General features: G+C 41.4%; 1 protein-coding gene across 1 annotated transcript; it reads left to right on the forward strand.

Moving 5' to 3' along the window:
- Positions 1-7606: 7606 nt before the first annotated feature.
- LOC115203864 (C-Jun-amino-terminal kinase-interacting protein 1-like) lies at positions 7607-99588 on the forward strand. The gene is made up of 12 exons (XM_029768921.1): positions 7607-7905; positions 33826-33907; positions 35219-36326; positions 51153-51388; positions 52700-53803; positions 69768-69843; positions 76352-76524; positions 81835-81938; positions 86857-86973; positions 87855-87925; positions 88191-88289; positions 97204-99588. The coding sequence occupies exons 1-12, from the start codon at positions 7726-7728 to the stop codon at positions 97274-97276; spliced, it is 3423 nt and encodes a 1140-aa protein (XP_029624781.1). The 5' UTR covers positions 7607-7725; the 3' UTR covers positions 97277-99588.
- Positions 99589-113567: the final 13979 nt, after the last annotated feature.

Genomic DNA, 113567 nt, shown 5'->3' on the forward strand with positions numbered 1-113567 from the left:
CACCCTAAAGTTTCTAAAACTGTTTGAATGGTGTCTGTGAGTATAACAGAACTCATATGGCAGGCAAAAACCTGAGAAAATTCCTTACAGGAAGTGGCCTGTCTGACCATTTCTTGGGCTTCTACACTCTCTTTATTGAAAACTGAGGATCTCTGCTGTAACGTGACACTTCCTAAACATAACAATTAATTTAAGAATTATAGATACAGAACTCCTTTATGCAATCGCGGTGTCAGATTTTAAAATAGCTTTTCGGCGAAAGCACATTTTGCAATATTCTGAGTAGATAGCTCGGCCATCACAGGCTAGCTAATTTGACACCCACCAAGTTTGGTGCTCACTAAACTCAGAATTACTATAAGAAAAATTGGATTACCTTTCCCGTTCTTCGTCAGAATGCACCCCCAGGACTTCTACTTCAACAACAAATGTTGTTTTGGTTCGAAATAATCAATAGTTATATTGAAATAGCTCCGTTTTGTTCGTGTGGTGAGGTCACTATACGAAGGGTGATGCGCAGGCGCATTTCGTGACAAAAAAATTCAAAATATTCCATTACCGTACTTCGAAGCATGTCAAACGCTGTTTAAAATAAAAAAAATTGCAATTTTTCTCGTAAAATAGCGATAATTTTCCAACCGGGCGACGTTATATTCATTCATAGACTGAAAGAAAAACATGGAGTCGTCTCGTGCATGCGCACTCCATTGTCATTGTTCCCTGCCTGATCACTCACAAAAACTCCTCCTGTTTTTCGCCCAGAGACTGCAGAGAAGTCATTCCACTTTCTGGCGCCTTCTGAGAGCCAATGGAAGCCTTAGAAAATGTCACGTTACAGCAGAGATGCTGTATTTTTGATAGAGATGCCCTAGAAGGAGAACAAATTGTCAGACAGGGCACTTCCTGTTTTGAATCTTCTCAGGTTTTGGCCTGCCATATGAGTTCTGTTATACTCACAGACACCATTCAAACAGTTTTAGAAACTTTAGAGTGTTTTCTATCCAAATCTACTCTATCCAATCTATTCTAGTTTCTGGGCAGGAGTAGTAACCAGATTAAATCGGGTACGTTTTTTATCCGGCCGTGAAAATACTGCCCCCTATCCCGAACAGGTTAACAACACTATCAACAAGGCAGGTCCTACAGGCCCTAGTTTTGTCGCACCTTGACTACTGTTCAATTGTGCGGTCAGGCTGGCCCTTGGATGTACAGTACACAGAGAGCTAATATTAATAATATGCATGTCAATCTCTCCTGGCTGAAAGTGAAGGAGAGATTGACTTCATCACTACTTTTATTCATGAAAGGTATTGACATGTTGAATGCACCATACTGTCTGTCTAAACTACTGGCACACATCTCGGACACCCATGCATACCCCGCAAGACATGCCACAAGAGGTCTCTTCACATTCCCCAAGTTCAGAACAGACTATGGGAGGCACACAGTACTACAGAGAGCCATGACTACATGGAACTCTATTCCACATCAAGTAACTGATGCAAGCAGTAAAATTAGATTTAAAAAACAGATAAAAAACACCTTATGGAACAGCGGTGACTGTGAAGCAACACAAACATTGGCATATATACACACAATAACATACACACTGGATTTAGTACTGTAGATATGGTAGTGGTGGAGTAGTGGCCTGTGGGCACACAGTGTGTTCTGAAATATGTGAATGTATTGTAATGTTTTAAAAATTGTATTAACTGCCTTAATTTTGCTGGACCCCAGGAACAGTAGCTGCTGCTTTGGCAGCAGCTAATGGGGATCCATAACAAACACAACCTTCTCCGTCCTCGAGCTTCCATCATAAGTGCCCTCACCAAAGATTTAGACTATCGAGTCTCAAACCAAATTCTGACAAGTGAAAAGTACTCAGACTGGGATCAATAAAGCACTCCAAATTTGTATTACCATGGACAGACATGCCGGTAAATGTTATTGGAATAAATATATTGAAAATATGAACGACCTTGTTAAAATACATTTTGAAGCAAAATGTATAAAGTTTGACAAAATATTGCAATCATGGAAAGGCAATCATCTTTTCATCCATGGTAAAGTCACATTTAATAAAGTCTTTAGCTCTCTCTGAATTCAATTATCTTCTTATGTCTCTTCCTTACCAGATAATACTTTTCAAACAATATAAACATTTGAACATTTACATATATCGGTATAACTAATTTCAAGAAGGTGGGATAAGATTGACTAATTTAAAGGCCCTGAATAAAAATATTGAAAGCATTCTGGATACAGAAACGATATTCCAATCCAAACTGGATTTCAGCTAAATTAACTAAATGTGCCTTTCTGATCTCTACACAAAACCTACTCCCTTTTCTTGAACATAAAAATGTCTCTACTAAAATGACAGTCTTTTCAGTAATACATCTCCATTCCTTCAAGAGGCAATAAAATCATGGTTACACTTCCAATTCTATGCACCTGAAAACCCTGATTTTTGAAAATTTTTTAGTAATATTAGAAAAAAATAAGAAAACCCGCACACTGCTCTTGTTGCTCTTTTTCTTTTTTCTCATGTTATTTGATTGTCACCATGCACCCGCAACAAAGATAGCTCAGATGTGCGAGTGCCTTTTGAAGTTTGTACAACACAAATATTGAAATTGATGGACATGTTTTTTTGGCAACATTTCATTGAAAAACAAATGTATTTTCTAAATGACATTATGGACAAGGACAGAAAGTTACTTGATTTTGGAACATTGTTTAGAACCTATGTGCATTCAGAAGGTATTCAGTCCCCTTGACTTTTTCCTCATTTTGTTTCATTACAGTCTTATTCTAAAATGGATTAAAACATGTCTTTATCAATCTACACACAATACCCTGCAATGACAAAGCAAAAACAGGTTGTTAGAAATGTTTGCAAATGTATAAAATAAAAATAAAATTCATATCATAAGTATTCAGACCCTTTACTCACTACTTTGTTAATTAAAGCACCTTTGGCAGCAATTACAGCCTTTAGTCTTCTTGGATATGACGCTACAAGCTTGGCACACCTGTATTTGGGGAGTTTCTCCCATTCTTCTCTGCAGATTCTCTCAAGCTCTGTCAGGTTGGATGGGAAGCACCGCTGTACAGTTACAGTATTTTCAGGTCTCTCCAGAGATGTTCGATCGGGTTCAAGTCCGGGCTCTTGCTGGGCCACTCAAGGACTTGTCCCAAAGCCACTCCTGTGTTTTCTTGGCTGTGTGTTTAGGCTCATTCTCCTGTTGGAAGGTGAACCTTCGCCCAAGCCTGAGGTCCTGAGCAGGTTTTCATCAACGATCTCTCTGTACTTTGCTCCATTCATCTTTCCCTCAATCCTGACTAGTCTCCCAGTCCCTGCCACTGAAAAACATCCCCAAAGCATGATGCTGCCACTACCATGCTTCACCATAGGGAAGGTAGGCATGGTGCCAGGTTTCCTCCAGACATGACGCTTGGCATTCAGGCCAAAGAGTTCAATCTTGGTTTCATCAGACCAGAGAATCTTGGTTCACATGGTCTGAGGGTCATTTAGGTGCCCTTTGGCAAACTCCAAGCGGGCTCTCATGTGCCTTTTACTGAAGAGTGGCTTCTGTCTGGCCACTCTACCATAAAGGCCTGATTGTGGAGTGCTGCAGAGATGGTTGTCCTTCTGGAAGGTATTCCCATCTCCACAGAGGAACTCTAGAGCTCTGTCAGAGTGACCATCGGGTTCTTGACCAAGGCCCTTCTCCCCCAAATGCTCAGTTTGGCCGGGCGGCCAGCTCTAGGAAGTCTAGGTGGTTCCAAACTTCTTCAATTTAAGAATGATGGAGGCAACTGTGTTCCTGGAGTCCTTCAATGCTGCCGAAATTGTTTGGTGCCCTTCCCCAGATCTGTGCCATGACACGATCCTGTCTTGGAGCTTTACGGACAATTCCTTTGACCCGGTGGTATGGTTTTTGCTCTGACATGCACTGTCAATCGTGGGACCTTATATAGACAGGTGTGTGCCTTACTAAATCATGTTCAACTCCAATCAAGTTGCATAAACATCTCAAGGATGATCAATGGAAACAGGATGCAGCTGAGCTCAATTTCGAGTCTCAGAGCAAAGGGTCTGAACAATTATGTAAATAAGGTATGTTTTCTTTATTTTTAAGACATTTGCAAACATTTCTTAAAACCTGTTTTCACTTCATTATTGTGGGTTATTGTGTGTAGATTACTGAGGATGATCATTTTTTTTAATACATTTTAGAATAAGGCTGGCTGTAACGTAACAAAATGTGGGAAAAGTCACGATACCAGGTTTAGTATCACGTTTCTCAATACCATCACGATACTCAATTCCAAAATGATACCACTGCAAAAAAAAGAAGGCATATTAACCAAAGTCACAGAGTGGCACTTGATCCAGACAGATAAACTCAGGTACTGCTTTGATCAATCGTTTGGCATTTTATGTTAAATTTAATATCATTGCATTTTACATTCTTTACTTCAACATATTTTAGTGACTGCCATGAACGCATTAATGAATCAATTATACAATCATACAATCAATTTGATTTGTTTTGTTTTTACCAATCCAACTACATAGCAACATAATGGTAATCATTTATTTGAATGGTAAATCTCTATTGATAAACTGGGCGAATCAAGATTTACCCAGCTTATTCCCATGAAATCAATAAGAGTGTCCATGCATCTAGTTAGTGAGCTTGTTTTGGCTGATTTAATGGTGATACAGATGACAAAACTATCGTTTTCCCTTCCATTTGGGACATATTTTATTGTACTGATTAACAACATTTGCATAGAACCCTTGATAAATAGTTCATAAACTATTGTAAAGGATTAATTGTATGAAGAAATATTCATGAAAATATGTGACCCACCACCTGGATTCGGTCCAATGTAGCAAAATGTTTAATATTTTTTTTTTTACATTTGATAAAAGTACAGACTCAGAGCTACAAAATGGTATATCATACAAACGTGTTACCCCACTTTTGAGAAAATGGACCTTGAATGTTTTGGTACATCTACTGGAGAGCTCTTCTTTGTCTTCATCCATTCAGCATCATTCACACCCATCTCTATAAGGACCCACATGTAAGCCCATGTGCTAAACAGAGTGAGTAGTGAAGTAAACAACCAAAGAGTTAAAGACTAAAAGTAGTAGCTTACGATAAGGAAAAACTCCAGGTAAAAATACACTTTATCTAGTCCTTGGCCTATATCCTAATCTGACTTTGGTGCAGGTCATGTTGTTCTTCACATTACAGTCTCTGGTAAACACACACTATATCAAATAAAATCTAAGTTTATTTGTCACATATACAGGATTCAGAAGGTGTAAATGGTACATAGAAATGGTTACTTGCATATTTGCATAGTAGCAATATCAAAAACAGAAAGGGTCCAGATAAAAATATTTTATAATGATTAGATGGCGCTTACCCAGACACACCTGTCTAAATTGATGGGTCATGTGAAAGAAATTCTTTAACCATCCAGGTTGTCAGATACGTCAATAGCGCCTGCTAAATTCAAGGGATCAATGCTTTTGAGAAAAGTAGGAAAACTTTTGTAGTTCTCGATGGCTAACATTATAACTTTAAAAAAGCCACGGTAGAAAGGATTATCAACACTTACTAAGCAGCTCACGTTATAGACAGAAGCATGCTAAATGGCAGACCATTCCAAACTCATCTCCCGGCATGTCGAGCCCACCCATTTTCTCAGCCAATCATGACTAGCATGAAGGTTCCATGTCTTTTTCCATGTCTAAACCAACTAGGCTCTTAATTTAACAGTTTTATTCATATTTACAGATGGAATACAAGTTTGTTATTAAGGCACATGAAATGTCACGTTCCTGAAGGCATTTCTGGCCAAAAAAGGAATTTTGATTAAAAAAAAGTTTTAATTTCTCTCCTGTGAAGTCCTGGCGTGCGACATACGCCTAGCTTCCTGAAACGGGTCACATATGTGACCAACCGCCTTGATTCAGTCTTATGTAGCAAAATTTGAAATTGTGTTTTTTGCATTGGATAAAAGAAAAGACAAAGAGCTACAAAATTGTATACCATACACTGCATCTGAGGAACAATGGAAAAGTAATTCTGGAATACCCATTTTATCTTTTTCCTTAAAAATATGGCTCTAAATACCTTTCTGCTTGTAAGCACGTCAGTGGCTGTTCTAGTGTTAATTAGTAATTACATAATTCATGAGGCAAGAGTGGGGGTGCCTTGAGTCACTTTACTGAGGCAATAGACGTGAGATAGAAACTGAAAGAATAAAGTTTTAGCGGCAATCAGCTTTGAAATCAGCATATTTTGCTTTATGGTTTGCATATTATCAGAAACATAGTACCTAGGTAGTGAATTGATGATAGCTTCAGCTGTAAGCTAAACAGAAAAGTTAACCTACAAAGCTGGAAGCTACCAGTATCTTCTTGCATTGTAAAGTGTTCTAGCCTGTATGGACATTGTTTTTTGCAAACAGTCATTAACAGTTTAAACATTTCTACATGCCTTATTATTCAAGTGTGTTAACTTCTGTGCAGCATGAGTGGAAGCTAACATGTTGCAGCCCAGACTCCAGTGCTTTCGCACTATAAGGGGGACATTTGCTGCGCAGATAGACAGAGTTGATTTTTGAGACACATTTGACAGAAATGTTCTAGTATAAAAAAAGTACAGAAGGTTCGGTATACCTTGCAAAACAAAAACACACAATGAATTAGTAGTGAAATACTTGTGTTGATAATGTCTTTGAGATGGCCTAATAATTTGGTGCATTAAAGCGTAGGCTGCTGATGACGATGGTGCTGTGAGTGTCGTCAGACATATTTTTAAGTCAATCCACATGATTGGGAAGTTATTTTGGACTAATTGGATAATTAATTTAGATGATTATGGTATGCACACGTGACAATTAGTTGCTCAGTGACTTGCTGCCACTCCAATCAGTCCCCTATACATTTTAAATTGATGAGGCACTCCTATCAGTTAAATTGATACTGCACTCTGACTAACAGATGCAACAAATATAGCCTTTTTCAAGGCATGTCTCAAAATATGTAAATGAGCCAGAAACAATAATATCATGCAAAAGTATTGTATTCTGTGGGGTGGAATTACAATATCATTAAAAATACAATTATTTCCTTGTCCACAACATTTTCCCACAATGCACAATACTTTACAGTATGGTTTGTGTGTGTGCGTACTTTCAGTTATTTCCAGCACCTCAGAGAAAGAGTAATGTTGAGCTCTACAAGTAGTGGCATTCATGTCCATCAATCCATTTATGTAGATACAGTCAGTAAACAAACTGCTGCTATGAATAGTCTCTCTGCCTTGATCTCTCCATTTGGCTATTCCCGCTCTATTTTTCTCTCCCTGATATAAGTGGCTCAGCGTCGGCAGTGACAGTGTGCAAGCTGATGTCAGATCAGCCTCTAATTGGCCAACTCAATCCCCCATCCCCCCTATTTTCTCCTTCCTCCATCCCTCTCTCTACCTTCTCATCTTGTTCCATTTCCTCTGTCTCTCTCTCTCATTCTTTATCTCCCTTTGTGTGTCTCTGCTTGTATCTTCAGTTGCCTTTCTCTCTCTCTGGACTGACTGACGTATCGTCCAATCCCTGCAGGGCTGTGTGAGGCGGGGCCACAATAGTGTGGTGGGGAAGGCGGAGCTGGGTGCTGTCGGCCAGCTCCAGGCCGAGATGCTCCATTTGGATCTGATTGACGGGGCCGATGGTTACCACGACGACAAGGAGTCATCTAAGCCATCTTCCACAGCACCCTTGCCAGTAACCGAGGACCCCACTCTAGAAACCATGGATATATACCGCCCTAAGAGACCCACAACCCTTAACCTTTTCCCCATGGTGCCACACACTCAGGTGAGTCCAAATGAACCCTCCGCTATCCCTTCAGTATTCTTCCCATCCTTTCGCTGGCTGACTGCACTCACTGTCCCCTTTTATTTATTAGTTTTTAACCTCTGTTAATCACAGCTGAGTGAATACTGATAGCTGGAAGGATGGAGGGGTGGAAGAATGAAATTATAGATTTATATGGATGAGAATGTGAGGATAAAGCTGAAATTCTTTACTGTATCTAGTCTATATGTGTGTATAAAATCAGCGGGGAAAACCTGTGATGATATCACCCCCCTAGACACCATGTCTGTTTTTCTCTGTGAGTGCGTTGTGCTGGTCGAAACAATGGCTGGGATTGTCAGGAGAGAGTGTGTTGTTTTGGTACCCATCTCCTTTTGTGTGACAACTGTGTATGTGTGTGACTGAGGCTTCTGACTGTGCATCAGTGGTAGTCGGTGCCATTTAATGTCATTCATATTCCATTCCCCCAGCTCAATGTAACATCGATAGGTTTGGCTACTACATTATACAACATTTTTCCCTATAATCTAGCACAGTGGTTCCCAACCTTTTTTGGGTACTGATGTGATTACTAGATTAGGTGTAAATTAATATTATTTGTCTATGTTATTTAACTGCAAAACAATTATAATGTATTACTATAATAACACTCATGTACACTTAACATGCAAGCAGTAAAATTAGATAAAAAAACAGATACAAATACACCTAATGGAACAGCGGGTACTGTGAAGCAACAAACATAGGCAAAGACACAATAACATATGCACTATACACACACGTGAACACAGATTTTGTGTTGTGGATATGTGGTAGTAGAGTAGGGGCCTGAGGGCACACACTTAATACAGTGCCTTGCAAAAGTGTTCATCCCCTTGGCGTTTTTCATATTTTGTTGCATTACAACCTGTAATTTAAATGTATTTTTATTTGGATTTAATGTAATGGACATACACAAAATATTCCAAATTGGTGAAGTGAAAAACTTGTTTAAAAAATGTCTAAACAATTTAAAACAGAAAAGTGGTGCGTGCATATGTATTCACCCCTTTGCTATGACGCCCCTAAATAAGATCTGGTGCAACCAATTACCTTCAGAAGTCACATAATTAGTTAAATAAAGTCCACCTGTGTGCAATCTAAGTGTCACATGATTTCAGTATATAAACACACCTGTTCTGAAAGACCCCAGAATCTGCAACATCACTAAGCAAGGGGCACCACTAAGCAAGCGGCACCATGAAGACCAAGGAGCTCTCCAAACAAGTCAGGGACAAAGTTGTGGAGAAGTACAGATCAGGGTTGGGTTATAAAAAAGATCAGAAACTTTGAACATCCCACAGAGCACCATTACATCCATTATTAAAAAATTGAAAGAATATGGCACCACAACAAACCTGCCAAGAGAAACCACCAAAACCCACAGACCAGGCAAGGAGGGCTTTAATCAGAGAGGCAACAAAGAGACCAAAGATAACCCTGAAGGAGCTGCAAAGCTCCACAGCGGAGATTGGCGTATCTGTCCATAGGACCACTTTAAGCCATACACTCCAGAGCTGGGCTTTACAGAAGAGTGGCCAGAAAAAAGCAATTGCCTAAAAAAAAAAATAAGCAAACACGTTTGGTGTTTGCCAAAAGGTAGGTGGAAGACTCCCCAAACATATGGAAGAAGGTACTCTGTTCAGATGAGACTACAATTGAGCTTTTTGGCCATCAAAGGAAAATGCTATGTCTGGCGCAAACCCAACACCTCTCATGACCAGAGGACACCATCCTCACAGTGAAGCATGGTGGCAGCATCACGCTGTGGGGGATGTTTTCATCGGCAGGGACTGGGAAACTGGTCAGAATGGAAGGAATTATGGATGCCGCTAAATACAGGGAACTTCTTGAGGGAAATCTGTTTCAGTCTTCCAGAGATTTGAGACTGGGACGGAGATTCACCTTCCAGCAGGACAATGACCCTAAGCATACTGTTAAAGCAACACTTGAGTGGCTTAAGGGGAAACATTTAAATGTCTTGGAATGGCCTAGTCAAAGCCCAGACCTCAATCCAATTGAGAATCTGTGGTATGACATAACGATTGCTGTACACCAGCGGAACCCATCCAACTTGAAGGAGCTGGAGCAGTTTTGCCTTGAAGAATGGGCAAAACTCCCAGTGGCTAGATGTGCCAAGCTTATAGAGACACACCCCAAGATACTTGCAGCTGTAATTGCTGCAAAAGGTGGCTCTACAAAGTATTGACTTTGGTGGGGTGTCATAAGCGTCGTTGTAGGTGGACCAAAACGCAGCGGGTATATTTATCTTCTTTATTATTGAAGGTAAACACACTTAAACAAAATAACGACGATAACAGTCCAGTAAGGTGCACAGACTAAACCGGAAACAACCAAACACAAGTTAAAATGAACACACTAAATATGGCCTCCAATTAGAGACAACAACCACTAGCTGCCCTGACCAAACTACAATAACAAATAACCCCTTTTACTGGTCAGGACGTGACATGGGGTGAATAGTTATGCACGATCAAGTTCAGTTTTTTTTGTCTTATTTCGTTTGTTTCACAATAAAAAATATTTTGCATCTTCAAAGTGGTAGGCATGTGGTGTAAATCAAATGATACAACCCCCCCAAAATTATTTTAATTCCAGGGTTGTAAGGCAACAAAATAGGAAAAATGCCAAGGGGGGTGAGTACTTTCACAAGCCACTGTATGTTGTGAAATCTGTAATATTGTAATGTTAAAAAAAATGTATAACTGCCTTAATTTTGCTGGACCCCAGGAAGAGTAGTTGCTGCCTTGGCAGCAGCTAATGGGGATCCATAATAAATACAAATACAAACATCAGTTTAATCTTTCTTATAGGATTTGTTCACATCTTCAGTGTCCAGCCAAATTATACAAAAACAAAGATCAAATGTTGTCAACATTCTCCGACTACACCCATATTTCTAGGCTTGTGTACGACACATAAGGACTCACCAATCAATCAGAATCTTGACCATGTCTCTCACTCATAAGATTTGTCAGTCTTTGGGGGCAGGGTGGCAACAGCAGTGACATAACGACAGAAGGCGAGACCCAGATGCAGACACGGGAGGCAGATGGTTTGAGCTCTGATATTTATTATAGTCCAAGGGGTAGGCAAAAGGCAGATCGTGGACAGGCAAGAGTTCATAACCAGGTCAGGGTCCAAAACTGTACAGGGAGGCAGGCATGTTCGAGGTCAGCGGCAGGCAGAATGGTCAGGCAGGCGGGCTCAGAGTCAGGACAGGCAAGGGTGAGAACCAGGAGGACGAGAAAAACTCGGGAAAAACAGGAGCTAGGAGATAACTGCTGGTTGACTTGGCAAACAAGACAAACTGGCACAGACAGACAGAAAACACAGGTATAAATACACAGGGGATAATGGGGAAGATGGGCGACACCTGGAGGGGGGTGGAGACAATTACAAGGACAGGTGAATCAGATCAGGGTGTGACAAGTGATGACAAGGTGACAAGTTCCTGTGCTTGGTCTTGATTAGGGTCATGAATGAAAATGTCACTTCACATAAGTATGTGCAGTGCATTTGGAAAGTATTCAGACCCCTTGACATTTTCCAGATTCTGTTACGTTACAGACTTATTCTAATATGGATTAAATTGCTTTTTTCCCTCATCAATCTACACACAACATCCCTTAATGACACAGCAAAAACAGATTTTTAGAAATATTTGCAAATGTATAAAAAAAGAAATATTACATTTACATAAGTACTCAGACCCTTTACTCAGTACTTTGTTGAAGCACCTTTGGCAGCGATTACAGACTTCTTGGGTATGACGCTACAAGCTTGCACACTTGTATTTGGGGAGTCCTCTTAAGCTCTGTCAGGTTGGATGGGGAGCGTCAATGCACAGCTATTTTCAGGTCTCTCCAGAGATGTTCAATCGGGTTCAAGTCCGTGCTCTGGCTGTGCCACTCAAGGACATTCAGAGACTTGTCCAGAAGCCACTCCTGCATTGTTTTGGCTGTGCTTAGGGTCTTTGTCCTGTTGGAAGGTGAACATTTGCCCCAGTCTGAGGACCTGATCGCTAGTTAAATAGAGGTTTAATTAAAATAGAAAAATCCCTCTGGAGCAGGTTTTCATCAATGATTTCTCTGTTCTTTGCTCTGTTCATCTTTCTCTCAATCTTGGCTAGTCACCCAGTCCCCACCGCTGAAAAACATCCCCACAGCATGATTCTGCCACCACCATGCTTCACCTTAGGCATGGTGCCAGGTCTTCTCCAGAAGTGACACTTGGCATTTAGACCAAGAGAGTAAGAGTTCAATCTTGGTTTCTTCAGACCAGAGAATCTTGTTCCTCATGGTCTGCGAGTCCTTTAGGTGCATTTTGTCATACTCCAAGAGGGTAGCGTTTCACACCAGTGACCTCAATAAATGTTTCCTTACCTATTAAGATTGAAATAACTTTAATATTAATTTATATTAATATTAACATTTTTCCCAATATTTTTTTCTCCACATTTTTGAAAATCCACCCATGTACCCCTGGGGACTTCCCACGTACCCCTAGGGGGTACGTCTACCCTCAGTTGGGAAACACTGACCTAGCCTATGAATGAAAGTTTACAATGTAGACAGTGCATAGATCGAGAGAACATTTTTAGTAATCTAGGTGACAAACAGAGACACATTCAACACCGCCTTGCCTGCATTTAGATGATCTAGGGTGTAATCATTAGTCCAACAGTTGCAAACGAGAGTTTCTATTGGACAAATCCAGATATGTTTATCCCCATTTCGTTCCGTTTGCTTCCGTTTAAGAAACGTTTTTCAACAGAATCGGTGGAATGAATTCAACCCCAAATCAAACACAAACACAGTTCACTTTCATAGCAGCCACATAGAAACAGCATGATCACTTTGCTCATTGTATAATTCCTTCTTGCATCTAGGGACTCTTCTCCACCTTTTCCCTTCGCTTGTGGACTTCAGTGTATAACACATCAACTGTCTGTGACCAGGCGAAAATACCTTTCCAAGCCAAACCTTCATATTATAACTTCTAACCTCTAAATACAGCCTACATCATTGTCACCATATTAGCTAGCATCATAGTCAACATTAGTTATTAAAACTAATGCGTTAGTAAACCCGCTACAATCATGTACAGTATACAGTCAGCAAGTTACACCGGCATGTTCCAGTTCCCGCCAATATCCAGCAACATCGCACAGCTATTGAAGAGGAGTGCGACAATATTCCACAGGTCGCAATCAACAGCCTGATCAACTCTATGTGAAATACATGTGTAGCGCTGCATGATGCAAATTGTGGTCACACCAGATACTGACTGGTTTTCTGATCCACGTCCCTAACTTTTATTCAGGTATCTGTGACCAAAATATGCATATCTGTATTCCCATTCATGTGAAATCCATAAATTACGACCTAATGAATTTATTTAAATTTACTGATTTACTGATATGAACTCAATAAAATCTTTGAAATTGTGCATTTATATTTTTGTTCAGTGTAGATTCGTTCTCTGATCCTTTGATTGGACAACATGTCAGTTCATGCTGCAAAAGCTCTGAAGTTGTCATAATTACTGTGTAAGTCTATGAAAGGGGGTGAGAACCATGAGTTTCCTTCCTATGTTTTGTATTGAAGCCAATGCACCCAGAGGAGGACGGAAACTAGCTGTCCTCCGGCTACACCATGATGCTACCCTACAGAGTGCTGTTGAGGTTATTGTAGACCTTCATTGCAAAACAGTGTGTTTTAACCATTTGTTTATTGACGTGAATATATTTTTATACTTTAATAATAACTTCATCCTTATAACCTTCGTAGGAGCATCTTTAAATCTCTGAGCTGTTTCCCAAAACCATTATTATTAAAGTTGCACTTGAAAATGCTCGTAATCTAACAGCTGCCTAAAACCACTCATAGAACAGCTAAGTGCGTCGTTAGATGTTTTTTTGCCCTCCCACGTCACATTATACACAGAAGATCTCCGCTAAACAAAGATTCACATGGGTTATCCTTCTCTCTGTGATCTCAATAACTTCAGAATAAAGTTGACTACAAAGACTAAGTTGCCAATGTTTTTGCAATTGATACAAACAAGCAACACATAGAAATATGCTTAAAACGAAAGCCGAGATGACTGCATTAAAATATAAACAGTAAGCTTTAGGCCTATTTCAATCATATTGAAATACAATGCCTTCGGAAAGTATTCAGACCCCTTGACTTTTCCCAAATTTTGTTACTTAACAGCCTTATTCTAAAATGGATTAAATAAAACAATTTCCTCAGCAATCTACACACAATAACCCAGAATGACAAATCGAAAACAGAAAAAGCTTATTTACATAAGTAGTCAGACCCTTTGAGACTCGAAGTTGAGCTCAGGTCTATCCTGTTTCCATTGATCATCCTTAAGATGTTTGTACAACTTGATTGGAGTCCACCTGTGGTAAATTAAATTGATTGGACATGATTTGGAAAGGCACACACCTGTCTATATCTATAAGGTTCCACAGTTGACAGTGCATGTCAGAGCAAAAACCAAGCCATAAGGTTGAAGAAATTGTCCGTAGAGCTCCGAGACAGGATTGTGTCGAGGCACAGATCTGGGGAAGGGCATCAAAACATTTCTGCAGCATTGAAGGTCACAAGAACACAGTGGCCTCCATCATTCTTAAATGGAAGAAGTTTGGAACCACCGGGACCCTTCCTAAAGCTGGCTGCCTGGCCAAACTGAGCAATTGGGGGAGAAGGACCTTGGTCAGAAGGACCTTGGTCAGGGAGGGGTATTAGGTTTTGTCGTGACTTCTTCATGTGCTTGGAACATGTTAGTTTGTTGGTGATGTGGACGCCAAGGAACTTGAAGCTCTCAACCTGCCACTACTACAGTCCCATCATTGAGAATGGGGGCGTGCTCGATCCGCCTTTTCCTGTAGTCCACAATCATGTCTTTTGTCTTGATCACATTGAGGGAGATGTTGTTGTCCTTGATCCACACGGTTAGGTCTCTGACCTCCTCCCTATAGGCTGTCTCATTATTGTCGATGATCAGCCCTACCACTGTTGTGTCGTCGACAAACTTAATGATGGTGTTGGAGTCGTGCCTGGCCGTACAATCATGAGTGAGAACAGGGAGTACATGAGGGGACTGAGCACGCACCCCTGAGGGACACCCGTGTTGCAGATCAGTGTGGTGGATGTGTTGTTTTCTATCCTTACCACCTGGGGGTGGCCCGTCAGGAAGTCCAAGATCCAGTTGCAGAGGGAGGTGTTTAGACCCAGGGTCCTTAGCTTAGTAATGAGCTTTGAGGGCGCTATGGTGTTGAACGCTGAGCTGTAGTCTATGAATAGCATTCTAACACAGGTGTTCCTTTGATCCAGGTGTGAAAGGGCAGTGTGGAGTGCAATAGAGATTGCATCGTCTGTGGATCTGTTGGGGCAGTATGCAAATTGGAGTGGGTCTATGGTTTCTGGGATAATGGTGTTGATGTGAGCCATGGCCAGCATTTCAAAGCACTTCATGGCTACAGATGTGAGTGCTACGGGTCGGTAGTCATTTAGGCAGGTTACCTTAGTGTTCTTGGGCACAGGGACTATGGTGGTCTGCTTGAAACATGTTGGTATTACAGACTCAGATAGGGAGAGGTTGAAAATGTCAGTGAAGATACTTGCCAGTTGGTCAGTGAGTGCTCGGAGTAATCCATCTGGCCCTGCGGCCTTGTGAATGTTGACCTGTTTAAATGTCTTACTCACATCGGCTGCGGAGAGCATGATCCCACAGTTGTCCAGAACAGCTGATGCTCTCGTGTATGATTCAGTATTGTTTGCCACAAAGTGAGCATAGAAGTAATTTAGCTCGCCTGGTAGGCTCGTGTCACTGGGCAGCTCTCGGCTGTGCTTCTGCTTGTAGTCTGTAATAGTTTGCAAGCCCTGCCACATCCGATGAGCGTCAGAGCCGGTGTCGTATGATTTGATCTTAGTCCTGTATTGATGCTTTGCCTGTTTGATGGTTTGTGGGAAGGCATAGCAGGATTTCTTATAAGCTTCCGGGTTAGAGTCCCGCTCCTTGAAAGCAGCAGCTCTACCCTTTAGCTCAGTGTGGATGTTGCCTGTAATCCTCGGCTTCTGGTTGGGGTATGTACGTACTGTCGCTGTGGGGACAATGTCATCGATGCACTTATTGATGAAGCCAGTGACTGATGTAGTGTACTCCCCAATGCCATCGGAAGAATCCCGGAACATATTCCAATCTGTGCTAGCAAAACAGTCCTGTAGCTTAGCATCTGCTTCATCTTATCACTTTTTGATTGACCGAGTCACTGGTGCTTCCGGCTTAAATTTTAGCCTGTAAGCAGGAATCAGGAGAATATGGTCAGATTTGTCAAATGGAGGGTGAGGGAGAGCTTTGTACGCGTCTCTTTGTGTGGCGTAAAGGTGGTCTAGAGTTTTTTTTCCCTCTGGTTTTAACATCCTAGGTAAAACGGATTTAAGTTTCCCTGCATTAAAGTCCGCGGCCACTAGGAGCGCCGCCTCGGGATGAGCATTTTCCTGTTTGCTTATGGCGGTATACAGCTCATTAAGTGCGGTCTTAGTGCCAGCATCGGACTGTGGTGGTATGTAGACAGCTACAAAAAATACAAATAAACTCTCTAGGTAGATAGTGTGGTTTACAGCTTACCATGAAATACTCCACCTCAGGCAAGCTAAACCTTGAGACTTCTTTAGATATCGTGCACCAGGTGTTGTTTACAAATATACATAGACTGCCACCCCTTGTCTTACCAAAGGCTGCTGTTCTATCCTGCCGATGCAGTGTAAGCAAGCTGTATGTTATTAATTTTGTCATTCAGCCACGACTCAGTGAAACATAAGATATTACCGTTTTTAATGTCCCGTTGGTAGGATATATGTGCTTTTAGTTAGTCTAATTTATTTTCCAGCGATTGTATTTTGGCCAATAGCATGGATGGCAGAGGCCTGAGCCTCACAAGGCACCCCGATCTCCTTCTGCAAAATCTCAGTCTGCATCTCCTGTGAATGACAGGGATGAGGGCCTGTTCGGGTGTCTGGAGTAAATCTCTCTTGTCCGACTCATTAAAGAAAAATTATTCTTCCAATTTGAGGTGAGTAATCGCTGTTCTGATTTCGGTCATAAGAGATGGTAGCAGCAACATTATGTATTAAATAAGGTACAAACAATGTGAAAAAACTGTCAAATTAGCATGGTTGGTTAAGAGCCAATAAAACAGCAGCCATCCTCTCCTGCGCCATTACAATATTTGTCAGCCACAAGGACTGGGAGATTAGCCAGGATCATGGGAAAGATGAACGGAGCACAGTTTAGAGAGATCCTTGATGAAAAGCTTCTCCACAGCGCTCAGAACCGCAGACTGGGGAGAAGGTTTACCTTCCAATAGGACAACGACCCTAAGCACACAGCCAAGACAGCGCAGGAGTGGCTTCGGGGCAAGTCTCTGAATGTCCTTGAGGGGCCCAGCCAGAGCCCGGACTTGAACCCGATCTCTGGAGAGACCTGAAAATAGCTGTGCAGCGACTCCCTCCATCCAACCTGACAGAGCTTCAGAGACGATCTGCAGAGAGAATCGGAGAAACTCCCCAAATACATGTGTGCCAAACTTGTAGCGTCATACCCAAGAAGACTCAAGGCGGTAATCGCTGCTTAAGGTGCTTCAACATGGTCTGAATACTTATGTAAATGTGATATTTCATTTTTATATTTCTTTACACATTTACACAACCTGTTTTTGCTTTGTCATTATTGGGTATTGCTTATAGATTATTGAAGAAAACCATTATTTAGCAAAAGATCTGATTACTTATGTAAATAAGGTATTTCTGGGGGTTTTTCAATACACTTGCAGGAATTTATAAAAAGCTGTTTTCGCTTTGTCATTATGGGGTATTGTGTTTAGATGGATGAGACATTGTTTTATGTAATCAATTTTAGAATAAGGCTGTAACGTACAAAATGTGAAAGTCAAGGGGTCTGAATACTTTCTGAATGCACTGTACCTTGCTAGCTAACTTAGCTCATGAAACAGTATTTTATTTTTTATTTCTGCACGATGCCACTTTTAAAGCTATGAATCTTATATGGACCTCACTGTCACCACTGGTTATCTAGCTAGGCATGTAGCCAGCAGGGTTGCATCGATTTCCATTGGTCTTGTCACGTTCGTCGTATGGAGTAGACCAAAACGCAGCGGGAATGTGTATGCTCATCTTCTTATTTATTAAAGAAACAAAACAAAACACTTGAACAAAACAACGACAAAAAACAGTCCCGTAAGGACAAATGACTATACGGAAAAACAACTACCCACAAATCCCAATGAAAAACACCCCTATTAAATAGGACCTTCAATTAGAGGCAACGAGGAACAGCTGCCTCCAATTGAAGGTCAACCCAATAAACTAAGCATAGAAATAGAATACATAGACACAGACATAGAAATAGACTAACATAGAACATTGCCCCAAAAACCCGAAACACACTAAACAAACACCCCCTGCCACGCCCTGACCAAACTACAATAACGAACAACCCCTTTTACTGGTCAGGACATGACAGGTCTAGACTAGAGCTTGCTAGCTAGGTAGATAATCCTGGCATCGCTAGCATGCTAATCTTAGCTAGCTAGCTAATGACGATACATCAGTCGTGGGCCCGTAAAAACAAGCAAAAGGTACTGAATTGAATCATGTTTTGACAGTGTAGTTGCTTTTGCTGTTTTGTTTGTTTGTTTTTTGCTTAGTGACATTGCGAAAATCATCTTTTGGGCATTTATAAGAATGGCGCCAAAGGGGAAAGCTGCCATTTTACATGCTCCAAACCAACTGTGCTATTTTGTTCTTTTTTTCGTGTTGTTTGACTTATTTTTTTACTTATTTAGTACATAATGTTGCTGCTACCATCTCTTATGACCGGAAATAACTTCTGGACATCAGAACAGCAGTTACTCACCTCGAAATGGCCGAATATTTTTTCTTTAACGAGTTCGAGGTGAAAGATATACTGCTTTCTCGGGAACGGGCCCAAATCCCCGTCATTTGCGTGAAGAAAATACAGAGAAAAAGGGGGCCGAGGTCGAGCTGCCTTCTGAGAATTCGTAGGCGAGTGAGTAAACTTCCAATACCATCCGTTCTATGCAATCGTTGAAAAACAAAATGGATGATATATACGATCAAGACTATCCTACCAACGGGACATTAAAAACTGTAATACACTATTTAGTTTCCCCGAGTTGTGGCTGAACGACGATACGGATAATATAGAGCTGGTGGAATTTTCTATGCATCGGCAGGACAGAGAAGCTACGTTTGGTAAGACAAGGGGTGTGTCAATTTGTCAATAACAGCTGGTGAGCAATGTCTAATATTAACCTATCCAGGGGAGGTGGGACGAAATCGTCCCAAACCATTCAACAGCCAGTGACAAATCAGAGCGCCAAATTTAAAACCACAAAATGTCATAATTCAAAGTTCTCAAAAATAGGACTATTTTACACCATTTTATAGATACACTTCTCCTGAATCGAACCACGTTGTCCGATTTCCAAAAGGATTTACAGCGAAAGCAAAACATTAGATTATGTTAGGAGAGTACATAGACACAAAAAACCACACAGCCATTTCCAAGCAACTAGCATGCATCAGAAATACCCAAAACACAGCTAAATGCAGCACTAACCTTTGATGATCTTCATCAGATAACACTCCTAGGACATTATGTTATACAATACATGCATGTTTTGTTCAATCAAGTTCATATTTATATCAAAAGCCAGCTTTTTACATTAGCATGTGATGTTCAGAACTAGCATACCCACCGAAAACTTCCGGTGAATTTACTAAATTACTCACGATAAACGTTGACAAAATACATAACAATTATTTTAAGAATTATAGATACAGACCTCCTTTATGCAATCACTATGTCCGATTTTAAAATAGCTTTTCGGTGAAAGCACATTTTGCAATATTCTGAGTAGATAGCCCAGCCATCACGGGCTAGCTATTTAGACACCACACCAAGTTTAGCCCTCACCAAAGTCAGATTTACTATAAGAAAAATGTGATTACCTTTGCTGTTCTTTGTCAGAATGCACTCCCAGGACTTCTACTTCAATAACAAATGTTGGTTTGGTTCAAAATAATCCATAGTTATGTTCAAATATCCTCTGTTTTGTTCGTGCGTTCAAGACACTATCCGAAGGGTAAAGAAGGGTGACGCGCCCGACGCGTTTCGTGACAAAAATATTCTAAATATTCCATTACCGTACTTCGAAGCATGTCAATCGCTGTTTAATATCTATTTTTATGCAATTTTTCTCGTAAAAAAAGCGATAATATTCCGACCGGGAAACCCTGTTTTAGTTCAAAGACAGAGAAAATAAAAACATGGTGTCGCCTCGTGCACGCGCCTCAGTCTCATTGTACTCTGATCGACCACTTACCAAAGGCGCTAATGTTTTTCAGCCAGGGGCTCCAAAGACATCATTCAGCTTTTTCCCGCCTTCTGAGAGCCTATGGGAGCCGTAGGAAGTGTCACGTTACAGCAGAGATCCTCAGTTTTCAATAAAGAGAGTGAAAAAGCCCAAGAAATTGTCAGACAGGCCACTTCCTGTAAGGAATCTTCTCAGGTTTTTGCCTGCCATATGAGTTCTGTTATACTCACAGACACCATTCAAACAGTTTTAGAAACTTTAGGGTGTTTTCTATCCAAAGACAATAATTATATGCATATTCTAGTTTCTGGGCAGTAGTAATAACCAGATTAAATTGGTTACGTTTTTTATCCGGCCGTGCAAGTACTGCCCCCTACCCCCAACAGGATAAACAGCGTTATGGTAATGTGGCCGTATTGTCTCTCATGAGTTTCACAAAATTGTACCAAATGGACCAGTTCGTAGCTGGATTCTTCACCGATCTTTTATACCTTCTCCAGAACATAAATGTCATTCGGTTCTCCAGTTCTGTGAGGTGGAAGAAATTCCTTTGTCTTCTCTTTGAAACTCACTCTCTCTCTATACTGTGGCCATGAGGAGATAGTCTCCTCCGGGAATTTACGACCTCTCTGACCACAGCAGCCTGGGTGAAAGGGGTATAGAGAGGGAGTGGGGGATGGTGCTTGCTGTACCCAAAGAGGGCAACGTCATGACAGTAGGTTGAAAGCACTGTTACGTTTGTTATCTTGCCATAGGTCTTACATTTTCACCTTGACCACCAATGGCCTTTGTTGTTTTTGCATCCTTTGTGTTACTACCTCTGCTGCTGCTGTTGCTGCTGGCGCTGCCTCAGTTGCCAAAGGAACTATTAACGCTACTTCTGTAAGGTCATATGGAAGCGTTGCTTCTGCTTTTAAACTTGGCGTGATAACTATTATCAAGTCACAATCTTAAAGTTACAGACTATCTGCAAAGAAAATTGTATTGGACTCGCGGTAGCGCCGTAACGCTGGCTAGCGTGTTAGCTCATTTTGGGCCTACCCCCACACCAAGGCTAGTTAGCGTTGCTAGCTAACAACTCAGAATAATGACCAAACTTACCCCTGGATGTGTCAATTGTCAACAACTGACCCAGAAAATTGCTGAATTGGAGGGTAGAGTGTCTACTCTTCATCAGATTAATGAAGATGAACAGCTGATTGACTCTTTGCTTGAGTCCGCCAAAAATGTGGTGAACGAAGTCACTTGCCCATGGCTTGTCACCGCAGCCTCGGAGGATCCTTCGGCTGTGAGAAGTGCTTTGGTCCCGCTGGAAGAGCCTTGGCCATTACCGGGAGCTGTGCTCGAGCACCCGGTCTGCTCCACTCCCTCTGGTCCACCTCAGCAGCCATGGATTACTGTACGGAAACCAAAAAACCTTGGCAGGAAAACGCCAAGGCAAAGTGATGCCTTGGAACTGGGAAACAGATACCGGGTATTAGAAGAGTTCTGCCGCTGGCCCCAAAGGAACAAACAATTTTGCCCGGAAGCAAGTGGACCCCTGCCATCTAAACAATTTACAACGAAACAGCTCTATAACTAGCCCCAAACAACCTTCTAGGAGGAAGATAACTCAAGAGAGATGCAGCAGTCCCACTGTCCTTATTGTGTGCTCATCTATGATCCAAAATGTTTCTATTAGGATAGCAGAGACCATCTGTTACCCAGGTGCCCGGATCCAGGACATTGACTGTATGATCCCGCTGCTCATTAGTAAACACCCGACTGCTTCAGCTATCACTGTCCATGTAGGGTCAAATGATATTAAACTACAGGAATCTGAGCAACTTAAAAACGACTTTAAATCACTGATTCATACTGTACTTAAATCAGGTAAACAATGCATTATTTCAGGTCCATTCCCGTCTCCACACTCTACGGATAATAATTTCAGTCGTATACGCCAGCTACACATCTGGCTTAAAGGTTATTGTTGTTCAATAAGCATACAATATATGGACAATTTTACAGCTTTTCTACATCGACCAAATGTATTTCTCCGGGATGGATTACATCTGAATAGGTATGGTACAAGCATTCTCTCCTCAAACCTGGCTCTGACTATAGCCTCATACAGGGCATATGAGAATTGACAATATATAGCCATGGGGGTTGATACTCGGAATTGGTCGATTCTCCATCAGGCTATACTTACTGCTCCCCCCATAGCTTTAAATAGCTCTACAGGTGCTGCTAATATGGATGAAACTTTTGATGGACTTTATGTTATTGTTACACTACTGTCAAGGTACTGTGTTGCCACTTCCTTGCCCAGGCAGAGGGATATTGTTAGAAGTAATCTTATCTCCATCCAACTCAGGCCTGTCAGTAGTTACACAAGGAAGCGTCGCTCATCTAATATTACCTTGAATGCTCCATCTGATATGAGCTCTCGAAATAGTGGCCTAGGAATTATTCATTTGAATGCTAGAAGCTTGATCCAAATGCTAGATTTGATTGAAATACTGGTCGCACAATCACATGCTGACATAATGATTGTATCTGAATCCTGGCTCTGTGTCTCTGTTCCAGACTCAGATGTTCTGTTAGCTGGGTATAATGTCTACAGAGCAGACAGAGAGGGTGGAGGTGGAGGTATTGCCATATATATTAAAACCTGTTGAGGATCTTATCCCGATCTTATCCCGGTATTGGGATTCATTGTCATGTGACCATGGCGGGGAATTCAAAACTGCAAGAGTAATCATTTCAAAAAATCAAATAATCAACTATTTTCCTCCATTTGAAAGATATATCTCCTAAATCTAACCACGCTGTCCGATTTTCAGAGGCATTACGGAGAATGCATAAAGTTAGGTTATGTGAGGAGAGTACATTGACAATAGCTGCGTGTAATGTTTAGCCAATTCAAAGAAGGGCATCAACAGACAGAAAACTAGCTAGAATTATGCACTTACCTTTGACAATCTGCATCAGATGACACTCATAGGACATTATGTTATACAATACATGCATTTTTAGTTCCATCAAGTTCATATTTATATCCAAAAACAGCATTTACAGTCGCGGTGAAATTCAGAATTTTTTTCGGCTCGAATGCACCCAGTGAATCCAGCATTACAAATCACGGAATTACTATTCGAAAACATTGGTAAATTATAATATTGTCATTCAAAGAATAATATATTATCATCTCGTAATTGCTACCGAATGGCCAGATCTCAAAATAACTTTACTGGGAAATCACATTTTGCATAAACTGGGTACTATGCTAACAACAATAAGCTATATGCTAAGCTAAGCTAAGCTATACCGTTAGCATTAGCATCATCTAATATCGATAATAACATTCTAAATATCCCCTTACCTTTGATTATCTCCATCAGAAGGCGCTGCCAGAGATCCCAGGTCCAGAACAAATGTGGTTTCTTTTGACAAAGTTCATAATTTATGTCCAAATAGTTAGCGTTCAGTAGGCTCCCACAAAATGAGGTGGGCAGTGTAAAGTCACGTCGAAAAGCTAAAGAAAACCTAGTAAATAATCTATTTACGTTTGTTTAAACATGTCAAACGTTGTTTAGCACTAATCTTTTGTTCCATTTTTAACGTGAAACATCAGTAAACATCAGTAATATTTTCACACAACCTATCAAGTGTCTAGAATAAACGATAATGACAAAGGCACTCTTCTCAGATTCATGCGCAGGCGCAAAAAATGAAGTGATGACGTGTCAACTTGTAAGCTTTCTAATTCGGTCTGTATTCATGACAGATGCTTCCAACAACTTTCTAAAGATCGTTGACATCTAGTGGAAGCAGTAGGAGTTGCGAACTGAATCCTTTCTCACTGTGGTATCTTTAAAACAATGACACTAAATAGTACAGTCACAAAATTCTCATTTTTTTTAATCTATTTTTCACAGGTTTTTGCCTGCAATATGAGTTTTGTTATACTTACAGACACCATTCAAACTGTTTTAGAAAATTCAGAGTGTTTTCTATCCGAATGTGTTAATAATATGCATATCCTAGCTTCTGAGTTGGTGTAGGAGGCAGTTAAAAATGGGCACATATTTCTTTCAAAATTCTCAATACTGCCCCCGTGGCCCGTAGAGGTTAAATGCAACATAGATGTCACTGTGTCCATTTCAACTTCTGTTCCGAAACAGTATGAATGCTTAGTTCTAAATGTGGTCCTTGGTCATAATGCACTATTAACGCTAGTGGGAGTTTATTGCCCACCCTCAGCTCCGGTATCTGCTCTAAGCAAATTGTTTGAGTTAATGTCTAATTATGTAAACTCTGAATTATTGATTATCGGAGATCTCAATCTGGACTGGCTGATGCCAGCATCGTTTAAATTAAAAGATATTTGTAACGAACTAAATCTTACTCAACTAACAACTATACCTAGCCATCCTAATCCAAAAGACCCCACAAATCTATATTAATAGACATTAACTTAACAAATACACCTCACAAATATATAGCTAGTTGGTTATTTGCTAATGACATCAGTGACCACTGCCCTATTGCATGTATCAGAGATACTAGGCTAAAAAACCCGGACCCCCGTATAATTCTAAAGAGAAACTATAAACACTTCTCAGAGCAAGCATTTATCCATGACCTTTATTATTCCACACTTTTATCCGTAAACTGCAAAATGGACCCAGTGTTAGCGTTCTCTTTCTTTTCATCAATTTTTACCTTCATGGCTGATAAACACGCCCCGTTAAAGCGACTTCGAACTAATCAAATTAATCCTTGGTTCTCCTGTGATTTGAAAATCATTTTTTCTGCAAAAGAATCAAGCATGGGCCTTGGCGAGGAAACTGGTGAAACAGCTGATTGGCTGCTTTTTAGGCAATTGAGAAATAAATGGACCGGAGGAATAAAAAAGGCAAAATCTAGTTATTTTCTTGATGCTATGACAGAGTCTGCTGGTGATCCCGCTAAATTCTGGAAAACTGTCAACTCACTTAAACGAGGAAACTCCTTGACTTCCCTGCCGAAGCAAATTACGGAATCTGGGATCATCAGTGACCGAACTGAAATTTGTGATGTTTTTAATAATAAGCATTTTATTTCTGCTGGTTTTCTTTTTGAAAGAAAAATGACCAACATGATCCTGACCGGTCTATTGTTTCAGTCCCTCGGCCTTCAGCTGATGTGGAAAACAGTAAGCCGGTTTTTAATTTTCAAAAAGTCACAGAAGATGAGGTCTTATCTGCACTATCTGCTATAGATTCTAAGAAATCATTAGGCGTTGACAATCTGGATCCAAATTTACTCAAGTGTGCGGCACCTATTATTGCTGGTGTAGTGACGCATATTTTTAATCAAACATTTGTCGTAGGGAAGATCCCTAAATCTTGGAAAACAGCTTTTGTTTTACCACTCCTCAGGGGAGGTGATGGTAGTGAATTGGATAATTATCGGCCCATCTCTAAGCTCTCCTGTTTGGCTAAAATTCTAGAGTCACCGGTGAATAGGCAACTACAATCTTTATTAACTGTTAACAATATTCTTTCTAGTAATCAATCTGGCTTTAGACCTAAACACAGTACTATTACGGCCACTGTACGTGTTGTAAATGATATTACTAATGCCCTAGATAATAAAAGTAATGTGCCGCCTTGTTCATAGATTTATCTAAAGCTTTTGACACTGTAGACTTTGCAATACTTTTGGGTAAGCTGTCGTCAATAGGACTAGGACTGGATGCCTGTCATTGGTTTCATGACTATCTAAAGGATAGAAGTCAGGCTGTTAGAGTCGACGGCATCCAGTCAGAGCCATTGGAGTTGGTTAAAGGGGTCCCACAAGGTTCTATACTTGGTCCATTACTGTTCACTCTCTACATAAACAATATCGGTGATGAGATAAGAAAGTGTCAAATTAATTTATATGCTGATGACACTGTGATGTACTCTATCGCTTCAACGGCTGACCAAGCCTTATCACTATTGGAGACCGATTTTAAGATATTACAAGGGTCTTTTATACAGCTGAAACTTGTTTTAAATGCAAAGAAAACACATTTTATGATTTTTAATAGGTTCAAAAGGTTGGTTGAAAATACACTTGCACTTACGAGCTTCGATGGTTCTCGAATTAATCAGGTCTCTGCATATACATACTTAGTGATATTGTTGTATTATAAATTGTCTTTTAAAATGCATATTGACGAACTTTGTACACGGCTAAAAATCAAGCTAGGCTTCCTCTATAGAAACAGGACATGCTTGTCCTCTACAAATAGAAGACAAATTGTGCAAGCTAGCAAGTTATAGATTATGGGGATATTATTTACATGCATGCTACGGCATCAACACTTAAATTGCTGGATGCTACTTATCATTGCGCACTTAGGTTTATTACGGGTGCTAGCTACAGAAGTCACCACTGTGTTTTATATCAAAATGTGGGTTGGACTTCGCTGTCCGTGAGACGAGAACAACATGCTCTCGTATTTGTCTATGAAGCACTTCTGAATAAGCTACCTTCTTATTTATCATCACTCATCAATATTATAATTATAATTCCTAAAACCAGGTCTCAAGCATGGATTACACTTGAGGCCCATGCGATTTCCACAGAGTTGGGTATGGCTGCCTTTTCCAGTTACGCTCCTTGCCTATGGAATAGCCTGCAGACAAAACTCCCCCTTGCTCATTTTAAATATGTATCAGAGCATTTTTATTTTTGTATTGCTTGTAACTGTTTCGGGTAATGCAAGTTCTTGTGCTGTTAATAGAATAACCTGTGTGTAAATTAAATCTGTTGCTACATTTTTTTGTTGTTGTTTTGATATCTGTGGTCGTTTTGTTTGTCTTATTTAGTTTTTTAATCATTGTACCTAAACTGTATGTGTAAACATGTATACGCAGGGCCCAGCTGTAAAAGAGACCTTGGTCTCAGTCTGTGTTCCTTGTTGAAATAAAGGTATAATAATAAATAATAATTGTTCTGCGCATATCAGCCTCTGGATATACTGAGTCCTCAATAAAGAAGTGAAAATAAATTTGATGAATTCTTTCTTTAAGCAAGCCAATCTAATTTCTAGTAGTAGTACAAGTACATTTATCTCAGTCAGGATTACTTATTGTAAGCACAATATGCAATTTTTTGGTAAATTCCTGGGAATATTGCCTTATTTCAAGACGAATGCAATTGCATTGGATTCTAAATTGAAGCACATTTTCCTACATATTGAGAAAATAATTCTTAAATCTTTTCTTTGTATCCAGACAAGTGTACTTGTTTTTAGTGTAGCTGTACTGGTTTTAAGATATATTTACTAAACATATAGCCTTATTTCAAGATGATGACAATAGCATTTGCTAAATTTAAGCACATTTTCCTACAAATTGAGAAATTTATTCTTAAATCTTTTCTTTGTATCCAGACAAATTACTTGTTTTTACTCTGAACGCACTAGGTTAAAGATATCTGTGCGTTCTTTGAGACTAGATATTTTTACTTGTTTAAAAAACCTTGGCAAGTAAAATTTTCCTGTTCTGTTGGCAGATAATTTTGCTTATTTTAAGTAATATTTCCCCCATTTTGTTGCTTTTTTTCTTGTTTTTGAGAGCTGGGAGCTTTTTGCAGTGTAGAGAGTTTAACACAAAATCCGGGGAGGGGCCAGCTGGGTATAAGACTGTATCATCTGCATATAAATGGATGAGAGAGCTCCCTACTGCTTGAGCTATGTTGTTGATGTAAATTGAGAGGAGTACGGGACCTTTTGGGACCTGTTCTAATCGAGTCTTAGGGTACTCCCTTGGTGACAGGCAGTGGCTGAGACAGCAGATGTTCTGACTTCATACTAAAGGGCAGTAGAACAGACAGATTGGTGCCATTGAACTGATCCACCAGAAACCTTCTGCCTGGTCTGGACATCTCTAGATGTTCTGTTGACAACAGCCTCCATATTACATAGCCTTGGACAGGTAAGCACCAATGCTCAACACCTGGCTTGTAAATGTATTTCAAGTCAATATTTAGTCAGAAGATATAATATTCTATATCATACTGTGTACAAAACATTAAGAACAACTGCTCTTTCCATGACATAGACTGGCCAGTGAATCCAGGTGAAAGCTATGATCCCTTATTGATGTCACCTATTCAATCCACTTCAAGACATAGGAATTGTCCGGTTGGAATATTATTGAAGATTTATGATAAAAACATCCTAAAGAATGATTCTATACATCATTTGACATGTTTCTACGAACTGTAATTGAACTTTTGACTTTTCGTCTGAACTTAGTGACCGTGCATTTTGCATTTGGACTGAACGTGCGAACAAAAGGGAGGTATTTGGACATAAATATTGACTTTATTGAACAAAACGAAGATTTATTTTGGGACTGGGATTCCTGGGAGTGCATTCCGATGAAGATCATCAAAGGTAAGTGAATATTTATAAGGCTATTTCTAACTTTTGTTGACTCCACAACATGGCGGGTATCTGTATGGCTTGTTTAGGTGCCTGAGCGCTGTACTCAGATTATCGCAAGTTGTGCTTTTGCTGTAAAGCTTTTCTGAAATCTGACACAGCGGTTGCATTAAGGAGAAGTGTATCTTTAATTCTATGTCAAACACTTGTATCTTATATCAACGTTTATGATGAGTATTTCTGTAAATTGATGTGGCTCTCTGATAAATCACCGGATTTTGGAGTCAAAACATTACCTAACATAACGCGCCAATGTAAACTGAGATTTTTGGATATAAATATGAACTTTATCGAACAAAACATTCATGTATTCTGTAACATGAAGTCCTATGACTGCCTTCTGATGAAGATCATCAAAGGTTAGTGATTAATTTTATCTCTATTTCTGCTTTTTGTGACTCCTCTCTTTGGCTGGAAAATGGCTATGTTTTTTTGTGACTAGGTCGTTGACCTAACATAATCACTAGGTATGCTTTCGCCGTAAAGCCTTTTTGAAATCGGACAGTGTGGTTGGATTAACAAGAAATGTATCTTTAAAATGGTGTATAATACTTGTATGTTTGAGGAATTTTAATTATGAGATTTCTGTTGTTTGGATATGGCGCCCTGCACTTTCACTGGATGTTGTCAAATCGATCGCGCTAAAGGGATTTGATCTCTAAGAAGTTTAAAGAACGATTTTGAAGTCTTGAGACAATTGAGACATGGCTTGTGTATATGTACCATTCAGAGGATGAATGGGCAAGCCAAAATATTTAACCTCTCTAGGGTATGTTCAACAGCCAGTGGAATCCCGTGGCGCGTTATTCAAATACCTTAGAAATGCTATTACTTCAATTTCTCAAACATATGACTATTTTACACCATTTTAAAGACAAGACTCTCGTTAATCTAACCACACTGTCCGATTTCAAAAAGGCTTTACAACGAAAGCAAAACATAAGATTATGTCAGCAGAGTACACAGCCAGAAATAATCAGACACCCATTTTTCAAGCTAGCATATAATGTCATATAAACCCAAACCACAGCTAAATGCAGCACTAACCTTTGATGATCTTCATCAGATGACAATCCTAGGACATTATGTTATACAATACATGCATGTTTTGTTCAATCAAGTTCATATTTATATAAAAAAACAGCTTTTTACATTAGCATGTGACGTTCAGAACTAGCATACCCACCGCAAACTTCCGGTGAATTTACTAAATTACTCACGATAAACGTTCACAAAAAAGATAACAATTATTTTAAGAATTATAGATACAGAACTCCTTTATGCAATCGCTATGTCTGATTTTAAAATAGCTTTTCGGCAAAAGCACATTTTGCAATATTCTGAGTAGATAGCCCAGCCATCACGGCTAGCTAATTTGACACCCACCAAGTTTGGCCCTCACCAAACTCCGATTTACTATTAGAAAAATTTTATTACCTTTGCTGTTCTTCGTCAGAATGCACTCCCAGGACTTCTACTTCAATAACAAATGTTGGTTTGGTTCAAAATAATCCATAGTTATGTTCAAATATCCTCTGTTTTGTTCGTGCGTTCAAGACACTATCCGAAGGGTGACGAAGGGTGACGCGCCCGACGCGTTTCGTGACAAAAAAATTCTAAGTATTCCATTACCGTACTTCGAAGCATGTCAACCGCTGTTTAAAATCAATTTTTATGAGATTTTTCTCGTAAAAAAGCGATAATATTCCGACCGGGAAACCCTGTTTACGTTCAAAGACAGAGAAAATAAAAACATGGTGTCGCCTCGTAGACGCGCCTCAGTCTCATTGTTCTCTGATCGACCATTATCCAAATGCGCTAGTGTTTTTCAGCCAGGGCCTGCAAAGACATCATTCAGCAGTTTGCCGCCTTCTGAGAGCCTATGGGAGCCGTAGGAAGTGTCACGTTACAGCAGAGATCCTCAGTTTTCAATAAAGAGAGTGTAGAAGCCCAAGAAATGGTCAGAGAGGGCGCTTCCTGTAAGGAATCTTCTCAGGTTTTTGCCTGCCATTTGAGTTCTGTTATACTCACAGACACCATTCAAACAGTTTTAGAAACTTTAGGGTGTTTTCTATCCAAAGCCAATAATGCATATTCTAGTTTCTGGGCAGTAGTAATAACCAGATTAAATCGGGTAAGTTTTTTATCCGGATGTGAAAATACTGCCCCCTACCCTAGAGAGGTTAAGTACCCAGAAGTCAATGCACGGACGCAGGGTCTTGTCCTTCTCCACAAAGAAAAACCCTGCGCCGGCGGGAGATGCAGACGGACGGACGGACCCAGTGGCCAGAGACTCCTCTATGTACTCCTCCATAGCTTTGGTCTCTGGTCCAGACAGACAATACAAATCGACCCGGAGGTGGTGTAGTGCCTGGGAGAAGATCAATGGCACAATCATAAGGACGGTGCGGGGGAAGACAAGTAGCACATGCATTACATAACACTTCCAGGAGGTCATGGTATTCTGTGGGGTTAGCAGAGACATCCACAGTCTTGCTAACATCCTGAGGCACATGATTTGAGGAAGGCTGTGCTGCTTGAAGGCAGTGGGAATGGCAAAATGGGCTCCAACCCAGGATGGAGCTTGTGTTCCAATCAATCATCGGATAGTGCTTTTGAAGCCAGGAAAATCCCAAAACCACAGGAACATGGGGAGAGGTAATGAGGAGGAACTGTATTGTCTCACTGTGGTTACCAGAAACCCGTAATTGAACAGGCACAGTACTACGGGTGACTTCCCCTATAGAGCAGCCGTCCAGTGCCCTAGCATCCATGGGCACAGAGAGAGGCTGAGTGGAAATACCAAGCTCCGAAGCTATCGTGGCATCCATAAGATTTTCATCAGCCCCTGTCAATGAGCACTTGGAGAGACTGAGATTGGTCTCCCCAAAGCACAAGAGCAAAAAGGGGTGTGCGGGTGATGGGAATTAGGGAACTCCCAGTCTGACTCACCATAGTACTGGTACCCACTAGAGACAACGGTTTCCTAATAGGGCTGGTAGCTATAAAAATGTCCTGCCCCTCCACAGTACAGACAACAGTTATTATTCATCCTCCATGAGCACTCCCAAACTGATAGCTTAGTTCTTCCCAACTGCATAGGCTCAGGAGTATTCAACTCACCCGTTGTAGATTCACGAGAGAGCTCGGGTGGCTTCGACTCCTTTCGGAAGAGCTGCCTTTGTAAACTTCCGGATTCCATATGAAGTAATCGCGCCATAAATCGGGTGCACGAGTGTGCCTGAGACCAGACCTCCTCTCACTCTTGCGGTCCCTTAGGCGTCCATCAATTTGAATGGTTAAGGTGATAAGGGAGTCGAGGCCCACCAGCAGATCCCGAGCAGCTAGCTCATCCTTAACCTCCTCAGATAATCCGTGCAGAAAAGTATCAAAAAGAGACTCCTGATTCCAGGCACTCTCGGCAGCCAACGTGCGAAAGTCCACCTCGTAGTCTGCCATACTACGGGAGTTTTGACGTAAGTCAAGCAGTTTGCTGGCCGCCTTTCTCCAGGATACCGGAGACTCAAACTTCTCACCTCTGCCATGAATTCCTCCAAATGCACGCAAATGGCAGATTGTTGTTCCCAAACTGCCGTAGCCCAGTAGAGCACCCTTCCCAACATTAGCGTAATTATATACGCTATCTTCGATCGGTCTGAAGAAAACAAAGATGGATGTAGCTCAAAAATAAGCGAGCACTGATGAAGAAAACCCCGGCAGGCACCAGGATTCTCTGAATATAGCAATGGAGGAGGTAAGTGGGGTTCACTGGGAGTCGGGATAGGCTGTACCAACTCACCACAGATACGGGAAAGAATTACTGGGGGATTGGGGTTTTTCAGAGGTGGCAGACAGTCTGAACCAACTCCCTGATTTTCTCCATAATAGCCTTTAACCCATGGTTGTGGCGTTCCGTCAAAGGAACTGCGCCCTTCCAAAAGGCCCTGTAGAAACTCCTGATGTCTCCCAATGGTGGCTCCCTGCAGGGAGACAGCGTGGCAGAGCTGGACCAAGTCTGCTGGGTCTGTCATGGCCAGTTCGTACTATCAAGGCACAAGGCGAGACCCAAATGCAGACACAGCAGGCAGATGGTTGGAGTCTTACAATGTTTATTAATCCAAAGGGGTAGGCAAGAGAATGGTCATGGATGGGCAAAAAGGCCAAAACCAGATCAGAGTCCAGCAGGTACAGAGTGGCAGACAGGTTCGTGGTCAAGGCAGGCAGAATGGTCAGGCAGGCGGGTACAAAGTCCAGAAACAGGCAAAGGTCAAAATCTGGAGGACTAGAAAAAGGAGACTGCAAAAAAGCAGGAGAACGGGAAACCCGCTGGTTGACTTGAAAACATACAGGACAAACTGGCACAGAGAGACAGGACACACAGGGATAAATACGCTGGGGAAAACAAGCAGGGTGGAGAGGGTGGAGACAATAATGAGGACAGGTGAAACTGATCAGGGTGTGACAAACATATGTTTATGTTTTTCCATGGCAATAAAACCCTTTGAATTGAATTGAGAAAGAGACAAAGACAGAGACATAGACAGACAGAACATTCTACCACAAACCAGAGAAGTGAGATGAGTAGGGGTTCTGCATGTATGACAGGGGAGCTGTTGGCTCCCATCCTACAGTATCAGCCCCCAGGCTTCTAAAAACAATCCCCCCTCTGTGAGTGTGGGTGTGTTTCACAAGCTTTGAAAAGGGACTACGGGTCCCTTTAAATGCACACCACGGAGCGCAGACAAGACAAAATAATCCCTGGTCATTCAACAGAATAAAAGCTTTGTGCGTATGAAAGAGAGTTAGTGAGAGAGAGAGAGAGAAAGAGATTGTGCACATTGACTTTGTGCATCCAAATCTCTCCCACTTTTTTTCTGTCATTCTCTCTTGTTTCATCTCTCCGTCTTTTTTTTACCATTCTCTCTTGAATTTGATCTCTCTTTTCCCCTCTCAGGATACATTAAACAACAACTCATTTGGTAAGAAGTACAGCTGGCAGGAGAAGGTCTCGCGCTCATCCTCCCCCCTCAAAACAGGTGAGCTGCTTTACAGGAGACTGCTGGCACATACCACCAGTTTAATCTTTTAGGGGGTTGATGATTTAGTAGATATAATTAGGCAACACAGCAGTGACTGCAGAATCAACTACTGCCACTAAAACTATATACATATTTCTATTATCCATTGTAACGTTGTCCAAAATCTTTTTGGATGAATTTCAGTGGCTCATTAGCGTCAGTGACAATGACAATGCCAGTGTAGTCTAGGCTAGCCATGTTGAACAGTCTGCTGTGGCTAGCAGCCCAGGGCTACTACAGGTCATAGAATGGCCTCTCTGGACTATATGTAAAACTAGCAGAGAGTGTGTTGAGTTACAGACTAGCACCGCCGATTCAGATGTTAAAAATATGACCGATGCTGCACAACCTTTAAGCTTCTATTAGCCTAGCTGTCACTAAATGTGTATGGAAAGAAAGGATAACAGAATGAAATAGAAAATTGTTAACTTTTTATTCTTGAAACACATAGGGCTAGTACACATAAACCATTATTTTGAAGTTACATCTGTCTCTCTAATATATAACCGTATCTGCTTTAGGCCCACTAGTCCCAATTTGTTTTAGTGCTTTATATTGCAGTTTTCTTGATCAGATATCTCTTGAAAATATATTTCTCCATTCCAATGGCACTTCCTGGTAAAATAATCTATATTGGCCAACTACATACACTCTGGGATGCATTTGTCTCCTTATAATGACAATATCTGTCTCTGTCCATTGCTTCCCACCCCCAATCATTAGTAATGGTTGTAATTATAAATTAATTTATGAAAAGCTTTTTATACATTGCTCTCAAAGTGTGTATTAGTGTCCTCTGATAGCAGTGACAGCATGGTGAATAGCTAGTATCCCTGCAAGGCTCTAATGGTTTTTGACAGTGGATTATGACATACTAGGTCAATCACATTATATTTGTTGCCCACTGAATATGATGAGTAATGGGGAATTAGCATGGATCCCAGTGTTACCTAACCAACTAGACATTTCAGATATTGTGTGTGTTTGTCTGTGCATGTTGCTGTTGATCTGTATGTTGTTGTTGTGTGTGTGTTGTCTATGTGTACTGTATGTGAACTGCTGCATATGTTTCCATCTGGGTTTTTATCTATGTGCTATGTGCCCTTGTGTGTGTTTGTGTATTTTCTATGTTAATGTGTACATGTGTGTCTGTGTATGTATGTCTGCATGTTTGCTTGTGTCTGTCTGTGCACCTGCATGTCTGTATGCCTGTGTCTTGTATGAATGTCTGTGTGTCTGCGTATGTTTGGTTCTGTGTCTCTCCCCCAGGTGGGCTGACCTCTCCCCATGAGCACAGCTGTCTGAGCGACGAGGACAAGCTGCAGCAGGGAGGTGGGACGCAGACCAAGGACCGGGGCACATCCACTGACGTTCCCTGCAGACACAAACACACCTCTGGACACACCCACAGTTCCACAGCGGGGACACGCTCCAAACTGCAGGAGAAGCCCCCAGCACCCCCGCCTCCCCAAAACTACACACCCGCACCTCTGGGCCCCCCAGGGAAGGGCGAGGGGGGGACACACAGAGAGAAGATTTGCTATCACACAGACGTATGCTTAGAACCCACCGAGGAGATCTATCTGACTCCCGTGCACCGTTCCGAGCAGGACCGGCCATTCCTGTCCCAGCAGCCAGAGCACGGACGCATGTCAATCAGCTCTGACACCGAGGGCCCGCCCCCTTACCAGCCTCTGCCCGACCGGACCAACCCCTCCATTTGTGAGGAGGTCGAGGTGCATGTGCCCCCTCCCTCCTACGCCTCCTGTGTGGAGGCTCTCTTCACCCCTTCCTCTACCGCCTCCCCCAAGGAACCCCCAGCCTTAGCCCTGAACCTCAGCCTGAGGGAAGGAGGAGCAGGGGCGGTGGTGAGGGCAGGGGCAGGGGTGGAGTATGTAGATGCCGAGGATGAGACATTTGGGAGAGAGGGTGAGGCTGAGGATAAGAGGGTAAGGGATGTGGGAGGCAGGTGGTATTTGGGACGTGGCGGCTGTGGTGCCCCCCCGAGGACTTTGATGAGCTCGGATGCAAGTGGTCTGTCTTACGACTCTGTGAAGTACACACTCGTTGTGGACGAGCACGCGCAGCTCGAACTGGTGAGTCTGCAGCAGTGTTACCAATGTTACAGTGACGACAGCGACTCTGTGACCGTCTACGACAACTGCGTCTCGTCTCCGTATGAGTCGGCCATAGGGGAGGAGTATGAGGAGGAAGAAGAGAAAGAGGACGAGGAGGAGGAGGAGAGAGCGAGAGTGGGAACGGTGAGGAGAGAAGCCACTGCCTGTCTGTCAGAGGACTCCACCCCAGAGGCAAACCTGCACTTCTCTAAGAGGTTCCTCAACATCTTCATGAATGGACAGTCACAATCCTCCAGTAGGTACCACCACTGAACCACTAGGACACCGTCTTGTGTTCAGACACTGCAGTTTCTTACGTTAGGCTTAAAGCACAACTCCATCATTTTTCAACCTCATTTTCATTATCTCCAGCACAATACCAGTGTCAACATTCGTGAAAACGGCACATTTCTACGTTTTGTAGAAACAAATATAAAGTTCAAAAGTTCTACCCGATGACGCCATCAAAGTTACAACATTTTAATCCTTAAGAGTTTATTGACTCACTCGTGTGTCAATCTAAGTAACATAATAAAACAAATCTCCATTAAAATCCTTCAGTTTAAGCTAGAGATATCTTTTTTCACAGCCTATAAAGTTGTCACATCATAGTCAACATAGCTACTAGACCTAACATGTTAGTAAACCCGCTACAATCATACAGTACAGTGTACAATCAGCAGCAAGCAGTTTAGCAGTTACACCAGCGGGCCCCGGTGGCAAAAAAATGTATAAAACCAAAAGCTTACCTTGACTTGTAAGCGTTCCAGTGTTGGATAGCCATAGCCAGCTAACTAATATAGCATCCTTATCTGTTTGACCCGGGTGTTTGAGTAGGCTTGACTAGCTAGCTGCGTTTAGACTCTAGCTAAGTAAGTGAAAGTGAAAAAAGTTATATTATGAAATATAGCTAGCTCTCTCTCTCTACTCCCTTCATTCTGGAATACATGAATTTGTTCAAAACTGTTCAACTATTGTCTTTCTCTCTCTTTGAGTCAACTACTCACCACATGTTATGCACTGCAGTGCTAGCTAGCTGTAGCTTATGCTTTCAGTACTAGATTCATTCTCTGATTCTTCGATTGGGTGAACAACATGTCAGTGCATGCTGCAAGAGCTCTGATAGGTTGGAGGATGTCCTCCGGAAGTTGTCATAATTACGGTGTAAATCTATGGAAGGGGGTGAGAACCATGAGCCTCCTAGGCTATGTATTGAAGTCAATGTATCCAGAGGAGGACAGAAGCTAGCTGTCCTCCAGCTACACCTGTGGTGCTACCCTACAGAGTGCTACTGTAGACCTTCATTGCTAAACAGTGTCTATTAATAAACTATTTGGTGATGTGAATATATTTAGTAAAGTTTTATCTGAAAATGATAACTTTTTTCATGTATAAAATTTTTTCTGAAATTCACTTATGAGGATGGTCCTCCACTTCCTCCTCAGAGGAGCCTCCACTGGTCTCAATCCACCGTATCTGCCTACGTCGGCCTTTTGCATCTGCGGTGGAAGGTGGCCGAACTTCTCAAGAAATCTTTTGTAGCGTCCGAACGGTCTGTAGTGTCCGTTTTGCTCTACGACATCCACAAGTGTCACGGAACTCGTCTGAATGTAACCCATATAAATGAATGGAAGTATGGTGGTAGTTTTGTGCCAACAAAAATAAGGGGTTAAATTTGTGTCCAAAAAACACAAATATTTCCTGAGCTTTCTTATATCTCCTAGATATAGGACAGACACTTCAAATCCTTATTCCTTATGATACATTTTTTTGATTGTCTATTTTTCCATTTATGAATGTGTTATTCAAGGTTTTTTCTATGGGCTATAGTAGTAAATGCCAAATTCAATATTTTATTAAATAATTTTGTACATATTTTTATACCTAAAGGGAGCCTAAAATTCAAAAGCTAAATGATTCATTGTATGACCACCTTAAAACAATTCCATGTTAGATCAGTAGACCCCTGGTGCTGGAGATGATTTTGACTCAGGAGACTGTCATTCCTTATCATATAATATGAATGTATTCAATGAAACTGCTCTCTTGAACGTGGATAAATATTTTAGCTTCTGCTCAAAAGATGCAGAGTATATCTTATTTGCTTGGTTGCCTCAATAATCACATTTGCATCCACTATTTCTACACGAGTAAATCCCCCCCCGCCCCGCCCCCAAAAAAGTGGCACAATTTCATAATGGTGGTATCTTTAAGTGTCTGTAAAATGTATTTCAACCTTTATTTAACTAGGCAAGTCTTATAAGAACAAATTCATATTTACAATGACAGCCTACCACTCTGGCAGGTAGCCTATTATGCGACAATAGCGGTGGAAACTCCTTGATGCACAAATATTGACATAATAAACCATCATATTGAAGTAAACTTGTAGTCACGCAATGATAGACTATGCTACGTACTACCACTACAACGTGGAAAAGCATTAAAAGGCAGATAAAATAAGATGATTAATATCATGATGGTTAAGTGATGACCTTCATGCACAATGCTGGTGACATGATGATCAATGCTTGGCTGCCAATTATCAACTACAAATTATATTGCTCTCATCATATAACCCACCCTGTCCACTTTATCAGTAAACTGTTATTTAGACCAAGCGCCAAGACCAGATTGGGCAAGTGAACTATTTATCGCAACAGTTTTTGTGACAAATCTACCAATGGCTTTGTGACAAAGCCATTGGTAGAGTTGAAAAATGCCATGTAAACACATAAAACTTCTGGCCAACCTGGCCAACATCCGGTGAAATTGCAGAGCGCGAAATTCAAACTACAGTATTATAAATATTTAACTTTCATAAAATCACAAGTGTAATACATCAAAATAAAGCTTAACTTCTTGCTAATTCAGCCGCTGTGTCAGATTTCAAAAAGGCTTTACGGCGAAAGCAAACAATGCGATTAACTGACAGTGCCCCGCATACAAACACATGAAAAACATATTTCAACCCGGCAGGTGCGACACGAAAGTCAGAAATAGTGATATAAAAATGCCTTAACTTTGATGATCTTCTTCTGTTGGCACTCCAAAAGGTCCCAGTTACATCACAAATGGTCCTTTTGTTCGATAATGTCCTTTTTTATATCCAAAAACTCAGTTTAGCTGGCACGCTTCAGTCAATAATCCATCCAGTTTCCATCCATCAAAATGCATACAAAATGAATCCCAAACTTACTAATAAACTTTTCCAAACAAGTCAAACAATGTTCCTAATCAAACCTTAGGAACCCTAATACATAAATAAACGAAACAATTTAAGACGAGAATCATTATTGTCTTTACCGGAGAAAAATACCAAAGAACGCGCTCTCTTCCACACGCTTGGAAACACTACAGCCAAAATGGGAGCCACCTAGAAAAACTACAATTTCTGGCATATTTTTCCAAAAACCAGCCTCAAACTCTTTCTAAAGACTGTTGACATCTAGTGGAAGCCCTAGGAACTGCAAACTGGGAGGACTTAGCCTTATAATAAAAGTGACAGCCATTGAAAATAGTGGTAGGCTGAAATTTTTTTTTTTGGGATGGTTTGTCCTCGGGGTTTTGCCTGCCATATCAGTTCTGTTATACTCACAGACATAATTCTAACAGGTTTAGAAACTTTAGAGTATTTTCTATCGAAATCTACCAATTACATGCATATCCTAGCTTCTGGGCCTGAGTAACAGGAAGTTTACTTTGGGCAAACTTTTCATCCGGACGTCAAAATACTGCCCCCTACCCAAGAGAGGATAAAGCCCCAAAACACTTTTTATGTGCGCTACGTCATCACACACATAATTTTATCCGCAACAATTCAGTCTGATAGAGATACACCTCAGGTGGGAAATCTGTCGCCAATTAGATGGAAGCTTAGCTCATGTCATATATTCAGGGAAGCATTACATTTCAAATAACAGCTGCATTCTGTGCATAAATTAGCCTGAAAATCAGGTATGAATGACAACAGTATTGCAAGTCACACCAATTTCCCCTTAAAGTCAGCTGACCTGCAGCCCTGGTTCTGCTAAATTAGTGAAATTGTGGACAATTATATGTTTTCTGGATCAGAACCACCTTGAGATCACCATGAATTGAATTTCAGTATATTCGAAAATAAGATGCACCCAAATCCTATTTACAGTATTTAAAAAAAAAAAATTTTTAGGCAGGGTGGAGTCCCATTGAGACCAAGGTCTCTTTTAGAAGGGAACGCTGAATGACAAACACATAGGCAATCTAGGCAGCATAGGAAATATACAAAGAAAATGCTGAATAAAATCATAAGAATCAACCACATTCCTCAGTGAAGAGGTCCTCAAACCAACAATCTGAATTGCCCGAAAGGCACCAATGCATCCAATTGCGGAGTATTCTGAAGATTGTTCCATAAATGAGGTGAAAGAAACTAAAAGCTGTTTTACTTAAATCTGGTTTTACAAGGAATTTCAGAAGGAATTTCAAGACTTGGCCACAGCTGTGACCAGGTATCGTATCTCACATTTCTATAGGTTAGTAATGAGTAAGGTAATGCTGGAGTTTTTGCAAAACAGAATGCAATGTTTCAACCTATGCGTCGTCAGAGGCCCAGCCTACTTTTTGATAGAGAAAACCTGTCACCCCTGATAAAAAGAAGTGTGCTCTGGTAAACCGCATCTAACAGCATAAATAAAGTGCCAACTGCATTCATGTAGATGATGTCACCATAGTATAGGACAGCTTCTCAGCTTCTTTGTTAACAAATGTATATGTTTTTAAAAGACAACTTATTGTCTTATCCAAATGCCCAAGCAGGGACACAATCAATGTGGGCACAATCCATGGTACAGATGTTTAAATATTAAGAATCATTGTTGTGCGCTCTAGAAAGCAACATGTACTTTGTTTTTCCCGCATTCAATAATTATTTAAGGTCAATAAGTGTTTTTTGTAAGACAATGAAAGCAGTCTGTAGGTCAGAGTGCCTGGTCCACAGTGGGGGCAAAAGAATACATAACAGTATCATCCGCATACAGGAGCAGATTACAATTTTTTCCACAGACAACCCTATATTGCTAATGTTTTCACACCCCTTGACCTTTACACATTTTGTTGTGTTACAGCCTGAATTTAAAATGGATTAAATTAAGATGTTGTGACACTGATCTACAGAGAATACCTCAAAATGTCAGTGTGGAATTTTTTTGTAGAATTTTCTTTTAAATTAAAACATTTTTTAAAGCTGACATGTCTTAAGTTAATAAGTATTCAACCCCTTTGTTATGGCAAGCCTAAATAAGTTCAGGAGTAAAAATGTGGCCCGATTCAGGAAACTAGGGGTATGTTGCAAGTCAGGACTTCGCAGGAGAGCCGTTTGAAAGTAAAAAATATGTTTTTATCTAATTGCGTTTTTTGGCAGAAATACCTTCTCGAACATGTGAACTTTCATGTGCCTTAACCTCTGGACGGGCTCCGTCCCGTATGCGAAAAATCCTATCGCCATTTGCATAACAAAATGTAATATATTTTTTTTTCAAATACAGGACTATTTTATATCGTTTTATAGATACACCTCTCCTGAATCGAACCACGTCGTCCGATTTCAAAAAGGCTTTACAGCAAAAGCAAAACATTAGATTATGTTAGAGGAGTATATCGTAAAAGTAGCCACATAGCCATTTTCCGACCAACCACATGCATCACAAATAACCAAAAAACAGCTAAATGCAGCACTAACCTTTGACAATCTTCATCAGATGACACTCCTAGGACATCATGTTACACAATACATGCATTCTTTTGTTCGATAAAGTTCATATTTATATATAAAAACAGCATTTTACATCGGCGCGTGACGTTGACTAACTATTTTCCCTCAAATGCGTCCGGTGAAACAGCGCTACAATTTACGTAATTACTATTCGAAAACATTTTTAAAATGTAATATTGTCATTCTAAGATTTATAGATTAGCATCTCTTGAAAGCACCTGCAATGCCAGATTTAAAAATAACTTTACTGGGTAATCACACTTTGCGATAAAAGGGGATGCGATACTCAGAAAAATAGGCTACCGTTACAGGTCAGCGCCATCTTGGAACAATCGCATATCAAATCTAGTCTTGTATACTATTGTCAATAATCCCTTAACTTTGATTATCTTCATCAGAAGGCACTTCCAGGAATCCCAGGTCCACAACAAATGTATTTTCGTTCAAAAAAGTTAATCCTTTATGTCCCAATAGCTTGTTGTTGTTAGTGCGTTCTGAAGGCTGCTCCAAAAGTACCTCAACAAAACGCATTTTTTTAAATTTAGGTTCGTTCAAACATGTCAAACGCTAACATAAATCTTTAGGGCCTTTTTTAACCAGAGCTCCAATAAGATTCAAGGGGGACGGTTGCATTGTCTTTCTAAACGTTTCGAAAGGGGAGGGTAGGCAGGGGCGCCGGCGTCATAATGGTGATGGCCCTCTCCATGTGACCACTTTCCACAGACTCTCATTCTGTCAGTTTTCACAGTAGAAGGCTCAAACCACTTTGTAAAGACTGGGGACATCTAGTGGAAGCAATAGGAAGTGCTCAATGAACCATAGCTCACGGTGTGATTTATAGGCAAAGTGATGAAGTTGAGTCCACAATTCAGAATTCCACATCCTGTTACGATCTGTCTCGGGGTTTAGACTGCCATATGAGTTCTGTTATACTCACAGACACCGTTCAAACAGTTTTAGAAACTTTAGGGTGTTTTCTATCCACAAGTATTAATTATATGCATATCCTAGCTTCTGAGTTTTAGTAGGAGGCCGTTTAAAATGGGCACGAATTATTTTCAAAAATCGCTGTAGCGCCCCCTATCCTAGGCGACCGTCAAGAGGTTTTAATAACAAACTGTTATGCCATCTGCAAATACGAATAAAGTTGTTAAATTACAAGCCTAGTTGGTTTAGCCAAAGAAAAAGTCAGGAACCTTCCCGATAGCCATGATTGGTGGGCTGTGGGCTGGACATGCTGAGAGATACGTTTCAGATTGGTCTGCGGTGTAGCATCTTGTGTCTATAAAATGAGCTGCTCGTTATACGTAGAAAGTCCTTTCTACTGCAGTTTTTCAAAAGATATAACGTTAAGCATGGAGAATTGCAAATATGTTGCTACTGCTCTCAATAACATTGCTGCCCTGAATTTATCAGGCGCTATCAACAAAGGTCAGTGGGAAAAAGTTGTGATGGACTACTTTCTGGAGGACGATCGTGCCATGTTGACTCTCTCTGACTCCGAAAATGAATCAGACGATGAGGAAATCCCTGATTTAGGTAAAAACATTTTCATTGAAGAAGACATTGTAGAGTCTTCCGATGACAGTGATGTGGAAGAAATGGCAGTCAACAGTGTTGTCACGGAAGAAGTTGACCGAGTTTTGAAATCATTGGAACACAATGGGCCAAACAAGCTGTGCAAACTAAATGGAAACGACACAGGTCGTTTTATTTAATAAAAGGGGTTATAGTCTGCCGTGAAGCTTTCATCCATGTATACGGGTAAGAATCTAGCTACAGTTTCAGATATTATAGGTTTCTAATTTTGTCAGAAAGTTGTTTTCATTGCAAGTTAAAGCTTGCTGTTAGCTAGCCAGCTGGAGTTTGATGGCTGGCTTGCTAGCTAACATTGAACCTATTTGGTTAACTTTAGCTAGCTAATGACAATCGGTTTGTATTGCTAGTAATGTTACTCTATGGATCGGGATTATAGTTAATTTTTTAGCTAGCTAACGTTAACGTGACATGTCTAAACAAAAGACCCCAAATTAAAGCTCGCTGTTAGCTGAGGTTAGATGGCTGGCTTGCTAGCTAACATGAAGTTACATGTATGAAGTGTGTGTAATGTTAGTGATATTTTCTCAGAATGCCATTTCGCATTGCTAGTTATAGCTTAATGTTAGCTAGCTAACATTGAATCTATTTGGTTAACTTTAGCTAGCTTTGACAATCGGTTTGTACGGCTAGTTAAAGCTTGCTGTTAGCTAACGTTAGCCAGCTGAAGTACGATGGTTGGCTTGCTAGCTAACATTGAACCTATTTGGTTAACTTTAGCTAGCTATGACAATCGGTTTGTATTGCTAGTAATGTTACTTTATGGGTTGGGGTTATAGTTAATTTTTTAGCTAGCTAGCTAACGTTAATGTGACATGTCTAAACAAAAGACCCCAAATTAAAGCTTGCTGTTAGCTAGGTAACGCTAGATGACTGGCTTGCTAGCTAACATTAACTTACGTGTATGAAGTGTGTGTAATTTAGTGATGTTTTCTCAGAATGCCTTTTCACATTGCTAGTTATAACGTAATGTTAGCTAACACTGAACCTATTTGGTTAACTTTAGCTAGCTATGATAATCGGTTTGTATTGCTAGTTAAAGCTTGCTGTTTGCTAGCCAGCTGACGTAAGATGGCTGGCTAGCTAGCTAACATTACGTGTATGAACTGTGTGTAGTGATGTTATTTCAGAATGCCATTTCGCATCAATTGTATAATAATATTAAATATTTTTATCTGGAATTTGTCTTTCAGCATCAGGAGAAAACGCCTGACTCTTCTCCACCAGTCATACAAGGAGAATGGCAGTACACAGATCAAGCAGTACCAGCACTTCATGTGGTTTACAGCTTTGATGCCTTGGAGCCTGATGATGTCGCCAAGGAGAGTGCAGACTGTCGGGACCAGGTTTCAGCTGCTGCGCAACGCTGACATCCTTCCTCCCATAGATGGTCTGCATGTACAAGCACCACCTGGACTGGACACAGCTGGGCAAACTTGTCTTTTTGAGAAGATCAGGGAGTTTTGCAACAAAGAGACTATGGACATCACATGCCCTACACCAAAGTCAAGGTCAGGATAGAAACAGGCTCTCTCCTTACACAAACGCAATACGTTGCTGCTACTATATTTTTCTATCCTGCTACTCAGCCACTTTACCCCTGATTGTATGCATATACAGTTGAAGTCAGAAGTTTACATATACCTTAGCCAAAAACATCTAAATTGAAGCACATTTTCCTACATATTGAGAAAATAATTCTTAAATCTTTTCTTTGTATCCAGACAAGTGTACTTGTTTTTAGTGTAGCTGTACTGGTTTTAAGATATATTTACTAAACATATAGCCTTATTTCAAGATGATGACAATAGCATTTGCTAAATTTAAGCACATTTTCCTACAAATTGAGAAATTTATTCTTAAATCTTTTCTTTGTATCCAGACAAATTACTTGTTTTTACTCTGAACGCACTAGGTTAAAGATATCTGTGCGTTCTTTGAGACTAGATATTTTTACTTGTTTAAAAAACCTTGGCAAGTAAAATTTTCCTGTTCTGTTGGCAGATAATTTTGCTTATTTTAAGTAATATTTCCCCCATTTTGTTGCTTTTTTTCTTGTTTTTGAGAGCTGGGAGCTTTTTGCAGTGTAGAGAGTTTAACACAAAATCCGGGGAGGGGCCAGCTGGGTATAAGACTGTATCATCTGCATATAAATGGATGAGAGAGCTCCCTACTGCTTGAGCTATGTTGTTGATGTAAATTGAGAGGAGTACGGGACCTTTTGGGACCTGTTCTAATCGAGTCTTAGGGTACTCCCTTGGTGACAGGCAGTGGCTGAGACAGCAGATGTTCTGACTTCATACTAAAGGGCAGTAGAACAGACAGATTGGTGCCATTGAACTGATCCACCAGAAACCTTCTGCCTGGTCTGGACATCTCTAGATGTTCTGTTGACAACAGCCTCCATATTACATAGCCTTGGACAGGTAAGCACCAATGCTCAACACCTGGCTTGTAAATGTATTTCAAGTCAATATTTAGTCAGAAGATATAATATTCTATATCATACTGTGTACAAAACATTAAGAACAACTGCTCTTTCCATGACATAGACTGGCCAGTGAATCCAGGTGAAAGCTATGATCCCTTATTGATGTCACCTATTCAATCCACTTCAAGACATAGGAATTGTCCGGTTGGAATATTATTGAAGATTTATGATAAAAACATCCTAAAGAATGATTCTATACATCATTTGACATGTTTCTACGAACTGTAATTGAACTTTTGACTTTTCGTCTGAACTTAGTGACCGTGCATTTTGCATTTGGACTGAACGTGCGAACAAAAGGGAGGTATTTGGACATAAATATTGACTTTATTGAACAAAACGAAGATTTATTTTGGGACTGGGATTCCTGGGAGTGCATTCCGATGAAGATCATCAAAGGTAAGTGAATATTTATAAGGCTATTTCTAACTTTTGTTGACTCCACAACATGGCGGGTATCTGTATGGCTTGTTTAGGTGCCTGAGCGCTGTACTCAGATTATCGCAAGTTGTGCTTTTGCTGTAAAGCTTTTCTGAAATCTGACACAGCGGTTGCATTAAGGAGAAGTGTATCTTTAATTCTATGTCAAACACTTGTATCTTATATCAACGTTTATGATGAGTATTTCTGTAAATTGATGTGGCTCTCTGATAAATCACCGGATTTTGGAGTCAAAACATTACCTAACATAACGCGCCAATGTAAACTGAGATTTTTGGATATAAATATGAACTTTATCGAACAAAACATTCATGTATTCTGTAACATGAAGTCCTATGACTGCCTTCTGATGAAGATCATCAAAGGTTAGTGATTAATTTTATCTCTATTTCTGCTTTTTGTGACTCCTCTCTTTGGCTGGAAAATGGCTATGTTTTTTTGTGACTAGGTCGTTGACCTAACATAATCACTAGGTATGCTTTCGCCGTAAAGCCTTTTTGAAATCGGACAGTGTGGTTGGATTAACAAGAAATGTATCTTTAAAATGGTGTATAATACTTGTATGTTTGAGGAATTTTAATTATGAGATTTCTGTTGTTTGGATATGGCGCCCTGCACTTTCACTGGATGTTGTCAAATCGATCGCGCTAAAGGGATTTGATCTCTAAGAAGTTTAAAGAACGATTTTGAAGTCTTGAGACAATTGAGACATGGCTTGTGTATATGTACCATTCAGAGGATGAATGGGCAAGCCAAAATATTTAACCTCTCTAGGGTATGTTCAACAGCCAGTGGAATCCCGTGGCGCGTTATTCAAATACCTTAGAAATGCTATTACTTCAATTTCTCAAACATATGACTATTTTACACCATTTTAAAGACAAGACTCTCGTTAATCTAACCACACTGTCCGATTTCAAAAAGGCTTTACAACGAAAGCAAAACATAAGATTATGTCAGCAGAGTACACAGCCAGAAATAATCAGACACCCATTTTTCAAGCTAGCATATAATGTCATATAAACCCAAACCACAGCTAAATGCAGCACTAACCTTTGATGATCTTCATCAGATGACAATCCTAGGACATTATGTTATACAATACATGCATGTTTTGTTCAATCAAGTTCATATTTATATAAAAAAACAGCTTTTTACATTAGCATGTGACGTTCAGAACTAGCATACCCACCGCAAACTTCCGGTGAATTTACTAAATTACTCACGATAAACGTTCACAAAAAAGATAACAATTATTTTAAGAATTATAGATACAGAACTCCTTTATGCAATCGCTATGTCTGATTTTAAAATAGCTTTTCGGCAAAAGCACATTTTGCAATATTCTGAGTAGATAGCCCAGCCATCACGGCTAGCTAATTTGACACCCACCAAGTTTGGCCCTCACCAAACTCCGATTTACTATTAGAAAAATTTTATTACCTTTGCTGTTCTTCGTCAGAATGCACTCCCAGGACTTCTACTTCAATAACAAATGTTGGTTTGGTTCAAAATAATCCATAGTTATGTTCAAATATCCTCTGTTTTGTTCGTGCGTTCAAGACACTATCCGAAGGGTGACGAAGGGTGACGCGCCCGACGCGTTTCGTGACAAAAAAATTCTAAGTATTCCATTACCGTACTTCGAAGCATGTCAACCGCTGTTTAAAATCAATTTTTATGAGATTTTTCTCGTAAAAAAGCGATAATATTCCGACCGGGAAACCCTGTTTACGTTCAAAGACAGAGAAAATAAAAACATGGTGTCGCCTCGTAGACGCGCCTCAGTCTCATTGTTCTCTGATCGACCATTATCCAAATGCGCTAGTGTTTTTCAGCCAGGGCCTGCAAAGACATCATTCAGCAGTTTGCCGCCTTCTGAGAGCCTATGGGAGCCGTAGGAAGTGTCACGTTACAGCAGAGATCCTCAGTTTTCAATAAAGAGAGTGTAGAAGCCCAAGAAATGGTCAGAGAGGGCGCTTCCTGTAAGGAATCTTCTCAGGTTTTTGCCTGCCATTTGAGTTCTGTTATACTCACAGACACCATTCAAACAGTTTTAGAAACTTTAGGGTGTTTTCTATCCAAAGCCAATAATGCATATTCTAGTTTCTGGGCAGTAGTAATAACCAGATTAAATCGGGTAAGTTTTTTATCCGGATGTGAAAATACTGCCCCCTACCCTAGAGAGGTTAAGTACCCAGAAGTCAATGCACGGACGCAGGGTCTTGTCCTTCTCCACAAAGAAAAACCCTGCGCCGGCGGGAGATGCAGACGGACGGACGGACCCAGTGGCCAGAGACTCCTCTATGTACTCCTCCATAGCTTTGGTCTCTGGTCCAGACAGACAATACAAATCGACCCGGAGGTGGTGTAGTGCCTGGGAGAAGATCAATGGCACAATCATAAGGACGGTGCGGGGGAAGACAAGTAGCACATGCATTACATAACACTTCCAGGAGGTCATGGTATTCTGTGGGGTTAGCAGAGACATCCACAGTCTTGCTAACATCCTGAGGCACATGATTTGAGGAAGGCTGTGCTGCTTGAAGGCAGTGGGAATGGCAAAATGGGCTCCAACCCAGGATGGAGCTTGTGTTCCAATCAATCATCGGATAGTGCTTTTGAAGCCAGGAAAATCCCAAAACCACAGGAACATGGGGAGAGGTAATGAGGAGGAACTGTATTGTCTCACTGTGGTTACCAGAAACCCGTAATTGAACAGGCACAGTACTACGGGTGACTTCCCCTATAGAGCAGCCGTCCAGTGCCCTAGCATCCATGGGCACAGAGAGAGGCTGAGTGGAAATACCAAGCTCCGAAGCTATCGTGGCATCCATAAGATTTTCATCAGCCCCTGTCAATGAGCACTTGGAGAGACTGAGATTGGTCTCCCCAAAGCACAAGAGCAAAAAGGGGTGTGCGGGTGATGGGAATTAGGGAACTCCCAGTCTGACTCACCATAGTACTGGTACCCACTAGAGACAACGGTTTCCTAATAGGGCTGGTAGCTATAAAAATGTCCTGCCCCTCCACAGTACAGACAACAGTTATTATTCATCCTCCATGAGCACTCCCAAACTGATAGCTTAGTTCTTCCCAACTGCATAGGCTCAGGAGTATTCAACTCACCCGTTGTAGATTCACGAGAGAGCTCGGGTGGCTTCGACTCCTTTCGGAAGAGCTGCCTTTGTAAACTTCCGGATTCCATATGAAGTAATCGCGCCATAAATCGGGTGCACGAGTGTGCCTGAGACCAGACCTCCTCTCACTCTTGCGGTCCCTTAGGCGTCCATCAATTTGAATGGTTAAGGTGATAAGGGAGTCGAGGCCCACCAGCAGATCCCGAGCAGCTAGCTCATCCTTAACCTCCTCAGATAATCCGTGCAGAAAAGTATCAAAAAGAGACTCCTGATTCCAGGCACTCTCGGCAGCCAACGTGCGAAAGTCCACCTCGTAGTCTGCCATACTACGGGAGTTTTGACGTAAGTCAAGCAGTTTGCTGGCCGCCTTTCTCCAGGATACCGGAGACTCAAACTTCTCACCTCTGCCATGAATTCCTCCAAATGCACGCAAATGGCAGATTGTTGTTCCCAAACTGCCGTAGCCCAGTAGAGCACCCTTCCCAACATTAGCGTAATTATATACGCTATCTTCGATCGGTCTGAAGAAAACAAAGATGGATGTAGCTCAAAAATAAGCGAGCACTGATGAAGAAAACCCCGGCAGGCACCAGGATTCTCTGAATATAGCAATGGAGGAGGTAAGTGGGGTTCACTGGGAGTCGGGATAGGCTGTACCAACTCACCACAGATACGGGAAAGAATTACTGGGGGATTGGGGTTTTTCAGAGGTGGCAGACAGTCTGAACCAACTCCCTGATTTTCTCCATAATAGCCTTTAACCCATGGTTGTGGCGTTCCGTCAAAGGAACTGCGCCCTTCCAAAAGGCCCTGTAGAAACTCCTGATGTCTCCCAATGGTGGCTCCCTGCAGGGAGACAGCGTGGCAGAGCTGGACCAAGTCTGCTGGGTCTGTCATGGCCAGTTCGTACTATCAAGGCACAAGGCGAGACCCAAATGCAGACACAGCAGGCAGATGGTTGGAGTCTTACAATGTTTATTAATCCAAAGGGGTAGGCAAGAGAATGGTCATGGATGGGCAAAAAGGCCAAAACCAGATCAGAGTCCAGCAGGTACAGAGTGGCAGACAGGTTCGTGGTCAAGGCAGGCAGAATGGTCAGGCAGGCGGGTACAAAGTCCAGAAACAGGCAAAGGTCAAAATCTGGAGGACTAGAAAAAGGAGACTGCAAAAAAGCAGGAGAACGGGAAACCCGCTGGTTGACTTGAAAACATACAGGACAAACTGGCACAGAGAGACAGGACACACAGGGATAAATACGCTGGGGAAAACAAGCAGGGTGGAGAGGGTGGAGACAATAATGAGGACAGGTGAAACTGATCAGGGTGTGACAAACATATGTTTATGTTTTTCCATGGCAATAAAACCCTTTGAATTGAATTGAGAAAGAGACAAAGACAGAGACATAGACAGACAGAACATTCTACCACAAACCAGAGAAGTGAGATGAGTAGGGGTTCTGCATGTATGACAGGGGAGCTGTTGGCTCCCATCCTACAGTATCAGCCCCCAGGCTTCTAAAAACAATCCCCCCTCTGTGAGTGTGGGTGTGTTTCACAAGCTTTGAAAAGGGACTACGGGTCCCTTTAAATGCACACCACGGAGCGCAGACAAGACAAAATAATCCCTGGTCATTCAACAGAATAAAAGCTTTGTGCGTATGAAAGAGAGTTAGTGAGAGAGAGAGAGAGAAAGAGATTGTGCACATTGACTTTGTGCATCCAAATCTCTCCCACTTTTTTTCTGTCATTCTCTCTTGTTTCATCTCTCCGTCTTTTTTTTACCATTCTCTCTTGAATTTGATCTCTCTTTTCCCCTCTCAGGATACATTAAACAACAACTCATTTGGTAAGAAGTACAGCTGGCAGGAGAAGGTCTCGCGCTCATCCTCCCCCCTCAAAACAGGTGAGCTGCTTTACAGGAGACTGCTGGCACATACCACCAGTTTAATCTTTTAGGGGGTTGATGATTTAGTAGATATAATTAGGCAACACAGCAGTGACTGCAGAATCAACTACTGCCACTAAAACTATATACATATTTCTATTATCCATTGTAACGTTGTCCAAAATCTTTTTGGATGAATTTCAGTGGCTCATTAGCGTCAGTGACAATGACAATGCCAGTGTAGTCTAGGCTAGCCATGTTGAACAGTCTGCTGTGGCTAGCAGCCCAGGGCTACTACAGGTCATAGAATGGCCTCTCTGGACTATATGTAAAACTAGCAGAGAGTGTGTTGAGTTACAGACTAGCACCGCCGATTCAGATGTTAAAAATATGACCGATGCTGCACAACCTTTAAGCTTCTATTAGCCTAGCTGTCACTAAATGTGTATGGAAAGAAAGGATAACAGAATGAAATAGAAAATTGTTAACTTTTTATTCTTGAAACACATAGGGCTAGTACACATAAACCATTATTTTGAAGTTACATCTGTCTCTCTAATATATAACCGTATCTGCTTTAGGCCCACTAGTCCCAATTTGTTTTAGTGCTTTATATTGCAGTTTTCTTGATCAGATATCTCTTGAAAATATATTTCTCCATTCCAATGGCACTTCCTGGTAAAATAATCTATATTGGCCAACTACATACACTCTGGGATGCATTTGTCTCCTTATAATGACAATATCTGTCTCTGTCCATTGCTTCCCACCCCCAATCATTAGTAATGGTTGTAATTATAAATTAATTTATGAAAAGCTTTTTATACATTGCTCTCAAAGTGTGTATTAGTGTCCTCTGATAGCAGTGACAGCATGGTGAATAGCTAGTATCCCTGCAAGGCTCTAATGGTTTTTGACAGTGGATTATGACATACTAGGTCAATCACATTATATTTGTTGCCCACTGAATATGATGAGTAATGGGGAATTAGCATGGATCCCAGTGTTACCTAACCAACTAGACATTTCAGATATTGTGTGTGTTTGTCTGTGCATGTTGCTGTTGATCTGTATGTTGTTGTTGTGTGTGTGTTGTCTATGTGTACTGTATGTGAACTGCTGCATATGTTTCCATCTGGGTTTTTATCTATGTGCTATGTGCCCTTGTGTGTGTTTGTGTATTTTCTATGTTAATGTGTACATGTGTGTCTGTGTATGTATGTCTGCATGTTTGCTTGTGTCTGTCTGTGCACCTGCATGTCTGTATGCCTGTGTCTTGTATGAATGTCTGTGTGTCTGCGTATGTTTGGTTCTGTGTCTCTCCCCCAGGTGGGCTGACCTCTCCCCATGAGCACAGCTGTCTGAGCGACGAGGACAAGCTGCAGCAGGGAGGTGGGACGCAGACCAAGGACCGGGGCACATCCACTGACGTTCCCTGCAGACACAAACACACCTCTGGACACACCCACAGTTCCACAGCGGGGACACGCTCCAAACTGCAGGAGAAGCCCCCAGCACCCCCGCCTCCCCAAAACTACACACCCGCACCTCTGGGCCCCCCAGGGAAGGGCGAGGGGGGGACACACAGAGAGAAGATTTGCTATCACACAGACGTATGCTTAGAACCCACCGAGGAGATCTATCTGACTCCCGTGCACCGTTCCGAGCAGGACCGGCCATTCCTGTCCCAGCAGCCAGAGCACGGACGCATGTCAATCAGCTCTGACACCGAGGGCCCGCCCCCTTACCAGCCTCTGCCCGACCGGACCAACCCCTCCATTTGTGAGGAGGTCGAGGTGCATGTGCCCCCTCCCTCCTACGCCTCCTGTGTGGAGGCTCTCTTCACCCCTTCCTCTACCGCCTCCCCCAAGGAACCCCCAGCCTTAGCCCTGAACCTCAGCCTGAGGGAAGGAGGAGCAGGGGCGGTGGTGAGGGCAGGGGCAGGGGTGGAGTATGTAGATGCCGAGGATGAGACATTTGGGAGAGAGGGTGAGGCTGAGGATAAGAGGGTAAGGGATGTGGGAGGCAGGTGGTATTTGGGACGTGGCGGCTGTGGTGCCCCCCCGAGGACTTTGATGAGCTCGGATGCAAGTGGTCTGTCTTACGACTCTGTGAAGTACACACTCGTTGTGGACGAGCACGCGCAGCTCGAACTGGTGAGTCTGCAGCAGTGTTACCAATGTTACAGTGACGACAGCGACTCTGTGACCGTCTACGACAACTGCGTCTCGTCTCCGTATGAGTCGGCCATAGGGGAGGAGTATGAGGAGGAAGAAGAGAAAGAGGACGAGGAGGAGGAGGAGAGAGCGAGAGTGGGAACGGTGAGGAGAGAAGCCACTGCCTGTCTGTCAGAGGACTCCACCCCAGAGGCAAACCTGCACTTCTCTAAGAGGTTCCTCAACATCTTCATGAATGGACAGTCACAATCCTCCAGTAGGTACCACCACTGAACCACTAGGACACCGTCTTGTGTTCAGACACTGCAGTTTCTTACGTTAGGCTTAAAGCACAACTCCATCATTTTTCAACCTCATTTTCATTATCTCCAGCACAATACCAGTGTCAACATTCGTGAAAACGGCACATTTCTACGTTTTGTAGAAACAAATATAAAGTTCAAAAGTTCTACCCGATGACGCCATCAAAAGTTACAACATTTTAATCCTTAAGAGTTTATTGACTCACTCGTGTGTCAATCTAAGTAACATAATAAAACAAATCTCCATTAAAATCCTTCAGTTTAAGCTAGAGATATCTTTTTTCACAGCCTATAAAGTTGTCACATCATAGTCAACATAGCTACTAGACCTAACATGTTAGTAAACCCGCTACAATCATACAGTACAGTGTACAATCAGCAGCAAGCAGTTTAGCAGTTACACCAGCGGGCCCCGGTGGCAAAAAAATGTATAAAACCAAAAGCTTACCTTGACTTGTAAGCGTTCCAGTGTTGGATAGCCATAGCCAGCTAACTAATATAGCATCCTTATCTGTTTGACCCGGGTGTTTGAGTAGGCTTGACTAGCTAGCTGCGTTTAGACTCTAGCTAAGTAAGTGAAAGTGAAAAAAGTTATATTATGAAATATAGCTAGCTCTCTCTCTCTCTACTCCCTTCATTCTGGAATACATGAATTTGTTCAAAACTGTTCAACTATTGTCTTTCTCTCTCTTTGAGTCAACTACTCACCACATGTTATGCACTGCAGTGCTAGCTAGCTGTAGCTTATGCTTTCAGTACTAGATTCATTCTCTGATTCTTCGATTGGGTGAACAACATGTCAGTGCATGCTGCAAGAGCTCTGATAGGTTGGAGGATGTCCTCCGGAAGTTGTCATAATTACGGTGTAAATCTATGGAAGGGGGTGAGAACCATGAGCCTCCTAGGCTATGTATTGAAGTCAATGTATCCAGAGGAGGACAGAAGCTAGCTGTCCTCCAGCTACACCTGTGGTGCTACCCTACAGAGTGCTACTGTAGACCTTCATTGCTAAACAGTGTCTATTAATAAACTATTTGGTGATGTGAATATATTTAGTAAAGTTTTATCTGAAAATGATAACTTTTTTCATGTATAAAATTTTTTCTGAAATTCACTTATGAGGATGGTCCTCCACTTCCTCCTCAGAGGAGCCTCCACTGGTCTCAATCCACCGTATCTGCCTACGTCGGCCTTTTGCATCTGCGGTGGAAGGTGGCCGAACTTCTCAAGAAATCTTTTGTAGCGTCCGAACGGTCTGTAGTGTCCGTTTTGCTCTACGACATCCACAAGTGTCACGGAACTCGTCTGAATGTAACCCATATAAATGAATGGAAGTATGGTGGTAGTTTTGTGCCAACAAAAATAAGGGGTTAAATTTGTGTCCAAAAAACACAAATATTTCCTGAGCTTTCTTATATCTCCTAGATATAGGACAGACACTTCAAATCCTTATTCCTTATGATACATTTTTTTGATTGTCTATTTTTCCATTTATGAATGTGTTATTCAAGGTTTTTTCTATGGGCTATAGTAGTAAATGCCAAATTCAATATTTTATTAAATAATTTTGTACATATTTTTATACCTAAAGGGAGCCTAAAATTCAAAAGCTAAATGATTCATTGTATGACCACCTTAAAACAATTCCATGTTAGATCAGTAGACCCCTGGTGCTGGAGATGATTTTGACTCAGGAGACTGTCATTCCTTATCATATAATATGAATGTATTCAATGAAACTGCTCTCTTGAACGTGGATAAATATTTTAGCTTCTGCTCAAAAGATGCAGAGTATATCTTATTTGCTTGGTTGCCTCAATAATCACATTTGCATCCACTATTTCTACACGAGTAAATCCCCCCCCGCCCCGCCCCCAAAAAAGTGGCACAATTTCATAATGGTGGTATCTTTAAGTGTCTGTAAAATGTATTTCAACCTTTATTTAACTAGGCAAGTCTTATAAGAACAAATTCATATTTACAATGACAGCCTACCACTCTGGCAGGTAGCCTATTATGCGACAATAGCGGTGGAAACTCCTTGATGCACAAATATTGACATAATAAACCATCATATTGAAGTAAACTTGTAGTCACGCAATGATAGACTATGCTACGTACTACCACTACAACGTGGAAAAGCATTAAAAGGCAGATAAAATAAGATGATTAATATCATGATGGTTAAGTGATGACCTTCATGCACAATGCTGGTGACATGATGATCAATGCTTGGCTGCCAATTATCAACTACAAATTATATTGCTCTCATCATATAACCCACCCTGTCCACTTTATCAGTAAACTGTTATTTAGACCAAGCGCCAAGACCAGATTGGGCAAGTGAACTATTTATCGCAACAGTTTTTGTGACAAATCTACCAATGGCTTTGTGACAAAGCCATTGGTAGAGTTGAAAAATGCCATGTAAACACATAAAACTTCTGGCCAACCTGGCCAACATCCGGTGAAATTGCAGAGCGCGAAATTCAAACTACAGTATTATAAATATTTAACTTTCATAAAATCACAAGTGTAATACATCAAAATAAAGCTTAACTTCTTGCTAATTCAGCCGCTGTGTCAGATTTCAAAAAGGCTTTACGGCGAAAGCAAACAATGCGATTAACTGACAGTGCCCCGCATACAAACACATGAAAAACATATTTCAACCCGGCAGGTGCGACACGAAAGTCAGAAATAGTGATATAAAAATGCCTTAACTTTGATGATCTTCTTCTGTTGGCACTCCAAAAGGTCCCAGTTACATCACAAATGGTCCTTTTGTTCGATAATGTCCTTTTTTATATCCAAAAACTCAGTTTAGCTGGCACGCTTCAGTCAATAATCCATCCAGTTTCCATCCATCAAAATGCATACAAAATGAATCCCAAACTTACTAATAAACTTTTCCAAACAAGTCAAACAATGTTCCTAATCAAACCTTAGGAACCCTAATACATAAATAAACGAAACAATTTAAGACGAGAATCATTATTGTCTTTACCGGAGAAAAATACCAAAGAACGCGCTCTCTTCCACACGCTTGGAAACACTACAGCCAAAATGGGAGCCACCTAGAAAAACTACAATTTCTGGCATATTTTTCCAAAAACCAGCCTCAAACTCTTTCTAAAGACTGTTGACATCTAGTGGAAGCCCTAGGAACTGCAAACTGGGAGGACTTAGCCTTATAATAAAAGTGACAGCCATTGAAAATAGTGGTAGGCTGAAATTTTTTTTTTTGGGATGGTTTGTCCTCGGGGTTTTGCCTGCCATATCAGTTCTGTTATACTCACAGACATAATTCTAACAGGTTTAGAAACTTTAGAGTATTTTCTATCGAAATCTACCAATTACATGCATATCCTAGCTTCTGGGCCTGAGTAACAGGAAGTTTACTTTGGGCAAACTTTTCATCCGGACGTCAAAATACTGCCCCCTACCCAAGAGAGGATAAAGCCCCAAAACACTTTTTATGTGCGCTACGTCATCACACACATAATTTTATCCGCAACAATTCAGTCTGATAGAGATACACCTCAGGTGGGAAATCTGTCGCCAATTAGATGGAAGCTTAGCTCATGTCATATATTCAGGGAAGCATTACATTTCAAATAACAGCTGCATTCTGTGCATAAATTAGCCTGAAAATCAGGTATGAATGACAACAGTATTGCAAGTCACACCAATTTCCCCTTAAAGTCAGCTGACCTGCAGCCCTGGTTCTGCTAAATTAGTGAAATTGTGGACAATTATATGTTTTCTGGATCAGAACCACCTTGAGATCACCATGAATTGAATTTCAGTATATTCGAAAATAAGATGCACCCAAATCCTATTTACAGTATTTAAAAAAAAAAAATTTTTAGGCAGGGTGGAGTCCCATTGAGACCAAGGTCTCTTTTAGAAGGGAACGCTGAATGACAAACACATAGGCAATCTAGGCAGCATAGGAAATATACAAAGAAAATGCTGAATAAAATCATAAGAATCAACCACATTCCTCAGTGAAGAGGTCCTCAAACCAACAATCTGAATTGCCCGAAAGGCACCAATGCATCCAATTGCGGAGTATTCTGAAGATTGTTCCATAAATGAGGTGAAAGAAACTAAAAGCTGTTTTACTTAAATCTGGTTTTACAAGGAATTTCAGAAGGAATTTCAAGACTTGGCCACAGCTGTGACCAGGTATCGTATCTCACATTTCTATAGGTTAGTAATGAGTAAGGTAATGCTGGAGTTTTTGCAAAACAGAATGCAATGTTTCAACCTATGCGTCGTCAGAGGCCCAGCCTACTTTTTGATAGAGAAAACCTGTCACCCCTGATAAAAAGAAGTGTGCTCTGGTAAACCGCATCTAACAGCATAAATAAAGTGCCAACTGCATTCATGTAGATGATGTCACCATAGTATAGGACAGCTTCTCAGCTTCTTTGTTAACAAATGTATATGTTTTTAAAAGACAACTTATTGTCTTATCCAAATGCCCAAGCAGGGACACAATCAATGTGGGCACAATCCATGGTACAGATGTTTAAATATTAAGAATCATTGTTGTGCGCTCTAGAAAGCAACATGTACTTTGTTTTTCCCGCATTCAATAATTATTTAAGGTCAATAAGTGTTTTTTGTAAGACAATGAAAGCAGTCTGTAGGTCAGAGTGCCTGGTCCACAGTGGGGGCAAAAGAATACATAACAGTATCATCCGCATACAGGAGCAGATTACAATTTTTTCCACAGACAACCCTATATTGCTAATGTTTTCACACCCCTTGACCTTTACACATTTTGTTGTGTTACAGCCTGAATTTAAAATGGATTAAATTAAGATGTTGTGACACTGATCTACAGAGAATACCTCAAAATGTCAGTGTGGAATTTTTTTGTAGAATTTTCTTTTAAATTAAAACATTTTTTAAAGCTGACATGTCTTAAGTTAATAAGTATTCAACCCCTTTGTTATGGCAAGCCTAAATAAGTTCAGGAGTAAAAATGTGGCCCGATTCAGGAAACTAGGGGTATGTTGCAAGTCAGGACTTCGCAGGAGAGCCGTTTGAAAGTAAAAAATATGTTTTTATCTAATTGCGTTTTTTGGCAGAAATACCTTCTCGAACATGTGAACTTTCATGTGCCTTAACCTCTGGACGGGCTCCGTCCCGTATGCGAAAAATCCTATCGCCATTTGCATAACAAAATGTAATATATTTTTTTTTCAAATACAGGACTATTTTATATCGTTTTATAGATACACCTCTCCTGAATCGAACCACGTCGTCCGATTTCAAAAAGGCTTTACAGCAAAAGCAAAACATTAGATTATGTTAGAGGAGTATATCGTAAAAGTAGCCACATAGCCATTTTCCGACCAACCACATGCATCACAAATAACCAAAAAACAGCTAAATGCAGCACTAACCTTTGACAATCTTCATCAGATGACACTCCTAGGACATCATGTTACACAATACATGCATTCTTTTGTTCGATAAAGTTCATATTTATATATAAAAACAGCATTTTACATCGGCGCGTGACGTTGACTAACTATTTTCCCTCAAATGCGTCCGGTGAAACAGCGCTACAATTTACTAAATTACTATTCGAAAACATTTTTAAAATGTAATATTGTCATTCTAAGATTTATAGATTAGCATCTCTTGAAAGCACCTGCAATGCCAGATTTAAAAATAACTTTACTGGGTAATCACACTTTGCGATAAAAGGGGATGCGATACTCAGAAAAATAGGCTACCGTTACAGGTCAGCGCCATCTTGGAACAATCGCATATCAAATCTAGTCTTGTATACTATTGTCAATAATCCCTTAACTTTGATTATCTTCATCAGAAGGCACTTCCAGGAATCCCAGGTCCACAACAAATGTATTTTCGTTCAAAAAAGTTAATCCTTTATGTCCCAATAGCTTGTTGTTGTTAGTGCGTTCTGAAGGCTGCTCCAAAAGTACCTCAACAAAACGCATTTTTTTAAATTTAGGTTCGTTCAAACATGTCAAACGCTAACATAAATCTTTAGGGCCTTTTTTAACCAGAGCTCCAATAAGATTCAAGGGGGACGGTTGCATTGTCTTTCTAAACGTTTCGAAAGGGGAGGGTAGGCAGGGGCGCCGGCGTCATAATGGTGATGGCCCTCTCCATGTGACCACTTTCCACAGACTCTCATTCTGTCAGTTTTCACAGTAGAAGGCTCAAACCACTTTGTAAAGACTGGGGACATCTAGTGGAAGCAATAGGAAGTGCTCAATGAACCATAGCTCACGGTGTGATTTATAGGCAAAGTGATGAAGTTGAGTCCACAATTCAGAATTCCACATCCTGTTACGATCTGTCTCGGGGTTTAGACTGCCATATGAGTTCTGTTATACTCACAGACACCGTTCAAACAGTTTTAGAAACTTTAGGGTGTTTTCTATCCACAAGTATTAATTATATGCATATCCTAGCTTCTGAGTTTTAGTAGGAGGCCGTTTAAAATGGGCACGAATTATTTTCAAAAATCGCTGTAGCGCCCCCTATCCTAGGCGACCGTCAAGAGGTTTTAATAACAAACTGTTATGCCATCTGCAAATACGAATAAAGTTGTTAAATTACAAGCCTAGTTGGTTTAGCCAAAGAAAAAGTCAGGAACCTTCCCGATAGCCATGATTGGTGGGCTGTGGGCTGGACATGCTGAGAGATACGTTTCAGATTGGTCTGCGGTGTAGCATCTTGTGTCTATAAAATGAGCTGCTCGTTATACGTAGAAAGTCCTTTCTACTGCAGTTTTTCAAAAGATATAACGTTAAGCATGGAGAATTGCAAATATGTTGCTACTGCTCTCAATAACATTGCTGCCCTGAATTTATCAGGCGCTATCAACAAAGGTCAGTGGGAAAAAGTTGTGATGGACTACTTTCTGGAGGACGATCGTGCCATGTTGACTCTCTCTGACTCCGAAAATGAATCAGACGATGAGGAAATCCCTGATTTAGGTAAAAACATTTTCATTGAAGAAGACATTGTAGAGTCTTCCGATGACAGTGATGTGGAAGAAATGGCAGTCAACAGTGTTGTCACGGAAGAAGTTGACCGAGTTTTGAAATCATTGGAACACAATGGGCCAAACAAGCTGTGCAAACTAAATGGAAACGACACAGGTCGTTTTATTTAATAAAAGGGGTTATAGTCTGCCGTGAAGCTTTCATCCATGTATACGGGTAAGAATCTAGCTACAGTTTCAGATATTATAGGTTTCTAATTTTGTCAGAAAGTTGTTTTCATTGCAAGTTAAAGCTTGCTGTTAGCTAGCCAGCTGGAGTTTGATGGCTGGCTTGCTAGCTAACATTGAACCTATTTGGTTAACTTTAGCTAGCTAATGACAATCGGTTTGTATTGCTAGTAATGTTACTCTATGGATCGGGATTATAGTTAATTTTTTAGCTAGCTAACGTTAACGTGACATGTCTAAACAAAAGACCCCAAATTAAAGCTCGCTGTTAGCTGAGGTTAGATGGCTGGCTTGCTAGCTAACATGAAGTTACATGTATGAAGTGTGTGTAATGTTAGTGATATTTTCTCAGAATGCCATTTCGCATTGCTAGTTATAGCTTAATGTTAGCTAGCTAACATTGAATCTATTTGGTTAACTTTAGCTAGCTTTGACAATCGGTTTGTACGGCTAGTTAAAGCTTGCTGTTAGCTAACGTTAGCCAGCTGAAGTACGATGGTTGGCTTGCTAGCTAACATTGAACCTATTTGGTTAACTTTAGCTAGCTATGACAATCGGTTTGTATTGCTAGTAATGTTACTTTATGGGTTGGGGTTATAGTTAATTTTTTAGCTAGCTAGCTAACGTTAATGTGACATGTCTAAACAAAAGACCCCAAATTAAAGCTTGCTGTTAGCTAGGTAACGCTAGATGACTGGCTTGCTAGCTAACATTAACTTACGTGTATGAAGTGTGTGTAATTTAGTGATGTTTTCTCAGAATGCCTTTTCACATTGCTAGTTATAACGTAATGTTAGCTAACACTGAACCTATTTGGTTAACTTTAGCTAGCTATGATAATCGGTTTGTATTGCTAGTTAAAGCTTGCTGTTTGCTAGCCAGCTGACGTAAGATGGCTGGCTAGCTAGCTAACATTACGTGTATGAACTGTGTGTAGTGATGTTATTTCAGAATGCCATTTCGCATCAATTGTATAATAATATTAAATATTTTTATCTGGAATTTGTCTTTCAGCATCAGGAGAAAACGCCTGACTCTTCTCCACCAGTCATACAAGGAGAATGGCAGTACACAGATCAAGCAGTACCAGCACTTCATGTGGTTTACAGCTTTGATGCTTTGGAGCCTGATGATGTCGCCAAGGAGAGTGCAGACTGTCGGGACCAGGTTTCAGCTGCTGCGCAACGCTGACATCCTTCCTCCCATAGATGGTCTGCATGTACAAGCACCACCTGGACTGGACACAGCTGGGCAAACTTGTCTTTTTGAGAAGATCAGGGAGTTTTGCAACAAAGAGACTATGGACATCACATGCCCTACACCAAAGTCAAGGTCAGGATAGAAACAGGCTCTCTCCTTACACAAACGCAATACGTTGCTGCTACTATATTTTTCTATCCTGCTACTCAGCCACTTTACCCCTGATTGTATGCATATACAGTTGAAGTCAGAAGTTTACATATACCTTAGCCAAAAACATTTAAACTCAGTTTTTCACAATTCCTGACATTTAATCCTAGTAAAAATTCCCTGTCTTAGGCCAGTTAGGATCGCCACTTTACTTTAAGAATGTGAAATGTCGAAATAATAGTAGAGAGAATGATTTATTTCAGCTTTTATTTATTTCATCACATTCCCAGAGGGTTAGAAATTTACATACACTCAATTAGTATTTTGTAGCATTGCCTTTAAATTGTTTAACTTGGGTCAAACATTTTGGGTAGCCTTCCACAAGCTTCCCACAAAAAGTTGGGTGAATTTTGGCCCATTCCTCCTGACAGAGCTGGTGTAACTGAGTCAGGTTTGTAGGCCTCCTTGCTCGCACACGCCTTTTCAGTTCTGCCCACATATTTTCTATGGGATGGAGGTCAGGGCTTTGCGATGGCCACTCCAATACCTTAACTTTCTTGTCCTCAAGTCATTTTGCCACAACTTTGAAAGTATGCTTGGGGTCATTGTCCATTTGGAAGACACATTTGCGACCAAGCTTTAACTTCCTGACTGATGTCTTGAGATGTTGCTTCAATATATCCACATCATTTTCCCACCTCATGATACCATCTATTTTGTGAAGTGCACCAGTCCCTCCTGCAGCAAAGCACCCCCACAACATGATGCTGCCTCACCCGTGCTTCACAGTTGGGATGGTGTTCTTCGGCTTGCAAGCCTCCCCCTTTTTCCTCCAAACATAATGATGGTCATTATGGCCAAACAGTTCTTTTTTTGTTTCATCAGACCAGAGGACATTTCTCCAAAAACTACAATCTTTGTCCCCATGTGCGGTTGTAAACCGTAGTCTGCCTTTTCTATGTCGGTTTTGGAGCAGTGGCTTCTTCATTGCTGAGCAGCCTTCCAGGTTATGTTGATATAGGACTCATTTTACTGTGGATATACATATTTTGTACCTGTTTCCTCCAGCATCTTCACATTTTAGTCATTTAGCAGACACTCTTATCCAGAGCGACTTATAGCAGTGAATACATGTATTTCATGCATTTTTTTTTTGTACTGGCCCCCCGTGGGAATCGAACCCACAACCCTGGCGTTGCACACACCATGTTCTACCAACTGAGCCACAAGGTCCTTTGATGTTGTTCTGGGATTGATTTGCATTTTTCACACCAAAGTATGTTCATCTCTAGGAGACAGAGTCTCCTTCCTGAGCGGTTTGACGGCTGCGTGGTCCCATGGGGTTTATACTGGTGTACTATTGTTTGTACAGATGAACGTGGTACCTTCAGGCATTTGGAAATTGTTCTCAAGGATGAACCAGACTTGGAGGTCTAAAAAAAAAATTCTGAGGTCTTGACTGATTTCTTTTGATTTTCCCATGATGTCAAGCAAAGAGGCACTGCGTTTGAATGTAGGCCTTGAAATACATCCCCAGTTACACCTCCAATTGACTCAAATTATGTCAATTAGCCAGAAGCTAATCAGACGCTTCCAAAGCCATGAAATCATTTTCTGGAATTTTCCAAGCTGTTTAAAGGCTCAGTCAACTTAGTGTATGTAAACTTTTGACCCACTGGAATTGTGATACAGTGAATTATAAGTGAAATAATCTGTCTCTAAACAATTGTTGGAAAAATGACTTGTGTCATGCACAAAGTAGATGTCCTAACCAACTTGCCAAAACTATAGATTGTTAACAAGAAATTTGTGGAGTGGTTGAAAAACATGTTTTAATGACTCCAACCCAAGTGCATGTAAACTTCCGACTTCAACTGTACGTATGGAATACTATGTGATAAGTGCGTGTGTAACAGTATATAAATTATGCTAATGTATTGAAGGCATTTGGGCAGTGGTATAAAGTACTTCAGTATTAATTCTTTAAAGTACTACTTAAGTTTTTTTGGGGGTATCTCTACATTACTTTACTATTAATATTTTTGGCAACTTTTACTTTTACTTCACTACATTCCAAAATAAAATAATCTACTATTATTCCATACATTTTCCCTGACACCCAAAGTGTCCAATTCACACACTTATCAAGAGAACATCCCTGGTCTTCCCTACTGCATCTGATCTGGCAGACTCACTAAACAAAAATGCTTTGTTTGTAAATTATGTCTGAGTGTTGGAGTGTGCCCCTGGCTATCCGTCAATAAAATAAAACAATATAAAAAAATTGTGCCGTCTGGTTTTAATCAAGTATGACAATTTAGGACTTTTTCCACCACTGGATGTGGCTGGCGGTTATAGCATTTCTTTCACATGACCCATAAATTTAGACAAGTGTGTCTGGGTAAGCATCATCTAATATCTATAAAATATTTTATAAAACTTTTTGTTTACCTGGAATTTTTCCTTATTGTAGGCTACTACCACTTTTAGTCTTAATCTTTACTACACTAATCACTGTTTAGCACATGACATCACAGGGGAATCCTTAAATAGATGGGTGGGGCTGGCTTAAGAGGGTGTGAACAATGCTGAATGGGTGTAGATAAAGGAGAGCTCTCTAGTAGGTACCAAAACATTCAAAGACATTTTTCTCAAAAGTGAGTTTACAAGTTTATTAACTTTCAAAGCAGAATTACTTTACCATTCTTCCTCAAAAATGTAGTGTATGATATACCATTTTGTATCTCTGAGTCTCTACTTTTACCCAATGTAAAAAAAACAATTTAAAATGTTGCTACATAAGACCAATTGAGCCGTTCAGTCACAAATGTGCTTACCAAATCACCAAATAAATTGCATTGACTCATCCGTGTTCAATAATAGTGATTAACATTATTTTTGAATGACTATCTCATCTCGGTACGCTACACATACAAATATCCGTAGGGTCCCTCAATCGAGTAGGGAATTTTAAGTACAGATTAAACCACAAAGTTCAGGGAGATTTTTCAATGCCTCGCAAAGAAGGGATCCGATTGTTAGATGTGTAAAAAACAGACACTGAATATTCCTTTGAGCATGGTGAAGTTATTAATTTCACTTTGGATGGTGTATCAATACAGCCAGTCACTACAAAGATACAGGCATCATTCCTAACTCAGTTGTTGGAGAGGATGGAAACTGCTCTGGGATTTCACCATGAGGCCAATGGTGATTTTAAAATAGTTACAGAGTTTAATGACTGTGATAGAAGAAAACTGGGGATGGATTAACAACATTGTAGTTACTCCACAATACTAACCTAAATGACAGAGTGAAAAGAAGGAAGTCCGTACATACTAAAAATATTCCAAAAGATGCACCCTGTTTGCAACAAAGCAGTTAAGTAATGCTGAAAAAATGTGGCAAAGAAATGTACTTTTTGTTCTGAATACAAAGCGTTATGTTTCGGGCAAATCCAACACAACACATCACTGAGTACCACTCTTCATATTTTCCAGCCCGGTGGTGGCTGCATCACATTATGGGTATGCTTGTCATCAGCAAGGACTAGGGACTTTGGTAGGATCCAAAAAATGGAAAACAGCTATAAGCAGAGGAAAACCTGTTTCATGCTTTCCAAAAGACACTGGGAGACAAATTCACCTTTCAGTAACCTAAAACAATAACCTAAAACACAAAGCCAAATCTACACTGGAGTTGCTTACCAAGACGCCATTGAATGTACCTGAGTGGCCGAGTTACAGTTTTGAATTAAATCGGCTTAAAACTCTATGGCAAAACTTGACTGTCTAGCAATGACCAACAATCAACTTGAAGCATTTTAAAAAGAATAATGGGCAAATGTTGCACAATCCAGGTGTGGAAAGCTCTTAGAGATTTAACCAAAAAGATTCACAGCTGCAATTGGTGCTTCTACAAAGTATTGACTCAGGGGAGTGAAGACTTACACTACCGTTCAAAAGTTTGGGGTCACTTAGAAATGTCCTTGTTTTTGAAAGAAAAGCACAATTTTTTGTCCATTTAAAATAACATCAACATTGATCAGAAATACAGTGTAGACATTGTTAATGATGTAAATGACTATTGTAGCTGGAAACGGCAGATTTTTTCATGGAATATCTACATAGGCATATAGAGGCCCACTATCAGCAACCGTCACTCCTGTGATCCAATGGCACGTTGTGTTAGCTAATCCAAGTTTATCATTTTAAAAGGCTAATTGATCATTAGAAAACCATTTTGCAATTATGTTAGCACAGCTGAAAACTGTTGTTCTGTTTAAAGAAGCAATACAACTGGCCTTTAGACTAGTTGAGTATCTGGAGCATCAGCATTTGCGGGTTTGATTTCAGGCTCAAAATGGCCAGAAACAAAGATCTTTCTTCTGAAACTCATCAGTCCATTCTTGTTCTGAAAAATGAAGGCTATTCCATGCAAGAAATTGCCAAGGAACTGGAGATCTCGGACAACGCTGTGTACTACTCCCTTCACAGAACAGCACAAACTGGCTCTAACAAGAATAGAAGGAGGAGTGGGAGGCCCAACTGAGCAAGAGGACAAGTACATTAGAGTGTCTAGTTGGAGAAACAGATGCCTCACAAGTCCTCAACTGGCAGCTTCATTAAATCGTACCCGCAAAGCACCAGGCTCAACATCAACAGTGAAGAGGCATCTCCAGGATGCTGGCCTTCTGGGCAGAGTTCCTCTGTGTTCATTTGCCCTTCTTTCTTTTTTCTTTTTATTGGCAGATCTGAGATACAGTTGAAGTCAGAAGTTTACATATATCTTAGCCAAATACATTTAAACTCAGTTTATCGCAAATCCTGACATTTAATCCTCGTAAAAAATCCCTGTCTTAGGTCAGTTAGGATCGCCACTTTATTTTAAGAATGTGAAATGTCAGAATAATAGTAGAGAGAATTTTTTTATTTCAGCTTTTATTTATTTCATCAAATTCCCAGTGGGTCAGAAGTTTACGTACACTCAATTAGTATTTGGTAGCATTGCCTTTAAATTGTTTAACTTGTGTCAAAGGTTTTGGGTAGCCTTCCACAAGCTTCCCACAATAGGTTGGGTGAATATTGGCCCATACCTCCTGACAGAGCCAGTGTAACTGAGTCAGGTTTGGATAGGCCTCCTTGCTCGCACATGCTTTTTCAGTTCTGCCAACAAATGTTCTATGGGATTGAGGCCAGGGCTTTGTGATGGCCACTCCAATACCTTGACTTTGTTGTCCTTAAGCCATTTTGCCACAATTTCGGAAGTATACTTGGGGTCATTGTCCATTTGGAAGACCCATTTGTGACCAAGCTTTAACTTCCTGACTGATGTCTTGAGTTGTTGCTTAAATATATCATAATTTTCATTTCCTCATGATGCCATCTATTTTGTGAAGTGCACCAGTCCCTCCTGCAGCAAAGCTCCCACACAACATGATGCTGCCACCCCCGTGCTTCACAGTTGGGATGGTGTTCTTCGGCTTGCAATCCTCCCCCTTTTTCCTCCAAACATAACAATGGTCATTATCGCCAAACAGTTCTATTTTTGTTTCATCAGACCAGAGGACATTTCTCCAAAAAGTACGATCTTTGTCCCCATTGCAAACCGTAGTCTGGCTTTTTTCATGGCTGTTTTGGAGCAGTGGCTTCTTCCTTGCTGAGTGGCCTTCCAGGTTATGTCGATATAGGACTCATTTTACTGTGGACATATATACTGTTGTATCTGTTTCCTCCAGAATCTTCACAAGGTCCTTTGCTATTGTTCTGAAATTGATTTGCACTTTTCGCACTAACGTACGTTAATCTCTAGGAGACTTAACACGTCTCCTTCCTGAGCGGTATGACGGCTGCGTGGTACCATGGTGTTCATACTTGCGTGCTATGGTCTGTACCGATGAACATGGTACCTTCAGGCGTTGGAAATTGCTCCCAAGGATGAACCAGACTTGTGGAGGTCTACAATTTTGTTTCTGAGGTCTTGACTGATTTCTTTTGATTTTCCCATGATGTCAAGCAAAGAGGCACTGAGTTTGAAGGTAGGCCTTGAAATAAATCCACAGGTGCACCTCCAATTGACTCAAATTATGTTATTTAGCCTATCAGAAGCTTCTAAAGCCATGACATCATTTTCTGGAATTTTCCAAGCTGTTCAAAGGCACAGTCAACTTAGTGTATGTAAACTTCATACTCGCTGGAATTGTAATACAGTGAATTATAAGTTCAATAATCTGTCTGTAAACAATTTTTGGAAAAATGACTTGTGTCATGCACAAAGTAGATGTCCTAACCGTCTTGCCAAAAGGGTAGTTTGTTAACAAGAAATGTATGGAGTGGTTAAAAAACGACTTCAACTGAATTGCTTTTTCTTTGCAACTCTGTCTAGAAGGCCAGCATCCTGGAGTTGCCTCTTCTTCTTCTTCATCCTGGAGTTGCCTCTTCTTTGAGACTGGTGTATTGCGGGTACGATTTAATGAAGCTGCCAGTTGAGGACTTGTGAGGCATCTGTTTCTCCAACTAGACACTCTAATGTACTTGTCCTCTTGCTCAGTTGTGCCTCCCACTCTTCTTTCTGTTCTTTGTTTCTGGCCATTTTGAGCCTGTAATAGAACCCACAAACGCTGATGCTCCAGATACTCAACTAAAGAAGGCCAGTTGTATTGTTTCTTTAATCAGAGCAACAGTTTTTCAGCTGTTCTAACATAATTGCAAATGGTTTTTCTAATGATCAATGAGCCTTTTAAAATGATAAACCTGGATGAGCTAACACAATGTGCCATTGGAACCTAGGAGTGATGCTTGCCTCTGTACAGCTATGTTAATATTTAATAAAACATCTGCCGTTTCCAGCTACAATAGTCATTTACAGCATTAAAAATGTCCACACTGTATTTCTGATCAATGTTGATGTTATTTTAATGGACAAAAAAAAATGTTTTTCTTTCAGAAACAAGGACATTTCTAAGTGACCCAAACTTTTAAACAGTAGTGTATGTATTTGATATATTTCTGCATTTCATTTTCAATACATTTGCAAAACATTCCACAAATATTTTTCACTTCATTATTATGGGTTATTATGAGTAGATGGGGGAGAAAAACATCCATTTCATCCAGGCTGTAACACAACAAAATGTGGAATAAGTCAAGGGGTATGAATACTTTCTGAAGGCAATGTAGACTTAGTAGAGTAGAGTACAATCTTGCAGGATGCCTTTTTATTAAATAAGGGATAAATAAACAAAGTGATTGTTGTAAGTACAGTGTGTATTCTGTTAGGTATACTTTGAAAACAGTACTTCAGAATAAAAATGAATCCTCTTTTGCTTTCGACTCGTCCAGGTGGAAAGTCGTTTGGCTTGTTCTCCTGCTTCATTAATGGGGAGGAGAGGGAACAGAGTCACAGAGCCGTCTACAGGTGAGATATACCTTTATTATCATCATCACATCATTATTGTCTTGTCACCATCATCATTGTCGTCAACTGCACTACTGCTAATGAAATTTGGTAGGTATTTATACAAAGCGACTTATTAAGAACATACTTTCAGTATATAAACTCAGCAAAAAAATAAACAACCCTTTCTCAGGACCCTGTTTTTCAAAGATAATTTGTAAAAATCAAAATAACTTCACAGATCTTCATTGTAAAAAGTTTAAACATGCTTATTCAATGAACCATAAACAATTAATGAACTTGCACCTGTAGAACGGTCGTTAAGACACTAACAGGTTACTGATGGTAGGCAATTAAGTTATGAAAACTTAGGACACTAAAGAGGCCTTTCTACTGACTCTGAAAAACACCAAAATAAAGATGCCCAGGATCCCTGCTCATCTGCGTGAATGTGCCTTATGCATGCTGCAAGGAGGCATGAGGACTGCAGATGTGGCCAGGGCAATAAATTGTAATGTCCGTACTGTGAGACGCCTAAGACAGCACTACAGGGAGACAGGATGAACAGCTGATCGTCCTCGCAGTGGCAGACCATGTGTAACAACACCTGCACAGGATCGGTACATCCAAACATCACACCTGCGGGACAGGTACAAGATGGCAACAACAACTGCCCGAGTTACACCAGGAATGCACAATCCCTCCATCAGTGCTTAGACTGTCCACAATAGGGTGAGAGTGGCTGGACTGAGGGCTTATAGGCCTGTTGTAAATGTAACGGCTGTCGTCTGAAGAAGTGGACCAAGGTGCAGCGGAGTTAGTGTTCATTATCAGAATTTAATATAAACAACATGAACACTATACAAAACAAGAAACGAGTAAACCGACAGCAAACAGTCCTGTCTGGTACAAAACACTGACAGAAACAATTACCCACAAACCCAAAGGAAAAACATGCTCCTTATGTGTGACTCCCAATCAGCAGCAACGAGCTTCAGCTGTGCCTGATTGGGAGCCACACACACGGCCCAAAACAAAGAAATACAAAAACATAGAAAAAGGAACATAGAACGCCCACCCAATGTAACACCCTGGCCTAACCAAAATAAAGAACAAAAACCCCTCTCTATGGCCAGGGCGTTACAGTACCCCCCCCCCAAAGGTGCGGACTCCGGCCGCAAAACCTGACTCTGAAGGGGAGGGTCCGGGTGGGCCTTCTTACGGCGGCGGCTCAGGTGCGGGACGTGGCCTCTGCTCCACCCTTGACGTCGCCCTCTTCGGTGGCGCACCTGGCCGCGCCGAAGGTCTGGTGGGCGACACTGACTGCGCCCGGCTGGCGGCCGGCGATGGTTGCGCCCGGCTGGCGGGCGGCGATGGTTGCGCCCGGCTGGCGGGCGGCGATGGTTGCGCCTGGCTGGCGGGCGACCCTTGTTGCGCCCGGCTGGCGGGCGACCCTGGCTGCGCCCGGCTGGCGGCGGCGATGGTTGCGCCTGGCTGGCGGGCGACCCTGGCTGCTCTGACGGCACTGACCCAGGATTCACCAGGCTGGGGAGACATGACAGAGGCCTGGCCCTAGGCGTAGGCACAGGACTCACCGGGCTGGCGGGCGTCCCTGGCCACTCCGGCAGTTCGGGGCAGTCTGGCCACTCCGGCAGGTCGGGGCAGCCTGGCCACTCCGGCAGGTCGGGGCAGCCTGGCCACTCCGGCAGGTCGGGGCAGCCTGGCCACTCCGGCAGGTCGGGGCAGTCTGGCCACTCCGGCAGGTCGGGGCAGTCTGGCCACTCCGGCAGGTCGGGGCAGTCTGGCCACTCCGGCAGTTCGGGGCAGTCTGGCCACTCCGGCAGTTCGGCCACTCCGGCAGTTCGGCGCAGTCTGGCCACTCCGGCAGTTCGGCGCAGTCTGGCCACTCCGGCAGTTCGGCGCAGTCTGGCCACTCCGGCAGTTCGGCGCAGTCTGGCCACTCCGGCAGTTCGGCGCAGTCTGGCCACTCCGGCAGTTCAGCGCAGTCTGGCCACTCCGGCAGTTCAGCGCAGTCTGGCCACTCCGGCAGTTCCGACGACTGTTGACTGGCGGGCAGCTCCGACGACTGTTGACTGGCGGGCAGCTCTGACGACTGCTGACTGGCAGGGCTGGGGACACGCACCTTGGGCTTGGTGCGGGGAGCAGGGACGGGCCGGACAGGACTGGGGACATGCACTGTGGACTTGGTGCGGGGAGCAGGGACGGGCCAGACAGGACTGTGAACACGCACTGGTGAACTGAAGCGTGGAGCCGGTTTTGCCACTCGTCCTGGCTGGATGCCCTTCCTAGCACGGCATGTGCTGGGCATGTCCACCGGACGCACCGGGCTGTGCGGACGCACTGGCGACACAGCGCGCAACTCCGCCTCCCATGGCTCCTCCTCCAGATCTTCCTTCAGCAGGTCCTCAATAAACCACCTCATCTGCGTCTCCTCCTCTGCCGTCATCCCCCACGAGAGCAGTGGTCTGGGCTCCTCCTCTGCCCTTCCGGACCACCCCATTAGCCCCCCCAAAAAAATTTCTTGGGGGTGTCTTCCGGGCTTCCTCGACCGACGCCAGCGACCCCGTCTGCTGGCCGGCGTCTCCTCCATTGACCGGACCTCCCTCTTCCGCTGCTTGGTCCCTTGGTGGTGGGTAATTCTGTAACGGCTGTCGTCTGAAGAAGTGGACCAAGGTGCAGCGGAGTTAGTGTTCATTATCAGAATTTAATATAAACAACATGAACACTATACAAAACAAGAAACGAGTAAACCGACAGCAAACAGTCCTGTCTGGTACAAAACACTGACAGAAACAATTACCCACAAACCCAAAGGAAAAACATGCTCCTTATGTGTGACTCCCAATCAGCAGCAACGAGCTTCAGCTGTGCCTGATTGGGAGCCACACACACGGCCCAAAACAAAGAAATACAAAAACATAGAAAAAGGAACATAGAACGCCCACCCAATGTAACACCCTGGCCTAACCAAAATAAAGAACAAAAACCCCTCTCTATGGCCAGGGCGTTACAGTAAAGCAGGTCCTCACCAGACATCACCGGCAACAACGTCGCCTATGGGCACAAACCCACCGTCGCTGGACCAGACAGGACTGGCAAAAAGTGCTCTTCACTGACGAGTCGCGGTTTTGTCTCACCAGGGGTGATGGTCGGATTTGCGTTTATCGTCGAAGGAATGAGCGTTACACCGAGGCCTGTACTCTGGAGTGGGATCGATTTGGAAGTGGAGGGTCCGTCATGGTCTGGGGCGGTGTATCACAGCATCATCGGACTGAGCTTGTTGTCATGGTAGGCAATCTCAACGTTGTGTGTTACAGGGAAGACATCCTCCTCCCTCATGTGGTACCCTTCCTGCAGGCTCATCCTGACATGACCCTCCAGCATGACAATGCCACCAGCCATACTGCTCATTCTGTGCAAGATTTCCTGCAAGACATGAATGTCAGTGTTCTGCCATGGCCAGCGAAGAGCCCGGATCTCAATCCCATTGAGCACGTCAGGGACCTGTTGGATCGGAGGGTGAGGTCTAGGGCCAGATACCTGATACTGATTGTTACTTTTGATTTTGTCCCCCCCTTTGTTCAGGGACACATCCATTTCTGTTAGTCACATGTCTGTGGAACTTGTTCAGTTTATGTCTCAGTTGTTGAAACTTGTTATGTTCATACAAATATTTGCACATGTAAACAACATTTACGTCATTCCACAAATAGGGTACATTTTGCGTCCCTTTGATATTTTCAGTAGAAATTGTGCACAAATATTGCATTTTAAAAGACTGTTACAGTATATTAAACTAAGTTTCATTTAATGTTGACCACATGGACAAGCCAATAAATACATTTTTTATGAAGTGCCAAAAATCTGCATTTTGTAATGTCACTTGCCATGTGACTTCTGGGAACATTTTAACCCACTTAACCTCAACATTTCTCCACGTTTTCACCATCATTGTAAAGTCATAGTTAAAGTAATTTCCGAAGATTATTGATTTCATGCGATTAGTGATATAATTTATGTCTGTTTCTCATATTAAGGTCAACCCCTGTTACGTGAACTGAACTCTCATTTTAAGATGGTGAAACTATTCCTTTTTAAAGGGATACTGCGAGATTTGGGGATTTAGCTCTTTATTCTACTTATCTAGTCAGATGAACTCATCAATACCATTTATATGTCTCAGCATGCAGTTTGAAGGTAATTGACATTAGCTTATCGTTAGCATCGCACAATTTGCTGGTATTCTCCAGGTACAGTCATTGGGAATATTAATTTGTTCTTAACTGACTTGCCTAGTTAAATAAATGTTAAATAAAAAATAAATAAACAGTAGCTAGCTCCTCTCAAAAGCAGGGAAATATACTTTCTAACTATTCCAAAGCTGGTTGGTTGGTCATTTATAGTCATACAACACATTTTTATTTTATAAATTCTCACAGCAAACTCACAAATTATATTGGACATGTGATGGAACTACCAGCTATCTAGCTCAGAACTGAAGCATTGTCTGTTAACTTGATAGGTTGCACATAGCCTTTTCTTGCGCCTACGGCAGATAAAAAAAAATCATATTTTACATCAAATAGTTCCAAAAATAACTGCATTTAAAACAACTAGAATTGAAATTGTATAGTTTTATATATACTTGTAAAAATACATAGAAAGTGCTAACCACCCAGCTTTGGAGTAGCTAGAAGATATTTTTTCCATGCTTTTGAGAGGAGCTGGCTACTTTGAGGCTTCAAGCAATTGTGTTACATCTACACGTTCCGCTAGCGGAACGTCTGCTCCAATATCCAATGATGGGCGGGGCGCGAAATTCAAACTCCTCTAAATCCGAAAACTTACACTTTTCAAACATATGACTATTTTACAGCTATTTAAAGACAAGACTCTCCTTTATCTAACCAAACTGTCCGATTTCAAAAAGGCTTTACAGCGAAAGCAAAACATTAGATTATGTCAGCAGAGTACCCAGCCAGAAATAATCACACAGCCATTTTTCAAGCTAGCATATCATGTCACATAAACCCAAACCATAGCTAAATGCAGCACTAACCTTTGATGATCTTCATCAGATGACACACCTAGGACATTGTGTTATACAATACATGCATGTCTGTTCAATCAAGTTCATATTTATATCAAAAACCAGCTTTTTACATTAGCATGTGACGTTCAGAACTAGCATTCCCACCGAACACTTCCGGTGATTTTACTAAATTACTCACAATAAACGTTCACAAAAAGCATAACAATTATTTTAAGAATTATAGATACAGAACTCCTCTATGCACTCGATATGTCCGATTTTAAAATAGCTTTTCGGATGAAGCACATTTTGCAATAATCTAAGTACATAGCCCGGCGTTACAGGGCTAGCTATTTAGACACCCTGCAAGTTTAGCCTTCACCAAAATCACATTTCCTATAAGAAAAATGTTCTTACCTTGCTTGTTCTTCATCAGAATACACTGCCAGGACTTCTACTTCAATAACAAATGTAGGTTTGGTCCCAAATAATCCATCGTTATATCCAAACAGCGACGTTTTGTTCGTGCGTTCTAGACACTATCCCAACGCTAAATCTCGGCCACGAGCATGACGCAAAATATGACAAAAAAATTCTAAATATTCCATTACCGTACTTCGAAGCATGTCAACCGCTGTTTAAAACCAATATTTATGCAATTTATCTCGTAGAGAAGCGATAGTATTCCGACCGGGAATCTGCCTGTCTGTAAACTGAGGAAAAAACCGAAAGCCGGGGGCGGGGCGTGTCACGCGCCTAAGGCTTAGTCCATTGACTGACCACTCAGCTTTTGCTCTCGTGTGCTTCAGCCAGGGCTTTGAATTACATCATTCCTGTTTTTCCCGGGCTGTGAGACTCCATTGTTGACGTGAGAAGTGTCACGTAAGAGCAGAGATCCTTTGTAAACGATAGAGATAATCAAGAAGGGCAAGAAATGTTCAGACAGGGTACTTCCTGAACAGAAGCATCTCAGGTTTTTGCCTGCCATAGGAGTTCTGTTATACTCACAGACACCATTCAAACAGTTTCAGAAACTTTGGAGTGTTTTCTCTCCAAAGCTAATAATTATATGCATATTCCAGTTTCTGGGCAGGACTAATAATCAGATTAAATCGGGTACGTTTTTTATCCAGCCGTGAAATTACTGCCCCCTAGATGTAAGAGGTTAAGGAATACAAATATTAAACAGTTTGATCATGATGATTGAACCAAATGAATCATGACACATGGCACCAAATGACACATGACACAGCAGGAGTATTTCTTAGCTATGGTGTTTGACCACTATAAGCAGTTCAGTTGTATATCTGTGAATCTTATAAGCTGAGTGCACTGTATCTGTTACCAGCCAAAGTATACAGGTGTGGACTTGAACGTTACACAATTAAAAAAGTGTCTCTCTAAGCATGAACAGGTTCTAAAATCTGACATGTTGTTCTGTCTGGCTGTTTGTCCCTGTTTCTGTGACAACTACAGGTTTGTCCCTCGCCATGATGACGAGCTGGAGTTGGATGTGGATGACCCTCTATTGGTGGAGGTACAAGCAGAGGATTACTGGTACGAAGGCTACAACATGCGTACAGGCACCCGCGGCATCTTCCCTGCTTACTACGCCATGGAGGTCTTCAAGGAGCCAGAGAGCTTCAAAGGTGCAGTGCTTTGATCCCTGCTTATTTAGACAGTGCTAAAATGCTAAATTAGTATTTGCAGCACTTTAAAGGGGCAATCTGTAGTTCAAACAATAACAAAGCCAACACCCCACCATTGATTTGGTAACCAGCTGAGGGATGGGACTGAAGAAATGTAACCACTCATCAGAGCTATGGATGCAAGGACTGACCATATCACAATGATAGTTTTTACCATGTTTTGAGGCTATGTAATAGGCCATGTAACTATTTACAATTCAATTGTTTACACACAGTGGAGTAAAACAAGCTGACAGTTTTGAACTAAACTCATGAGAATGTAGAAGTAATATTGTTCAAGAATCAATGGGTCTACAGTATATAATTAATTTAAAAGTCTAAACATGGACTTAACAACTGCAGATTGCCTCTTTAAGGAGCGCAAATATTAAATAGTTTGATCCTCATAACCAAATGATTCAAGCACATGACATTGTAAGTAAAGTCGTATTTCTTTGCCATGGTGTGTAAGCAATCACAGATTGCCCCTTTAAAGAACACTATTGTGTTGACAGCTCTATAGGTGAAGATATTGATGCATATTACAGTACTAATGGCATTGAACTAACCTTGTGTAGAGCACTTTAACCCTCCCTTCTGTTCTGGGTCAAATGACTATTTAACGTATTTTTTCAACCTTGACCCTTCATCTGCTTTCATAAGTATGGGTCTCAAACTTGCAAAACACGTTCTGAGTAGATTTTATCCGCAGTTTGACCTTGAACTTGGTCTATATACATCTATATATATATATATAGAAACAAACTGCTTACTGCACAGAAATGGTGCAACCATGGTGATTACATATAGTAGATATATACGTGATCACATAGAAATGGGAGTTGACATGTCATTCTCATTGAAAGCAAGTCTGATAAGCAGTAGATCTGTTCTACGTACACTATTTCTATGCTCCCCCTCCATAAGTAAAATGTTTGTGTCTTTTTACATTCAGTTCTGCACACCAGCTTCAAACAGCTGATAATACATTATGTTTGCAGTTCTCACTAAAGGCATGCTACAATGAGCGCTTCTTTAGCTAGATAGCCAGCTAAACTTTTCTTAACACTAATCCTCCAAGAACCAGGCTGGAGAAATAATTTGAAGATTGAATTTCAGAAGTCTAAAACTGTACGCACAAAAATTATTAGCACAGCATGACAAAAGGTAAGTATGATATTCTCACATACACTACCGAAAAAGGTTTTAGAGTTCTATTTTCTAAATTGTAGAATAATAGTGAAAACATCAAAACTATGACATAACACATATAGAATCATTTAGTAAACAAAGTGTTAAACAAATCTAAATAAATGTTGTATTTGAGATTCTTCAAATAGCCACCCTTTGCCTTGATGACAGCTTTGCACACTCTTGGCATTCTCTCAACCAGCTTCACCTGGAATGCTTTTCCAACAGTATTGAAGGAGTTCCCACATATTCTGCTTTTCCTTCACTCTGCGGTCCAACTCATCCCAAACCATCTCAATTAGGTTGAGGTCGGGTGATTGTGGAGGCCAGGTCATCTGATGCAGCACTCCATCACTCTCCTTCTTGGTAAAATAGCCCTTACACAGCCTGGAGGTTGTTGGGCCATTGTCCTTTTGAAAAACAAATAATAGTCCCACTAAGCCCAAAGCAGATCGGATGGCGTATCACTGCAGAATGCTGTGGTAGCCATGCTGGTTAAGTGTGCCTTGAATTCTAAGTAAATCACAGACAGTGTCACCAGCAAAGCACCCCCACACCATAACACCTTCTCCTCCATGCTTTACGGTGGGAAATACACATGCGGAGATCATCCGTTCACCCACATCGCGTCTCACAAAGACATGGCGGTTGGAACCAAAATTCTCCAATTTGGACTCCAGACCAAAGGACAAATTTCCACTGGTCTAATCTCCAATGCTCGCGTTTCTTGGCCCAAGCAAGTCTCTTCTTCATATTGGTGTCCATTAGTAGTGGTTTCTTTGCAGCAATTCGAACACGAAGGCCTGATTCACAGTCTCCTCTGAACAGTTGATGTTGAGATGTGTCTGTTACTTGAACTCTGTGAAGCATTTATTTGGGCTGCAATTTCTGAGGCTGGTAACTCTAAGGAACTTATCCTGGTAACTCTGGGTCTTCCATTCCTGTGGCGGTCCTCATGAGAGCCAGTTTCATCATAGCGCTTGATGGTTTTTGCGATTGCACTTTCAAAGTTATTGACATTTTCTGTATTGACTGACCTTCATGTCTTAAAGTAATGATGGACTGTCGTTTATCTTTGCTTATTTGAGCTGTTCTTGCCATAACATGGACTCCAAGTGACTGAAATAGGGCTATCTTCTGTATACCATCCCTACCTTGTCACAACACAACTGATTGGCTGATTGGCTGAAATGCATTAAGAAGGAAAGAAATGCCACAAATTAACTTTTAAGAAGGCACACCTGTTAATTGAAATGCATTCCAAGTCACTACATCATGAAGCTGGTTGAGAGAATGTCAAGAGTGTGCAAAGCTATCAAAGGCAAAGGGTGTCTATTTGAAGAATCTCGAATATAAAATATATTTTGATTTGTTTAACACTTTTTGGTTACTACATGATTCCATGTCTTATTTCCTAGTTTTGATGTCTTCACTATTATTCTACAGAAAATTTTAAAAATATGAGAAGGTGTTGTCGTGGAATATCTAATCAAAGGGAAGGGAGACTGCAGATTCTTTCAAACAACACTTTATTATAAGATGTTTTACTACATGATTCCTTTACTACATGATTCCAAATGTGTTATTGCATAGTTCTGATGTCTTCACTATTTTTCTATAATGTAGAAAATAGTACAAATAAAGAAAAACCCTTGAATGAGTAGGTGTACTGGTAGTGTATATATAGATACATGTAGAATTGGATGTATCAAAGCTAAACAGTAACACATAACATGTTTGGAGAGAATAATGATTTACAGGTCTCACAAGGTAGATATAGGCTACAACAGTCCTTTGTAGATAGGGCATTTTACATGGAGGTGAACATCCAGGATGAACCCAAATAGACTAAACAGGTAGGACACAGGTGAGTATACTAACACAAATACACATTTGCATACACACACATCCATGCTGATTAGTTAGCATGACGATTAAAGAGAGAAACATTAACAGCAATGGGGCAAGCTAACTGCCAAGCTAAAAACCATACATTTCAATGGGGTCGGCTAATCCCATTTTATCTAGCGATCTTTTTAACATCATCAAAGTAATAAATGGTGAAATAATGATAAGTACATGAACACATTAACAAGGAATAACAAAACCTTTAAACAGGTCAACATTCACAAAGCCGCTGGGCCAGACAGATTATCAGGACGTGTACTCAAAGCATGTGCGGACCAACCGTCAACTGTCTTCACTGACATTTTTAACCTCTCCCTGACCGATTCTGTAATACCTACCTGTGTCCAAGGCAGCAAAGGTAACCTGCCTAAATTATTACCGCCCCGTTGCACTCACGTCGGTAGCAATGAAGTGCATTAAAATGCTGGTTATGGCTCACATCAACAGCATCCTCCCGGACACCCTAGACCCACTCCACTTCGCATACCGCCCCAACAGATCCACAGATGAGGCAATCTCAATCGCACTCCACACTGCCCTTTCTCACCTGGACAAAAGGAACACTTATGTGAGAATGCTGTTCATTGACTACAGCTCAGCGTTCAACACCATAGTGCCCACGAAGCTCATCACTAAGCTAAGGACTCTGGGACTAAACACCCCCCTCTGCAACTGGATCCTGGACTTCCTGACAGGCTGCCCCCAGGTGGTAAGAGTAGGCAACAACACGTCTGCCATGCTGATCTTTAACACTGGGGCCCCTCAGGGGTGTTGTACTTAGTCCCCTCCTGTATTCCCGGTTCACCTACGACTGTGTGGCCAAACACAACTCCAACACCATCATTAAGTTTGCTGACAACACAACAGCCTGATCACTGACAACGATGAGACGGCCTATAGGAAGGAGGTCAGAGAACTGGCAGTGTGGTGCCAGGACAACAACCTCTCCCTCAATGTGAGCAAGACAAAGGAGATGATCGTGGACTACAGGAAAAGGCAGGCCGAACAGGCCCCCATTAACATCAACGGGGCTGTAGTGGAGCGGGTCGAGTGTTTCAAGTTCCTTGGTGTCCACATCACCAACGAACTATCGTGGTCCAAACATACCAAGACAGTCGTGACGAGGGCACGACAAAACCTTTTCCCCCTCAGGAGACTGAAAAGATTTGGCATGGGTCCCCAGATCATCAAAAGGTTCTACAGCTGCACCATCGAGAGCATCCTGACTAGTTGCATCACTGCCTGCTATGGCAACTGCTCAGCATCTGACCGTAAGGCGCTACAGAGGGTAGTGCGAACGGCCCAGTACATCATTGGGGCCAAGCTTCCTGCCATCCAGGACCTATATAATAGGCAGTGTCAGAGGAAAGCCCATAAAATTGTCAGAAACTCCAGACACCCAAGTTATAGACTGTTTCCTCTGCTACAGCACAGCAAGCGGTACCGGAGCACCAAGTCTAAGACCAAAAGGCTCCTCAACAGCTTCTACCCCAAAGCCATAAGACTGCTGAACAATCAATAAAATCGCCACCAGACAATTTACATTGATCCCCCCTCCCTTTTGTTGTACACTGCTGCTACTCGCTGTGTATTATCTATGTATAGTCACTTCACCCCCACCTACATGTACAAATTACCTCAAATAACCTGTACCGGCACACACTGACTCGGTACCAGTGCCCCCTGTATATAGCCTCTTATTATTATTCTTATTGTGTTACTTTTTATTATTACTTTTATTTTAGTCTACTTGGTAAATATTTTCTTAACTCTTTTTGAACTGCACTGTTGGTTAAGGGATTGTTAGTAATTATTTCACAATAAAGTCTACACTTGTTGTATTCGGCGCATGTGACAAATTAAGTTTTATTTGATTTGAATATGAATACTTAAAGATGTCGAATTATTAGTTACAGGATTGTGAAGGATGGAATGTTGCTTACCTTGAGGATAGTTAAGTGGTTACTAGTTACTATGCTGCAATATATGAAAACAGGTGAGGGTAAATCTTTATGCGGTCCATGACAGTTACTGATGGTAGAATTATTCTCTATGTTATATTTAGCTTTTGTCATTAGAAACCAGGAAATGGCAGAGCTATTTCTACAAATTGCGCCTTTAAATGCACTGTAGTTTATATTTTTTATCTTTCTCTATCTCTCTCTCCCACAGTGAAGAGCAGTGAATGGGTAGACAGATACCACATGAAATTCCTGGGCTCGGTCCAAGTGCCCTACCACAAAGGCAACGATGTTCTGTGTGCAGCTATGCAGAAGGTATGGGAGGTGCTGTGTGTGTGCTTGTGAAAGGGAGAGTGAGAGGGTAGAAAGAGTGAAAAGATAGAAAGAGTGTGAGAGAGATGTCAACTGGCACATTACCAATGAAAACCATAATCTTTAACTGAGAGAGAGGAGGAGGAAGAGACAGATATGGATGAAGAGACAGATGGATTGAGTAGGAAGATGGCAAATAATGGGGGAGAAAGTGTGAGAGGGAAACAGTATAGTATATTCTCTACGCTAGCGTCCCACCCGCGGGACACACTGCCAACAGCCAGTGAAATAGCAGGGCGGCAAATTCAAAATAACAAAAATCTCATAATTCAAATTTCTCAAACATACAACTATTATATTGCATTTTAAAGATACACTTCTCGTTAATCCAACCACATTGTCCGATTTCAAAAAGGCTTTACAGCAAAAGCATAACATTAGATTATATTAGGACAGCGCCTAAACAAGAAAAACCACACAGCCATTTTCCAAGCAAGGAGAGGCGTCACAAAAACCAGAAATACAGCTAAAATGAATCACTAACCTTTGATGATCTTCATCAGATGACACTCCCAGGACTCAATGTTACACAATACATGTATGTTTTTTTTTCTCGATATAGTTCATATTTATATCCAAAAACCCCATTTTAAATTGGCGCGTGATGTTCAGAAATGTTTTACCTCCCAAAACTTTCGGTGAATGAGCACTTCAATTTACAAAAATTATCATCATAAACGTTGATAACATTTACAACAGTTATTGAAATAATTATAGATACACTTCTCCTTAACCTGTCTGGGCTAGGGGGCAGTATTTTCACGGCCGGATGAAAACGTACCCAATTTAAACAGGTTACTACTCTGGCCCAGAAACGAGAATATGCATATTATTAGTAGATTTGGATAGACAACACTCTAAAGTTTCTAAAACTGTTTGAATGGTGTCTGTGAGTATAACAGAACTCATATGGCAGGCAAAAACCTGAGAAAAAGTCAACCAGGAAGTGGAGGATCTGAGAATTGTAGTTCTTCTTTCTAGTCCCTTTTGAAACTACAGTATCCTTGGGGTTATGTTGCACTTCATAAGGCTTCCATTGGCTGTCTAAAGCCTTCAGAAAGTGGTTTGAGCCTTCTCCTGTCACTGGGCAGAGTATAGGAGCTCAGTTACTGAGTGGTCTGCCTGGCAACAAAGGGATTGGATATGTGCAGTCACGCAAGCACGCTGTTCCTTCTTTTTCTCCTTGAATGAATACGCTATTGTCCGGTTGGAATATTATCGCAATGTTACGTTAAAAATACCATAAAGATTGATTTTAAACAGCGTTTGACATGCTTGTAAGTACGGTAATGGAACATTTTGACTTTTCGTCTCTGGTTCCGCACTCGCGCGTTATGCCTTTGGATAAGTGATCTGTACGCACGAACAAAACAGAGGTATTTGGACATAAATATGGATTATTTGGAACAAAAACAACATTTCTTGTGGAAGTAGCAGTCCTGGGAGTGCATTCTGACGAAGATCAGCAAAGATAAGGGAATATTTCTAATACTAATTCTGAGTTTAGGTTGCCCCGAACTTGGCGGGTGTCTGTATAGCTCATCGTGATGGCTGAGCTATGTACTCAGAATATTGAAAAATGTGCTTTCTCCGTAAAGCTATTTTAAAATCTGACACAGCGGTTGCATCCAAGGGTAATCTATCTATAATTCTTTAAATAATTGTTATATATTTTGTCAACGTTTATGATGAGTATTTCTGTAAATTGATGTGCACATTCACCGGACGTTTTGGTAGGAATACATTTTCTGAACATCACGTGCCAATGTAAAATGCTGTTTTTGGATAGAAATATGAACTTTATCGAACAAAACATACATGTATTGTGTAACATAATGTCCTAGGAGTGTCATCTGATGAAGATCGTCAAAGGTTAGTGCTTCATTTAGCTGTGTTTTGGGTTTTATTGACACATGTCGTTGCTTGGAAAATGGCTGTGTGATTATTTTTGTCTATGTATTCTCCTAATATAATCTAATGTTTTGCTTTCGCTGTAAAGCCTTTTTGAAATCGGACAATGCGGTTACATCAAGGAGAAGTGTATCTTTAAAATGGTGTAAAATAGTTGTATGTTTGAGAAAGTTGAATTATGACATTTTGTTGTTTTTGAATTTGCCGCCCTGATATTTCACTGGCTGTGTCCCGCAGGTGGGACGCTAGCATCCCACCTAGCCCATAGAAGTTAATGCAACCGCTGTGTCAGATTTCAAAATAGCTTTATGGCGAAAGCACATTGTTCAATATTCTGAGTACAGAGCTCAGCCATCAAAGCAAGCTATACAGTTACCCGCCAAGTTCTGGAGTCAACAAAACTCAGAAATAGTATTATAAATATTCACTTACCTTTTCTGATCTTCGTCGGAATGCACTCCCAGGACTCCCACAAGAAATGTTTGTTTTGTTCGATAAACTCCATATTTATGTCCAAATACCTCCGTTTTGTTCACGTGTTCAGATCACTAATCCAAAGGCATAATGCGCGGGCGCAACCCCGAGACGAAAAGTCAAAAAGTTCCATTACCGTTTGTAGAAACATGTCAAACAATGTCTACAATCAATCCTTAGGGTCTTTTTAACATAAATCTTCGATAATATTCCAAGTATTCCATAGTGTATTCATTACAGAGGAAAAATAAGGAATGGTGCGCCTGTGTGCCGGCGCAGTAAACAACTCATAGGTCTCAGGCTTGAGTCAGCTCTTATTCTCTCCCCAGTAACAGTAGAAGCATGAAACAAGGTTCTAAAGACTGTTGACATCTAGTTGAAGCCTTAGGAAGTGCAAAATGACCCCACAGGCACTGTAGTTTGGATAGGCAATCACTTGAAAAACTACAAACCACCTCCTGGTTGGATTTTTTCTCAGGTTTTTGCCTGCCATATGAGTTCTGTTATACTCATAGACATCATTCAAACAGTTTTAGAAACTTCAGAGTGTTTTCTATACTAATAATATGCATATCCTGCCTTCTGTGCCCGAGTAGCAGGCAGTTTAATTTGGGCACGTCATTCATCTGAATTTCCGAATACTGCCCCCTGTCACTAAAAAGTTTATATTCTAATTTGAATTGGACACATTGTAATTTAATTTTAATTAAAGGAAGTAAACCAATTCAAAGCAATTCAAATAAGACATGAGTGTCATTCCTTTGATTCAACCACATAGTTTGATTCTTATACATAGTATTGGTTACAATTTTGTATTTATTTGTGTAGTAATGTGTAGAATAAATAAGCCATTTGAATTCAATTCAAAGTATTTCCTGTGGGGTGTGGGCAATTCAAATTCAATTCAAATTTAAGAATAGAATTCGCAACTCTTTTCAGAATTGACCCCAACCCTATATCACACAAATAAGCATTGACTGCAGAATAATCTGAGATCACAAATTAGAAAGGTTAAGACAGGAAATCATTAAAACATAATAGAAAAGAAAAGAAGACAGAGGCAGAGGCAGGTTGAAAAGAGGTATTAGCCATTGCTCATAGCTACACTACAGGACCAAAAGTATGTGTACACCTGTACGTCAAACATCTCATTCCAAAATCATGGGCATTAATATGGAGTTGGTCCCCCATTGGCTGCTATAACAGCCTCCACTCTTCTGGGAAGGCTTTCCACTAGATGCTGGAACATTGCTGTGGGGACTTGCTTCCATTCAGCCACGAGCATTATTCATTTTTATTTATTTTACCTTTATTTAACTAGGCATTAGTGACGTCAGGCAGTGATGTTGGGCGATAAGGCCTGGCTTGCAGTCGGCGTTCCAATTCTTCCCAATTGTGTCCGATGGGGTTGAAGTCAGGTCTCTGTGAAGGCCAGTCAAGTTCTTCCACACCGATCTCGACAAACCATTTCTGTGTGGACCTTGCTTTGGGCACAGGGGCATTGTCAGGCTGAAACAGGAAAGTGCCTTCTCCAAACTTTTGCCACAAAGTTTGAAGCACAGAATTGTCTAGAAGGTCATTGTATGCTGTAGCGTTAAGATTTCCCTTCACTGGAACTGTGGGGCCTAGCCTGAACCATGAAAACAGCCCCAGATCATTATTCCTCCTCCAGAAAACTTTACAGTTGGCACTATGCATTGGGGCAGGTAGCGTTCTCCTGGCATCCTCCAAACCCAGATTCATCTGTCGGACTGCCAGATGATAAAGTGTGATTCATCACTCCAGAAAACACATTTCCACTGCTCCAGAGTCTAATGGCGACGAGCTTCACACCACTCCAGCTGATGCTTGGCATTGGTGCATGGTGATCTTAGGCTTGTGTGTGGCTGCTCGGCCATGGAAACCCATTTCATGAAGCTCCAGACTAACAGTTCTTGTTCTGGCGTTGCTTCCAGAGGACAGACAATTTTTACATGCTACACACTTCAGCACACGGCGGTCCCGTTCTGTGAGCTTGTGTGGCCTACCACTTTGTTGCTGAGCCGTTGTTGCTCCTAGATGTTCCCACTTCACAATAACAGCACTTACAGTTGACCGGGGCAGCTCTAGTCACTGAGCTCTTCAGTAAGGCCATTCTACTGCCAATGTTTGTCTATGGAGATTGACTATTTGTGTACTCGATTTTATACACGGTCACTAACGGGTGTGGCTCCAATAGTTGAATCCACTAATTTGAAGGGGTGTCCACATACTTTTGTATATATAGTGTGCATTTCTAGCAGAGATGCCACTAGAGTTTTAAGACCAATAACCCACCTCTTTCCCTGTTCATGTTCTAAATTCCAATTAATAGAATAAGGGTGCACAAGATTTTTCTTGCTTTTTTTTTACATATATATTCAATATCTAAACCGGGCCTGACGTTTCAGCTGCTGCTTTTCTCAAGGGATGCTGATGCTGTTTTGATTGTCACCAGATTGCCACCAATAGGAGGATGACAGTGCAGTATAACCCACCTTCGTCTTGTATCCTTGAGATCAACATGAAAGGAGTGAAGCTCCTAGTCCAGGATGACTACTATGCCTCTGACAGAGTAAGACTTCCACACACATACACACACACACGTGCGCACACACACGCACACAGGACAGGTACACAGACAGACATACTCAGATTTATGCACACACACGTACACACGCAACACAAGTATTTGCATCAAACACACACACACACACTTCTTAAGGCACACCTTCAGCGCATGTTAGAAAGACAGCAGTTTAGTTTGGACCATAGTACAACTACAAAACTTTGCGTCTGGCTTGCATGACTAGATACAAAGATATGTTTTATCCAAACCTCTGACCAGCAAGATCACACTGAGGGAAATATTCCCAGTTAAGAAGGTTGATAACGCCTCAGTGTGGGCACAACAGGGTACTGCAGTTCACACATCTTAATCCAGTTGTATTGTATAGAAGCAAGTGAGAATTTCATCTGGCAACAGCGGTGCCCACCTAAACTGAAGTAAAGCTATGTAACCATCAGTGGGTTCTTTTTTTGACATTAAGGCTATGATTTGTTTTAATATCTAATCTAATTTGCCAATCATAAGGTTCACTAGCTACAGTTACAGATGATGTGGTGTAAGCAGATAGCAAATTCCATGAGAAATGCAGTTGTTGACATGGAGGGTGGATACTTTTTACCCCCAACACCTGTTTTTCAGAGCCATAGAATTTTGTCAATGAGGTTTGTACCAAATAATTATGTTGAATTCATATGTAGTGTGCATTGCCTTGTGACATCACAGTTTCCCATTGTTACACCCCCCCCCCATGGTCCCAGACGATGCGCTTATTTTGAGCCCAAAATGAAGAAAGTCAGTCCAAAATTTAAGGACGCAAATCCACCACTAGTTTATAATATAGATGTGTGTCTGTGTGTGTGTGTATGTGTGTCTGTCTGTCATCACAGAGTAACCAGTGCAGCCACTTCTTCCAGTTGAAGAATGTTTCTTTCTGTGGCTGTCACCCTAAGAACAGCAAGTAAGTACCTGGACCTGGATTAAATTTTGTCAGTCATGCTCACTGTATTCAAATAAAAATGTGCTTTTTGGGAGAGTCATAGCGCAAGCAGTGGAGGAAATGGAGAAAAATAATCACTCTGGGTACCTTCCATTGTAAAATCTGCATTTTTACATGTCAAAATTATTTTACTCCCGGAACCTGGTTAACACTGGGGTTTCGCTCCTCTGACCCCTGTATTTTCATTTTTTTTTACCAATGTGTGGTTTGTATGGTTTCCCCTTAGGTACTTTGGCTTCATCACAAAACACCCAGCTGACCAGAGATTTGCCTGTCATGTGTTTGTGTCTGAAGATTCTACTAAACCCCTGGCAGAGTCTGTTGGGTGAGGTTTGAGGACTTGTTTGTTTCTGGCTTAAAAAATATACATATCATGTCACTCTTTTGCTCTTTGTCCCTCTTTTATATTGTCAGAGGATTCAAGAGGTTCTTAGCCATAGTGGGTCAATTACAACCAACATTGAACAATGTCTCAACACGAGGTGATCTCTCATTAAACCCCCAAAATGCGCTAAGTTCACCTGAACAGTTGATCTCAATTGCAACTACTATTGGCCATTATACTATCGCTCCCTAAAGCTAATGTCAGTGTTTAAAGGGCCACTGCACGTTGTGATTTGGCCTCGTTTTTCATCAATGCCCATTAAGAAATGCGGAAGGCGTACAAGAGTTATCTTATGGGTGGGGTTTGATGTGGGTGTATCTTGGGTGCAGTAATGAGTACAGCGAGTAAGGTAGCTTTGCTATGGAGAGAGCAATGTTTTGAAGTTGTGGACTTAAATTGTATTGGTCGTAAAATAAATTGTATTGGTCGCATACACATATTTTGCAGATGTTCTCGCGGGTGTAGCGAAATGCTTATGTTCGTGGCTCCAAGAGTGCAGTAATACCTAACAAAACCAAAATAGAAGAAGGAAGGAATTAAGAAATATTATAACGAGCAAGGTCAGCGTCCAGAATATAATTATATATGTACAGTCCATTCGGAAAGTATTCAGACCCCTTGATTCTTTCCACATTTTGTTACGTTACAGCCTTATTCTAAAATTTACATCTACACACAATACCCTATAATGACAAAGCAAAAATAGGTAAAAGATAGGTATAATGTTAATGAAAAAATGAAATATCACATTTACATAAGTAAGTACTTTGTTGAAGCACCTTCGGCAATGATTAAAGCCTTGAGTCTTCTTGGGTATGGAGCTACAAGCTTGGCACACCTGTATTTGGGTAGTTTCTCTCATTCTTCTCTGCAGATCCTCTCAAGATCTGTCAGGTTGGATTGGGAGTGTCGCTGCACAGCTATTTTCAGGTTTATGCAGAGATGTTCGACCGGGTTGAAGTCCAGGCTCTGGCTGGGCCACTCAAGGACATTCAGAGACACGTCCCGAAGCCACTCCTGCATTGTCTTGGCTGTGTACTTAGGGTCGTTGTGCTATTGGAAGGTGAACCTTCGCCCCAGTCTGAGGTCCTGTACTTTGCTCCATTCATCTATCCCTCAAACCTGGTACCCTTCTGTGCCTTGACACAATCCTGTTTCAGAGTTCTACAGACAATTCCTTTGACCTCATGGCTTGGTTTTTGATCTGACATGTACTGTCAGCTGTGGGATCTTATATAGACAGTTGTGTGCCTTTCCAAATCATGTCCAATCAATTGAATTTACCACAGCTGGACTCCAATCAAGGTGTAGAAACAAGTCTCATAGCAATACTTACAGTTTTGGCAAGTCAGTTAGGAAATGTACTTTGTGCATGACACAAGTAATTTTTCCAACAATTGTTTACAGAGAGATTATTTAACTTATAATTCACTGTATCGCAATTCCAGTGGGTCAGAAGTTTACATACACTAAGTTGACTGTGCCTTTAAACAGCTTGGAATATTTCAAAAAATGATGTCATGGCTTTAGAAGCTTCTGATAGGCTAATTGACATCACTTGAGTCAATTGGAGGTGTACCTGTGGATGTATTTCAAGGCCTGCCTTCAAACTCAGTGCCTCTTTGCTTGACATTATGGTAAAATCAAAAGAAATCAGCCAAGACCTCAGAAAAAATTGTAGACCTCCACAAGTCTGGTTCATCCTTGGGAGCAATTTCCAAACGCCTGAAGGTACCACGTTCATCTGTACAAACAATAGTATGCAAGTATAAACACCATGCGACCACACAGCCATCACACTGCTCAATTCGGAGACGCGTTCTGTCTCCTAGAGATGAACATACTTTGGTGCGAAAAGTGCAAATCAATCCCAGAACAACAGCAAAGGACCTTGTGAAGATGCTGGAGGAAACAGGTACAAAAATATGTATTTCCACGGTTAAACGAGCCCTATATCGACATAACCTGAAAGGCCGCTTAGCAAGGAAGAAGCCACTGCTCCAAAACCGCCATACAAAAAGCCAGACTATGGTTTGCAATTGCACATGGGGACAAAGATTGTACTATTTGGAGAAATGTCCTCTGGTCTGATGAAACAAAAATAGAACTGTTTGGCCATAATGACCATCATTATGTTTGGAGGAAAAAGTGGGAGGATTGCAAGCCGAAGAATACCATCCCAACCGGGAAACACGGGGGTGGCAGCATCATGTTGTGGGGGTGCTTTGCTGCAGGAAGGACTGGTGCACTTCACAAAATAGATGGCATCATGAGGAATTGAAAATTATGTGGATATATTGAAGCAACATCTCAATACAGTCAGGAAGTTAAAGCTTGGTCGCAAATGGATCTTCCAAATGGACAATGACCCCAAGCAAACTTCCAAAGTTGTGGCAAAATGGCTTAAGGACAATAAAGTCAAGTTATTGGAGTGGCCATTACAAAGCCCTGACCTCAATCTTATAGAAGATTTGTGGCAGAACTGAAAAAGCATGTGCGAGTAAGGAGGCCTACAAACCTGACTCACTTACATCAGCTCTGTCAGGAGGAATGGGCCAAAATTCACCCAACTTAAACAATTTATAGGCAATGCTACCAAATATTAATTGAGTGTATGTACATTTCTGACCCACTGGGAATGTGATGAAAGAAATAAAATATGAAATATATCATTCTCCCTACTATTATTCTGACATTTCACATTCTTAAAATAAAGTGGTGATCCTAACTGATCTAAGACAGGGAATTGTTGCTCTGATTGAATTGTGAAAAACTGAGTTTACATGTATTTGGCTAAGGTGTATGTAATCTTCCGACTTCAACTGTATGTAGTGAAGAAGGTGCAACAGGAGGCTGAAGACATTTGGCCTGGTCCCTAAGATCCTCACAAACCTCTACAGATGCACCATTTAGAGCATTCTGTCTGGCTGTATCGCCACCTGGTATGGCAACTGCACCATCCACAGCCACAGGACTCTCCAAAGGGTGGTGCTGTCAGCCCAACGCATTACCGGGGGCACACTGCCTACCTCCATGACATCTACAGCACCCAGTGTCACAGAAAGGCCAGGTAGACCATCAAGGACCTCAGCCACCCGATCCACGGCCTGTTCAACCCGCTACCACCTAAAAGGGGGAGACAGTACAGGTGCATCAAACCTTGGACCGAGAGACTGAAAAGCAGCTTCTATCTCCAGGCCGTCAGACTGTTAAATAGTCACCACTAGCTGGCCTCCGCCCATTACCCCACCATCTACACACATTACTCCATATTGAGGATTTTAGATATTTTTCAAATGTATTAAAAATAAAAAACTGAAATATCTTATATATACTGTCGGTGTGGGGGGACCATTTCAGGTCCTCAGTGACGTGCACGCTGAGGAAGTTGAAGCTTTTGACCCTCTCCACTGCAGCTTGTCGATGTGGACGGAGGCTGCTGAGCACACACCCTTTCAGGACAATAATCAAATGAAATAATTTCGGAAGGTAATGCAGTTGGCATTTGATGGAGTTATTCCAGATCGGGAGAACAATAGGACTTCAGTTCCTGTACGTTCCCACAATCACATCAGGAGTTGTTAATCATAAGCCATACCCCTCCACCTTTCTTTTTCCAGAGAGTTCTTTCTTCCTGTCTGCTCGATGGACTGAGAACCTCGCTGGCTGTATGGACAGGGACAATATATCCAGAGAGAGCCATGATTCCGTATGGTGGTTAGGTGAATTCCAGGACAGTATTTTGACCAGTGACCAGATCAAATGTGACCAATCTAATTCAAGTGTCCTCCATTAATCTGAAGCGGGACTGGTGTCTGGACACTGCTTAAGCCGTCTGTAAGAGCTCCTGATATAGTAGGGGGCTTCCCATGATGCTGCTGAACAACAAATCCACCAGGTTTTGCACGTAGACTGTGAATTAAATAAAATGTATATGCTAATAGAGGGACTGTAACTACAGAATAGATTCAGGCCGGTGACACCGTTACTCTGCAACCAGCTTTGTACATTGTTGAATTTATAATTGTATTTATTTATTTATTTAACCTTTATTTAACTAGGCAAGTCAGAGAAGAACAAATTCTTATTTACAATGACGGCCTACACCGGCCAAAGCCGGACAACGCTGGGCCAATTGTGCGCCGCCCTATGGGACTCCCAATCATGGCTGGTTGTGATACAGCCTGGAATCAAACCAGGGTGTCTGTAGTGACCCCCTAGCACTGAGATGCAGTGCCTTAGACCGCTGCGCCACTCAAGAGCCCCGAGTGCTTGCTGATAACTTCTGCTATTTGCTGCCGGAGCCATAGCTATATTTGTAGTAGACAAGTACCATCCTTCATTTATTTTTGCCCTAGAAAATACACAATAAACTTTTAGGAGAACAGGCATGTTGTTTCGGGTTAGCAGACGAAGCCCCCAAATGTTAGCCAGCTACCTAACTTGCAAATTCAGGTTTTGGTTATATATTTTTATGGATTGAAATGAGTTGGCTAGCTAGCTACATCCTATGATTAAAAAGCAAGCTAGTATCCAAGTGCTAGTATCCAAGACCCTAAATTCCAAATGGGCTACAGTTAAAGCTAGCTAACGTGAGCTATGCATATCTTCCTCTTACATGCACATTACACATTCATTTGATGTACAGTGCCTTCAGAAAGTATTCATACCCCTTGACTTATTCCACATTGTATTGTGTTATGCCTTGAACAAATAAATATTTTTCTCACCCATCCACACATAATACCCTATAATGACAAAATTAAAACATGTTTTTTGACATTTTTGCAAATGTATTGAAAATGGAGTACAGAGATATCACCCTGAGTCAGTACATGTTATAATCACCTTGGGCAGCGATTACAGTTGTGATTCTTTCTCTGTAAGTCTCTAAGGGCTTTGCACACCTAGATAGTACAATATTTGCCCATTATTCTTTTCAAAATTCTTCAAGCTCTGTCAACTTGGTTGTTGATCATTGCTAGACAACCATTTTCAAGTCTTATCATTGACTTTCAAGACATTTTTCAGCCAAAACTGTAGCTCGGCTACTCAGGACCATTCACTGTCTTCTTTGTAAGCTCCAGTGTATATTTGGCCTTGCCTTTTTAGGTTATTGTACTGCTGAAAGGTGAATTCATCCCCAAGTGTCTGATGGAGAGCAGTATGAAACAGGTTTTTCTCTAGGATTTTGCCTGTGCTTAGCTCCATTCCATTTCATTTTTAATCATGAAAAAACACCCCACTCCTTAACGATTACAAGCATACCCATAACATGATGCAGCCACCACTATGCTTGAAAATATGGTGAGTGGTACGCAGTAATGTGTTGTATTGGAGTTGCCAAACATAACACTTTGTATTTAAGACAAAAAGTGAATTGCTTTGCCCCAATTCTTGCAGTTTTACTTTAGTGCCTTCTTGCAAACAGGATGCATGTTTTGGAATATTTTAATTATGTACAGATTTATTTTCCCTCTGTCAATTGGCTAGTATTGTGGAGTAACTACAATGTTATCAATCCATCCTCAGTTTTCTATCACAGCCATTAAACTCTGTAACTGTTTTAAAGTCACCATTGGCCTCATAGTGAAATCCATATGCAGTTTCCTTCCTCTCCAGCAACTGAGTTAGGAAGGACGCCTGTATCTTTGTAGTGACTCGGTGTATTAATGCACAATCCAAAGTGTAATTAATAACTTCACCATGCTCAAAAGGATATTCAATGTCAGCTTTTTTTTTTACTAATCTACCAATACGTGCTCTTCTTTGTGAGGCATTGGAAAACCTCCCTGGACTTTGTGGTTGAATCTGTGTTCTAAATTCATTGCTCGACTAAGGGGCCTTAGATAACTTTATGTGTGGGGTACAAAGATGAGATACTCCTTCAAAAATCATGTTAAACACTATTATTGCACCGAAGTCCATGCAACTCATGTGACTTGTTAAGGACATTTTTTTATCTTGTACTTAGGCTTGCCATAACAAAGGGTTTGAATACTTACTGACTTCTTTCAGCTTTAAATGTTTTATTAATTTGTAAAAAAATGTACAACATTTTCCATTTTGACATTATGGGGTATTTTGTGTAGGCCAGTGACCCAAAATCTCAATTTAATACATTTTTAAATCAGGCAGTAGAATAACATTATATGGAAAATGTCAAGTTGTGTGAATCCTTTCTTAAGGCACTGTATTTAGCTAGGTACAGTATCATTCCCCTTTAATATGTGGTATCATAGCTGGCCTGGCTTGCTAACAGCAGAAGTGACCGTGTCGGATCAAATCTATCATATTTTTGAAATGCATTGGAAGTTTGGACCAACTTTATGGAAGCCCATTTTAACTCCTATTTGCCGAGCTAAATGTGCGTGCGTTGCACTTTGACTTGACAGCAAATGTCCTCATGATAGCTGGGTGCGGACCACAACGCCTTGTTTCTGGGCAATTGGCCATCATTGGCAAAAGTGGGCATGTAAGTAATCCATACCCAACCCTCCAGTAAGTCATAATAAACTAACTTACAAAACTCAGTTTTGGACGAGACTGACTTTATGACCAAAATGATCCTATTTACACTTTGTAGTCAATTTTGACACTGTAATTAATGTTTCTAACTCATATCTATGCCACATAAGCCGTTTAAACCCAGAGAAGTGTGGTTCTAAGGGGCAGTTGACCTTTAAGTCCTGTTTGCTTCCAACATTTTTCAAGACTATTTAGCCCTCTGGTGGGTATTGTCATCGGTATAAATTAAACCTAATATATTTACTCTACACATTTTACTAATGTAAAGCTTGTGTTGGTTTACTTTTCATTTCAAATTTATTTTATCCATTAATAAAGTAATTTCTTATTAAAAGGAGAAAATAAAGTATCCCTGAACTGCCTACATCTTAATAAACTTAATAACTTAATAAAGCCAATCATGATTGAGTTAATATAATCTATATGTGTATTAATTATAGTATAATCAAGGTGTCAAATTACAAATTATATTCTGTCGCCCAAACATAGGTATTTATAATGTACTGTCTTGCACATTACTGTACTGTACTCTACTGTACAATAAACTTTAGTAGAGTATAGTTCAGTACAGTATAGAAAAGTAGAGCAGAGTTCAGTAGAGTGGAGTTCAGTACAGTCTGCACTCCACTGTACTATACCATACTGTTTTCTCTAGAGTATAGTTCAGTGCAGTACGGTACAAAATAGTTCAGTGCAGTATAGTTCAGTAGAGTATAGTTCGGTAGAGTAGAGTACAGTACGGTACTGAAGTGAACTATACTCTACTGTACTGTACTGAACTCTACTGTACTGAACTATATTGCATTGTACTCTACTGTACTGAACTATACACTATTGTACTCTACTGTACAGTAAACTCGAGTAAAGTATAGTTCAGGAAAGGAAAGTAGAGTTCAGTACAGTAGAGAATAGTTCACTTTAGTACAGTACTGTACTCTACTTTACTGAACTATACTCTACTCTACTGAACTATAAGGTACTGAACTATTTTCTACTGTACTGAACTATACTCTATTTTCCTGTACTGAACTATACACTGCTCGAGTTTATTGTACTCGAGTTTCTTAAAATTCATTGGGTCTATATTCTAACAATAAATATGTGTTATTAATTACCAGCCTTGCTATTTTCAATGTTCCCAATACTTCATTGGGCCAAGAGTAGAGAACCTAGACGCAGCTGTCTGGCATCTAACTCTTTTGAAACAGTGACAACATGATATCAACTGATCTGCTAGTTAATTTTTGTGGGTTTTTGGTTGCAAGCAAATGTTTCAACATGTAATCTCCTGTCAGTAGCATTTTAAGAAATCCAGCGCTAAATTCTGCCTGTTGGTTGCAGTTGACCCAGTACACTCAGTTTATTAGGTACACCACCCCGTTCGCGAAAATGGTTCGCTCCTAGACAGTGAGTCACATGGCTTGCTCTATAAAGCAGTCAGACAAACATTGAGTCATCCAGTTACTGTTCGATTGAAGGTTAGAGTGGGCAAAACGAGTGACCTAAGCGACCTTGAGCATAGTATGATTGTCGGTGTCAGGCGCGCCGGTTCTGGTATCTCAGAAACAGCGGGCCTCCTGGGCTTTTCACACACAACAGTGTCCATAGTTTACCGAGAATGATGCAACAAACTAAAAACATCCAGTTAGTGGCAGTGCTGTGGGCGAAAACTCCTCGTTGATGAGAGAGGTCGAAGGAGAATGGCAAGAATCGTGCAAGCTAACATGTGGGCCAAAGGCAAATAACAGCACAGTACAACAGTGGTGTTCAGAACGGCATCTCGTTACACACAAATCGTCAGTCCTTGTCACGGATGGGCTATTGCAGCAGACAACCACACCACATCGGGTTCCACTCCAATCAGCTAAAAACAAGAAGTGGCACCAGTGGGCACGCGATCACCAACACTGGACAATTGAGGAGTGGAAAAACATCACCTGGTGCAATGAATCCCGCTTCCTGTTGCATCATGCTGTGGGCAGTGTCAGGACTTGGCGTAAGTAGCATGGGTTCATGGCCCCATCCCGCCTGGTGTCAACGGTACAGGCTGGTAGCGGTGGTGCAATGGTATGTGAAATGTTTTTGTGGCACACGTTAGGTCTTTTGATACCAATTGAGCAACGTTTTCATGCCACATGGCATGTTCTAGAGGCAAAGGGGGCTCCGACCTGGTGCAGGATGGGTGTACCTAATAAACTGACCTCCTGAGTGTATGTTTCTGTAGAGAGTTGTCATACCTGTCAGGTAAGGAACTGAGTGATTGAATAACCTTTTTTTATCTACCCCTACCCTCCCGATCTGTTCTCCCCTCTTGTCTCTTCTACAGGAAAGCGTTCCAGTTGTACTATAAGGAATTTGTAGATTACTCCTGTCCGACAGAGGATATTTACCTGGAATAGCACCCGCCCCAACTACCACCACAACCCTGTACATTACAGTTTATCATAACATAAAGTTGCATGACGGAGAAAACATTTCTAACAAATATGAACTAATACATCTGACAAAAAGATGGAGAGAGAGAAAGAAGGAGAGGTATTGGTGTCTACTGTTTATCCAAATATGTCAAATAGTATGAAGATTGAACAAGTAATTGATCCAAACATAGTGGAGATGTTGAAGAGAGGGTCACAAAATATGCAAAATGGAGTCACTGATGAGGAAGTAAATGTGGCTATGGTGTCCTCAGGCTGTCTACTCAAAGCACAATGCTCAAATCATAGTGACCTGGACTGGAGTAGTCTGAGACTAATCTTTGTGGACTTAGAGCTTGAATCCCAGGTAGAACACTGGGCTTTGTGGACTTGGAGCTTGAATCCCAGGTAGAACACTGAACTTTGTGAACTTGGAGCTTGAATCCCAGGTAGAACACTGAACTTTGTGAACTTGGAGCTTGAATCCCAGGTAGAACACTGAACTTTGTGAACTTGGAGCTTGAATCCCAGGTAGAACACTGGGCTTTGTGGACTTGGTGAAACCCAGAAAAAACAGTAGTCACTAAGGTAACAGCAAATGGAGGTCAGGGAAAATAAATCAATAAATGAATGAACCTGCCATAAAGATCCTATTAAATTGCTAGTATTTGAGTATTCTAATCCTTAATTCCATGGAATCTCTAATTTTGGTGTGATACATTGCGTGAGAGAAACAGTGATTCTGCATGAGCTAATGGTGCAGTGTGTTTGGAGAGGGTGATAAGCCTCACTGGAGAGTCCTGTGGTCGAAGGTAACTAATGATCTAGGATCAGATTACCCTACCCCAACCTTTACAATTAAGGGGATGACAAATGATCTGCCAAATTATCAGTGGCTAACTCTGTTACTTATTTTCCATGTGGTTGCTCCCCCTAAAACAAAAACAAGTAAGCATTAGGGTCATACTGTTGACCAGGAATAGTGTCTTTAATATGGTATTATCTCTGGTACACTGTCAGAACCCTGAAATATATTCACATTAAGGAATCAAGAGATTCCTACCAATAAGAGATTCCTACCAATAAAAGCGCTCACGTTGTTTTCTGTTCGGAAATGCTTCCTTTTGTTTGTGTTGAACATGACCCTAGTTATTATTTTATTTGTGGGAAGACTGATTCTTGATAAATCATTAAGGGAACACTCCTTAATTGAATTACAGTATTGTAATTCCATGACCAGAAACAAAGAGATGGACCACAGAGTTTCCAGTCAACCGCTTTGGCTTGCTTTTAAGGATGTTTTAGCCATCTAATTTGCTGGAAGGGTCACTGTGTACTGCCTCATAGTTCTTCTCATGCTCAGTTTCAACATGAAATGAGAGTTCATATTGAGAGTTCAGATGGGGCTGCTATTCAGATAACTGGGTATAAGATAAGGACGCTTACTCAAGCTGTTACCCTGGTAACATAAAAGGGAATTACCTCTGACCCTCACAAAAAGGACATGAAAGGTTTGTAGGAAATTGGATGATGTGTTGGAAATGGATGATGGGAGATGTAGTTTTAAAGGAAAGCCTCAGTCTATTACAGAGGTGCTCTTACTAGGAAGTACAAGGCAGGGGGAGACTGGAGTCTTTTACAAGTAGTGCCTCTTTGAAGGATCATTGTGGTTATTGCTATATCATTTAGATATACCACATGGTGTGTTGATATCAGAGGTTGAAAACAGGCTGCTTTTGTGGAGGAGATATCATGTGTGTGTTGAGATAGTAAGACAAGAGTAAAGTAAGACTAGATCAAGGTTCAACATAATAAGATAGGACCTCACCTCAAAATGGCCAACCCATGGCCAGTTGTTTGTTTCTGGAAACAATGGCCTGGTCTGAAATCAGCCAATCGCTACTACCCATTTGTTGCTTGTAGATTCTGATGGAACCAGAATTATACCCTAAGTTCACTGGAAGGCTAGGTGGAGCCATCCGATACTGCTGTTGTGACGTTGTATTAGTTAATGTGACGACTGCTGCTCATCTAATGATTAATGGTTTATAATTGCGTGATTAAATGAATCAGGCAATTATTAACTCATTAACCTGGGGCACCATGGGAAAATTAACTCAAAGAATATCAGAATATTGATTTTACAAATGACTAATTAATCAATTTCATCTACAGTCTAATTCTGAACGTCGCATAATCCGGAAATCTGCACACACCCGAGTCCCACCAATGAGTTCGTACCACACCAATTTCAGTTGATTATTTATTTACTAGAAAGCTAAAATGATAATAAAAGATACATGTACACAAAACACAGTCTAGGTTATTGATTAGAACTTAGTACAACGGGCCAACAGAGTATGATGCGTGTTACCCAAAATGGGGATTTGAAAGAGAGAGAAAAAGAGAAAGTACACGAGAGAAATATACATTTTGGTGCATTTGTCAGCTATGCTTATTTTAACCCTAACCTTACCCCAAACTGCCACCCTTATCGGTCAGAATATAATTATGTAATTACGTGTTGAAGGTCTCCGAGGAGTCTCTGCGTGGACTGTTTAGGCTTCTCAATGACGCACTTCTCTGGTGCAACTCTGGTTGTCCTCACGATGTCAGTGTCCTTTTTGGCTTAGTGGTCTGATTCCTTGCCCTTGTTCTGAAAGGGGTCTTCTGAGGACAGCCAGCCCTGTAGCTCAGGGCTCACAGTGTAGGAATGAAACAGTGTAGATACAATTCGATGGGGAGTGGAGGCGGGTGGTCCGGCTTGAATTCACCCGCTTAGACGTAGCTACTCCTCCGTAGCATGGATAGAATAAGGTTCCTTTGTCTTCAACCTCGTGTTGCGTTTTGGGTTCGTTGACTACTCAGACCTTGGCTGCAGCTTGGGTCACTTAGTCTGATATGTTCATTCTTAACTCACATGTCTTATACCCTCGGGTCAGAAGTGGGCGTAACCGCCTTTAGGGCAATTCTCTGGGCGTACCAAGTTAAGAGGCAAGGTCCAGATTTTACTCAAATCCAATTTTAAACAACTAACTTCACATTTCATCTTTACCAAAAAATTCTCTTTGATTTGGACATTTTCCACACAACGTACAATGTATAAACATCAAGCATATACTAGGAAAACTCTTAAAGTTACAATGATTTCGTAATAACGTCATCCTTTAACCTTTAATAACAAAACAAAAATGACATACATTTTCATATTGCATCTATCGTCATTACCACCATTGTGGCTGACGGAAACCATTGTTCCAAAGTCCATTTATTGCATGTTTTAATGTTCTGAGGCCGGTTCTCCATAGTGAGATGACAAAGGAATTTTGTCTGTTGCCTAAGATTTACAATGGGCGTGAGGGGTCATAAAACCCCCACATCTTCATTCCCCTATACAGTGCCTTGCGAAAGTATTCGGCCCCCTTGAACTTTGACCTTTTGCCACATTTCAGGCTTCAAACATAAAGATATAAAACTGTAATTTTTTGTGAAGAAACTACAACAAGTGGGACACAATCATGAAGTGGAACGGAATTTATTGGATATTTCAAACTTTTTTAACAAATAATAAACTGAAAAATTGGGCCTGCAAAATTATTCAGCCCCCTTAAGTTAATACTTTGTAGCGCCACCTTTTGCTGCGATTACAGCTGTAAGTCGCTTGGGGTATGTCTCTATCGGTTTTGCACATCGAGAGACTGACATTTTTGCCCATTCCTCCTTACAAAACAGCTCGAGCTCAGTGAGGTTGGATGGAGAGCGTTTTCAGTTCTTTCCACAGATTCTCGATTGGATTTAGGTCTGGACTTTGACTTGGCCATTCTAACACCTGGATATGTTTATTTGTGAACCATTCCATTGTAGATTTTGCTTTATGTTTTGGATCATTGTCTTGTTGGAAGACAAATCTCTGTCCCAGTCTCAGGTCTTTTGCAGACTCCATCAGGTTTTCTTCCAGAATGGTCCTGTATTTGGCTCCATCCATCTTCCCATCAATTTTAACCATCTTCCCTGCCCCTGCTGAAGAAAAGCAGGCCCAAACCATGATGCTGCCACCACCATGTTTGACAGTGGGGATGGTGTGTTCAGGGTGATGTGTTGCTTTTACGCCAAACATAACGTTTTGCATTGTTGCCAAAAAGTTCGATTTTGGTTTCATCTGACCAGAGCACCTTCTTCCACATGTTTGGTGTGTCTCCCAGGTGATTTTCCATAGATTTGAAATGGTCTGATACTCCTTCCATTTCAATATTATCGCTTGCACAGTGCTCCTTGGGATGTTTAAAGCTTGGGAAATCTTTTTGTATCCAAATCCAGCTTTAAACTTCTCCACAACAGTATCTCGGACCTGCCTGGTGTGTTCCTTGTTCTTCATGATGCTCTCTGCGCTTTAAACGGACCTCTGAGACTATCACAGAGCAGGTGCATTTATACGGAGACTTGATTACACACAGGTGGATTCTATTTATCATCATTAGCCATTTAGGCCAACATTGGATCATTCAGAGATCCTCACTGAACTTCTGGAGAGAGTTTGCTGCACTGAAAGTAAAGGGGATGAATAATTTTGCACGGCCAATTTTTCAGTTTTTTATTTGTTAAAAAAGTTTGAAATATCCAATAAATTTCGTTCCACGTCATAATTGTGTCCCACTTATTGTTGATTCTTGACAAAAAATTACAGTTTTATATCTTTATGTTTGAAGCCTGAAATGTGGCAAAAGGTCGAAAAGTTCAAGGGGGCCGAATACTTTCGCAAGGCACTGTATCTCTCCTCCTCTGTTGGGGGTGAGAGATAATCTGTAGGGTTGTGGTCTCCTGTAACCTGACCTGATCAGGACAGTCATGACACTGCCTACACCTTTCCAGTCTTCAGATTTGCCATCACAGGAGGGGTAGGGATTTATAATTGTATTGTGTGGCTTTTAGACACAGTGATTTCTAATGTGGCTGACACATAATCACATTCTAACAAGAACTTGTAACACAATGCATTGTTTATAAGATCTGTAATTAACTGAACATTTAAAACATTGTGAGAAGGAATGCTTGTCAAATGGGTGTCTCTAATTTATGAAAGCATGGGATATGAAACCACATTCATTCTACCAACTGTCAAGCATCTTCCTATGAATAGTGTATTTCCAATTCACAAGTTTACATTTTATCTTCATCATTCATATTTTTCTTCTGAGCCAAGAAACAAAGGCCTAAACTCAGATCAGATCCGCCTTAACCCATGATAAATGACAACTGCTTAGCATATATTTGTTTTTGTTTTTTGTGTTGTGATCTATACCTCCATTAGGCTGATAAACATCTGTATTATTTTGCTTTATGATTTTCAGAGTGTCATTATCTTTATATAGCCTACACTTTCTCATTCTGAACTTCTAACACAGTTGGGACGGGTGTGACTTTGTGACAATGACCTCAAGAGCAGCCATTCACCATTAGACAGCTCCAACACAAAACACCTGTGACATCGCCTAAACAAATACAATTATATGCAATGCAGTCTGTTGGTTATTGCGGGTTAAGGCGGATCTGATTGAATCATGCCTGATTTTGAGACATTCTCAGAGACTACTTCTATTTTCAGTCCCCAAACAGTCATTCTAGCCACTATGAGGAAACCAAGTAGAGGTTATAAAGAGTGTACAGATATGCCATATATGAATAAATATATTGTAATTACAAATGTTACACTGTACCAATTCTTACTGTAGTAATTTTAATTATTATTTTATTTATTTATTTATTTTTAAGTGTGAATTGTATTATTTATTTAAAATGTTCAATGCAGCATCTGTGGTGTCTTGTCATGATTAATACAGTCCTCGACTGTGTTCTACTCTATAGTCTTAGCTTACCAATTTCCCCAAACAAACTCCAAAATACTAGAAACATCCCAAAACAGCTACCCCAAAATACCAGAAACTGCTACACAAAAAACAAGTTATTCTGGGTAATTATTAGGACACGGTACAGTTACGGTCAACAGAAAGTTAATTAATGTTTCAGTATTGTCAAAACAATCGTTGGAATGCATGGCTAACTGCACTATAAGTATTTTCTTCCATTTAGGGATATAGTTGAACAAATCAAATGTAATGCTTGAGGTAACCCTTGACAGTAAACTGTCATGGTCAAAACATATTGATACAACAGTAGCTAAAATGGGGAGAAGTCTGTGCATAGTAAAGTGCTGTCTACCTTCTTAACTGCACTATCAACAAGGAAGGTCCTACAGGCCCTAGTTTTGTCGCACCTGGACTACTGTTCAGTCGTGTGGTCAGAACAGGGCAGCACGGCTGGCCCTTGGATGTACACATAGCGCAAACATTAATAATATGCATGTCAATCTCTGCTGGCTCAAATTGTGGGAGGTATTGACATGTTGAATGCACAGAGCTGTCTGCTTGAACTACTCGGACACCAATGCACACCTAGCTTAGACACCCATGCATACCCCACAAGACATGCCACCAGAGGTCTCTTCACAGTTCCCAAGTCCAGAACAGACTATAGAAGGTGCACAGTACTACATAGAGCCATGACTACATGGAACTCTATTCCACATCAAGTAACTGACGCAAGCAGTAAAATTAGATAAAACAAAACCTGATAAAATATATCTTATGGAACAGTGGAGACTGTGAAACAACAGAAACATAGGCACAGCCACATGTATACATACACAATAACATATGCACTATACACACAAGGACACACAGATTTTGTGTTGTTTTATGTGGTAGTGGAGTAGGGGCTAAGGGCACACTTTGTGTTGTGAAATTTGTTGTGAATGTATTGTAATTTTTTAAAAATTGTTTAACTTACTGCCTTCATTTTTCTGGACACCAAGAAGAGTAGTAATAAATACAAATACTTACAATTTAGCGCTGTCCTGGGGCACTAAAGCCATAGGGCGATTCAGAAATATTTTGCACAGCTGGAATAAGGGGCGCAATACCAAGCAGTGGTGGAAAAGGGATGGTGTTTCAATGAATTAATAAGTTCGAGGTGTGGCGAGTGCTTGGTCACTCACTGGCCAATCAACGAGCTTCATGGCATAAAGAGGGACTGTAATGGCTGATTTCGACTCGTTTTTTTTGCCTCCTCATGATTTAAAAAAAATGTTTTTATCTGCGAACAATATACACTCACCTCCATATGTATTTGGACAGCGAAGCTAAAACATTTTATTTGGCTCTATACTCCTGTAACGCCCTGGCCATAGAGAGGGGTTTTTGTTCTCTATTTTGGTTAGGCCAGGGTGTTACATGGGTGGGCGTTCTATGTTTATTTTTCTATGTTGGTTTGTTTCTTTGGCTGGCCGTGTGTGGCTCCCAATCAAGAACAGCTGTAGTTTGTTGTTGCTGATTGGGAGTCATACATAGGCAGCCTGTTTTTCCTTTGGGGTTTGTGGGTGATTGTTTTCTGTTTAGAGTATTTCCTGACAGGACTGTTTTGCTGTCGTCTTTTGTTTATTTTTGTAGTGTTCTCTTTTTCAATTAAATTTCAAGATGAACACACATCCTCCGCTGCACCTTGGTTTCATTACTACGACAGCCGTTACAGAATCACCCACCAACAACGGACCAAGCAGCGGAGGAAGGAGAAGCACCAGGAGAGGGGCAGTATGGACTCGTGGACCTGGGAGGAGATCAGAGCCGGAGTGGGCCCATGGAAGAAGGCAAAGGAGGACCGGGAATATTACAGTGGAACGCCGATAGCGTTCAAACCGGAGAGGCAGCCCCAAAACATTTTTTTTGGGGGGGGGGCAAATGGACAGATCGCCGGAGCCGAGGATGGAACCAGAGCCAGTCAGGGTAAAATTGGAGGGGGGCGAAGCAGAGACTGTTAAGGAGTTGATGGGTAAATTGGAGGAGAAGAATATGAGAGAGCTATTGTGTTGGTGTATTAGGCACGGCATTCGCCCTGCAGAGCGTGTCCTAGAAATAATGTCACCTGAGTTAGTACTTCATACTTGTCCTGAGGTGTGTGCTAGCCGTCTGGTAAAGACAGTACCAGGCCCACACACCAGGCCTCCAGTGCATCAGCCCAGTCCTACTCGTCCTATTCCTGCTCCTCGCACTAGCTCTGAGGTGCGTGTATCCAAACTGGCACTTCCAGTACCAGCACCACGCATCAGGATTCCAGTACGGCAGCCCAGTCCAACTCAGCCTGTTCCCACTCCCCGCACTAACCCTGGGGTGCGTGTCCCCGAACTGGCACTTCCAGTACCAGCACCACGCATCAGGCTTCCAGTGCGGCAGCCCAGTCCAACTCAGCCTGTTCCCGCTCCCCGCACTAACCCTGAGGTGCGTGTCCCCGAACTGGCACTTCCAGTACCAGCACCACGCATCAGGCCTCCTGTGGGTCTCTCCAGCCTGGTCTATCCTGTGCCTCCTCCCAGGACCATGCCTCCAGTGGGTCTCTCCAGCCTGGTCTATCCTGTGCCTCCTCCCAGGACCAGGCCTCCTGTGGGTCTCCCCAGCCTGGTGAGTCCTTTGCCTGCGCCCAGAGCCAGGCCTCCTGCATGTCTCCCCAGTCTGGTGAATCCTGGGCCAGAGTCGTAAGAGCCACCCGCCAGTCCGGAGCCGCCCGCCAGTCCGGAGCCGCCAGAGCCCCCCGCCAGTCCGGAGCCGCCAGAGCCGCCCGCCTGTCCGGAGCCGCCAGAGCCGCCCGCCTGTCCGGAGCCGCCAGAGCCGCCCGCCTGTCCGGAGCCGCCAGAGCCGCCCGCCTGTCCGGAGCCACCAGAGCCGCCCGCCTGTCCGGAGCCGCCAGAGCCGCCCGCCTGTCCGGAGCCGCCAGAGCCGCCCGCCTGTCCGGAGCCGCCAGAATCGCCCGCCAGCCGGGCGCAGCCAGGATCATCCGCCAGTCCCCCGGCACAGTTAGGGGCACCACCTAAGTGGGCTAAGCCAAGGGTGGAGCAGGGTCCATGTCCCGCACCAGAGCCGCCGCCGTAGGAGGGCCCACCCAGACCCTCACCTTCTGAGTCAGGTTTTGCGGCCGGAGTCCGCACCTTTGGGGGGGGGTACTGTAACGCCCTGGCCATAGAGAGGGGTGTTTGTTCTCTATTTTGGTTAGGCCAGGGTGTTACATGGGTGGGCGTTCTATGTTTATTTTTCTATGTTGGTTTGTTTCTTTGGTTGGCCGTGTGTGGCTCCCAATCAGGAACAGCTGTAGTTCGTTGTTGCTGATTGGGAGTCATACATAGGCAGCCTGTTTTTCCTTTGGCGCTTGTGGGTGATTGTTTTCTGTTTAGAGTATTTCCTGACAGGACTGTTTTGCTGTCGTTTTTTGTTCATTTTTGTAGTGTTCTCTTTTTCAATTAAATTTCAAGATGAACACACATCCTCCGCTGCACCTTGGTTTCATTACTACGACAACCGTTGCAACTCCAGCATATAGGATTTGAGATCAAATGTTTTATTTGAGGGTATTTTCATACATATCTGTTTTACCATTTATAAATGAAAGCACTTTAGTCCCCCACATTTGGTATTGTGTTTGGATAAATTCACTTATAGTGTATTAAAGTAGTCAGAAGTGTAGTACTTTGTCCAATATTCCTTGCACTCAATGACTACACCAAGCCTGTGACTACAAACTTATTGGATGCATTTGCAGTTCGTTTTTGTTGTGTTTATTGATTTTTACTTAATTATTGTAAGTAAGAATAAAATATGTTTCCGAACACTTCTACATTAATGTGAATGCTAACATTATTATGGATAATCATGACTGAATAGTGCATAATAATGAGAGAGAAAGTTATTGGTAATGGTACGAGGTTTGCCTGTTTTTTGTAGCCTTTGTAAAATTCTCACTCATTATTATTCATGATGAGTGAGAAGGCTGTACCTCATGAGTACTGTAGCGATACATTTTAGTGCCGCTCTTATTCCCTATATAGTGAGTGTACAAAACATTAGGAAGACCTTCCTAATATTGAGTTGTACCCCCTTTTGCCCTCAGAAGAGCCTAAATTCGTTGGGGCATGGACTCTAGAAGGTGTCGAAAGTGTTCCACAGGGATGATGGCCCATGTTGACGCCAATGCTTCCCACAGTTGTGTCAAGTTGGCTGTCCTTTGGGTGGTGGACCATTCTTGACATATACGGAAAACTGTTGAGCGTGAAAAACCCAGCAGCATTGCAGTTCTTGACACACATACACAGTTCAAAGGCACTTAAATATTTTGTCTTGCCCATTCATCCTCTGAATGGCAGACATACAGCCATTCTTTAACCTGTCTCCTCCCCTTCATCTACACTGGTTGAAGTGAATTTACCAGGTGAATTTAACAGGTGATATCAATAAGGGATCATAGTTTTCATGATCTCCATTTTGTTTGGAACAAAGTACAGATTGCAAGCTCCAATTGAGCTGAAATATGCAACATTTACAGTGAATACAGTTTCAGAGAACACTTCAATAACTTCCATTGAAGTACTCACTCACTATGACCCTTCCGTACCCATCAAGTGAGCATTCACCTTCCAGCAGGGGTGTCATCTGGTCTTCACTGAGGTCCAGAGTAGGGATGGCCAGGTAGCTAGAATGTGTGTGTAACCTTTATTTAACTAGGCAAGTCATTTAAGAACAAATTCTTATTTACAATGACGGCCTACAGGGGAACAGTGCATTGTTCAGGGGTAGAACGACAGATTTTTACCTTGTCAGCTTGGGGACTCGATCCAGCAACCTTTCGGTTACCGGCCCAAAGCTCTAACCACTAGGCTACCTTGCCGTCCCAGGGATCAGCTGTCACACCTACTCCTGTTCCCTCTCTCAGGCACTCAACGTCGCCGGTCTACTAACCACCAGTCCTAGCAACCCACATTACGCACACCGTGCAACCATCATTACGCATACCTGTTCCCCATCATTTTGCACACCTGGACTTCAGCATTACACTGATTACTTCCCCATTATTTAGCCCTCAGTGGCCTCAGTCTTTAGGCAGTATTGGTTTTGTTCACGTTCAGTATGCTTCTCCTGTTTTGTAATGGAAGCAGCAGAAGATTACACCATTTTCCGGACGGTTGAGGAACAGGGTAATCTATTCCACCAACACCGTGACCAGCTGGCTCTACTGTGTACGATCATGAAGGAGGTCCTCCGCATTCTCCACCGCCTCGACACCACCATCGAGGTTCTCTATACCTCTGTTGTAGGGCCTTCCTACAACGGGTCGTCACAGTAAGCCAGTCCCCCAGCCTACCCAGCCGTCCACCCAGTTCAGCGATGCCCGACTGTCCCTTCCGGAGAAGTATGACGGTACTCCATCTCCAGTGCTCCCTCTATTTCGCCTATCAAATGCGATCCCCCACCACTGAGAGGTTGCCACGGTGACCAGTGTCATAACTCTCCTGTGACGATCTGAAGGAGCAGGTTACAGGGGGTCCGCTCTACAACGTGCTCTCTCTCATAGAGGGGGAGAGCGGGGAGTCAGCTGTTTTATGGTCGGTCATAAAATACGCTGCCCCTATGCTCTGTAGTGTTCGAGATTGGAATGTAAATTGTGGAACACAGGGAGACCCTTGGACATCAAAAGTTTGAATAATATTTATATGTTTGAGAATGTGGGAGTGATCTGTGGACACTTAAGGGATAGTCATGACGAGTGTGTTTCATTTGGTGATCTCATGAGGACTGGAAACACACAACTGTCTCTTAAAGTGTACATTTCCCAGCTGTCAGGTTTACATCTAAATATTGTGAAACAAATGTGATTAAACATGAAACTATTTGTGAAAAGATGTCATGTGATGTTAACCTTCTAAATGAGAAAATATGGGTTTTTATATAAAGTTAACCAAATTAGTGGTCACGCCCACGTGAACATAGACATTATGTTGGCATCATGGAATCACCCCTTTTTCCACATAGTATGAAACCCACTTCCTACATTAAGTCAGAGGACGGCGAGACAGAGTCCCCATGTTGGAATGGCTACAATTCTATAGGCCACAAAGAAAATACAGCTGTAGTTTTGGCTAGACGGCTGGAAATGGTGAACCTGTTGGGGATAGGGGGCAGTATTTGCACGGCCGGATAAAAAACGTACCCGATTTAATCTGGTTACTACTCCTGCCCAGTAACTAGAATATGCATATAATTGTTTGATTTGGATAGAAAACACCCTAAAGTTTCTAAAACTGTTTGAATGGTGTCTGTGAGTATAACAGAACTCATTTGGCAGGCCAAAACCTGAGAAGATTCCAAACAGGAAGCGCTCTCTCTGACCATTTCATGGCCTTCTTGATCATCTCTAACTAAAACAGGGGATCTCTGGCATGACGTGACATTTTCTAACGCTCCCATAGGCTCTCAGAAGGCGCCAGAAAGATGAATGGTGGCTTTGCAGGCCCTGGCTGAAAAACATTAGCGCATTTTGATAGTGGTCGATCAGAGTACAATGAGACTGAGGCGCGTGCACGAGGAGACCCCATGTTTTATTTTCTCTGTCATTGAACTAAAACAGGGTTTCCCGGTCGGAATATTATCGCTTTTTAATGAGAAAAATTGCATAAAAATTGATTTTAAACAGCGGTTGACATGCTTCGAAGTACGGTAATGGAATATTTAGAATTTTTTTGTCACGAAACGTGTCGGGCGCGTCACCCTTCTTTACCCATCGGATAGTGTCTTGAACACACGAACAAAACGCAGCTATTTGGATATAACTATGGATTATTTGGGACCAAACCAACATTTGTTATTGAAGCAGAAGTCTTGGGAGTGCATTCTGACGAAGAACAGCAAAGGTAATCAAACTTTTCTAATAGTAAATCGGAGTTTGGTGAGTACCACACTTGGTGGGTGTCAAAATAGCTAGCCTGTGATGGCCGGGCTATCTACTCAGAATGTTGCAAAATGGGCTTTCACCGAAAAGCTGTTTTAAAATCGGACATAGCGAGTGCATAAAGGAGTTCTGTATCTATAATTCTTAAAATAATTGTTATGTTTTTTGTGAACGTTTATCATGAGTAATTTAGTAAATTCACCGTAAGTGTTCGGTGGGAATGCTAGTTCTGAACGTCACATGCTAATGTAAAAAGCTGGTTTTTGATATAAATATGAACTTGATTGAACAAAACATGCATGTATTGTATAACATAATGTCCTAGGAGTGTCATCTGATAAAGATCATCAAAGGTTAGTGCTGCATTTAGCAGTGGTTTTGTTTTTTGTGACATTATATGCTAGCTTGAAAAATGGGTGTCTGATTATTTCTGGCTGGGTACTCTGCTGACATAATCTAATGTTTTGCTTTCGCTGTAAAGCCTTTTTGAAATCAGACAGTGTGGTTAGACAAAGGAGAGTCTTGTCTTTAAAATGGTGTAAAATAGTCATATGTTTGAAAAATTAAAGTTTTCGGATTTTCGAGGAGTTTGTATTTCGCGCCACGCCTATCATTGGATATTGGAGCAGGTGTTCCGCTAGCGGAACGTCTAGATGTAAGAGGATAAACTAGTCTATCTCTGAAGTTCATACATTTTTTGGTGATGGATAGTTTAACTGTACATTTAGGCTAATGTTAAAGTGCTCACATAGGCTACTTCTCTGCCAGAGTGTGTGAGATAAGTAGTCCTACCGGTAAGTGCGGTCTGAGCGATTCCCTTATGATATCATGTTACCTCCCTAAATTAATTCTATTGATCAAAAACTGTTTACCTCGTACCACACACATTTCATTAAACATTTAATTCTAGCTAACAATCAAGGACGGCCGTGTATTCCCTCCAGCAGTGAAGCGAAGGCCTATGACTGTGTAGCGTTGTGACACTGTCCTATTGGGCTCTGTGCCAGTCCCGACTTAAATATATTCGATTTTTGAGAAAAAGCATCCACACACCAGGGCGGCTTCATCAGACCCCTTCACTTCTTTCCGCATTTTGTTAGGTTACAGCCTTATTCTAAAATTGATTAAATCATTTCCCCCCCTCATCAGTCTACACACAATATACCCCATAATGACAAAGCAAACATTAGTTTTTTTGACATTTTTGCAGATGTATTAAAAATAAAAAACGGAAATATAACATTTACATAAGTATTCAGACCATTTACTCAGTACTTTGTTGAAGCACCTTTGGCAGCGATTACAGCCTCAAGTCTTCTTGGGTATGACACCACAATCTTGGCACAGCTGTGTTTTGGGAGATTCACCAATTCTTCTCTGCTGATCCTTTCAAGCTCTGCAGGTTGGATGGGGAGCGTTAATGAATGTCTATTTTCAGATATCTCTAGAGATTTTAGATTGAGTTCAAGTCCGGGCTCTGACTCGCCCACTCAAGGACATTCAGAGACTTGTCCCGAAGCCACTCCTGCGTTGTCTTGGCTGTGTGCTTAGGGTCATTGTCCAAATGGAAGGTGAACCTCCGCCCCAGTCTGAGGACCTGGAGCAGGTTTTCATCAAGGATCTCTGTACTTTGCTCTGTTCATCTTTCCCTCGATCCTGACTAGTCTCCCAGTCCCCACAGCATGATGCTGCCACCACCATGCTTCACGGTAGGGATGGTATTGGCCAGGAGGTGAGCGGTGCCTGGTTTCCTCCAGATGTGACGCTTGGCATTCAGGGCAAAGATTTCAATTTTGGTTTCATCAGACGAAAGAATCTTGTTTTTCATGGTCCATTGCTCAGTTTGGCCGGGCAGCCAGTTATAAGGAAGAGTCTTGGTGGTTCCAAACTTCTTCCATTTAAGAATGATGGAGGCCACTGTGTTCTTGGGGACCTTCAATGCTGCATTTTTTGGTACCCATCCCCAGATCTGTGCCTTAACACAATCCTGTCTCGGAGCTCTACAGACAATTCCTTTGACCTCATTGTTTGGTTTTTGCTCTAACATGCAATGTCAACCGTGGGACTTTATATAGGCAGGTGTGTGCCTTTCCAAATGATGTCCAATCAATTGAATTTACCACAGGTGAACAATCAAGTTGTAGAAACATCTCAAGGATGATCAATGGAAACAGGATGCACCTGAGTTCAAGTTAAAGTCTCATAGCAAAGGGTCTGAATACTTATGTAAATAAGTATTTACATTTTAGTCATTTAGCAGACACTCTTATCCAGAGCGACTTACAGTAGTGAATGCATACATTTCATAAAACATTTTTTTCCCGTACTGGTCCCCCGTGGGAATCGAACCCACAACCCTGGCGTTGCAAACACCATGCTCTACCAACTGAGCCACACGGGATTTCTAATACAGTAGTTTATTTTTTGTTTGTTGCTAAAATAAAAATAAAAACCTGTTTTTGCTTTGTCATTATGGGGTATTGTGTGTAGATTGATGAGGAAAAACATTCATTTAATACACTTTAGAGTAAGGCTGTAATGTAACAAAATGTGGAGTCTGAAAACTTTCCGAATGCACTGTATTTTTCCATTTTAAACTTTTCAAATATATTCTATTCTCCTTCCTCTTGTTTATATTATGGCTATATTCCCATTAATATTCCTTTACACATGTCATTTTTGCCTTTCTTGTAATAGTAATAAAGTAATTTGTAGAGCACATTTCACAAGCTCATTGCACAAGCTTGTTGGTGCTTGCTTTGGTGCACAAATCATCTAACCACTCTAATTTGAGATTATTTATTCCCTTTTATTTATGAAAAGAAACTGATACGGTCTTTTATTATTTACGATTTATTTCTGATATTTTAGCTTAATTAAATTTATTTATATTATAGTGTTTCTATTCCCCCCAAAAAAGTATAATTTTTTATTTTACTAGGCAAGTCAGTTAATAAGAACAAATTCTTATTTACAATGACGACCTACCCTGGCCAAACGCGGACGATGCTGGGCCAATTCTGCACCGCCCTATGAGACTCCCAATCACGGCCAGATGTGATGCAGCCTGGATTTAAACCAGGTACTGCAGTGACACCTCTTGCACTGGGATGCAGTGTCTTAGACCACTGTGCCACTCGGGAGCCCAATATAAACTAGATATAGGCTACTATGGGTGGCGTAGGCTAAATAATTACAACCAAATAGGCCTAAAGAACTGTCAATTAATAATCATATCAATGGATGGAATCAGTGAATGAATGGCTGCAGCAAACATTACAGGGTCTGACAAGCTGCATAACAGATGAGGCCTAATAACAAAATACCATTAAGTCGTTCAAACTAGATACTAAGTTGTTCAAACGACAGTGCATGTTTTTTTTCTTTCTTTTTAACCTTGGACTTCAGGGCTTCTGTAAAATCTGCAGAGCGGAAGATCCATTGCTTCAAACTTGCG

This window comes from Salmo trutta, chromosome 12, assembly GCF_901001165.1.
Source record: "Salmo trutta chromosome 12, fSalTru1.1, whole genome shotgun sequence".
NCBI classification, from domain to species: Eukaryota; Metazoa; Chordata; class Actinopteri; order Salmoniformes; family Salmonidae; genus Salmo; species Salmo trutta.

What these genes read in the sequence shown, in the direction of transcription:
- LOC115203864 (XM_029768921.1), top strand. Translation starts at nt 7,726, where the DNA reads ATGCTCCATTTGGATCTGATTGACGGGGCCGATGGTTACCACGACGAC. An exon ending in AGTCACAGAGCCGTCTACAG is followed by an intron (nt 69,844 to 76,351) that starts GTGAGATATACC and finishes TGACAACTACAG; the next exon opens with GTTTGTCCCTCGCCATGATG. An exon ending in TGTGTGCAGCTATGCAGAAG is followed by an intron (nt 81,939 to 86,856) that starts GTATGGGAGGTG and finishes GATTGTCACCAG; the next exon opens with ATTGCCACCAATAGGAGGAT.